General features: G+C 59.3%; 3 protein-coding genes across 4 annotated transcripts in view; all 3 read right to left on the bottom strand.

Moving 5' to 3' along the window:
- Positions 1-995: 995 nt before the first annotated feature.
- On the bottom strand, positions 996-27520 carry OCA2 (OCA2 melanosomal transmembrane protein; the record flags this gene model as incomplete). The annotated part of the gene is given in 26 exon segments (XM_079800868.1): positions 996-1528; positions 2097-2190; positions 3254-3347; positions 5067-5171; positions 6154-6213; positions 8152-8279; positions 8738-8846; positions 9235-9292; positions 10653-10800; positions 11561-11693; positions 12299-12437; positions 13321-13445; positions 13831-13887; positions 15168-15233; positions 15943-16014; positions 17267-17420; positions 17552-17634; positions 18656-18813; positions 20193-20265; positions 21428-21485; positions 22466-22650; positions 23476-23575; positions 24167-24206; positions 24209-24398; positions 26890-27087; positions 27470-27520. Coding segments are annotated over 26 exon segments (2763 nt in total). The 3' UTR covers positions 996-1443.
- A 2537-nt stretch (positions 27521-30057) lies between these two features.
- Positions 30058-101649, bottom strand: HERC2 (HECT and RLD domain containing E3 ubiquitin protein ligase 2). 2 transcript variants are annotated; one of them, XM_079800860.1, is made up of 93 exons: positions 101529-101649; positions 100767-100869; positions 97783-97897; positions 95372-95509; positions 94049-94268; positions 93342-93442; positions 92812-92968; positions 91656-91766; positions 90965-91136; positions 90245-90418; positions 89457-89645; positions 88803-88954; positions 88086-88243; positions 87888-88001; positions 87301-87552; positions 86113-86306; positions 85586-85786; positions 84219-84447; positions 84002-84126; positions 81085-81263; positions 80513-80697; positions 79273-79428; positions 78464-78649; positions 77222-77377; positions 76679-76782; positions 75676-75826; positions 74986-75200; positions 74621-74753; positions 74407-74534; positions 74127-74322; positions 73351-73484; positions 72397-72570; positions 72109-72245; positions 71842-71993; positions 70997-71188; positions 69508-69695; positions 68767-68959; positions 68072-68254; positions 67194-67375; positions 65449-65596; positions 65015-65211; positions 64546-64776; positions 63533-63671; positions 63045-63185; positions 62496-62638; positions 61212-61479; positions 60967-61103; positions 60347-60445; positions 59536-59704; positions 59325-59450; positions 57949-58057; positions 57726-57865; positions 56642-56832; positions 55201-55306; positions 55025-55116; positions 54352-54527; positions 53055-53166; positions 52777-52858; positions 52536-52679; positions 51514-51604; positions 50593-50770; positions 50407-50488; positions 50168-50339; positions 49114-49258; positions 48280-48505; positions 47140-47311; positions 46194-46380; positions 45541-45681; positions 44546-44737; positions 43249-43402; positions 42647-42754; positions 41861-41992; positions 41513-41671; positions 41310-41428; positions 40660-40785; positions 40320-40475; positions 39933-40048; positions 39634-39832; positions 38415-38629; positions 36970-37147; positions 36438-36599; positions 36022-36113; positions 35735-35874; positions 35240-35427; positions 34715-34912; positions 34472-34555; positions 33032-33173; positions 32701-32895; positions 32418-32530; positions 32100-32290; positions 31877-31982; positions 31430-31642; positions 30058-30783 (listed from the first exon to the last, which is right to left on the bottom strand). In XM_079800860.1, the coding sequence occupies exons 2-93, from the start codon at positions 100836-100838 to the stop codon at positions 30511-30513; spliced, it is 14493 nt and encodes a 4830-aa protein (XP_079656986.1). In that variant the 5' UTR covers positions 100839-100869; positions 101529-101649; the 3' UTR covers positions 30058-30510. The 2 variants fall into 2 exon arrangements, with proteins under 2 accessions (XP_079656986.1, XP_079656987.1); XM_079800861.1 differs by lacking the exons at positions 92812-92968; positions 93342-93442; positions 94049-94268; ... (2 more) ...; positions 100767-100869; positions 101529-101649 and adding an exon at positions 92618-92801 and having other exon boundaries at positions 91656-92485.
- A 7331-nt stretch (positions 101650-108980) lies between these two features.
- The window catches only part of LOC307095101 (gamma-aminobutyric acid receptor subunit gamma-3-like), a gene marked incomplete at its 5' end in the record, with an annotated part of 20913 nt that continues 9373 nt past the window's right edge, over positions 108981-120520 (bottom strand). Inside the window, 5 exons of the mRNA XM_079800867.1 lie at positions 108981-109279; positions 111275-111352; positions 112143-112339; positions 113109-113261; positions 116135-116272. Of these exons, the coding sequence (XP_079656993.1) occupies positions 108998-109279; positions 111275-111352; positions 112143-112339; positions 113109-113261; positions 116135-116272 (848 nt within the window). The 3' untranslated portion in view covers positions 108981-108997. The remainder of the gene's footprint in view (positions 109280-111274; positions 111353-112142; positions 112340-113108; positions 113262-116134; positions 116273-120520) is intronic.

The following is a 120520-nucleotide window of genomic DNA, read 5'->3' as shown; positions in this document are numbered from 1 at the left end:
CCCTTCAGTCCGCAGACCGACACTCTATCCACTGAGCCAAACCGGCTAGGGCTGGGAGCAAAGTTTAAATGCCTTTGAAGGTGCACAGCTATTTTCTATGTTTGTGATATATGTGTTTTATTGATTCCAGGGAGGGAGTGGGAAAAGAGAGAGAAACATCCATGATGAGAGAGAATCATGGATGAGCTGTCTCCTGCACGCCCCACACTGAGGATAGAGCCTGCAACCTGGGCGTGTGCCCTGACCGGGAATCAAACGGTGACCTCCTGGTTCATAGGTCGGTGCTCAACCCCTGAGCCACGCCGGCCGGGCCTGTCGGGCCGTCTTGTGGAGACTGCGGCTTCCTCACGGCCTGGGTCTATTTGATTTTTATGGATCCAGCCAGCAACAGCCCAGCCAAGGTCAAAGGGCAGAGTCTAATCCCAAAGGGCTCACACTACTAGTTCCAAACAGCCAGCCTAGCCCCTAAGGGTCAGCCTAGCCCCTGAGAGCCAGCCTAGCCCCTGAGAGCCAGCCTAGCCCCTGAGAGCCAGCCTAGCCTGGGAAGAGTCGAACCCAGTCCCGAAGTGGGGAGCCTCGGGCCGCAGAACCTTGTGCTCTGTGAAGGGAAGTGTTCCTTCATCCCGTTACTTACAGGAGGAGAGAGATAGGCTCGACTCTTCTGAGCTGAGTGTAGCCCCCAAAAGCAAAGCTAACCCCAAAGAGCCCAGCCCAGTCCCGAAAGGCCCAGCCAGGAACGAAGAGCTGAATCTGTTCCCTAAGGGCTGACACTCTTCTATCTTTTTAATCCTCAACCCACAACCTAGGTCTGGGCCTGGACCGGGAATCAAACCAACAACCCTTCGGTGTCCAGGCCGAATTCCTAGAGTTTCAATTGACGACCGAGTAACTCCAGAGAGAAACGTAGCCGTAAAACGCAATGTCACCTACTGTAAACTACTCAAAATAGGATGGGTTATTAGCAAATTCCAAGACCATGTGCCAAGGGAGAGTTTATTTATTTTTTAATACATAAACGGTCACCTTACAAGGTGTATGCCTTCCCAAGGAACAGCATGCCTTCAGGGAATACACAATGTGCATGCTCATTATTCCAACACAAAAAGTGACGACAGGAGGAAAAACTGTAGACAGCCTCGGGAGAAGGGACCCTGAGCAACACGGACCATTTGGGGTGGATGATGGGATTGGTGCTTTCTTGTAAGAAGTGTCCCGAAACGTACGTATTTCCTGGAGGGGTGTCTCGGGTAAGTGATCCATGGTTATAGTTGCCATGTTTTGCCAGCATTGAGCTGGATAAGAGTGTGGGTGCCCCAAGGTCTATACTCCATCGCACCCCCGTGTAAGCACCTTTTCTCCTCCCGAGAGCGGTCCATGGGGGCGTGTTCTCCAGACGTGGGTGACGGCTCAGGCTCCCCTCGGTCTTCCAAGGAGGCGTCCCCGTTAATTCCATCCCATCACCACGTGGACAACCAGCAGGTAGCACATCGCAACCATGCAGGAGACCACCATCATGGGGAAGCCCAGCCTGAAACACAAAGACAGGTGCATTGTGGGACCTGCCGCCTGGTGAGCGCCCTGAGAACCAGGAGGTCGCTGGTTTGATGCCCAGTCAGGGCACATGCCCGGGTTGCGGGCTCCATCCCCACTAGGGGGCGGGCAGGAGGCAGCCGATCTATGTTTCTCTCTCATCAATGTTTCTGATTCTCTATCCTTCTCCCTTCCTCTCTGTAAGAAATCAATAAAATACATTAAAAAAATTTTTTTTATTGATTTCAGAGAGAGGAAGGGAGAGGGAGAGAGAGATGGGAACACCCATGATGAGAGAGAATCCGGGCATGTGCCCTGACCAGGGAGCGAACCGTGACCTCCCGCTTCATAGGACGATGCTAAGCCACAGAGCCACGCCAGCTGGGCCCAGGGATCCATTTTTCTTGTGTGTTTTTTCTCTGCACTAACTTCAGCTACACAAAGACGCCGTAATTGCTACAAGCACGCCTACCCCTTGCGCTTAGGAAATGTGTTGCTCATTTTAAAGAAAAAATAAACACCCTTAGAGACGCTCTCTACACAGAAAGGGAGAGTTTGAAAAGTACCTGAAAAACTCCACGAAGGAGAAGCCGTATCCATGCTGCTCGGCGATCCCCGCGCAGACGACGTTGGCCGACGCCCCAATCAGCGTCCCGTTGCCTGAAACCAGATTCAATAATAAAGCCGAGCCCGAGTGGGCGTGGGCCGCGGCGGCAGCTTCGCCCTCCTTTGCCTGGAACGCTGGGGAAAGACCATGATTCGGAGAAGGGGAAGGCGGCGGGACAGGAGGAAGTCCACGCAGGAGGCGGATGGGCTCCTAGAGAGAAGCCGTGGGTGTGGGTCCCGGGAGCTGAGTGGGCCGCTGAGGACGGGCCGCTCAGCACAGGGCCGCCAGGCGCAGGAGCGAATCCAGGGCACGTACGACACACCCTGAGACCCCAGCAGAGGCAGAGTCTGGGTCTCTGTGCTCCACATCCGGGTCATCAATATTCTAAACCATGAGCGCGCCCTGCCCGGGTGGAGGAGGGGTGCCCTCTTCCTGCCAAGGGGCCATTGGATATTGAGAGCATCATTCAGGGGCCAGACAACACCATCAACTTAAACATTAGCCTGTGCCCGGCCAGCGAGGCTCAGGGGCTGAGCGTCGACCTATGACCCAGGAGGTCACGGTTCGATTCCTGGTCCAGGGCACAGGCCCGGGCGGCAGGCTCCATCCCCAGCGGGGGGCGTGGAGGAGGCAGCGGACCCGTGATTCTCTCTCATCACGGATGTCTCTCTCTCCCTCTCCCTTCCTCGCTGGAATCAATAAAACAAATGTTTTTTAAAAACCCCAAACCATCTCCACGTCTCAGGCCAGCCGTCCTCACTTCACGCCCAGGAGGGGACGAGAAGCCCCGCCCGAGGACGGCTTCTGATTCAAACCCGTCTCTGACGTGAGCATGCGAGCTCAGGGGCGGTGTGGGAGCCGCGTGGGCCCAGACGCCGGGCAGGAACACGCTAACTTGAGCTGTAAGTCAGGGCGCAGGCGGTCCGGCAGTTCTGCAGGGATTGGGGGCGGGGGGTGGGTGGGTGGGGGGTGGAGAGGAGGCCCACGGAGGACGGGAGCAGCTTCCCAGTCGCTCCAGTCGCAGCTGGAGGCGGGTGTCTGCTCAGGAGGCCGCCCGAGTCCCCGTGTGTCCCCTCCGCCGGGCACGGCCGTCCGGCTCCCAGCGCAGGGCCTTACCTCCCAGGCAGGCGCCCAGCGCCAGGGCGTACATGAGGGGCGGCGCCGGCAGGCTGACCTCGGGGTCCTGGCTCAGGTTCAGGAGCACGGGGATCTGCGGGGGGAACGGTCCCCACGTCACGCCCATGGAACCAGGGGAGCTGCCCCCCGCGCCGCCGCGACCCACCACCACCGCCCGAGGCCCTTGTCCGGCCGGAGCAGGAACCAAAGGGGAGTGAGTGTGACACCCCCAGGGCCTGAGTGGGAGGGAGCCCGTGGGTGCAGCCTTAGGACCCACTGGTCCCTCTTCTCCTCGCCGCCCCCTGGTGGCTGCTGCGGGTGGTTTTTTTGTTGTTAATTCTCTTAGGAGGAGGAGATTTTTCCTGTTGATTTTTACAAAGTGGAAGGAAGGAGGGAGGAGGACGAGGAGAGAGAGAGGAAGAGAGAGAGACAGACAGACAGACAGCAACATCGACGTGAGAGAGACACATAGATCACCCAGGCCCGGGGATGGCGGCGCTCTAACCACTGAACCACGCCAGCCAGGGCTTGATTTCTTTCTTTATCATTTGTTAACCCTCCCCCGAGGATATTTCCCCACTGATGTTCAGGGAGAGTGGAAGAGGAAAAGGGAAAGACAGAGAGACACATCGACGTGAGAGAGACCCATCGATTGGCTGCCTCCTGCACGCGCCCCGACCAGGGCCGGGGGGGCCGGGGAGGAGCCTGCCACCGAGGCACGTGCCCTTGATTGCCATCGAACCCGGACGGCGCTCTATCCACGAGGCCAAGCCGGCCAGGGCTGCCTTGTTTTTTAAGAAATAAAATATTACAGATTCAAGTAAGCCGGGCCGCCGGTGATGTCAGAAAGCACCGTGGGCACGGGGCTGGGCCGCCGGTGATGTCAGAAGGCACCGTGGGCACGGGCTGGGTCGCCCTGTGGAGGCCTCTCACGCGAGCCCCCCGTCCCGGCCGGGTCGGGGGCACACAGACAATCCCCAGGCCTGTCCGTGCCCCGCACCTGAGCCCCACGGCCAGCCCACAGCTCCGTGTTCCCGGGGAGAAAGGACAATGGCCTCCAACCGGCCTCCGCCTCGGTGCCTCCCAGTTCTCTCCACAGCAAACGGGAGCCCTGGCCGGGGTGCTCGGTGGTTAGAGCACCAGCTCGCCCACCAAAGGTCGAGGGGGTGGATTCCACGTCGGGGGTACGTACCTGGGTTGCAGGTTCGATGCCCAGCCCCAGGTCAGGGAGCGTGTGGGAGGCAACCCAGCGAAGGGTCTCTCTCACACTCAGGTTTCTCTCTCTCCCCCTCACCCTTCTTCCATTCCATTCTCTCTAAAAACCAGTGGGAAAAACATCCTTGGGCGAGGATTAACAAAATAAATAAACCGCCCTGACCGGTGCGGCTCAGTGGATAGAGCGTCGGCCTGCGGACTGAAAGGTCTCGGGTTCGATTCCGGTCAAGGGCATGTACCTGGGTTGCGGGCACATCCCCAGTGGGGGGCGTGCAGGAGGCAGCTGATGGATGTTTCTCTCTCATCGATGTTTCTAGCTCTCTATCCCTCTCCCTTCCTCTCTGTAAAAAATCAATAAAATATATATTTTTAAAAAGTCTCCTTAAAAAATAAACAGAAGCAAAACGGAAAGGCCGCTGTCTGTGGTGCTGACCCAGGGCCCTCGGCTCCCAGCCAGCCGCCTGGCTCTGCTGCCCGAGCGCTAAGCCTGGGGTGCAGCCCGGGGTCGGGTCGGGGTCCCGTGCTGCCTTCCCCCGCAGGAAGGGGGAGCCCAGAGGGTGTGCTGCCTGCACGCCAGGCCTCGGGACGCAGGACTCACCATCGTCGCCGTGAACGGAATGTTGTCGATCAGGGAAGACGCGATGGCCGAGACCCAGACCACCAGGACGATGGCGGCTGCGAGGCGCCGGTCCTCGGGGACCATCTGGAAGGAGCGGACGAGAGCGGCGCTGGGCATCACGGCTGCAGTCAGCCACGCGGGCTCGGGTCACCCGACACGCGGGAGGGCCCTGGGGACTGGCGGTCCCTCCGCTGGTTCCCAGGCGTGCACACAGCACCCCGGCCCGCGCCGCCCGGACCCTACCAGGAGCCTGGCCGGGTCCCACAGCTGACCGAGGGGAGCGAGTCCTGGCCACGCCCACAGCGGCCAGCCCTGGGAGGCGGCGGGGGGGGCGGGGGGAGCAGGTGGCCCCGTTCCTGGCGGCTCACACGGTGACAGTATCACATGGTCGCACTGACCGGCCCTCCTGCCACCGCGCTGGGGCGGGGACCTCACTCAGACGGGTGTCTCGACTGCCGTCTGTCTCTGACAGGTTTTACTTTGTTTAATATGTTTTATTCATGTCAGAGAGGAAGGGAGAGGGAGGGAGAGAGAGAAACACCCATGATGAGAGAGCATCACGGATCGGCTGCCTCTGGCACGCCCCACACCGGGGATCGAGCCTGCATCCCGGGCCTGTGCCCTGACCGGGAATGGAACCGTGACCTCCTGGTTCATAGTCAACCTTTTTTAAAAAAATATATTTTATTGATTTTTTACAGAGAGGAAGAGAGAGGGATAGAGAGTTAGAAACATCGATCAGCTGCCTCTTGCACACCCCCTACTGGGGATGTGCCCGCAACCAAGGTACATGCCCTTGACCGGAATCGAACCTGGGACCCTTGAGTCTGCAGGCCGATGCTCTATACACTGAGCCACACCGGTTTCGGCCATAGTCAACCTTTAACCCCTGAGCCACACCGACTGGACCTGTAATTATACACAGTTTTAAAAAGTCTCCCTTCATCTCTGTACTCTTTTTCACGTCACTAATGGGACCTACTCTTGCCAGACTTTTTTAAATTTTACTTTACAAAGCGAACGGAACCCTGGCTGGAGCCCCCGTGATGCTGCGCCCGGGCTGTACCTTTATCAGCGAGGTGGTCTGCTCGCCGACGTATTCTATCAGGTGCAGGTGCCCCAGCGCCTGGAAGAAACAGACGTCCGTGAGGATCAGCTTACGACGGAGAAGACATGCAGCTTTTCAAAAACCGTGTCTCTAGCCCCGGCCGGGCCTCATCCCGTGCACCCAGAGGTCAGGGTTCACTCCCCAGTCAGGGCACACGCCCGGGCGGCGGGCTCGATCCCCAGTGGGGGGCACACAGGAGGCAGCCCGATCCATGACTCTCTCTCTCCTCACGGATTTTTCTCTCTCTCCCCCTCTCCCTGCCTCTCTGAAATCAGTAAAAATACGTTTTTTTAAGAGAAAAAAGCCCGGCCCCATGAGTTCCTACCCCAGAAAGAGACACAGACGGGCGGGAGTGGCCAGGCTCCGGGGAGGCGGGTGACGGGGTGAGAGACCGACCGCCCCCCTGGCAACGCCCAGCTGCCCCGTTTCCAGGGAGAGGAGGACACAGAACCAGCAAGAAACTTCTGGCCAAGGCAGGTGCTGCCGTCCAAAGCACCCAACTTCCCTCGGCCGCCAGCAGAGGGCGCCCTTGGGCAAGAATTGGTGCATGTCGGGTGTTTTCTATGTTTTTTTGTTTGTTCCTCCTCACCCGTGGAAATTTTTCCTGAGGATATTTTTGGCGTTACTCTACTTTTTATTTTTGTTTATTTATTTGTTTTTTTTTAATTCTTTATTGTTTAATGCGTTACCTCTATCTCCTTTTCCCCCATGGACCTCTCCGGGCCACTCCCACCCTGCCCCAGGTTTGTTTTTTTAATTTTTATTTTCTGTTCATCCTCACCAGAGGGTATTTCCCCGTTGATGTACAGGGAGGACGGGAGAGGGCGGGAGAGACAGACAGAAGCATCGATGTGGGGGAAACACATCGATGGGCGGGTTGCCTCCTGCACGCGCCCCGACCAGGGGCGGAAAGAGGCTGCAAGCGAGGTACGTGCCCTTGACCGGAATCGAACCCGGGACCCTCTATCCACTGAGCCGAACCGGCTGGGGCGCCAAGGGAGGGTTCAGAGAGAGAGAGAGAGAGAAACATCTCACATCAATTGTCTCCCACACTCGCCTCGACCGGGGCCGGGGCTTGAACCTGCAACCCAGGTACCTGCCCTTGACCAGGAACCAAACACCTTCGTGCAGGGCCGGACGCTCTAACCATTGAGCATACCAGCCAGGGCAGGCCTTGTTTTTCTTGGTGTTTTTTTTTTTTTTTGTTTTAAAGGCAAATCCAATCGCACTAAATTCACCGGAGAAATCGGAAGGCAAGCGTACAGGGCTCGCAAGAAAACATCAATAATCGGAATTTCACACGTCGACTGAGGAGAATTCCCGTCTCCGTGAAGCAGGAGAGAACTTCGAGTCCAGACTTCAATCCGAATTAGACACGCTCCAGCAGGCGTTTGAAAACACAGCATCCCCTGCCCCCGCCAGTAAAATCAGAAACAGGGCCAGCAATGGACAGAATTCAGGGGGAAAATAAAGAGAGAGAGGGGATCGGCCTTATAAGCAAACCTTTTAAAAACCCAAAGATTTCTCAGGAATGAGGGGGGAAAAATTACAAGGGGCCCGCGGGACCGCAGACGTAAATGAACACGAAGTCAGGGGCACTGAAGAAAAGCATCAAACATCCAGGAGAGCCCTGGCCGGGTGGCTCGGCTGGTCGGGGTACCATCCCGTGCACCCCCAAGGTTGAGGGTTCGATTCCCGGTCAGGGCACAGGCCCGGATGGCGGGCTTGATCCCCAGTGTGGGGCGTGCAGGAGGCAGCCGGTCCATGATCCTCTTTCATCATGGATGTTTCTAGCTCTCTCTCCCTCTCCCTTCCTCTCTGAAATCCATAAAGATGTATATTAAAAAGAAGAAAGAAAGGAAAGAAAGAAAGAAAGAAAGAAAGAAGAAAGAAAGAAAGAAAGAAAGAAAGAAAGACTAGGTAAAAGGCCGCTCTGCCGAAGTCCGGAAGCCTCACCTCCATCAGAACGAAGAGCGCTGCGAAGAACAGAAGCGTCGCCCACTCCACGCGGTGCAGAATGATCTCGAAGTCGTGGATATCGGCTAAAATCAGCAGCCAGATGGCGCCCAGAATAGCGATCCACCCTGCGAGGCAAACACAGGGGCGTCTAGAGTTGGAGTCCAATGGTGAACACGCTCGTTAACGTTTCACCGAGCGATCGCCTTTCTCTTCACTGAGGGGAGCTCATCCTGCAAACTGAACGTATTTTTATTTTGTTTTATTTTTTAAAAATGTATATACTTTTAAAAATATATCTTATTGATTTTTTACAGAGAGGAAGGAAGAGGGATAGAGTTAGAAACATCGATGAGAGAGAAACATCCATCAGCTGCCTCCTGCACACCTCCCACTGGGGATGTGCCCGCAACCAAGTACATGCCCTTGACCGGAATCGAACCTGGGACCTTTCAATCTGCAGGCTGACGCTCTAACCACTGAGCGGCACCCGCCAGGGCTGGGACCAGCGTGAAACCTCCCCTTCCGGCCCGTGACGTCCAGGGCAACGTTAAAGGGCGACCACGCCGGACCGCGGGGGACTCACCCAGGTCCAGGTGGACGGCAGGGACGAACGAGTTGAGGAAGAACATGAAGATCACGAACCCCAACACCACCAGGCACTTGGCCAGCAGGATCCCGTCCGATATCCTGTGCTGGGAGAGAAGGAAGCTGCCGTCCGATTCCCGCCCCGGGGCCGCCATCCCCGGGACCGCACCCCCCTGGATTTCTCCTCGGGATGAAAACGGTGGCACATGGACGTGACAGAAGATCGATCGTGAGGAAGTGTGTGCTACGGAGAGTCAGGGGGTGAGCGTCCACCCAGGAGCCAGGAGGTCAGGGTTCCATTCCTGGGCAGGGCACAGGCCCGGGTTGCGGGCTCCATCCCCAGGGTGGGGCGTGCCGGAGGCAGCCGACCCGTGATTCTCTCTCCTCATGGATGTGTGGACAAAACATGCCTACTGCGTCCCGTGTACAATCACAGGAGCACCAGAGAGAGGTGTGCTCGCTCATGTCGTCCTGCGGGCACGGGGACCCCGGTACCTTTTTCTGCAGCTCCTGGATGTTGGTCTCCCAGTTCTTATCCTCCTGCGAGATTTGCCTGGAACGGAAGGAGGAGACGCCTCAGCTCCTGGCGACACGGCGAGGGCCTGGTGTGCAGGACGCCGCCCACGGGGACACCCGGGAGGCCGCGTAACGAGGCCCGTGGAAGGCGGCCGGGGGCCCTGGGCTTATGAGTTGGGAAAGACGTTTGCTCCGTGTTTCCAAAGAAAAACAACAGACGAAACGATAGAGATGCGTGATGAGCTGTGTGCGAGCGTGTGCACGCAGGGGAGCGCGAGCGTGGGGCTCGTCAGGACACGGGCCAGAAGGTAAACGAGGAGATGACGGTCGCTGAGCCACCCTGTGTTCCTCCCTCGCTTTTTTCTACTTTTCTGAATTTCTTTTTTCCCCCCAAAATGGGGATATAATTACAGCTCAGCTAACCAAGGGACGGAACACAGAAAGAGACGCCCCTCGCCTTGGTGGCGATTTCGAGCCCCTGGAAATCGAGGTTGAAAGCGTCCTCCCACGCCAGGCGGGTGCGGCTCCGTGGCTCGGTTCCCGCTCAGGGCACCTGCCCGGGCTGTGGACTTGATCCCCAGTAGGGAGCGTGCAGGAGGCGGCCGGTCCATGATTCTCTCTCCTCATGGACGCTTCTCTCTCCCTCCCCCATCTCCCTTCCTCTTTCTGAAATCAGCAAACAAGGGTGTACACTGAGTGGCCAGATGATGATGATCTCTGAACGCATAATAATCTGGCCACTCAGTGTATGTATATTAGAGGCCCGGTGCATGAATTCGTGCATGGGTGGGGTCCGGCCAGCCTGGCCCGGGGGAGGGGACATGGGCAGTTGGCCGGCCTGCCTGCTGGTCGAACTCCTGGTCGAGGGGACAATTTGCATATTAGCCTTTTATTCTATAGGATATACACTGAGTGGCCAGATTATTGTGTGGTCAGAGATCATCATCATCTGGCCACTCCGTGTATATATATATTTTTTAAAAGGCAGAAATGAACGGAGTAGGATCAGCGATTCTCTGGGCTCCCTGACAGTCAGTCACGGGTAGAATACAGCGTTCGATTAGCTTGTTACCCTCATTCTTTTCGAGTCTTGCCACGCTGCGCGTGGCTGTGTGGTCGTGGGACAGGGGTGGCCGTGCGGGTGGTTTCCGTCCCTGCTGCACCCGTTCCCGCTGTGTGACCCGGGGCAAGTCGCTCACCCTCTCTGAGCCTTGCTTTCCTCCTCCCTACCCAGGCCTCGGTGAAGGCAGAGACCATCGCACACCACGCAGGGCGAGCACGCAGGACGCGACTCTCTGTGGTCCCGTGGGGTCCCTCCCTCGGCCTGTGCACGGTGGGACGTCTGGGCACGACTCGGTGGCGGCGGAGAGGGGGCCGCGGCCCAGCCCAGCCGGTACCTGTGGAAGGAGTGCAGCCTCCGGGCCAGCAGCCGCTCCAGCGCCAGCACCTTCCCCAGAAGCAGGCCGCGCACTGCCGTCTCCTCCCGGCTGGCCGGGCTGATGCGCTGGGCGGTCAGGCGCCACACGTGGATCTCGTGCTTCAGTTCTGCGGGGAGAGGAAGCCACGCCGGAGCCTCCCGGAGCCTGGGGGGTCGGCTGACCCCCGCTTCCCTCACCACCTTCCCGAGCGAGGAACACGGCCCCCACCCCACCCCCCGCCCCGAGGATGCACAGGGAAAACCCCCCCCAACCCCCCCGGCTTCCAGCATCCGTGCGGCGGTCACGGACGCAGGAGACAAAGCGGACTTTTGACAATCACCGTGGATGCAAAGCAAAGTGACTTCAGAAAAAGTATTTGTATTGGTTTCAGAGAGGAAGGGAGAGGGAGAGAGAGAGAAACATGGATCGGCTGCCTCCTGCACGCCTCCTACTGGGGATCGAGCCCGAAACCCGGGCATGTGTCCTGACCGGGAATCGAACCCTGACCTCCTGGTCAACCATGGAGCCACGCCGGCCCAGCTAAAGCAATGCAGTGATCTCAACTCTGGGTGCAGAGTTTCCTTTATGCTCATCTGAGGATGTGTTTATTGACGAGAGAGAGAGAGAGAGAGAGAGAGAGAGAGAGAGAGAAGGAAACAGGGATGTGACAGAGACAGAGACACATCCACTGGCATCCACGGGTTGCCTCCCGCACGCTCCCCGACCGGGGCCAGGGATCAAACCTGAACCCAGGTACACGCCCTGACCGGGAACCGAGCGCTCCACCGCTGAGCGGCAGCAGCCTTTCTCCGGCCGCTTCCCCGGGGGAACGAGGCCGTCCCGGCGGCGAGCGCGGGTCTCAGGGACGGACGGGGGCCGACACTCACCGACAATCTCGCTGGGCTCCTTGTTGTACAGCTTCCTGTTCCAGAAGAGGAGCCTGAGGAGCGGGAAGGAGAAGAGGAGGACGAAGCAAATCCCCACGAACATGTGCGCCGTGAATCCCGCAAAGTCCAGGCCCTGGGGACGGACAGGGGGAGTCAGGGACGGGCCTCCCGCCGAGGGACAGCCCCCCTGCCCCACGGGGGACACGGCAGTTCCCACGCCTGCCCTCGGCCGCACAGAAACAGATGCCGCCATCCAGGCCTCTCCTTAAAAACGCAGCAGGAGCAGCCCGGCCGGCCGGCGGGGCTCGGCGGCGGAGCGTTGGCCTAGGCACCAGGAGGTCAGGGTTCGATGCCCCACTGAGGGCACAGGCCCGGGGTGCGGGCTCGATCCCCAGTGTGGGGCGTGGAGGAGGCAGCCGATCCATGATTCTCTCTCATCATTGATGCTTCTATCTCCCTCCCTCTCCCTCCCTCTCTCTGACATCAATGAAAAATTATTTTTTAAAAATATGTCAGAGCGAGAATGCAATTCAGATCCCTTAGCCGTCCATGGGGAGGTCGGTCTCCTAACCTCCCACTCTCTCTCTCTTGACGTGCAGGGAGGGCATGGAGCAGGAGGACATGGAGCAGGAGGGCATGGAGCAGGAGGACATGGAGCATGGAGCTGAGGAGGTGCCGAGGGGGCGAGGACGCTGGGTCTCAGCTCCGCGGGAGCCGCCCCGGGACGCTGGCACGTACCATCTTCCTCAGCTCCTGGTTGGAAATGATGATGACGTTGGGTGGGTCCCCGATGGCGGTGGCGGCTCCTCCGATGTTGGTGAAGATCACTTCCGCAATCAGGACTTGTCTGGGGTCCAGGTTGAGCACCTCGCACAGCCTGTCACCAACAGAGGGAAACGTGGCCCGGCCGGCGTGGCTCCGTGGTTGAGTGTCGACCGACCGGTGAACCCGGAGGTCACGGTTCGATTCCCGGTCAGGGCACAGGCCCGGGTTGCGGGCTCGATCCCCAGTGGGGGACGTGCAGGAGGCAGCGGGTCCATGGTTCTCTATGATTGGTGTTTCTCTCTCTCTCCCCCTCTCCCCTCCTCCATGAAATCAATAAATATACGACCTAAAAAACACACGAATAGAGGAAAATGGGAAAGGTCGACGTGCAACCTAAACATTTTTAGAGCTTGTACAAGGGAAGCGTGTACACACACACACACACACACGCGCGCGCGCGCGCGCGTGCGCGCGCACACATGCATGCACACACACACACACAGGTTGGATTCCGGTCAGGGCACAGGCCCAGGTTGCAGGCTCCATCCCCAGTAGGGGGCGTGCAGGAGGCAGCCAATCCATGATTCTCTCTCATCATTGATGTTTCTCTCTCTTTCTCTTCCTTCCTGTCTGACAACAACAAAAACATATTTTAAAAAAATTAGTGGGAAAACATCCTCGGGAGAGGATTAACAACAACAAAATTTTATCCAGAGCGTCTGACTCACGGCACCTCTGGAACGCAGTGGCCCACGAGGGCCTTTTCTCAGACGCCAGCACCCTAGCACCCCTGCCCTTGAATGATGCCCTTTGACCTTAGAGGAGGAACTCACGCTCCACAGCAGGCAGCGCCCTGGAGGCAGCCGGCCACCTCTCCCCCCGGGCACTGCCCCATTCCGCAGAGAAGCGGGGTCTCCCAGGCCGACGGGAGGGGCCCTCCCACCTCCCAGCTCCCAGCTCAGAGCCCAGCCAGCACGGCCGCCCCGCACACCCACCGGATGGTCACGGGCGTGAAGAGGAGCGACGTGGTGACGTTGTCCAGGAAGGCGGAGAGGACGGCGGCGATGAGGCACAGCATGATGATCATGGCCCACACCCGCCCCCGGGACAGTCGGTAGGCCTGGGACACACACCACAGACGGGAAAAGCAGGGTCAGCGGGCGGAGCGCAGGCGCAACCCTCCCCGCGGGGCCCTGAGATCGAGGGGTCCGGATGCACAACGCAGGGGGGTCAGGAGCTCCACCCACAGCCCGGCCGGTGTGGCTCGGGGGGTTGAGCGTCACCCCGTGCACCGACAGGTTGCGGGTTCGATTCCCGGTCGGGGTACAGGCCCGGGTTGCGGGCTCGATCCTCGGTGGGGAACGTGCAGGAGGCAGTTTCTCTCTCTCTCCCCCTCTCCCTTCCTCTCTGAAATCAACAAAAATCTAAAATAAATAGTAGCTTTGCTTATTAACTCTGTAATCAGTGAATCCATACCTACCTACTCAATGCCACGTCGCACTTACCTTGACAGCACAGTAATCAAAAAACCCGGTTTCTGAAAATATGGCGACTAAGATCATCTGCGGGGAGAGGAGCAAAGCGGGGCAGGGCGTCAGAGGGGCTGCGCCCGTCCGTGCGGCCGGCGCGGGGAGGCTGCCACGTCACCACGCTGCGGCTCCCGGACTCCGTGGACCGGCCCTGCGGGGAGCCCCTGGCTGGAGGTCCGTACCTGCATCGGGTCCAGGGCGTGCGCCCCAAGTACATGATCACCCCCCCCCCCAAACCTTCACAGCAAACACCAGCTGTTGGTATTGCTCTAGGGACGGGGGGGTGGGGGCAGAGATGGGGTGACACGCACCCTCACAGAACTAGCAGCCGGGAAGCAGCGGGCCAGAAGGTGGCCCAGAGCCACGCCACGTGCTAAGCTGCCTGCGGGGTGACGTTTTGTTCCTCAAACAAACGGCTCGTCACCACGTGACCGAGACGTGCAAAGAGGGCGGCGGCGCCGGCCTGGCCTTCCCGAGTTCTGTGTGAACCCACGTCACCGCGCGATGGTGTTTCTTTCCCTGATGATGCCGAGTGGGTGGGAACAAGCATCCTCGAAAACCCCAAAGAGCCACGGCCGGTTCCCCTCAATCTCATCAGCCAGGCTTTGCAGCTGAACTTCCCGGAAGATCCCGTTCCACTTCCTCAGCAGCAATACCCTGACCCTAATCCTCAACCGAATTTAATCCCAAATCCTGGTCCCAAACTAACCCCAGACCTAATCCTAAACCCAACCCTAACCTCCGACTCCTAACCTTTGACCTTGACCTCTTACACTTGAACTCTGATACAACCCTTGGCACTTCAACCTTTGACCACTGACCTCTGACCCCTGAAACATGATCACATGAGGCTACAACCTGACCTGTGCCCAGGTGTGTGAGTTGACCCCTGACCTCTGGTCCTTGACCCCCCCACCTTTGACCCCTGAGTAACCTTTGCCCCATAACCCTCAAGCTTTGACCCTTGCCCCCTGACATTTGAGCCTTGAACCTACAGTCTTGGAACCTTTGAGTCTTGAAACTTGACCCCAGTTGTCTGAGCTGAACCCTGACCTCTGAGCATAGAATGAATAACCTTTGGCCTCTGATTCTTGAGCACATCTGAAGGCATCACATACATTTTTAGGACCTAGTCTGTCTATGACGCGGGCTTTTACTAACGACGGCCCATTGATTGCCCATCGGCAGCCTTCCGGTGCCGTTCGGATCGGATTCCCGTGGCTCTGTCCCTGGGAGCCGACGCCCGCGTGTCTTTGCTACGACGGAGGCCTAGCAGCCGCAGCGGGGACGGCCGGCCCGGGCGCGGGGATTACCATGCCGAACAGCAGGGCCAGCGTCTCGAAGTCGATCCACTCCACCACGTGGGTGAGGCTGGGTCTCTGTGAGGAACGCGGAAAGGCGCCCGTCAGTCACCGCCGCCTCCACCCGGCGCCCAGCCGGCGGCCAGAGCCAGACGCCGCGCCCACGGGCCTCCCCGTCGGAGCACACCGCCGCTGAGAACCACTGGCAGCCCAGCGTCCCCATGTCAGGCCTTTGCATTTCGTCACAAGAAAAGCACGTTTCTTTTTTTTTAAAAAAGATTCGTTTTAGAGAGAGAGACAGATACGGGAAATGGCAGAGAGAGAAAGAGATACAGTCGAATGGAAAACACCCTCGAAGCCATGAGGCCTGTCAGTTCTGCCCTGGCCGGCGTGGCTCGGTGGTTAGCGCGCCGGCCCGCACACCAAAGTGTCGCAGGTTCGATTCCCAGCTAAGGGCACGTACCTGGGTTGCAGGCTCAAGCCCCAGCCCTGGGGGGGGGGGGGGGCACACGCAGGCGGCAACCAATCGGCGTGTCTCTCTCACATCGATGTTTTCCCCTCTTTCTCTCTCCCCCCCCCACCCCTTCCCTCCTTTCTACTCTCTCTAAACTTTAATGGGGAAAAAATATCCTCCCGTGAGGATTAACAACAACAAAACGTGTGTTAGTTCCTGAAGGGGCAGGTGGGAACAGGAAGTAAAACAGTGGGGAACAGCAGCGGACGCCCAACCCCCGAGCCGCCCCCAAATCGGAGGTTCCACGCCCTCGATGTGCAACGCCCCACTTACATCGCCCGTCACAGCCAGCGCCGCCAGCGCCGCCAGGGAGCCCAGCATGGCTGCCAGCGTCCTGTGCACGATCTGGGGAGAGAGGTAGGGCAGGACTGGGGCTCCGCCCACGGGGGGATGGAAAACACACTAAAGCCCGTGCTGGCGCCTCAGTCTGGGTCAGCCTGGCCGTTCCACACCACGTCTACGAACACAATGGATGAACCGTGGGTCTTCCTGTTTCACAACCCGGGCACCCCAAACGCACACACAGCCCCCCCCCAAACTCATCCCGCGGACGACAGGTGCTTTTCTTTCCCGAGGAACGAGATGACCCTCAAGGAGAGGCGGGAGGCTGGGTCAGTGAAGTAGGTTCCACAAGGAAGCCCGCGGGGCCCAAACCAGGTCATTTTCGAAGGCGGAGAAGTTGTACAGAAAAGAGATGACACACCCTAGCACAGCGGAGACGCCGTTTCAAAAATAAATGGGCCTGGGCCTGTGCTTTTGGAATTACTCGCGACTGTAACAGAGGAAAGCACATTGCATTTATTAAATGCCTAAGTTCCAAACGACACTCAGAAAAACAGGAGAGAGAACTTGGTGGACACCCCTGGAAGTTGCTAAGGCAATAATTCATTTCCATGAACATCAGTAATTAAGGAAAAATCACTTATCTTGTGTTTCTGGCCTACACTGTGTTTCCCATTAGCAATGGTGCCCGGCGGATAGTAAAACCATCAGGAGCCGTGGCCGGTGAGGCTCAGTGGATAGAGCCTCGGCCTGCAGACTGAAGGGTCCCGGGTTCGATTCCAGCCAGGGGGACATGCCTGGGTTGCAGGCTCAATCCCCAGTAGGGGATGTGCAGGAGGCAGCCGGTCAATGATTCTCTCTCATCATGGATGTTTCTGTCTCTCTCTCCCTCTCCCTTCCTCTCTGAAATCAATAAAGAAATATATTTAAACACACACACACACACACACACACACACACACACACACACACAAAACCATCAGAAGCCCGGCAGGCGTGGCTCCGTGGTTGAGTGTCGACCTAGGAACCAGGAGGTCACGGGTTCGATTCCCGGTCAGGACACAGGCCCGGGTTGCAGGCTCCATCCCCAGGAGGGGGCGTGCAGGAGGCTGCCGACCCATAATTCTCTCTCTACATGGTTTCTCTCTCGTGATCCCTCTCCCTTCCTCTCTGAAATCAATAAAAATGTAAGAAATAATAAAATAAAATGACGGAAATGTCACTCCTTAGGAAAGACACGACCAGCATTTGACGGAGAGGCGGGAGCCCACTCTCACGTGGGCACGGAGGAGGCTGGGACAGGCGCGCGGGTTACCTCGAAGATAATCAGCACGTAGACCCCGGCGAGGATGACGGCCGCCATGGTCACCTGGGCTTCCACGCTGGCACGGAGGTGCTGGTGCGCCAGCAGCAGGGGCACCGCCCGGGGCTGCTGCAGGGCCGCGCGGACGCTGATGGAGACGCCGTCCCTGCGGACGGGCACACACCTTCCTGAGCGCCGGTGCTACAAGTGCCTGACCCGACTGGCTGTCGGCAACGCCAGCCGCCCCTCCTGCCCCTCCTCCCACGCAGCCCCCCGCCGCCATCCCCCGACACCCACCTGCTCGGAACCTCGAAGGTCCTGCTCACCACCACGTGCTCGCCGCGTCGCGGGTTTAACAACACGGTCCAGTTGTGAGTGACCTTGAAAGTCCAAGAGCGACAGCGTGGTGAGGCTTTGACCTGGGCCGTCACCGGGACCCGGGGCTGCGCAGTGTGGGCGCCCGTTTAGAATCAGAAAAGGGGGTAGAGAGGACCCTGAAAGTCCCCCTCCCCCCGTCCCCGACACGAGCAGTCCAGCCCATTGGGGAGCTAGACATGCCCACACGTCGGAGGTCTTTGTGTGATTTTTAAAAAATATCTTTTTATTGATTTTTTGAGAGAGAGAGGAAGGAAACACTTGCCTAAAACGGCTACCCGTTTGCCCTAACCGAAGGGTCATGGGCTCGATCCCTGGCCCTGGTCAGGAGAGGAGGCAACCCATCGATGTTTCTCTCTCCTTCCCCTTCCTCCCTCCCTTCCACTCTCTCTAAAAACCAATAGAAAAATACTAAAGGTCCAGTGCCCAAATGTGTGCACAGGTGGGGTCCCTCGGCCTGGCTGGCGATTGGGGCCCATCTGGCCGTCTTGCCCAGTCCCAATTGGGGGCTGATGGGGGCCGGCCGGCCAGGGAGAGACCGCGGGAGGGCTCCAGGGCATGTCCAGCCCCTCCCGCCCAGTCCCAATCAGCCGGACCCCAGCAGCAAGCTAACCTACCAGTGGGAGCGTCTGCCCCCTGGTGGTCAGTGTGCATCACAGCAACTGGTAGAGCGGTTGACCCAACGGTCAGACACTTAACATATTACGCTTTTATTACATAGGATTCTCCGGTGAGGATTAACAACAACGAAAAGGTGCTTCCTAGTTTATAATGTTTCAGTAAAAAAGCTCACAAGCTTGATTTTACCGAAATGGCCAGAGTTTGGTGACTGACGTAGAGAAAAGGGGGAAAAGAATTTCGGGGACGGAGCAAAAGCAAAAGGCAAGGGCTCGGCGGGTATGGCCTCATTGCCCGTGGCTCCCGTCTGCTCCATTGGCGGGGGGGGGGGGGGGGGGTAAGGCGGTTTATACAGCCCCGGGGAGGGTGAGTTCCCACAATTCCTTCCAAGTAACTTAGACGTAGGACCTGCTGGGGCCGCCGCCTGGAGCCGGGCGCGCTGGCCTGCGTCACCTCCACCACCACGTGCTCGTCTCTTCCCGGGCGACTCGGGCCGCCGGCCACCAGGGCCCCCGCCAGGTCCACCCGGAGCAGCGTGGAGTCGGATCGGCTGCTGAGGTTCGCCGCTGGGGGGGGGGGCGTTAAGGTGAGCACGGACCAAGGAGAGGCCTGGAGTCCACCCCCTGCTCCAGCCCTGGGGGGGGTGAGCAGCCCCAGATGGGAGAGAGGCTACCATGGCGACCACCCACAGCAACACTGCCCACCGCTGACCAACGGCACACAAACCCCTCCGTACGCTCCCCGCCGAGCTTCCCCTCAGGACCGTGGACCCAGAGTCTGTGTCCCTCCAAAAACCCACGCTCACGGCCTGGCCCCGCTGCGTGGCTGTGTCTAGAGATGGGGGCGGGGGCTCTAAGGGAGCAACTGAGGCCATCAGGGAGGCCCTGACCTGCCAAGGTTAGTGACCTTATAGAAAGAGATGCCAGTCCTAACTGGGGTGGCTCCGTGGTGGAGCGTCGACCTAGGAACCAGGAGGTCAGGGTTCGATTCCCGGTCAGGGCACAGGCCCAGGATGCCAGCTCGATCCCTAGTAGGGGGCGTGCAGGAGGCGGCCAATCCATGATTCTCCCTCATCATTGATGTTTCTCTCTCTCTCTCCCTCTCCCTTCCTCTCTGAAATCAATAAAAATGTATTTTTTTTTTTAAAAAAGAGAGAGGCACCAGCTTTGGCCGAGCAGCTCAGTTGGTTAGAGCGGCATCCCGACACACGAAGGTTGTGGGTTCGATCCCCGGTCAGGGCACACACAAGAACTGAAGAATGAACGCATCAATTAGAGGTACAACAGATGGATGTTTCTCTCTCTCTCTCCCCCTCCCTCCCTGCCTTCCTCTCTCTAAAATCAATCAATAAAAAATGTTTTCAAAAGAGAACATTTTCAAGAGAGAGAGACGTCAGACAGCTTTCTCTCACTCCACACAGAGCACCGAGAAACACCTGGGCAGATGGATGCCACAGGAAGGCGGCTGTCTGCAGGCCAAGAAGAGAGACCTCACCAGACACCAGCTCAGCCAGCAAGACCTTGGCCTTGAACCTCCAGCCTCCAGAACTGAGAAACAGGAGCCGAGCCCACAGTCAGGGGAGCAGACGCACGCACCCAAACATCTACCCTACCACACACGCCCGCCTTTTCACGACCAGCCACGAGGCCTGCAAGAGGGCCAGAGAACGCACAGCAGGAAGAAACCAAGCAGCCGCCAGACCCAGGACCGGAACCCACGCACCTGAAAGCGGCATCCACCTCGCGCGGGGACCCTCGCCCCCACCCGCCCACCGCGGCTCTCACAGTCCCTCCCCTTCTGTCCCGAAGCCTCGTCTTCCACTCAGCGGCCTGTGTGGTGACCTTAGGTGACCCCTGGGACTGGGCTTGGGCGTCTCTCTGCTCTGTGACCCTCAACCTCAGCCACCGTCCACATCCCGTCCCCGCACGGTTTATGGTTTAGATACAGTAGCTCTCCAGCGGCGACACGGCGAGCAACTGCCAGAACTGTCCTTCGTCCGGATACAGACTGAACGAGACCTGCAACGACCAGCAAGGGCTTGTGGGTAAGCGCGACAGGGCTCGTCGAAGATGGGTAACAGCTGCAAACAGGGGGATGAGCCCTGGCCGGTGTGGCTCAGTGGCTAGAGCGTCGTTCTACGGACCAAAGGGTCCCGGGTCTGATTCCGGTCAAGGGCATGTACCTCGGTGGCAGGCTCCTCCCCGGCCTGGGCCCTGGTCGGGGCGTGTGCAGGAGGCAACCCATCGATGTGTTTCTCTCACATCGATGTTTCTCTCTCCCTCCCTCTCGCTTCCATGCTCCCTAAAAATCAATGGGAGAATATCCTCGGGGGATGATTAAAAAAAATTAAAATAAAATAGGGGGACGGTAATGGTATTGCTTGATGTACCCCACATCCACTAGTTGACTCCCAATAGCCCTTCTTAGATATGAGAACCAAATTCTGATCCGTCCTACTATTTTTAGCGACCACGGGCCTTATTATTATTATTATTATTTTAAATATATTTTATTGATTTTTTACAGAGAGGAAGTGAGAGGGATAGAGAGTTAGAAACATCGATGAGAAAGAAACATCGACCAGCTGCCTCCTGCACACCCCCCACCGGGGATGTGCCCGCAACCAATGTACATGCCCCTGACCGGAATCGAACCTGGGACCCTTCAGTCCGCAGGCCGACGCTCTATCCACTGAGCCACACCGGTTTTGGCTTATTATTATTTTTTAAATATATATTTTTATTGATTTCAGAGAGGAAGGGAGAGGGATCGAGAGATAGAGACATCAATGTTCTCTCCCTCCCTCTCCCTTCCTCTCTGAAAGCAACAAAAACATATTTAAAAACAAACAAAAACCCCCTCACAACATGGCCCAGCCTCTAAAGGGTCCCAGGACATGCCGGGCCCCCCCGGCCCCTGGACGGGGTCCCCACCAGTAAAGGGTGCTACTGCATGGGGCTGAGGCACAGCCTGGGTGGCCACTGAGGAAGTGGGGAGGCCCAGGGGCCCGCTCGTCGCCTTCTACGGGCAAAGCCAGGTCGCCGGGGCCTCCGCTGGGTGACAGGACAGGAGCTCCGCCGGCCCCCCCCCCCCCCGCCCCAGGCCCCGCCCCCAGGCCCGTCCCACACGCCCTCAGCACCACCTCCATGCAGCTCCCCCGCACCCCTGGGGGGGACTCACCGAGCACAGCACCACGAAGACGAAGAGGCCCGTGACTTTCAGCCACCGCGCACAGCGCCTGCGGGAGGAAAGGCGGGTCTGCGTCACGATGGCCGTCGCGTCCGCCTGTGCCCAGAGCGCCGGACCTCGCGTTCGGATTCTCTCCGTAACAGGAAGGGCCACACGCCAGCCTGTCACCTCCTGCCTCAGGGCAGGCCGGGCTGAGGGACACCCCCTCCCCCCCCCCCCTCCAGTGCATGAATTTTCATGCCCCGGGCCTCTAGTCATAAAGAAGCTACACGTGGCCGGCCAGCATGGCTCAGTGGTTGAGCGCTGACCTATGAACCAGGAGGTCACGGTTCAATTCCTGGTCGGGGCACAGGCCCGGGTTGCAGACTCCATCCCCAGTGGGGGGCGTGCAGGAGGCAGCGGGTCCATGATTCTCTCTCCTCATGGATGTTTCTCTCCCTCTCTCTCTCTCTCTCTCTCTCTTTCTCTCTCCCCCTTCCTCTCTGAAATCAATAAAAATATTTAAAAATATATTTTAAAAAATTAACAACATATATATTTTCAAAACTTCAGCAAAGACTGGCCCCTGATGCAGAGAAAGAGTGACACTTGCCGAGGGGCCTTCTCACACACCCGGGGGCTTTCCCACAGCCCACGGGAGTGGAGGCCCACGGGAGGCTGTGGAAGGAGGTGGGGACACCAGGAGACGGGGAGACAGTTGCACAGACCCGCGTGGCCCTGCAGGTCCCTCAGCTGCTTCAGATCCCGAACGAGGACCCGGGTCCTGGCCCGAGCCTCAGCCTGACCCTGGAGATGCCGCTTTCAAACACGCTGGCCTCAACAGGGCCCCTCCTTCCAACCCGTGTCCCTACGGGAGCCCAAGGGAAAAGCAGTGACCACGGCCCGCCACCCGACAGCCCTCCTGGGAGCGTGGCACCCTGCCCCTCCCCTTCGCCTGCCGGGCAGGAGGGCGTGGGGGGGGAGACCCCGGCCCCGTCCCCGGCCAGTGGGACTGTCCCCCGGACCACACGGGGCCCCGGGTGCTCCTACCTCAGCTTCGAGAGGCGGAACGGGACGGGGGCCCCTTCCAGGAGGTCCCCCCGGTCCGAGGAGGCGGATCTGGAGGAGCCGGCCGCCTCACTGCCCAGCAGCGACCTGCCCTCCCACTCGGCCGAGCCGAGGTCCCAGGACTCGGCCGTGATGAGCTCGGGTGGTAGACGGGCAGGCACAGCGCCCTGGAAAGCAACATGGGGGTCACTGTCTCGGACGAGGGTCCGTCTCCAGCACAGGACCTCATCGTGCTGGGCGTGTGACCTGCGGGCTCCATCCCGGCTGCGAAAACGAGGACCCGTGTCGAGGGGCTGGGCCTGGCCCTACGGACGGACGTCACAGAACAACTGGGCCCGGGAAGTCTGAATTCACTCGGGTCTTCAAATGCACTGTGGGCCTCCAAGAAACATCAGCTAGCCGGCGCCGGCGTCCCGTGGCTCAGGGGGTGAGCATCGACCTGTGAACCGGGAGGTCAGGTTCGATTCCCGGTCAGGGCACAGGCCCGGGTTGCAGGCTCGATCCCCAGTGTGGGGGTGTGCAGGAGGCAGCCGGTCCATGATTCTCTCTCATCATGGATGTTTCTCTCTCTCTCTCTCTCTCTCTCTCTCTCTCTCTCTCTCTCTCCCCCCCCCCCCCGCCTTCCTCTCTGACATCAATAAAAATATATTAAAAACAAACAGCCCTAACCGGTGTGGCTCAGTGGATAGAGCGTCGGCCTGCGGACTGAAGGGTTCCCAGGTTCGATTCCGGTCAAGGGCATGTACCTTGGTTGCGGGCGCATCCCCAGTAGGAGGTGTGCAGGAGGCAGCTGATGGATGTTTCTCTCTCGTCGATGTTTCTAACTCTCTCTCCCTCTCCCTTCCTCTCTGAAAAAAATCAATAACATATATTTAAAACAACAAAACCACGACCTTGGAGTTGACAGTAAAGGGCAGAGAGACCACCGGCCTCAGGGACAAGCTCCTGTCTCAGGAAGAAGGCCTCCTCCTCTCGGGGCGGGGGGCACTCACCCCCTTCTCCTGGGAGAGGCTCCCCAGCAGCGGCGTGCGTTCTGTGCAGCAGGGTTCCCACGGCCTGGAGCTGCAGAACCGGGTGGAAGGCGAGTGAGACCTGGAAGACACACACACCGAGCAGCACAAGCGACAGGTGCCGTCCCCGCCAGCAGGGGGCGCCCTCAAGACATGAGCGATGCCTAACCGGTTTGGCTCAGTGGACAGAGCGTCGGCCTGCGGACTGAAGGGTCCCAGGTTCGATTCAGGTCAAGGGGCGTGTACCTTGGTTGCGGGCACATCCCCAGTAGGGAGTGTGCAGAGGCAGCTGATCGATGTTTCTAACTCTCTATCCCTCTCCTTCCTCTCTGTAAAATCAATAAAATATATTTTAAAAAAAAGACTCAGCTGCCATTAAAAAAAAAAAAAAAAGACACGCACGCGAGGGCGGGACAAACGTCTCCTGTGAGGTCTACAAAAGCTGGCGTTCTGTCTGGCCGGTGTAGCCCCGTGGTTGAGGACGAGAGTCAAAGAAACATCCACGCTCGGAGAGAATCATCCATCGGCTGCCTCCTGCACGCCCTCTACTGGGATCGAGCCCACAACCCCGGCCTGTGCCCTGACCAGGAATCGAACCCTGACCTCCTGGCTCACAGGTCGATGCTCAACCGCGGAGCCCCGCCGGCCGGGCGCTAAAACCATTTTAACTCACCTCTGCTCCGTGAGGAAGGAGCCACAGTCCTGGTCCCCAGAGCCCAGCAGCTCTGCCCGGCCGCCTCCCGGGGGTAGGGGCTGTCGGGGTCGGCCCCACCGGCTCCCAGCTGTGGCCGGCGGCTGCTGGCGGCGGGTCCCGGGCCAGCCCGCGGGGCAGCGGACGTCTGATGGAGCTCCACCTCCAGCTTGCCGGAGCTCGGCCGGCCACCACCTTCTCCAGATGCAATGGTCTGCCGGAGAGAAAGCACGATGAATGACGAGCAGACTGCAAGGCTCTGCACCTGGGGCGTCCCCACTCCCCAACGGCACAGCAGAAAGGCCTCCCTTTTCTTTCTTTTTTACTGATTTTTTAAAAAGTATATTTTTATTGATTTCAGAGAGGAAGGGAGAGGGAGAGACAGAACCATCCATGATGAGAGAGAATCATTGATTGGCTGCTCCTGCACGCCCCCCACAGGGGACCGAGCCGGCCACCGGGCACGTGCCCTCGACTGGAATTGAACTGGGGACCCTTCAGTCCGCAGGCCGACTCTCTATCCACTGAGCCACACCAGCTAGGGCTTTATTGATTTTTTTTAGAGAGAGAGAGAGATATCAATCTGTTGTTCCACTTATGGGATGCATTCATTGGTTGATTCTTTTTCTTTTTTAATCCTCGCCGTAGGATATTTTTCCATTGATTCTTAGGGAGAGTGGAAGAGAGAGGGAAAGACAGAGACATCGATGTGAGAGACATCAACTGGTTGCCTCCTGCACAAGCCACGACCAGGGCCTGGGCCGGGGAGGAGCCTGCACCCGAGGTACGTGCCTTTGACGTGGGGCCCCTCCAGGCCCAGGGACGTGTGTCCGTGTGCCCCCGCCCTCAAGCCCAGGGAGGAGCATCCGCGTCCCCCTCCCCAGACCAGGACCCTGCGCCCCCTCCTCCGAGGTTCAGGGACTTGTGTCCTGACTTTTGCTGGTGCCTGGGGTGGAGAGGGGGGGAGAGGGGGGGAAGGGGGAAGCACAGTTGGCAGCAAAGACAAAATCAAGAACCAAAACTCCGGAAAATCCACCCAGCACACGAGGTTCTCACCCCTGGGCAGGTGACTCCCGAGCCCCCTTTGCAGCCCAGACAGACCACCGTGTCCGACGACATTCCTGTCTCCTTTGATGTCGCAAAGGTGCCCAGACACCCCCGCGGGAGTCCTGAGACCACTCCTGGATCTTCCCACCAGCCCCAGGTGCCCCCATCTCAAACGGAGACACCCCCCCCCCCGCCCCGTGTCCCCCTCTCACCTAGCTGAGCCCTCACCCATGACGTGTCCCTCTCAGACGCAGGGCTAGGCAATGGCTTTCTGCAGCCGGCTAGCTGCCCCCTACCACAGGACCTCCGTGATTTTTCCAAAACACACATCTGACCATGGGGCCTCCAGCTCAAAACCTGTCCCAGGCCTGGCCGGTGTGGCTCCGTGGTTGAGCCTCGACCTGTGAACCAGGAGGTCAGGGTTTGATTCCTGGTCAGGGCACGTGCCTGGGTTGCGGGCTCGATCCCCAGTGTGGGGCGTGCAGGAGGCAGCCCATCCATGATCCTCTCTCATCATTGATGTTTCTTTCTCTCTCTCTCTCTCTCTCTTTCCCTCTCCCTGCCTCTCTGAAATCAATACAAATTTATTAAAAAAGAAACAAAAAATCCTGTCCCAGCTGTCGGTACCACTGCCCCCACCCCCCCCCCACCCCCGCCCCATCATTCCTGACGCCCTCAGACCTCGGCCAAGCCCCAGGCGGGTGGGACCATCTCAAAGGCCAGTATCAGCCTTGGCTTTTCGTGGGCGCAGTAAACCTTGAGAAGCAGAGATTCCTAAATCACCCCCACGTCACACGGGCATGAACTGCACGCAACTGTTTGCAAACTCCATTTGCAGTAACGGGTAGATGTTCCGTGTCCTGGGAGGTTCCCGAGAGCGTTCACCTCCGCTGTTTCCAGCGAGAGGGACTCCTCACCAGCGATCATGTGAGAGTCGGCATCCCAGCTGCAGGCCACCTCCCGGGCCCCAGCGCCCCCGCTTGGGGCTTGATCCTGGGGCCTGGACAGCAGACCCCATGCCCGCCCGACCGGCAAGCCCCAGGGATGGCCTTTCCCACATGGTTTGGGTGACAAGGCCCTGCCTTGTATTCAGGACAGAGCTGCTGCCCACAGGGCTAACTAGCAGCCTCCTGTTCTCTCTTCCTGGGAACCAGTCACATCCCCTAAGTCCGAGCTCAGCGGGCCAGCCAGGCCCGGCCCGGGAGGAGCCCCAGGCCCAGGCCCGGGTCTGTAAGCCCAAGGATGGGATCAGCCACGTCCTTGGAAAAAGCTGGCGACAGGAATCCATGTAATTCCACTGTGTGTGGCCAAGCGAGCAGCAGGAGCGCTGAGGGATTTAAAGGGCGCATTCCGTTCCCCAGAAACGCCTGACCCGCGCTCACGTGCCTGCCAGGCGGGCGCTGGGAGCAGACCCCGCTGGGCAGGCCAAGCAGAACCCCGGCTCGGGAACCCGTCCCAGCTCCCGCCTCGGCACCCGCGCCCGCTCCGGGAACCCTCCCCGGGGCGCCGTTCCTGTCCCCCCAGAAGATGCGCGCTGCGCTAACGCCCGCGGCTCCGTCTTTACGCGTCTTCACACCAACTTTCTGGCTCCATAAAGCAACCGCCCAACAAGGGCTTCTTCAACCCCGCCGGCTCCCCGCCTCCGGCCCCCAACCCACCTGAGGACTTGCTTTTTCTCCAGGAGCGAAACTGAAGCTCCAAAGCGCGAGCTCTGAACCGCGAGGGGAGCGCAATTCTTGGAGGAGCTCTGGCGAGCTCGCGCTGCGGGTGCGCGCGCGCGGGGCGGACTGGGCGCCGTCTTCCCGGCCTGGCCCCGCCCCCAGGCGGCCCCGCCCCGCCCCCAGGCGGCCCCAGGACTAGGAGGAGGGCACCCCTCACCCCAGAGCTGCCCGGGCGCCCTCGGAAAATGCAGAGGGGGCTCCAGGTATTCTGGGAAGGCCGCGCTGTGCCGCTGTGCGCATTCCAGGCGCTGCTTCATAGAAGGTAGCCAGGCGCTGGGAACAGGGTTCTCCGGGATAACGGGAACTGGGACACCCACACGGAGGGCATCGTCTGCCTACATTTTCTTTTGCGCAGCCCCCCCCCCCCCCCAAAGCCCAGCAAACCCCAAAGAGCCCAGCCTAGCCCCTCAGCAGTTCCTGTCCCTCCAGCAGGCCCCAGGGAGCCCGCCTCAGGGGTGTCTCTCCCTGGAGGGTCAGCAGCCCTTTCAATCTTGGCTCCGAGGTCATAGATGCTCACTGAAGGGCCCTTTCCCGCAAGGCCGTCTTGTGGAGACCGGGGATTCCCCATGGCCTGCGTCTATTTGATTTTTATGGATCCAGCCAGCAACAGCCCAGCCAAGGCCAAAGGGCAGAGTCTAGTCCCAAAGGGCTGACACTACTGGCCCCGGCTGCGGGTGCGAGCCAGCCTAGACCCGAGAGCCAGCCTAGCTCCTGAGAGCCAGCCTAGACCCGAGAGCCAGCCTAGCTCCTGAGAGCCAGCCTAGACCCCGAGAGCCAGCCTAGCCCCTAAGAGCCAGCCTAGACCCGAGAGCCAGCCTAGACCCGAGAGCCAGCCTAGACCCCGAGAGCCAGCCTAGCCCCTGAGAGCCAGCCTAGCCCCTGAGAGCCAGCCTAGACCCGAGAGCCAGCCTAGACCCGAGAACCAGCCTAGCCCCTAAGAGCCAGCCTAGACCCGAGAGCCAGCCTAGCCCCTAAGAGCCAGCCTATCCCCTGAGAGCCAGCCTAGACCCGAGAGCCAGCCTAGCCCCTGAGAGCCAGCCTAGACCCGAGAGCCAGCCTAGCCCCTGAGAGCCAGCCTAGACCCGAGAGCCAGCCTAGCCCCTGAGAGCCAGCCCAGACCCTGAGAGCCAGCCCAGACCCTGAGAGCCAGCCTAGACCCTGAGAGCCAGCCTAGCCCCCGAGAGCCAGCCTAGCCCCCGAGAGCCAGCCTAGACCCTGAGAGCCAGCCTAGCCCCTAAGAGCCAGCCTAGACCCTGAGAGCCAGCCTAGACCCCGAGAGCCAGCCTAGACCCTGAGAGCCAGCCTAGACCCCGAGAGCCAGCCTAGCCCCTAAGAGCCAGCCTAGACCCCGAGAGCCAGCCTAGACCCGAGAGCCAGCCTAGCCCCTAAGAGCCAGCCTAGACCCCGAGAGCCAGCCTAGACCCTGAGAGCCAGCCTAGCCCCTAAGAGCCAGCCTAGACCCTGAGAGCCAGCCTAGACCCCGAGAGCCAGCCTAGACCCCGAGAGCCAGCCTAGCCCCTAAGAGCCAGCCCAGACCCTGAGAGCCAGCCCAGACCCTGAGAGCCAGCCTAGACCCTGAGAGCCAGCCTAGACCCTGAGAGCCAGCCTAGCCCGAGAGCCAGCCTAGCCCCTAAGAGCCAGCCTAGCCCCTAAGAGCCAGCCCAGACCCTGAGAGCCAGCCTAGCCCCTAAGAGCCAGCCCAGACCCTGAGAGCCAGCCTAGCCCCTAAGAGCCAGCCTAGACCCGAGAGCCAGCCCAGACCCTAAGAGCCAGCCCAGACCATAAGAGCCAGCCCAGACCATAAGAGCCAGCCTAGACCCTGAGAGCCAGCCTAGACCCTGAGAGCCAGCCCAGACCCTGAGAGCCAGCCTAGCCCGAGAGCCAGCCTAGCCCCTAAGAGCCAGCCTAGCCCCGAGAGCCAGCCCAGACCCTGAGAGCCAGCCTAGCCCGAGAGCCAGCCTAGCCCCTAAGAGCCAGCCTAGACCCGAGAGCCAGCCTAGCCCCTAAGAGCCAGCCTAGACCCGAGAGCCAGCCTAGACCCTGAGAGCCAGCCCAGCCCCTGAGAGCCAGCCTAGACCCGAGAGCCAGCCTAGCCCCGAGAGCCAGCCTAGCCCCGAGAGCCAGCCTAGCCCCTGAGAGCCAGCCTAGACCCGAGAGCCAGCCTAGACCCGAGAGCCAGCCTAGCCCCTGAGAGCCAGCCTAGACCCGAGAGCCAGCCTAGCCAAGATGAGTTGAGCCCAGACCTCCAAGGGCGGAGTCCAGACTCTCAGAGGCCAACCTAGTCCCAAGGGCATAGCTCATGTGGCTGTGCACACCCCGATGGGGGAGCCTAGGTCTGCAGAGCCTCGTGCTCTGTTAAGGAAAGTTGTACTTTATTTGATTACTCATAGGAGTAGAAAGACAGGCTTAGCCCCCCACCCCCACTCTCAATCCCAGGGCCCTGAAGGGTCGGGGGTTCGATTTCCAGTCAAGGGCACGTACCTGGGTGCAGGTTCTGTCCCCGTCCCAGTCAGGGTGAGTGCGGGAGGCAGCCAATGAATGGGTCTCTCCCACAGGGATGTTTTCTCTTCTCTCTCTCTCCCCCCCTACCTCTACCTCTACCCTCCCCTCTCACTCTCTCTACAAACCGAGGAAAATATCCTCAGGTGAGGATTAACAAACAAAACCAAAAGCAAAACAAAACAACCAAACCCCACAGCTGAGGAAGAATGAGCCAAGTTATAAAGAAAGGGCTGATCCGGGCGTTCACCAGTGCGGTCACGGACCAGGTCCCAGAGGAAACCTCCTCCTCGAATCGGGCTCTGGTGTGAAACACCGGCCCCCAAGTAGTGTCCCAGCACCAGACGCTCCTGCGGCCCCAGGTTCTAGTGCCTCGGCCCAGGACAAGCAGCTCAAAGCCCAGCCCAGGGCCGAGGGGACCGGGACGGGGAGGGGCGAGGGCCCCGGCACCGTGCCCACCCTCCCTCTCCTGATGGCCGTGCCTGTCACTGCAGGGCGCGTGGTGTCTGCAACCAACACATCGAACTGGGTGGCTCTGAGGGACGTGCTGGTGAGGCTGACTCGGAGGCTGTGCACACCCCGTGCAGGTAAGAGACGGCTCACGGCTCTGACAGCGCTTTATTTATAGGGTGGGATTTAGGCACATACATGACACACATATGTACGGGGCCACCCGGCCTCTGGGTTTTGGTTGAAATAACCTCTGGATGTGTTCAAGTAACACTGATCAATTCATGTTCCAAAAACATTTAATAAATTCAGAATAAAACGGAGTGACGTATTTATAATCGATCAACGGCCACGCGGCTTTCCATGTACAATCGAGAAGTGCAGACGCCGAAGCGGAAGGGCGGCGGCCCCATGAAGGCTTTATTCCTCCCGGGAGCCAGTATTTACACGGTGATGCAGCATCTGGGGGGAGACCTTTCGTCTGCAGGATGGATGCCCGTGTCCGTGTCCGCGGCCGCATGAAGGGCAGGTTCCAAAGCCGCTCCGTCGGCGCCCGGCTGAGCCCAGGCCCCGCCGCCATGGAGTCCTCCCTGCAGGCCCCGCGGCCGCTCAGTGTCCCGTGAGATAGTCCTGCGTCGAGTCTGAAGCAAACGAGTCCACGTCCTCGTTCTCCGAGTCCTCGCTGCTGTCCTCGGCGGCCGGCTCGCCCGTGAGGGCGATGCGGGCGTAGTCGTCGGTGTCGATGGACTTGCAGAAGTGGATGGCGTACTTGAGCTTCTCCTCCAGCACCTGCCGGCAGGAGTAGCGGGGCAGCTTCAGCAGGAAGAAGCAGGTGTAGGACTCGGGCAGGAAGTGGTCGGGGGGGCTGTACTTGTCCAGCACCTGGAACGGGAGGGTCAGAGCTGGGGGAGCCTCCCTCACCACGCCCGGTTCCCGAGTGACACGCTCAGTCCCGTGGGGCCGCTGCCTTTGGAAACCAGAGCCCCTAGCCTCGCCGGGAAGAGCAATGGGTTACCGTGACGATGACGTCTCTGAAATCAGGGCTGTGAGGAGGCGGGCGGCCGGCCGGGTGGGCGGCCCCTCACCCCCAGCCTGCACCCCGCAGACTACGACACGGGGAAGCCAGTGAGGAGAGGGGGCAACCCCAGGACCACCTACGTTTTGGGAGAATGACGCCACGTGGCTGACGGACCCGGCCTGGACGTACGGCGACCCGGGAGGCCTGGGGGTGGGCAGCACGGCCCGTCACCCAGCGACCGGCAGGCACCACAGCCGGCTCTCACCCTGGGACCGAGAACTCAGACTCGGCTCTTGTTCTGAGGAGCCTGGGTGTTCTCATCCAGCCGGAGGACCAAGCGCTATGCGGTCGCGGCCTGGTGCTGTGTGCAGGGGTGCCCACACTTCCTACAAGGGGCTACCCAGCACCTGCAGCGGTTCTGAACCCCCACCCCCGAGGAAAGGGAAAACCAGGCCGGGAGGCAGGAGAGCGTCCCGGCCGGCCCTCGCTGCCCGAGCCTCGGGAGCCCACCTGGATGACGAAGTCCCGGCCCCGGAAGTCGGCGATGGTCCTGGGCAGCCGGGTGCGGCCCCACACGAAGCGCAGGAAGAGGGAGCGCTCCGTGTTGGAGAAGGCCTCCATCACCTCCCAGAACCACTGGACCAGGGGTGCCGACGGCTCCACCCCCTTGTAGGTGGCCACTGACTTCAGCAGGTGCAGGGGGATGTCCGGGCTGCCGCACACCTGGGGGCACACGGGCGGGCCCTGTCCATCACTTCTGCTCAGCACCCACCACCCAGGCCTGCGGGGTCGGGGGACACGTGTGGGGCCCGGGGCCGCCCCGGGAGGGAGACAGGAGACTGGCTTCCTGAGCTGAGCACCCCAGACCCGGAGGGCACGGTGAACCGAGGCAGCAAGGGCGCGGAGGGGGTCACCACGGAAAGGCCCTGCCGGCGGGGCCGCCGCGGAGCCGCCTACCATCGTCTCCAATTCGTAGCCGGTGAAGAGCGAGAGCAGGGGCACGGGCACGACGCGGGCCATGCCCTCCCGGACGGCAGCCACCTGCTCGTCGAATTCATGGAGCCTGAGAGGAAGGCACCAGGTGACCAGGAGTTCCGCGGGCACCGGGCAGGAAGGGGTGCAGGGGACGGCAGGACGCCTGCCAGGCGCCCTCCCCACAGCTCCCACAGCCCGCACGCACCTGTAGCTCACGGCCAGCCGGACGTACTCGGCGCGGGTGTCCAGGGAGATGTGCGAGTGCCTGGAGCTCAGCTGCACGTCCTGGCCGCTGGCGCTGGGCACCGTGAAGGGCAGGCCCATGGCCTCGAACTCCTCGGAGGTGGCCTCGTTGTCGCGGATGTACATGAGCCCGGGGATGAAGTCCTTGTCCACCTTCCGGGCACGGGAGTCTGTGTCGAGCCAGGTGGTCCCCCCGCCCCCAGCCAGGCCCCCGCCCACAGCCCTCAGGGCAGGGAGGGAGCGCACACCGGGGACCCCGCTACCCAGCCGCCGGGCGCACCTCGCTGAGGTCTGCGATGGTGAGGCTCATCCCCGCCAGCTGCTTCCACACGGGCTCGGCCAGGCTGAGGCTCAGGGGGCTCCCAGTGCGGATGGCGATGCCCAGCAGCACGCCTGTGCGGCCAGGGCAGCGACAGGCATCAGGTCAACGGCAGGGCGTCCGGCTCTTCCACCCGGCCCGCTCCCCCCACCAACACCCCGACTCAGGAGGTGCGCCCCAAAGGCCCGCTGCCCCCCCCCCCCCCCCGGAACAGAGCAGCCAGGAGGCTGGAGGGAGGGCGCACCCAGGAAGCGGAACATGTTGGTGTGCACGGGCGCCCGGGCGGCGGGGCTGAGCAGGTAGCAGTCCCGGTTGGCCCCCGACTCGTCCCTCCCGTTGGGCGTCACGATCAGAAGGGGCGTGAGTCCGTTCTGCAGCTCCTCACAGATCTCGGCGATGGACTCGCTGTAGCCGCCTCCACAATCGTCCACAGATTCACCTTCGGGGGAAGGAGAGTGAGCCACTGTCCCCCCCCCCCCCCCCCCGCTCCCCAGCCCCTGCAGGAGCAGCTCTGCCCCCCACAGAGCCCGGCACCCCCGGCTGTGGGACCACCGCCCCGGGCCCGCGGCTCGTACCCACGAACTTGACCTTCCAGACACGGTGAGGCAGGAGCAGGCTGTCTGGGCTGAAGGAGCTCATCTTGGCGCACATCTGCCCGAAGACGGACTTGGTGCCGTCGGGGCCGGCCAGGCCACCTTTGCTGCGGGAACGCTTGACCTGAGGAGGAAGGACGGACGGGGAGCTGGCACCGCAGGAGGCGCAGGCTGACAGCCCGGGCGCTCGCCCGTCGGGCCGACTCCGGCCTGGGCCCCTGTGCGTCTGGGTAGGACCTGAGCAGCTGCTGCCCGTGGTGCCCCCACAAGACCGAGCGAGGCCCACCGAACTCCCGCGCCCGGCGACGTCGAGCCGCAGCCCGCCTCGTGGCAGGGGCTTTCCTGTCCGCACCTGGACTTCCTGAGCTTTCAGACGGCGCACACACCCGCCCGGACCTAAGCTACACCTGCCGTGCCCTGGCTTCCATGCTGCCGGCAAGCGAACCCAGCTGCCACGCGATCCCGCCAGGAGCTCCTCCCACAGGCAGGACGCTCTCCCAGGGCGTCGCCAAGCCCGACCAGGAGCCGCCCGGCTGAGGAGGCCTGTGGCCAGCATCCTGCCCATCGGCTCTCTGACAGGGCGGAGAGCAGCGTGCCTCCGAGGGGGGAAGAGAGGCTTCCTCCGGCCTCGCTCAATAGCCTGCTTGTTCGGGGCGCGGCCGCCACCCCACACAGCCCTGTGCCTGCTGACGTCCCCCCGGGGCCTCTTCTCCCACGCGGCCACACGTGCTCCGCAGCAAACCACAGATGGACACTTGACCCAGAACGCCCGAGCGAGTCCGGGAGCATGCGGGGTGGTGTGTGTGTGTGTGTGTGTGTGTGTGTGTGTGCGCGCGCGCGCGCGCACACGCGTCATGTGTCGGCACAGGGTGCGGAACAAGCAGCCTGTTCTTCGGGGCTCCTGCCGCCGCTGGGGAGGCCCCGTGGCCGCCCTTGGTGTCGGATGACTGCGGGCACCACCCGGGCAGCCGTGGGACCCGGAGACAGTCCCTCTCCCTCAGTCCTCTCGTCCCCCGGGCACAGCAGTGACTCAGCCCGTGGAGGGCAGAGCCGCGAGGGCCGGGAGTGTGAGGCTGGGCGACAGAGATGGGGACGGGGCACCTAGAACCCAAGGGGGAAGGAGACATGCCCGCCGGGCTGCAGCCTGCGGTGTCCCAGGAGAGCGCACGGCTTCCAGCCCGCAGGGGCCTCGGCCCGGGCAGCCCACTGCGCCTGCGGGCCGTGGCGGACTGACACGCCATTACTTCCCCTCCTCTCGTCTGTATCTGTGCTCTGGGTTCAGGCCTCCTTGCTTCCCTTCATGCAGGCGGCAGCTGCTCTCTAGAGCAAGGGCGTGGCCCAGGGGTGTCCCCCGGGATATCACCACCCCCCCCCGCAGGGCCAGCTGGCAGCCACGCCGCCGTATGAGGGAGGCCCCGTCACCTGGATGCGGTTCAGCTCCACCACGGGCCCGTGCTGGCGGTCGCGCACCATCGTTGCCTGCACCACCTTCCGGAAAGCCACCTCCTAGGGAAAACATGGCGAGGATGAGAACCTGGCACAGGCAGCAGGGTGCTGTCTGTCCGCATGGAGACCCTAAACGTGCTGAGCGGCTGCGCCCCGACATCGGTCCCCAGCTGCCTGGGGTTAAATCACGCCGACCGGCCCGCCCGCGGAGGCGGGTACCTTGCCCTGGGAGATGAGGATGCCCCGCAGGGTGTCGAAGCCCACGGCGGGCCCCAGCCCCGTCTCGCCCAGGGCGCCCTCCAGGTCAAACATGGGGATGCAGGGGCAGAAGAGCTCGGAGAGGTGGTGCAGCAGCAGCAGCCGGTTCCGCAGGGCGACGACCGGGAGCTCCTGCAGGTGGTTGTACTCCATGGGCACCTGGAACAGAGGCGAGGTCACCGCCCGGCACGGCTCTGCGGGGCGCCTGCGTCCGGTGTGGTTTGGGAAACCTAACAACAATCTGGCCGCTTGGCTTCAGCCGAGCCATCGAGGAGAACGCGGGAATAACTAGTCTGCAGCGATGCTTGCTGAGCGTGGTGGCCCGTGCGGTCAGCCGGTTCTACGTCCTTCGTGCGATTCTGAACGAAGGTGAGCGAGTCACTGACACTCAGGGCTGCACACGTGAGCCTGAATCGCTCCCAGCGGAGGCCCGGGCCACACACAGGGACCCGCCACCAGGTGCACCTGAGCCCCCGCAGCACCCACCTGTGCGGGCAGCTTCCCGGCGCTGGCGGGCTTGCTGGTCGACCAGGCCAGCGTGTGTGCCGAGCCGCAGGCCACGCGGTTGACCTTCCTCCCCTGCAGGGCGGCCACCAGCCTCGGCCTCTGGATGGCGTTGGTGGTCCCGTCCCCCAGCTGCCCCTCGTCGTTGTCGCCCCAGGTGTAAACCTCCCCTGAGGGCGGACGGAGACAAGGAGCTACGTGAGGAGCGCGCGGCCCTCCTGCAGACCCTGAGACCCAGTGTCTCCTCACACCACGCGCCCCCACGCCTTGTCCCTTGGGCACTGCCCGCTCTGCAGACATGGGCCCCTGGGGCGGGGGGAGGGGGAGGGGGAGGGCCCTCCCAAAACCCCGTTCCGGGCCAGCGAGGGCCCAGCCGGCACGCAGGCCTCTCTAAGGCCGCTCTTCCCTGTGCAGCGTGAACGGTGACGTGTGGGCCTGAGGCTGGGACGCTCCCAGGACGCAGAGGCCACCACCTACCCTCCTCGGTGCAGCACACGCAGTGCAGGGAGCCCGTGGCGATGGCGATGACCTTCTTCCCCTGCAGCCCCTGCACCTGCCGCGGCCTCCGCACATGGTCGTCGGAGCCGTGGCCCAGCCGGTGGTAATCCCCTTTGCCCCTGCGCAGGAGACAGGCTCAGGGGCGCGGCCACCACTGCCCCGCCCCGCCTCCCGGGGCCAGCCCGCAGGGAGGTCACGGACCATCCACAAAGGCTGTGACCGCCGCCTCAGGTGAGCCCCCCGCCCTGGGGGCCAGCCTCGCGTACCAGGTGTAGACGGTGCCGGACTTGGTCAGGGCGACCGAGAACTGGGACCCGCACTCCACCTTCACCACGCCCAGGCCCGTGAGCGAGTCGATCTGCAGGAGAGGTCACTCAGACGGCCACCAGAGACCGACGTCTGTCCGAGGAGGAAGCGGAGAGCCTCGCCCTCGCCCAGCGTTTATTCCCGCTGAACCCTGCACTGGCCAAGCCCAGGCCGTGGGCAGGAGCAGCACCGCCTGCAGCCAAAGCTTCCGCGAGCACGGCAGCCCTGGAACGCCTCGCAGGCGGGGGGGGGGTGGGGGTGGGGGAAGGGGGCCCTCCTGGCTCTTCCCCCTACACCCACGGGCGGGTGGGCCGCGAAGGGGGTGGAGTGGCTGGGCCGCCCCACCCGCGGGGACCGGGCTCAGAGCCAGAGGTACCTTCATGGGCACTTTACAGCCGTCGCTGCCCCCGCGGCCGAGCTTGCCGTAGTCCCCGTCGCCCCAGGACCACACGGTGTCGTCATCCGTGAGGCAGAGGGTCTGGGCGTCGCCACTGCCACAGGCGACGTCGACCACGCGGTGGCCCTGAAGGGCCTCCACCTTTGAGGAAGGGACGTGGAGGTGTTCTGACCACACGGCCAGGCCCACCCAGGGAGGCTTTCTGAGGCCACACAGAATGCACCCCGCAGCCGCCCGGGGCACCCCGCAGCCGACGGGTATGCATCCCAGGAAGCAGCCCCGGGCCCTGGGGGCCAACTCCCTGCGCTCCCTGCCACAGGGAGACCCCGATTTCACGAGCTGCCGAGGACCGCCCACCAGGGAAAACACAGAGGCAGGTCGAGCACTGTCCTCTCACGTGACCCACACACCGAGGTGGCTGTTAGTTCCACCAAAAACGGAGCCCGCTGTCCACACTGAGCCGTGACCACCGACCCCAGCAGAGTGGCCCGCGCCCCGGACGCCGCCTCACCAGCTTGGGCTTGAGCTGGTCCTCGCTGTCGCTGTGGCCCAGGCGGCCGTACCGGCCTTTGCCCCACGTGTAGAGGTCGCCGGCGGAGGTGACGCAGGCGCTGTGGGCTCCGCCGGCAGCGATGTCCACCACCTCGGTGCCTCTCAGAGACTCGACGACACGAGGGCGGTCACAGGGACTGCAAAGAGGCCACGGGCACCCTGAGAGGCAGGCTACCCCTCGGCGGTGTCACACGCAGGCTTTGGCTCGGTGCTCACGTATTCCGTGCGCACCTCAATCTACACCCTGCAAGTCGAGTTCCTTTTTACACTGAACGCTTCCGTTACAGCTGACCTGCAGCCTTCCGTCAGCTCCAGGCGCACCGGCGAGGCCTCCCGCCACTGGCTAAGCCTCACGCCCGCGGCCCCTTACCGTCAGTGTCACTGGTGTCTCCCGGGCCGCACCGAGTGCCTGACTGTGCTGTGGCGCCGTCTGCACGGCCGACTCCCTCCCTTCTCCTCGTCCCCATCCTCCTCCCACCGACAGCCTCATGGTGCTCTCTGTCCCAGAGGCCCCTGACGCCACCTCATTTTTTTGGATTGTTTTCTTTTTGCTGCTCTGACCCGGTGTTCCTGCTTATCTTCCCCGACTGTGACAATAACAAGACACCCCAGCCAGGCGGCACGGCTCAGTGGTTGAGCGTCGGCCTAGGAACCAGGAGGTCACGGTTCCATTCCAGGTCAGGGCACAGGCCCGGGTTGCGGGCTCCATCCCCAGTGCAGGGCGTGCAGGAGGCAGCCGATCCATGATGCTCTCTCATCACTGATGTTTCCATCTCTGATGGAGACCGGGTGTAAGCTGACACGGTCCTTGCACCCGAAGGGGCTAGCAAGGCTGCCCCTACCCACACAGTTCTCCCAGACTTGTTTGGATGGCGGTCATCAGTAGAATGAGAGCAACCTTTCATGGCTTGCCAAGAAGTCTGTAACTATTTACTGAGATTTACTGTACCAAGAATTTGTCCTTCTACACTCTCTCTCTCCCTTAGAGATTAAGAGGAACAAATAATACATTCCTCTTGATAGACCTCCCATTCAGTGTGTTGTGTATAAAAGGCATTACACAGTTAATAAAGGACGCTACAGTCTCTCGATTGACTCGTAGACCTCCCGATGCCGCTGTCCGGTCTTTCTTTCTTTACTCAAATCCCACCTCCCTACCTCAGCCCGGTTCAACCTGTCAGGCTGGCCCTGGCACATCTCTCTCCCTCTTCCCTTCCTCTCAGAAATCAATAAAAACAAACTGAGAATTGCTCCCCCAGCTGAGGTGTCAGGCAGACAAGACCACACACACTGTTCATGAACTTGTCCCCGGGAGCCCCCCGAAGCAGACGGGGTGGGCGCTGTGCTGAGGGCAGGGCTGACACAGACAGGGCACGGAGCCCCGAGGAGCGCGCCGCCCAGTACCTCCGGTTGCCGTGGCCCAGCTTCCCGTCCTCAGCCTCGCCCCAGGAGTACACCTCTCCTTCCGAGGACAGGGCGAGGCAGTGCTTGCCCCCCGAGTTCACGGCCACCTTCCGGATGAACACGTGCTGGATGGACTCGAGCAGCGTTGGGGTGGACACCGACTCCGTGCCCCCGACGCCGAGCCGGCCGCCGGCGCCGTACCCGGTGGCGTACAGCTAGGACAGGGAGCAACAGAAACGGCGGCTTTACCCAAAGAGCCTGCGTCGGAGTAGCTGAAGCCCCGCCAGTGCCCTAGACGTTCCCACCCCAGAGACAAAGCTGAGCTACATGCCGCGGGGGTGCAGGGTATCTGTGCTCCGCAGAGCTCCCGCCACCAGCGAGGCAGCTGCAGCTGTTTGAAACACCAAGTTCACAAAATGCGTTTGCAAGTGAGGTCTCTCCTGGGAACATCTCTGCTTTTGTCCCGAAGCCAACTATCACTGATGCCAAGGAGAACAAGGACGGCTTGGTCATTGACCGCCGCAGGTCACCGACAACAGCGCCCACAGAAACACCCACAGGAAACGCGCTGTCTCGGGACACAAACATCTTTCATCGTTAACTTTTTAAAAACCAGACTGCCACTTCCAAATGCCTGGCAAACGTCTCTCCTATAAAGACGTAAGGGCTGCGGTGAAACCGTATAGAAAGGGAACCCAAAGACAGGACGGATGTGAACCAAGGTGGCAGGTGGACCGAGCCAGGCCCGCCTGGACCCAGGAGGACGCCCGGCAGGCCCTGCTCTGCCCCACCCTGCCGCCCCCCAGCCCAGCGGGCCCTTCTCCCACGGGCGGGACCCGGCGAGGAGGCGCAGGGTCCAGTCACAGACAAAGAAGAAGACCCGCAATCCCTGAGCTACACGAGAGAGAGGAGTGGAAGGAAGGCCAGACACAGGGCCAGTGTGTAACCCCGGCGAGTCCCACACACCAGCAGCAACTGCTTAAAGGGCAGCAAAGGAAACCGGAGACACCTACTGACTCACTGACAGGAAACCACGGTAAAGTAAGAGCTGCAAGTTTAGACCCAGGTGGTCCCGCAGGGATGCTCGGGGGACCTGCCTCCAGCACCCCAGGGCGACGGCCTGGACGCGAGGCCACAGGAGTCCACATCCAGGACCACCCCCACCCCGCGGCTCCGCGTCCCGTGGTATCCATGCCGACCACGGGAAACGCACCCTTACCTTCCCGTCGGCTGTGACCGCGAACAGGGTCTGCTCTCCGCCAATTAGCTGAACGGGCCTGAGGGTGGCCAGGGCTTCGCAGGGAGTGGGCACCTTCACCTTTGCCCCCTCGATGCCCCCGAGCTGGCCCCTGTGGTTATGTCCCCATCCGTAGATCGTGCCGCTGCCGCCGGCAGACAGAGTCCAGTCGTCCGGGCGCCTAGAGCCGAGAGAAGCGAACAATGGACGTGGGCGCTCCCCGTGTGAAGCATGTCCCCGCGTGAAGCGTGTCCCGCGCACGCCGCTCCCGCCGCAGCGACCTGCTCATCCACTGCACCAGCTGCTCGTCGTGCTCCCTCCGGAAGACGTCGTGGCTCTCGTGCAGGACGTCCATGGCCTCGCCATCCGCCATGAGCTCGCGGATCTTCTTCGCCACCTAGACGGCACACAGTGAGGCCACCACACGCCCGTCTCTCAGGACAACGGGACCCCGGGGCGCGCAGGCAGGAGTCCCGGGGGAGGGCAGCTCCGGCACTGGGTCTCAGTGAACAGGAACCAGCAGTCCCTCGCTCCCTGAGGAGGGGCCTCTCCTGAGGGGCACCGCGCACGGGAAGTGTGCTGCGCCTGCAGCACAGCAGCTTCGCACGCCGGTGGAAGAGGAAGACCGCGTTCTGCTCCCCGAAGGCGACTCAGACACCTGCGCGTACCTCGTCGAGAAACAGCCGGGGCAGCGGCGTCCGCCTGTCCAGGGCCACGGCCACGCGGGAGGCCATGCAGTACCTGCGGAACCAGGCCCACTTGTGCGTCTCGGCGCAGCAGGGGAGCGTGTCCAGCTCCAAGTCACAAGCAAGAGCCACCAGCACCTGCAAAGGGTCACACGGTCACGCCGACAATGCGCGCCCAGGCCGCCCTCCGGGGAACAAGGGACTGCTGCGCGCCAGCCGTGCTGACGGTCCCGGCGGCGGAGCTGCTCTGCCCCGCTTCCGGCGACACCCCGACACGCGCCTGCACCGGACGCCCCCGCGCCCCCCCCCCGAGCCACGTTACCTTAAAGAACGGGCTGTGCAGCAGCTGCTTGCCGCCCCGCACGACGGGGTCCTCGTACTCGAACTGCCTCTCCAGGGTCTCCGGGAGGCCTTTCACCAGCGCAGCCAGAGCGCTGCCCGAGAAACTCTGAGGGAACAGCACACTGTAGCCGCGCCCCCCACCCACGTGCTTGGCCTCTATGAGCGAGCGTTCTATTCTATCGGTGCCCTTCGCCCTAAAAAGCGAGTGTGGTGTTCCCAAGTAGGGGAAGACCTGAAAGGACGTGACAAACCCTGGGACGAAAGGGGAGCTACACGACCCTCGGCGCTGGGCCAGTGAGGCAGCTCCCACGGCCCGGCCCTTCCGGCCCCCGCTCCCAGCGTGGTCAGGACCCACAGTCTCTTAACAGGAGCCACCTCATCCAGCGAAACAAAGACTCGTTGTCAAGCCCCACAAACGCAATCCCATGGTCACAGCCACCGAGACGCCTGCCTTCAGAATCAAAGGCCGTCCGCACGCGTGTGTGGAGCAGCACGAGGGCGTCGGCCGTGACAAAGGCTGCCTTATCCTCCTGCCGGCTTCCGGCAGGTCTCCCAGTGGGAAATCTAAACGCCTAATGAATGCAGCTTACGACGGGGTCACAGGTCTAGCACCGGGCGTGGGCTTCCTACCAGGGCGCGCGCCTCCCCGTCGCTGTCCCCCAGCAGCCGGCGGATGTTGACCGACTGTCCAAACTCCGTTGTCAGCAGCTTCCTCAGCCTCTGCAGGGCCCACATTCTGTGACTGGCAGCTGGAGAGAGCAGACAGAAGACATCAGGAGCTCAGCACGGTTCCTCTCGCCCTCGACAGACACGGCGATGAAGACGCCGCCTACCTAAGGCACTGAGCTGTGCGCACGCGGCCAGCGACGCGGCCAGGCGCGGGACGATGCTCCTGTTGGAGGCGAGGTTGAGCCGGAAGTCGAGCAGGCACGTCACCAGGTCCATGGACGGGCAGGAGAGGACACAGCGGTCGGAGAGGAGGTCTTTAGGGCCTGAGGGTGAGCACCACGGACATCCCGTAAGGAGACCCGCATGACCCGCCCGACAGGCTCCCCACGCGGCAGCAGGCAGACCACAGCACGGAGTGTAACGGTGCACCCTCACGGCCAGGAGTCCAGCCTGGGCCCCGCAGCCCCGCACCTGGGCCCCCCGCCCCCCACCTGGGCACCGCAGCCCCTCACCTGCGGCCGGCATGATAGGGTAGACCGTGAAGCGCCAGCCCCACCCATTCACGGACCCGTCGCTGATGAACTTCCACTTCAGCTCATCCCCAGGGATGCGCAGCTCGCTGGACCAGTCGGACCACTCCCGGCCTGCGGGAAGCACACAAGGTAGGCTCTCCCTCCAACACGAACCTCTTCAGAGCCAGTCATTCACGCAGGGTCTGCAGCACGAGGGGCTCCAGCCCAGGCTCTCCAAACTGATGTTACCATGCCTCCAGGGGAGCCCGCCCTTCCACACACACTGCGCCAAGTCCTGGGGAAACTGAGGCAGCAGCCCGGCCCTGACGGAAACGCACACACAACTGCCACGCAGTGTGAGGCAGGCAGGGGCCACAGCCACCCTCGGGACACGGGCCAGCTCAGCACCGAAGGGCTGCCCTCGGGGAGTGGAGCAGCCTGCGGGAGCCCAGGGCCAGGCCGCCATGCGTCACAGCCGGGTCCCTGCCTGGCAGGCTCGGCGGCGTGAGGGAGGGCCCGTGGGACTCTGGGAGCAGAGACCAGCCCCGTGGCCACCCGGCTGAAAGCTACGCTGCGTTTGTGAGGCCCCCAGGGGAAGCCCGAGCGTTCGCAGGTTTACCAGGAGCGGCCGGTGGGGAGGCCCTGCTGGGCGGGGGGGTGGGGGCGGGGGAAGGGAAGGTCAGGGAAGGGCTGCCGGTCCCGCCCCAGATGGAGGATGCAGTCTGGGAAGACGCGCACAGACACTTCCCCTCCCCGGGCCTGGCGTGCTACATCGTTCCCCCCGACCTGAGCGCACGGAGACGATCCGGTTGACGCCGTCCATGACGGTGAGCGGGTCGTGGCGCCTCTCCGTGGAGCACTGCCGGTCAAACTCCACCCGGAGGCCTTCCGCACCTGGCAGGTGAGCAGGGCGGTGAGACCCGGCGGGCACACCTCGGCGAGGCCAAAGCCCCACACACCTGCGCTGTGACCATGGCGCCCACCCACAGACACTACGCAGGACGCCTGTGCTGCACGGCTCCCCGTCACGTTCTCTCCGAAAAGGAGGAGGTTTGTACGAAAGTGAGACGTGAGTCTCATGCAGTTTTAAAGTTCTGTTCTAGAGCCCTGGCCAGCGGCTCGGCTGGCTGGAGCGTCACCCCCTCCACCAAACGGTGGCGGGTTCGATTCTGGTCAGGGCAGAGGCCTAGGCTGCGGTTTCGAGTCCCGGTAGGGGCGCACACGGGAGGCAACCGATCCACATTTCTCTCCCCGTCCCTCTCTCTCAAGTCAACTTTAAAATATCCTTGGGTGAGGACTAAAACGAATTCTGTCCTCTCAGCGGCGATGGCTCCTCCCAGGACGTAACCAGAGGTGCAGCCAGCGGCCCCCCCCTCCCACACACACACCTGGGATCTTCACGGTGCCACTGGAGGAGGTGTCGTCCGTGTAGGGGTGGCTGCTCTCCACCACCACGGGCTGCGAGGACAGGCGGCCGCTCTGCGAGTCAGAGGCCACGTCCTCCAGCTCGGTGACGCAGAGCTCCAGCAGCATGTCCGCCACCTGCAGGGAGGGGCTAGGTCAGGGGCCGCCCGGCAGGTCCCGCTGCAGGACGTGGGGGTCTGAGGACTCTGGTCCAGGACAGGGCTCGGTCTCCTCGCCGACGAAATCAAGACGCACAGGCTCGCAGAGGAGGGGCTGCGAAGCGTGGCGGTGACCAGGGGTGAGGAGCCGACGCGGACACCCGCAGGTGCCGGGGAACACGGAGCCTGTGACGGCAGCCGCGCCTGCTCCCCCGACGAGCGCTGCCCCGGGGAGCCTCGGAACAGGCGCCGGGGAGGAGCCGCCGTGTGGCTGTTCAAACTTAAACCCAAGGTAAAGAAACGACATGTGGGGTTCCCGGGCGCACGGGCCCCGTGTCCAGGCGCCGTGGCCGGGGAGCGGACGCTTCCACGGCAGAAAGTCCTGGTGGACCCAGGCTGCCAAACACCGAGACCGGCGTCACAGCTACAACCGTCACGACACCGTGGTTAGAGCATAGGGTTAGACTCATGGGCAGAAAAGCCGAAATGCACACAGGAATCACGGATGCGGAAAAGCCGCTTCCAAATTTCTGGGAAAAGAGGAATCACTCAATAACTGATATTGCGGCCACGTTTGTCACGCGGGGAAAATAAAGTTGGATCCCACGTATCCCTTCTATCAAGGTAAGTCCCGGATGGCTCACAAAGACAAATGTCATCAATAAAAATAAAGCATAATATGCTAATTAGGCCGGACGACCTTCCGGACGGAACCGGGGCTGCCAGGGAAGTCCAGGTCCCAGGCACCAGAAGGAAGCTGGTGCCGGCAGCCAGGGGAAGGCAGGCCTACTCCTGCACGAATTCCGTGCATCAGGCCTCTAGTCACTGAAATAAGAAAAGTTATTAGAAGTGGGTTGCTTTAAACAGTGCCATGGTTTTCAGCATAAAACAAAATCCAGGAGCCGTACAAGCACTGGTAGGCCTGACACTGTGGATGAGGAACTGCTACATGGCGGACACAGACACGCCAAGGCCCCCGGGGACACGGCAGCCCACGTGACCGCGCAGGGCCTGGCTTACACGGAGCCCCTTCTACCCTGCCGTCTCCTGCATGGAGTCAGTCATGGACAAGACGTGACGTCACAGCACGCCACGGAGAGAAGGCCCCTCCCGCCGTGCTCACCTGGGGGTAGGCGGTGCCCATGCCCGACAGCACGGCCGAGAGCACCTCCCGGCCCCGGTCTCCCGCCCGGCCGCACACGGACAGCTTGAGCAGGTCCACCAGCACCCGGGTGTCGTCGGCGACCAGCAGGCTGGTGAACTCGTCCAAGGCCTGAGGCTCCGGGCCTGAGGCCTTATTCTGGCTCTCCACATCCTGCAAGGCCCCACAGGAAAGGAGGAGCGACATGTGAGAACGCCACCAGCTCACCCGCAAACTCCCGGAGGTAAAGAAGGGCCTTCAGGAGGCGGCGGGACCTGGAGGCCCGGGGAGAAGCAACAGCCTCGGGGCCCCACCACCAGGACCCGTGCTTGAAAGCCACGTCTCGGGCCTCACAGCTGGAACGGGCCCGACCTGGGGGTGGGTGGGAATCGCTGCCTGCATCTCCCTGCGTGTGGGCTCCCGTGACGGCCTTACAGTAACACGTACTTTGCCGTAACTTAGGACTCACACCAAATCGGAGCTGAAAGCCCGCATGCAACCACTAGCACAGCCCCAACGCGGGCACTCAGCACCGGCAGGGGGGACGGAGCATGGAGCAAGGTGTCTGCAGGGTCGCCAGGTGCTCCTCTCCCATGACCCTTGCTGACACACAGCTACTGCCCGCAGTGGGGAACTCTGGCAGACACTCCTGAGCAAGTGGTAAGGATTCCCGTCCCAGGTAAGGCTGCCAATCAATACCACCCTGCCCCCCAGGAGCGCAGAGCCAGTGACCCTCTGTGAGGACTGACGAGACAGCACACCCTGGGGCCCAGACCTGCAAGGACCTGCTGGGACAGGAGCCAGATCTGCGTGGGAGGGATGAGAAGCCCTGGCACGCGGAGTGCACACTGCGGCCAGGAGGGGAGGGGCTGTGCCCAGCTGGCCACCAGCGGAGCAGGGAGCCGCCCGTGTGCTGCCTCTGCAACCCCGTGTGCGGTGAACATGCTTTCAAACGAGACGGCAGGAAGCCCCCTGACCTCTCTGGCTTTGGTCATGGTTTCTGCAATGATGCTGGCAGCTCCCGGGTCATCTGTCACCGGGATGAATGGCCGAGAAGAGGCGGAGGAGGCAGACGGGGTCACGGCGGCAGGGGTCACAGCATCCTCAGAAGAGATCATCTGGTTTCAAAACCGAGGAGGAAGAACTCAGCAATGTGCACACTTCCCAGATGCCCCAAAGCCCTCTGGCCACCTGAGCGCCTGAAGCTGCAGCCACATGTCACCGTGGGGACAAGGCCCCCCCCCCCCCCCCGCGGGGGCTGGGCAGCCGCACCTGGCTCACCCCTGCTCCCAGGGCACCTAGCGACACCAGGACAGGTTGCAGGAAGAGACTAAAGTGAGCTCACATCTCTTCAAGCTGGAGTTAGCCCCCAAATAAGCTATAAAATATTTTGGTTTTTAAGAGGCATAAGGTTTCGTAATTGCAGACTTGATGACTATGGACTTGCATTTAGCATCTTTTTAAAAGAATAAGTCAAGTTCCATTTAATGCTTAAAAAAGCCTCCTTTAAAAAAAAGCATTTTCTAATTCGAGCCCGAAGTCACAGCAACAGGCAGAAAGGACACAGGAATGAAGTGGGACAGTGACCTGGACCCTCCTGCCCTCCCCTGACTGATGTCACTTCACTCACTTCCCCTCGCTTCTCCTGCCAGGGACTGGGGCTCGGTCTGTCCTCGGGGTCAGCAGCCAGCAAGCACGCCTCTCCGCTCACGGGACTGGCCGTGGCGGACGCCTCTGAAGGGGGTGCCGAGGAGGAGAAGGAGGGGCACTCCGGAGTGATCATGCCGGCCGGCATCAGGGCCCCCACCACGGCGTCTCTGTCAGGAGGGAGGGGGCCTGGTGAGCCGCCTTCCCCGCGAAGGACAGCGGCAGGAGGCGGGCGGGCACCGGGAAGGTCGCCCTCGTTTCCACAGGACACACGGTAACAAGTTTTGGAAAAACACGGAACGTTATCACAACGTACTCACTGCCTGGAAGCTAAAACAGTTACTCCTGATCCTACGTACCCAAACGCCCACAGTGGTAACGAGAAAACTGCCGAGCACCAACACCACAGCAGAGCAAGCCCTGGGTCCCCGGGAAACCCGACGGCCCTGCCAGAGCCCACGGGCATTCTGGTGGGAGCTGCAGCCAGGGCGGCTCCAGGAGCAGCAGGACCCACGTCCTCTCAGGTCTGCACCTGCCGCTCCCGAGGTGCCCCTCCACGCCCCGGCCCCTCGCCATGACCACCGAGAGGCTAGACAGCAGCCGTGAAAGGCTGGAAAACATCCACTTATCCAACGCTGCCCTGGGGAGTGTCTGAGGAAGGGGACAGGGGTCTGAAGCATTCCTGAGCACCAGCGTCAACAATGCTTCCGCTGCCCCCATAGTCATGCTTGGCGTTCACGGGCCAGAAAGAGGAACATGATGCCCGCTGACTGGCTTTCTGACTCCTGTTTCAAGTACCAAAGTGTACGGGACCCGAAACAGTGTCTAAAGACAACACACCAGTCTTTGAAACATCTGATTAATCAAAAAGCCACACAAACCCAATGTTACATGACGGCGGGATTTCAAAAGCTAGCAAACCGGCCCACCTGGCATACGTGATCTGCAAGGCGTTGAGCACGTGAGACAAGGCCTGCTGCTTGGCCAGGTTCCCGTCCAGGGACAGGAGGGTCTTGGCGAGGGAAGGGCGACCAGGCTTAGAGCTGCCCGCACCGCTGAGCTTATTACTGGCAGCAGAAGACTCGGCATCAGAAGGCACACCTGAAGAGAGAAGGAACATTTGGGTTTGATTTTTTTTTAAGATCACATTTTGTTCTGTTTTTGTAATTCAATCTTCCAGTTTAGTTCCAAAACACATTGCAATCTGCATTTTGCTATTTCACAGATGAGGTATTAGGTTCATGAATGGTCTTTAAGAGTAAAAAAATTTCCTTTATTTTATTTATACTCTATAAAGGAGCTATTTTCAGCAAAGTTTTACTGTAACCGCAAAACAATGTAGATACTTTTGCAAATGCATGAAACAGTGACTAAAAAAAAATCTCAAAATTTTATAGAATCATAAACCCAAACACCCAAGAAGCGCAATGAACTGCAAGCATGAAAACCACGAAGATAACAACCCCGAGGCACGCTGTCATGAAACTGCTCAACCCCAGGGATGAAAAAACACCTTAAAGCCATCCGAGGAGAAGGACAGGTTGTGTGTAAGAGAACAAGGATGAAAACGACAGCAGATTCTCAGGGAAAGAAGGCACGTTAGGAAACCACGGGGCCAGGTCTCTAACGCAGCGGAGGAAAAGCTGCCAACCTGGGCTCTACACCCAGCCACGCCCTGCTGCAGAGAGAAGCAGAGGGAGACGCGCGAGGTGCTGGAGGAGCGGCACGGGCGCCCGGACTGCGGCCTTCACAGGCGCCATGTCACCGCGAGGGAGACGACACCAACCACGCACGGCTCGCTGTGTGTCAGCTTCGCGGAGCAGAGCGGCTGAGGCGCCCAGCAGCCGGCACGATGCCTGTGCGCGTCGGCTGTGACTACAGTCCTCCCGTGAGCACGCGCACAGCACAGACCCAGCATCGCACGCCTCCTAAGGTCCCATGCCAGCTGCAGGGTCCCGCGGCGTGCACCACGGTCCCCCGTGGCTTTGGTGCAGAAGGGATGCCACCACGACCTCTGACCTGGGCACGAGGGACTTCCTAGGAGGACCCCCACCAAGCCAGTCAGCTACCTAGATAGGAAGCACCCAGCGGGTCCCTCGCCGTCTGGAACAGGACGGGCTCGTGCACAGAGGGCGTCGCCACGTCGACCGTCGTCCAGGCCACGCTGTGCGAGGACCCGCAGGCCACGCGTGTGACCTTCTGGCCCTCCAGGCCCTGCACGAGGGTGGGCTTCCTGTTCACGGTGGTCGTGCCGTTGCCCTGCTGGCCGTGGTCGTTGTCGCCCCAGGCGTAGACCTGTTCGGCGGGAAAAACCGATTTTCCCACGTTTCAGAACCTTCCTTTAAGCGCCCTCCGCCATCCCTGCCCGACTCTAAGCGATCGCCCCTGAACATCATCCCTCCCACGAGCTCCCGTCTCTGCGAGAGGCGGCGGGAGGTCTCCTCTTCCACGACGGCGATCACCTTTCCCCTCCACTGCGCACAGGGACGCGCTCACACGCAGTGGCTGCGTTTCCAAGCACAGCAGTGCCCGACCCACGATCTGTTTCCCCGGTCCCAGTGCCCTCTGCCCACCGCAGTCACCGCCACTCCCTCAGCCCAGGCGCCAGGCAGGAGCGCCTGGACAGACGCCCGTCCCTGGCAGGGCCACCAACACCCACCCACCCAGACGGGGACAAGACAGACACCCCTGAACCTAACGTGCACACCTCTAGGATTTGGGAGAAAGCCGAGTCCCCAGAGAAAACCCACGCAGACAGGAGCCCCTGCACACCCCACGCAGGCAGTGGCCTGGCCTGGAACTGGTTTTCTTCTCATCATCCTTCTATCAAACGGCGCTGACAGCACATCCCAGCTCAGCGCGCGCTCCCCCTGGACACAGGGGCTCGCCACGCCCTCGCTTACCTGCCCTGCGTCCGTGACCGCCAGGCAGTGCAGGGCCCCGACGGCCACGTGCACGATCTTCTTCCCTCGTAGCCCTTCCACCACCTGCGGCTTCCGCACATGCACGTCCGAGCCGTGGCCCAGCCTGAAGTAGTCCCCCTTGCCCCTGCGGGAGGTCCACGGTGCACGTGAGCCCTGGCTGGCGCTGCTCAGCGGAGAGCGCGTCAGCCGTGGACTGAAGGGTCGCGGGTTCGATTCTGGTCAAGGGCACATGCCTGGGTTGCAGGCTGGATTCCCAGCCCCAGTTGGGGCATGTGCAGGAGGCAACCCATCGATGAATTGATGTCTCTCTCACATCGATGTCTCTCTCCCACTCCCTCCCCTCTCTCTAAAAATCAATGAAGAAAAAATATCCCTGGGTGAGGATTCACCAAAAAGCAAAAACGCAAAACCAAACTGGTGTGCTTCAGTACAGTTACAGCCTGCAACACCCGACAGGGAAGCATTCCTGGTTAGGGCCCTGGAGTGGCATGAGGGCAAGGCCACCCGAGCCGCGGGCGTGAAATCCTGCCTAAGTCAGCACACCACGCCCTGCTGGCGAAAGCCTAGTGGCGTTCCAAGGTTGAAATTACTGACGTAGGCTCCACATAAAGGGACTGAAAGCGCGACAAGTGACCTGGAATGCCGCCCGGGCGTCCCTGGCGGTGGCCTGCTTGCTCGCGCTGCTCTGGGCCCTGATGCTCACGCTAAGCCTGTCCCTCTGCCCAGGTCAGCTGGTGCCCGCGCCCCTCGGGTTTCATAAAACCAGCTTCACAAGAGACACCAGGCCCTGAAGAAGGCAGAGGAGCCCGGGACAGACTCCCCTCCGCAGGACGGACAAGTGGCTCCCAGGCCCTCTGTTCTTTCCCAACCACCAATGACGGCGGGAACTGCCTCCGAGCCTGCGGGCCCCCCACGTGGAACAGGGAGGATGCAGACGTTCAGTGAGCAGGGACCGAGAGGCTCAGCACCCCCCGGGCACGGAGAGGGCGCACGCCCGCATGGCCCGCACACCGGCGGGGCAGGCGGTACCTACCACGTCCACACCACTCCCGACTTGGTGAGCGCCAGGGAGAACTGGGCGCCGCACTCGATCTGGCACACGCCCTGTCCGTTCAGCCTCTCGATGTTCTGGGGGACGTTACAGCCTTCACTTCCTCCCCGGCCCAGCTTTCCAAAGTCGCCGTCGCCCCAGGAAAACACCAAGCCTGGGGGAGGGAGAACCTTCAGCCGGGTCCCAGGGTCCCACCCCGGGACGGAGCGCGGCCGGCTCACCTTCGTCGGTCAGAGCCAGTGTCTGCGCGTCTCGGCTCCCGCAGGCGACCTGGATCACTCTGTGGCCCAGGAGGACTTTCACCTGCGCGACCACAGGGGACAGAGTCACGCACGGCTCTGGGGCAGCGGGGAGACCTGTCCAGACCCGAGCACACGCTCCCGAGGCCGGCACAGGCGGGCGCTCACCATCTTGGGCTTCAGCTGCGTCGTGTTGTCCCCGTGCCCCAGCCGGCCGTACTCCCCGAGGCCCCAGGTGTAGAGCTCGCCGCTGGAGGTGAGGGCCGCGCTGTGCGAGCTCCCGCAGGCGATGTCCCGGATGCGCTTGGTCTTCAGGGCCTCGATCAGCCGCGGCTTGTCGCAGTTCCTGGAGCAAACGAGCAACGTGCCTGACCAACCCGGCTCGTGTGTGAAGAGGAAAAAAGGAGCCCTAGCTGGTGTTGCTCAGTGGATAGAGCGTCGGCCTGCAGACTGAAGGTCCAGGGTTCAATTTCTGGTCTGGGCACCTGCCCGGGGTGCGGGCTCGATCCCCAGTGGGGGGCGTGCAGGAGGCAGCTGATCCATGACTCTGTCATGATGGATGTTTCTCTTTCTCCCTCTCCCTTCCTCTCAGAAGTCAATAAAGATAGATTAAAAAAAAGGCCGAAGCCGGTTTGGCTCAGTGGATAGAGCGTCGGCCTGCGGACTGAAAGGTCCCAGGTTCGATTCCGGTCAAGGGCATATACCTTGGTTGCGGGCACATCCCCGGTAGGGGGTGTGCAGGAGGCAGCTGGTCAATGTTTCTCTCTCATCGATGTTTCTAGCTCTCTATCCCTCTCCCTTCCTCTCTGTAAAAAAATCAATAAAATATATATTAAAAAAAAAAAAAAAAGGAAAAGGAGGAGGACATCTACACGGACAGATCTACACGGACAGATCGACGTAACAGGACCCAGCCTTCAATACAGAACAGGGAGGCGAAGGCACGCTCACAGCTGCTGCTCTAAGGCAGCTTCGAGTCCCCTTCTCACGAGGAAGGTCCTGTTTACTCCTCTGCAGAACCGCACGCCAAGCCTGCGCCACGGTGCTGGTGACAGGCTCTGTGCGGCAGGGCGAGGGAAGGGCCCTTACATGCGGCTGAAGTGGCCCAGCTTGCCGTCGTCCCCTTCGCCCCAGGAGAACACCTTCCCGTCGACCGTCAGAGCCGTGGCGTGCCGGCCGCCTGCAATTCACAAAGGTGTGGGCTCTCAAAGGTGGGCACACACAGGCCACAGGTAACCACCCATTCGTTCTGCCCGGTGTGCAGCATGCACGTCTCAGGGGACAAATATGTAGACTAAGGGAGCTTTTATTAAGATACAAAGTTGAAATCTGAGAATTTCACTTGCAAAGAAGCAGCAAAACAACCTTGTTAACGGGCTCCTGTGCATTGTCTGTGAAGACCACTCGTCAGGGGAGAGGAGGACAAGCAGGTCTGTGACCAGGCAAACCACCACATGCCCGGAGAGCACGCGTCTGAGACGCCCGCGGGGTCACTTAAGCAAACGCCACCACCGGCAGTTCAGGCGCTCCCTGCACTCTCCCCACGAGGACCCTCCCAGCCCTCCCCCCGCCCCGGGCCTGGGCCCTCCCTGCCAGCTCCTGGGCTCCCGCCGCCTCGTCCTCACTGGCAGGACCAGGGGAGGGCAGCACTGAGGTTGCCCAGAGGGGACGGAGACAGAGATGGGACAGGCGGGGCTCTGGGCGGCCAGCTGTCCCTGAGGGTGGGCACAGAGGACCGGCCCGCTGACCTGGCACAGAGCGGCTGTACTGGCCAGGACCCACCCCAGGCTTCAGCGAAAACGGACCGTGCCCTTCGCTCGGCCTCTGTCCCGGGGCCTCTGCCTCGAGGTGTGAGCCTCACTCTTGTACAGACACAGCGCAGTCCCCTGCTCAGGCCTACACAGCGCTGGCAGGGCTGGCCGAGCGGCAGGAGCTGCCTTTCTAAGGGCTTCTCTTCCCACTGGGGCTCGAAAGGCGACAGGCCCTCCCCCAGCAAGGACACCCCCCACAGCGTGTGCAGGCGGGGTCAGAGGCGCTGGGTCGCCGAGCCGGGGTGGGGCACGGGAGGCCCCTCAGAGAGAGCTGCTGAAGGGCCCCAGGTTTGCAGGTACCTGAGTGCACGGCCACCTTCTTGACCACGTAGCTGCTGAGCGCCGGGACCTGCCGGGGGATGGGCACGGTGCCGCTGGACATGCCCAGCCCCAGCCGGCCGTTGGTGGCCTCGCCGCAGGCGTACACCTTGCCCTCCACGGTCACTGCGGGCAGAGCGGGGACAGAGCTCAGCTCAGACACCACTGCGGGTTCTCGGTGCGGAGCACAAGGGACCCGTTTTTCATGCAGGAGGCAGCATACCTGCAAACAGACTCTTAGAGCCACCCGCCACCTGCACGACATTCAGAGCCGACAGCGTCTCCGAGAACGAAGGAACCTTTATCTGGGACAGGACGTTTTAGTAAAACCTTTAAGACGACCAGTAACATAGCAGACGACACGAGGAGTCACGCGGTTGGCATGACGACGCTGACCAGAGGTCACTTCTCTGGGCACACGGGGCCCGAGGCTGGCCGGTGTGCGGAGCCCTCCCCGCCCCCCCCCCCCCCCCCCCCCGAGACAGCTCCGGGCACAGGTACCTTGGAGCCCTTGAGGCCGCCCAGCTGGTCCTTGTCGTTCAGGCCCCACACGAACACTTTGGTTCTGATTGTGGCCGCCGACTCCAGGCCCGCAGCCTTCTTCCTGATGAGGCTGCCGGAGGAGAAGGGCCGTTGAGATGGAAAATGTTTAAGAGCGACAAGGAAAGCCGCCCGGAGCACACGGCTCGCTGATTCCCATCGGAAACAACGTCCTAACACCGTGAGCCTCGAGTCACCCAGGAATCAGCCTGCACAGCTCAGATGCCTGCCTCCCCGCCCGACGGCTTTGCATACAGGGACTCAGTTCCCGCCTGTTCCGGTGGAGAGCTCTGTGCCGAGCAGCACAGCTGCCTGCAGACGAGCAGCCGCCCGGCGCCTCCTCACACAGCTCCTACCATCCCTGGAGAAGAGCCCAGTGGGCCGGCACTGTGGCCATGTCCCCAAGCCCAGACACGGGCCAGGTCGCTTTCCCCAGAGAAAGACTGTCGCAGACGTCCCAGAGCCTCCGAGGCGCGCTCTTCCTGTTTGCTCTGCCAGCGCACGGCCAGCTGGGCTGCCACCGCGTCCAGTAGGCGGCCCATGGAGGCCCCTCCTGCCCTCCGCGCTGCAGGGCTCATCGGCAGCACGCCGCCTCGACCTCGGGACACAGCACCCGGGCCTGATGCCTGACGCGCTCCTTCTGTGCTCGAGGTTCTTGGCTTCCGTGCGCTTTGCTGTCTGTGAGCTGGGACGGAACCCAAGGTCCCAGAGGCCAGGCCCAGTCCCGCCGACTTCCCGAGACAGGGCTGCAGGGTGTGGGGGGACGTAGGAGAGCTCCCCTCTGACACAGGCACAGGTTGGACCCCCGGTGGGGTGCATATGGAGGCAGCCGATCGATGTTTCTCCTCACACTGATGTCTCTCTCTGCCTCTCTCTCCCTTGCTCCCTCTCTAAGTCAACGTGGTAAATTTTATGTACATCTTATAACAAAACTTTCAATTTAAAAGTAAACAATCAAGTATTCAGCAAAGCAAGTTGTCAAATACTCCCCATGCCATGCCACGCCCACAGGAAGCAGGTAGGGACAGCTAAAAGGGAACTACAGGGTATACGCCAGGGTTAACTGTGATTCCGGCAGGAAGACTAAGTTTTTATTTCCTTATTTAAAAGGCATCTTCCTAAACACAATGCGTTTCTACACCCAACACTTCCCTGAGTTAAATCGATCGGTAACTGTCAGCACACGACGCATGTGCCCGACACGCCGGGGTGTCCTCGCCACCCGGAGACCCGGCACGAACCCCGGCCCCGCGCTCACCTCCCGGCGCCGCCCTTCTCGTCCTCCTCCTCCTCGTTGTCGGAGGCGAGGAAGGGCACGGCGGCCCAGTCCTCCTCCTCCGCGCGCACGCGCCCCAGCAGCACGAGGCCGTGGATCTTGCAGTCGATGCCCGAGCTCCGGCACTGTTTGATGGCGATCTCGATGTACCTGTGGTACTGGACACGCACCGGGAGCTGCAGACCCGGGGCCACGCCCTCCCCGAGTGCCGAGGACGGGGCAGCGTGGACGCGTGCTAAGGTGCATCCTGTCCCTACGACCCGGAGACCCCCCAGTCGGGGGGCAGGTCGGGGTGGGAGGCCGGGGACTCAGGGTCTGTCTCACAGACATGAGGTGCCACGAGCCCGCTGTGTGGCCGGCAAGCCTCTGCCTTCACGATGCTTCAGACGTGACAGACGTGACTGCCTACCACTGGAGGGGACAGAGCAGAGCCCAGGACTCCGTCCCCTCACTGAGCAATCACAGCCTACGACCTATTCAGCGCAGCCTGGAGGCCCCTCGGCGTGAAGACGCGCCCTGCGTCGGGACCCCGTGGCCGCAGGAAATCGTGCTCAGATGAGAGCGGCACACGTGCCGGGTGCCTGCGGGGCGCCAGGCCACTTCCCACCGCGGTGAGGACGACGCAGGCATGGAGACGGCCCCGCCCGTCACTCACCTCTGTGCAGTCGCTCAGCAGGGACACCGTGGTGTCGGTGGGACTGATGTTGATGGTCTTCAGCTCAATGAGGTTGTTTAGGGAGTTCCCGCCTAGGACAGGAAGGGAGACGAAGCATCAGACCAGGAGATCTCATTCTCTGACGGAGGGCACGCGGAGCCCACGCCCTCGGCTACCTGACACCACGACCAGGGAGGGCATGTAGCTGCTGTCCGCAGGGTCGACGGTCATTTTCAGTCTGTGAACCAGGACGTCGGGGAAAATCTCCAAGCGGATCCAATGCTGAAACAAAAAGCAACCCCCGTCAGTAAGGTCCAGCTCTACTTTAGCTAAGATCCCACCAGTAAAGCTGAACCTGCACGGACTGTAAACCCCATCGTGTGGCCTGAGACAGCCTCTCCTCCGAGCTCCTCCCTCCCTCGCTTCTGAGCAGAAACGGGTTAGGCTCTGACCTGGGGGTCCCTGACAGCCCTCAGACGTGGGCCACAGAAAACACGAGTCCAGTGGGGAGAGAGCCCTTGCTCCACATCTGCCCTGCGTAGCCCTGTGATCTCCCCCCCCCCCACATAAGTGCAAACACACAACATTCCACAGGCCAACACGTGTGCTAGGACATGTGAGAGGAACTTCTGATAAGAGCAGCATTGGGACGGGATGCTGCAGGAGGTGGAGTAAAACATGACCCCCGTTACACCTCTTGCTAGTGGGTCGTTAGACAAAAACTATCACCCATATTGTTTAAAACCTCGGACAATGAAAACTGGATGGTGGCTGAAACCGGTTTGGCTCAATGGATAGAGCGTTGGTCTGCGGACTGAAGGGTCCCAGGTTTGATTCCAGTCGAGGGCATGTACATTGGTTGCGGGCACATCGCTGGTGGGGGGTGTGCAGGAGGCAGCTGGTCGATGTTTCTCTCTCATCAATGTTTCTAGCTCTCTGTCCCTCTCCCTTCCTCTCTGTAAAAAATCAATAAAATATATTAAAAAAAAAAAAAAAAAAGACAAACATCAGTTTAAAAAAAAAAAAAAAGAAAACTGGATGGTGTATTTAGAAAAATTAGAAACTGCCCTGGCAGGTTTGGCTGTTTAGTGTTGTCCTGCAGACCTGAGGGTCTCAGGTTCGATTCCTGGTCAAGGGCACGGACCTCAGTTGCAGATTCAGTCCCCAGTTCCGGTTTGGGCATGTGCAGGAGGCAGCCAGTCCATGTGTCTCTCTCGCTTACAAGTTCCTCTCCCTCTCCCTCTCCCTCTCTCCTCCCCTCCTCCCTACCTTCCACTCTTGTCTGAAGGTTGATGGAAAAAATATTCTCAGGTGGGGATTTAAAAATTAATAAAGTATAATCCTGTATAATAAAAGGCTAACATGCAAATTGTCCCCTCGACTGGGAGTTCAACCGAGAGTTCGATCAGGGGGTGGGGGCAGTCCCCAACCCTGATGGGGGAGGGGCCAGCCACCCCACCTGTGCATGAATTTGTGCACTGGGCCTCTAGTAATAATAAATTGAAGTGTGCACTGAGCCCTGATGGGCCATCGGAAGCAATATGACTGAGTGGCTTCCACGTCCACAGGAAGCTCTGAGGTGAGGCGTCAGGACAGGGTCCGGGGCCGCCGCCCTACCTTGCCCTGGGACCCGGAGGACTGCCAGCAGGGCTCGCTGCCGTCAATGAGCCGCGAGGCCTGGTTCACGGAGGAGGACACGTGCAGGCTCTTCACCATGCGGGACCAGCTGTCCAACAGCGCGCCCGGCTGGCTGCTGGGGCACCGCTTCAGCTGCTTTCCTGAGCGGCCGCAGAAGACGGCCGACTGTCCTGAGGGCGGTGACAAGCGTTAGAGTGTGTGCTGCACACCAGGAAGCAAAGCATGGTACACAGTGAGGAGCTTCCTCCTTTATGCATACACTAGAGGCCCGCACCCTAGTGCGGGGGACCCTCAGCTCGGCCTGCACCCTCTTGCAGTCTGGGAGCCCTCGGGGGATGTCCACCGGCTGGCTTAGGCCCACTCCCCGGGAGATCGGGCCTAAACTGGCAGTCAGACATCCCTCTGGCAGCCCGGGAGCCCTCGGGGAGCAGGCTTAAGCCGTTAGTCGGACTTCCTTAGCGCTGCCGCAGAGGCGGAGAGCCTCCTGCCACCATCACTGTGTTGGCCAGCCATGAGCTGGCTTCTGGCTGAGCGGCGCTCCCCCTGTAGAAGTGCACTGACTACCAGGGGGCAGCTCCTGCATTGAGCATCTGCCCCCTGGTGGTCAGTGTGTGTCATAGCGATGGTTGTTCCACCGATTTGCATATTAGCCTTTTATTATAGAGGCTGTACACATACATATACACACATATACATATTAATTTCAGAAAAGGAGAGGGAGAGAGACAGAAACATCAATGATAAGAGGGAATCACCAATCGGCTGCCTCCTGCACACCCCCTACTGGGGATCAAGCCCACAATCCGGCCATGTGCCCTAACTGGGAATCGAACCCTGACCTCCTGGTTCATGGGTTGATGCTCAAACACTGAGCCACATCGGCCGGGCGAAACACAAGCGAACAAACCCCGTGGCTCTAGTTCCCGTGGCCCCCACCGTCTGCGGGCAGGCTGTCCTTCCGGCCCCACCGTGGACACGGGGTGCTCACGGCACACACGCGGGCACGAGGAGCACAGAGCACAGTGGTGCCGTCCTGCCCCGTTCGGAGCCGGCCCCGCCTCACCTGGCTCGTTGATCCTGCCGAACGTGTGCCTGGGGCTGTGCCTCCGGGCCTTGAAGCACGGCTCACAGAAGTCAAAGTCCTCGCAGTTCCTGCACTTGAACCTGGGCCCGTGGATGGGGAACACCTGGCAGCCGTCGCACCTGCTTCAGGAGAGGAGGTCACGTACTGCCCTTCGTTCCCACGAGAGCCAGCCCCCCGCGACCTGCGGCCGACAGACACTCACGTGACGCCGGGGTGCACGCTGGGCACCAGCTCCATCTCGGAGAGCAGCCCGGTCCAGTGGGACTGCTGCGGGAAGTCCACGATGACGTCCTTCCCGTTGGCGCTGAAGGCTGGGGACAGACATGCCTGGGTGCCTGCTCCAGAAGCGCCCACACCCACAGCTGAGGCCACCCTCACCGTGCGACGTCCTACGTGGCATGGAGGTCTCACGCGGAGAGCCTCTCTCCGAGCCCTGTGACACGCCAGGACCAGCTAGCCCGTGCGCCAGAAGTCACTTCACATACGGAGGGGCCTGGGGCACGCATCAGGCCCACGGAGGCTCACTGTGCGCTGCTCTCTAGCTGGACCCCTGACCTCCCCGCAGGAAGGCTGGCTGGCTCTTCACGACCCCATGCCCCATGCAGTGCGCCCGGGAACAGCCACGGCAATCCAGTCACCCCTCGCCCTTGGACGAGCGCTCACTCGGAGCGTTCGCGTCTACATCAGGTTCTTATTCCTCAAGTCTCCCGGGCCTGACTTTAGAGCTCTTTGCTGAGAAAGATGCCCAGCTAAAGTGTGAGCATCTGCCCTGCCCGGGCAGCACTGCAGGGTGTGGCTAACCCGCTGTTCGCAGCAGGAGCGTTTTCCATGATGCTCAGAACAGAGCGGGACTTGTCTATGGACGGAAGGAGTTTACAGGTAAAATTAAAGCGCACGCATACTTAATTTAACTTCTCACGCAACTGTCCAAGCGGACACACGTGCCTGCTAAAGTATGCCACTTGTCTGATCTAAAACCTCAACATCACGTCAAGCGTAAACGGAGTTTTGTGTTTCCAGTCCCTTCCTCCCATCACTCGCACATTTCCGTTCGTAAACTTGGTCCGGCGTTTCTATAAAGCATGCAGAAAAAGGGAAAAATGGCCCCAGTCCGAGGGAGCTGGCCAGCCGCTCACACGGGCCGCTGGGCAGGCTGCTGGACAGAGCATCCCAGACAGGCCACCCTGGGACGGCCGGGTCGAGTCACAGAACCACAGGCACGTCTGGTCAAGTTCAAGTCGCTCCAAACCAACAGCTAGGCCCCGCCCGGCGGCCAGGGCCCCCTGCCTCCTCCAGGAACTTCCTCCTGCTCCATCCTCTCTGCCTTCTGGGGAGTACTTCCTGCGTTTCCCATTCTTCGCATTCCCCGCTTCCTTCAACCTTCCCCCAAGTGTCCGCAGAGGCCCTGAGCTCCGGGGCACGCGCCCTCCCCACTGCCACGACGGGCCCCGCCGGGAGCAGGACGACAGAGCCCGGCTGGCGTGCCCCGGCGTTCCTCACGCACCTCTCCCCGTAAGCGAGGAAACAGTCTCCGTGAGCTGAGAAAGCGAGCACTTGGCGCTGCCGTCAGGGCGTTACCTTTCACGATGCCCACGCTCTGGTGCGTCACGGAGCCCCACTTGTACTTCGGAGTGGTCACCGCGGCTTTGACCCGCACCTTGTCTCCGATCTTGATGTGGGCGGGGAAGCTCGGGGGAGGGTAGCCTAGAGATGCGACGGAGGAGCCGAGGTGAGCACGGCGGGCGCTGCTGGGCCGGGGGCGGGGGCGCGGGGCGCAGGCGGGGCTCACCCAGCAGCTCCACGTGGATGTACCGCACCCAGTAGGTGCCCCCTTTGTGCTGCCAGTCGCTCTGCACGTTGAGGTCGTGCAGCCCGTCGCGGTCCAGCTTGATCACCTTGCCCACGTCTCCCTCGCACACCTCCTCGTACGTCCGGCAGCACCGCACCATCATGCCCACCTCAAGTGACAACCAATGGGAAGTCAGCCCCGCGTGCGGCCGAGGAGGTGGCCGCGCGAGCAGCGTCACTGCTCCCGGGACGGTTCCTCCCCACGGAGCACCAAGCCTTTCTCGCTGAGCGGAACCAGCGCTCCGGGGAAGCCGCGGGCTCGCGGTTGGGGCAGGAAGCGCCCCGGGGAGCCTGGGCCCCCTTGTGCCATAAGGCGAGGGAGCGAGCAGAGCTGGGTGGTCACACAAAGGAACACCCCGACCAAGAGGAAGGAGGGCCGGGGCACACCAAGCCCCGAGGGCACACGCGTGTCGGCCGTGAGAAAGGGCTGGTGCCCCCGTACGCACAGGGCACCATCTCCGCTCAGGACACCCAGCACGTCCCTTCCTTTCCTCTATAAACCGTGACAGAGCAACCGCTGACGTGGCAGCTTCACGCCAAAGAGAGCACGCCGGCAGTGAGGTGGGAGGGATGGCAGAGCCGGGCCCACAGGGGTGAGCGCGGGCCCGACGGCCACTAGAGACCAACAAGCAGGGCTTCCGGGCAGGCGACGCTGGGCCTGGGGCTCGGCCCTGCTCCCCGCCCCGGCCCTGCCCCCACCCACCCAGGCCACAGCCTCCACGGTACATGCTGCTCGCCCCGCGGCCTCTCACCTGGATGTTCTCCCGCACGTACACGGCGTAGTCGTCGTTGCTCAGGAAATCCGCCCGCTTCTTGTACGTCTGGCTCTCCGTCACCACGGCACCGGAAGACTGTGAAGTGAAAGGTCAAGCACGCTTTAAAACACGGCGACACAGACGGACCTGAGAGGCACTGTGTGCAACCTACACTATGAAGACCCAGTGGGAACAGTCACCGGTTTCCCTACAGCAACTCATCTGGGGGCGCAAGCAGAAGGCCTCGCTCGGAAAGACGGGGTGGGGGGGACTCTGAGCCCCTGAAGAGCCAGACCCGCATCCGAGACCAGCAGCACCAGCCCCGCAGGCGGGGGCTCTCGGAGCCCGGAGCACAGACACTCTGAGGCACCGCCCATCCCCACGAAACCACCTGCTCAGGTCAGAGGTCAAGGCGGCACGCACACACGGTTCCCTCACAGAGCGCTGTCTGCCGCGACCGGCATCCCAGGTGTGGGGGCAGGGTCTGTGCTCACTGAGCCACAGGAGGCCCTGCCGGCCTCGGCGTCCTTGCATGCCTGGCAGACCACAGACACCCGGCGGAGCCTGGAGCCCAGGACAGGTGGGCACGGTGGGGGCGGGGGCGCTGGGGCACTGACCAGAGCGTAGGCTGTGTCGTCCAAGTCCTCCAGCAGGTCCTCGTCGGAGCCGTCCTCAGACCCTGTGTCTGGGTCCGAGAGGTCCGTGCCCGGCACGTCGGCGTGGTCCAGCAGCCACCCCACCAGGGCCTCCACGCCTGCAAGCACACACACAGTGAGCGTGGCGCCCCGCCCCAGCCTCGGCCGCCAGCACCGCCAGGTCAGCCAGCGCACAGGGCGCCGGGGGAGCCCCGGGAGCACAGCACCTGGCAGGCCGGCAGCGTTCCCCGAGGCGCCCATGAGCGACTTCAGCGCGAGCTCGATGTTCCTCCTCGGGAACCCCATCTCCATGAGCTGGACCACGATGGGGAGGGCGGGCACGGGCGACTGCCTTCGCTTCCTGGCTCTGACGGGGCGCAGGTGCTGGGCGGGCACCGGCGTGCTGGCCTCGCTGGAGCTGCCGTCCTCGAACGCCGGGCTGGACGGGTGGGCGCACTCCACGGCCAGATACTGGCACACGGCCAAGGCGGCGGCCTGCGGAGGACCGGGCTGTGCGGTCAGAGCCGCCGAGGGGGCAGCAGCCCAGGATGGGGCTGAGCTCCCCCCAAGGAGGCCTCTTCTCCCTGGGACACGGCCCCTCCCGACCTGAGGGCGGCCCACTGCCCTCCCTCCTCCCAGCACCCCCTGCATGCAGGCAGTGGGACACACACCATGCCGAGGCCACTTTTGTCGTGTCTAGGTTTTCAGACCTCACAGGTGGTTGGCGTTCATGTCAGTCACGGCGTCCCGTTCCCCCAAAACCCACCCCCGGCACCCATCACGGGGGATGGGGCAGAGGCAGATGCCTCCTCGCTGGGGACCCCTGCCCGCAGGGTCCTGGTCACTGAGGGCTCCTGGCGGTGCCTCTGCCTGACCAAGCGAGCATCCACGCTCTGTCCTCGCCTGTTTTACCCGGGTTTTCTTACGAATCGCGCAACGAGTGTTTAAAAAACCTAGTCTCCACGAGAGGCTGGGCCATGACAGCTGCCGCCACACAGACCTGGCCCCGGGGCCTCTCTCCGGAGGCCCAGCCCCAGCCGGCCCCGAGCTGCTGGGGGCACCAGGCGAGGGCCCGGCTGGGCAGTGACCGAGGGCCCAGGAAAGGCGTTGGGCAGTGGACCAAGCGAGCCAGGCCCCATGCGTGGGCAGGAGCTCCTTCCCCAACGGCACTTCCTGGAACAAGACCTCGTGAGCAGCGGGGCGTCTGACCCAGCTGCATCTGGTGGCTTTTCACCTCATCCGCCCGCGTCCACAAGGAGGCCAGCCTCAGCCCTCTGTGCTCGCGCCAGCCGTGCGGTTCCACGGCTGCCTCAACTAGAGCGGAAGAGTCCGAGAGCTCACACAACGCCGAGCGCTCAGCTGCACGAGGGCCCGTGACTCGCCCACGGAGGGCGCGGGGTGGGCGCCAGCCTGTCCCGGGGTCGCATGAGGCACCGGCCCCGGGGAAAAGGAGAAAGGAACCTGTCGGTGGGAAAACACACACGGGCCGGGCGAGAGCTGCGGACTGGTACCTCGAGCTCCTGCCGGGCGAAGACGGCCTTCACCGGGGACGGCTGGGTGGCCGCGGCCAGCAGCTGCTGCAGCAGGATCATCGGGGGCTGCGGGCCTTCGGGGGACATGTCCCCCAGGTCCGGGGACACGGCTGTGCTGTCATCTGGGTGGAAACAGAGCACGCCCGAGCGCGTGAACCGACGGATTCCCACCCACCACAGGCCAGACCCACACCTTCAGGCTGAGCCCAGCCACAGCCGCCAGAGAGCCTCCTGCTCTGGGCTCGGCCTTCCTCGCCCTGTCGCTGCGCCCGGATCCATCCTCCCCATCCCCCCCCCCCCCACGCCTGCGCTGCTCAGACACCGCCCGTGCCGCCGTCAGTGCTGCGGGCCCCGGTCCCTTGGCAGTGGCGGTGGCAGAGCCCTGCGCCCCTCCCTCCCGCCGACCCTCAGTCTTCGCTCAGGGGGCAGTGGCCACGTGGCTCCTGCTCGGCGGGGGCGGGCCGGGCGGCAGGTCTTCCTCACCTTTAGGGCCGCCCCTCCCCTCCGGGCACTGCCTCCCTCACCCACCTGCCTGCGCGGGGGCCTCCTGCACGGCGGGCTGGGCCAGCGTCTGCCGGAGCTGGTCCTGGTGGGGCAGCAGCGCGCGGCCCGCCTTCAGCACGTACAGCTTCAGCTGCTGGCGCCGCAGCAGGCCCAGGTCCACCGGGCCTGTGGGAGGGAGGGTCAGCGGGCGCGGCGGGCCCAGCGCTGCAGGGGACGGAGGACCCAGGCGCCTCTCGGGCATCGAGCCTGACCACCCGCAGACGGGCTCACGCACAGTGACCAGCAGGGGAAGGTGAGTGATTGTGGACGTGTGTGGTGGATAAGCACGTGCCCCCAGCCAGCGCTGTGAAGTGGAGACTCGGAGGAGACACTGGCCCGGAAGCAGGGCAGGCCACGCCCGGCACCGAGTCCCTCCTGTACCTATCCCCCTTCAGCAGCCGCCCACGCGCCACGCCCACTGTAACTCCATAGGGGTCCATCCGCCGGAGCCCCGAGACCGACAGCGCACTCACCTGCAAACCCCTGCTTGGGCGACTTCTTTATCTTGTGCCTTTCCAGTCTGCTGCCCGCGAGGTTCACCAGCTGGGCCCAGACCGCGAGCATGGGGTCCGTGAAGGGCAGGCTGGTGATGCTGAAGGGCACGGCGGGGAGCTGGGGAGAGAGCAGCACCCTCACCAGGAGGCCCAGACAACGGGACGTGAGCTGTCCTGGAAGTTACCACAGCCACGGGGCTAGTTCTGAAAGACCTCGCGTGTCCATAGTCTTTTGACTGAAAATAATTTTGTAAGATGACGTTAAAGCCCTGGCCGGTTTAGCTCGGTGGATAGAGCGCCGGCCTGCGGACTGAAGGGTCCTGGGCTCAGTCCCGTCAGGGCTCATGCCCAGGTAGTAGGCTCGATCCCCAGTGTGGGGCGTGCAGGAGGCAACTGATCCATGATTCTCTCTCATCATTGATGTTTCTCTCTCTCCCTCTCCCTTCCTCTCTGAAATCAATAAACATATACTTAAAAAGAATCTCATAAAAAAAAGACGACAAAGAAAAGACTCGTACATGTACGGTAGATATGACCTCACTCTTTCCTTGTCACCTTGTCACCAGTGATCCCGTCGGGGTGGTGAGGACCTACAGAGCCTCTCCTGTGCCCTGTAAGGCACTGTCGTGTGTGTTCCCACAACGTGGCGTTTATAGGAGCACCAGGCGGCTGCAGCGTCTGGCCCAGCAGTAAGGACACCGCCCCGTCCCTGGTCACAGACGGAGGCGGCTTGGCTGCTTGCTGCACACGCCTGTCCCCCACGCCAGCAGGAAGCACCTCCCACAGGAAGCAGCCTTGGTGAGGAGTCCTCCCCCGCACTCACAAGGCTGAGACCGGGGAGCTGCTGGTCGCCCAGCCTGCGGGAGCCCCCTCGCCCCGCGCAGAGCAATGGCCTCGGGGAGGAGTCATAAACTGCCGGCCCGCAGCCCCGACGCCAGAGCCCGTGCCAGCAAGAAGCCCCTCAGCACGGCCAGACCGCGCGGTGCCCCTACCGGTTTCAGCTGGCTCAGCGGGCAGACGCGGCACGTCCGCATGTCCGAGAACTGCACGGTGATCCTGCCCTTCGGGGTGATGCGCGTCACGGTGCCCTCCCCAAACTCCTCGTGCGCAACCTGGCCCCCCAGGCGCAGGCGGCCGTCGATGCCCCCGATGACGGCCAGCACGGCCATGAGGCCGCCCACCTCGGGGCCGTCCGCATCGGGGAGGCAGTCCTCCAGCAGGGCCTGGTGCAGACAGACAGACAGACAGACAGACACACGCTGACGACGGCCGGGGAGCGAGCCGCCTGCACCCACCGTTCTCAGCAGGGCCAGGTTCACCCGTCCTTTCCTGACTCCCTCACTACCCCGTCACGCTCTAGTGAAACACGTCACTCAACAAGCACACGGCATCTTAAAGGGCAACTGAACGGGTAAGTGAAAGGGTTCTAGAATCACGGGGAGACGTCAGGCCGGCACCCACCCCGCCGGCAGGCGTGGGCCCGCAGCTGCGCGACACGGCCTGCAGCTGCGAGTTGATGTGCTTGTTGATGAGGCCGTTCCACTGGCCCAGGGAGTGCAGCGTGCGCAGCAGGGCCACCGCCTCCTCCGCCAGCGTGCTGCTGTGCGTGGCCGTCAGCGAGGCCTGTGGCCGGGCCCTCCGTCTCCGCAGGGTGGACTCTGAAAGAAGCACAGCACAGGAGCTACGTGGCACCCACGCACCAGCCAGGCCCAGGACAGGAGCTACGTGGCACCCGCACACCAGCCAGGCCCAGGACAGGAGCTACGTGGCCACCCACGCACCAGCCACGCCCAGGACAGGAGCTACGTGGCCGCCCGCGCACCAGCCAGGCTCAGGACAGAACAGGAGTGCCATGGCCGCCGTGTACCAGCCAGGCCCAAGACCGGAGCGCCCACCTCTGAGGAATGGGACGTCTGAGGAGCAGGTGGTGAGCAGGCTGCCCAGGAACCCAAAGAGCTTCTCCACCAGCCCCTCCATGTCCTCGGCCCGCTCGGCCTTGTCCCACGAGGGCAGCACCGCTTGCAGGAGGTGCAGGGCCAGGATCTGTGCGGTGATCAAAGGGCCGCGTTAGAGAGAACACTACCCGACACACAGAGGTGAGAATTTTATTTTCTCTTCATTGTCTGTCCCTATAATGGAATTAACCACTTGAAGGTTCTAGTACTCATTATTTCACAGCCAAGGACACTGCATCAATGAATGCTATGGATGACGAAGGGTTAAAATTCCTATTTAATAGAAGAGTAACATGCAAATTAACCACCACTCTGCTACACCCACCAGCCAATCAGGAGCGAGTATGCAAATTAACCCAACCAAGATGGCTGTGGCCACGGAGCGAGCAGGAAGGAGGCTTGGGTTTCCCCAGCAATGGAGGAAGCCAAGCTTTCCGCACACCCTGGCTGGCCCAGGCCTCCACTCAAGGCTACAAAGTTTCAATTATAGAAAATAAACAAATCCCAACAGAAATGGCTGTGGCCACGGAGCGAGCAGGAGGCTTGGGTTTCCCCGGTAATGGAGGAAGCCAAGCTTCTGCAGCCATGGCCTGTACTGGCCTCTGCTTAAGGCTACAAAGTTTCAATTACAGAAGATAAATAAATCCCAACCGAAACGGCGGCAACCACAGAGCGAGCAGGAGGCTTGACTCCGCTCCAGGCTACAAAGTTTCAATTGTAGAAGATAAATAAACCCCAGATACCAGGGCATCCGCTTGGGTCGCCGGGGGGCATGGCTGGCCTGAAAACCACCACAGGCCCCTCACCCAGGCCACCCCACGCCCCAAGGGAACCCCCACCCTAATCATGGGCACCCTTCAGGGCAAACTAGCCAGCCCCCACCCGTGCACCAGGCCTCTATCCTATGTAATAAAAGAGTAATATGCAGATTGACCATCACTCCCAACACACAATATGGCTGCCCCCATGTGGTCAAAGATCCTGCCCCCATGTGGACACAAGATGGCCACAACAGGATGGCCAGCAGGGGAGGGCAATTGGGAGGGACCAGGCCTGCAAGGGAGGACAGTTGGGGGCGATCAAGCCTGCAGAGGAGGGAAGTTGGGGGTGACCGGGCCTGCAGGGAAGGGCAGTTGGGGGGACCCAGGCCTGCAGGGGAGGGCAGTTAGGGGCAATCAGGCTGGCAGGGGAGTGGTTAGGGGGTGATCAGGCTGGCAGGCAGAAGCAGTTAGGGGCAGTCAGGAAGGCAGGCAGTCAGGCGAGCAGTTGGGAGCCAGCAGTCCTGGATTGTGAGAGGGATCCCAGATTGGAGAAGGTGCAGGCTGGGCTGAGGGGACAGCCCCGCCCCCCGTGCACGAATTCCGTGCACCAGGCCTCTAGTAAACTACATGACAGAGGCAGGTACTTGTTCAGTTAGAAGATAATTCCTCTCACTTCACTCTCAAGACAAACCCCCAGCTCCAATGAGCGCAACTCACTCGGGGAGCCGAGACCTGCGGCCCCTGCTTCAGATCGACTCTGGCCCTTTTGGTTGCGCCAGGGATGCTGCCCGTGCCCAGACCACTGCGCACACCATTCAGGCCTCAGGTTTAACACATCTGCTGTGCCGGTCACCCCTTTCTGCACCTGTCGAGCCCGGGAGGGCTGGTGCCCTGATGCTACCGAGCCCCGATGCCGCACGGTACCTGACGCTGCAGCGAGGCGGCTGTGAAGGGTGCGTGTCCCTCGACGACCCGCATGAGCAGGGCGATCCAGGGCGGGGAGCTGAGCGCGGCGCACATGTGGGGCGTGAGCGCGATGCTGCGCACGAAGCCCAGCGAGCACCAGCTGCGGTGCTGCTCCCGGCACACGGCGCTGTTGGGGGAGACTGCGGGGACACAGGACACAGACTGCTTGCCAGCTCCGAGGCACTCAGCACTCGGCAGCTAACCTGCCCGCTCATGCTTTTCGACAATGAGCCGCTTGGCAAAGACGCTGCCAGTGCACGCGTTCAGAGAGAAACGCGGAGGCGGCCTCTCGGGGTCTCAAGGAGCACCTTGCGCCTGAGACCCCGGAAGGACAGGCGGTGCCTGGCCCAGGTACGGAGCGGATGCTGCACAGTCACACGGCTCAGGCAGTGGCGTGCACCCACTGTTATCTAAACGCCACGTGCCCCATGACGTCATCCCATTTCACCTGCACACGGATGGCCCGGCCAGGTACGAGGCGTCTGTGTTAGCTGAAGGGGCTTCATCCACCTGAGCTCCGATGAGACGCCTCTGCCTCTCGGGTCTGGGTCTCCCCTCTCCCCTGCTCACCCCCTCCAGCTCACCCAGGCTCACAGCGACACACTCACACCCACCTTCACACAGCCATGCTCACATCTTTACCACAGCCACATACACGCATTCATAAACACTCAAACGTACCCAATTACTCACACACGTCTCACTCTCACACGCACTTAGTCTCTCATAACAAACTCACACACTCAAATGCACACACTCACACATGTGCACACACACGTGCACACACACTCTCACACACAACACACTCAACCACCCGCCTGCGGCCCCGTGCGTACGTGTCGTGTCCGAGGTCCCACTCTCCACCACCACGCGCAGCAGCCCGCACAGGGTCCTGATGGCCTCGCCCTGCATGACCTCGGCGTGGACGCCGGCCGAGAGACACAGGGTCTGCAGCAGGTTCACGGTGCTGGTCAGCATCATGGCCGTGGGGTGCATGTGCCTGTCGGCCGGCTCAGCTTCTGAAAACCACCCAGAACAGGAAGTCACCCGCAGAGTGGGAGGCCCTGACGGGAGTCCGGGTGGCGTCACGTCCCGGTTCTGCTCCTCAGAAGGGCCGCTCGCTCTGCAGGAAGAGGAGCGCCTCCCGTGCAGCTGTGACCCATCCACCGCCTCCCGCAGGGAAACCAGCTTCCAAGTCAGGAAATCTGTAACACCGCCTCAGCAGACAGCGCAGCGCCAGACGACGGCGAGGCCCACCCCTTAGGAGGCAGCTGCCCACACGCCCCACGCCGGCTGCGAGGCAGGGAATGCCTGCTCCCGGGGGCCGGGGCTCTGGGACGAGAGGCCTGAATGGCCACCTTCCCCTCCCGGCGAAGCCCCGGGAGCTGGGGGGCACCAGGCCCAACCCTGCAGAGCCCAGCCCCCGCCCCCTGCTCCCTCCGACCACGAGAGTCCCTCAGAGACCCACCCCCTGCACACGCGCCGGCACCTGAGCTACACCCCAGGGCTGGCCCCCAGGGCCCGCACTCACCCGAGTCGTCCTCCGTGTCCGAGTCCTCGGCCGAGGGCTGCGCGGAGGCCGGCAGCTCCGCCAGCTTGAGGTCGTACTTGCCCTCCTTCCCCATCCGGTAGGAGTTGGTGCTGCCCGTGTCCCACTGCACCCGGATCCACCCGTCCTCGCCCAGCTCCCCGATCACACGGCCGAGGCCGGGAGGGGGTCCGTCCTGCGGGGTCACACAGAGAAAGACCAGTGAGGGGGCGCGTGCGGCCTGTCCCACGGACACTGCTGGGAGGGCGGCCACGTCCCTGCAGACTCCTGCCCGTGACAGCTCCAACCTGGTCGGCCACACGCCTCGCGCACGGCACCCCGACCTGGAACGCCAGGCCGGCCCCAGAGGTGAGCAGGGTCGGCGGCCGCCGCGGGCCAGGCTCTCCAGAGGTCCTGGTGCCTAGTCCTCGGCCCCTCACGAGGCTTCGCAAGACGGGAAACCCGAGACCAGCAGCTGCGTCTCCTCTGACTGCTGACTGTCCGGCACCGACTGGGAGCCAGGCCCCGGCCTCCTCTGAGCAGCACCTCCTCGCAGCCCGCCTGCTGCGAGAGGGGTCCCTATGCAGGACACGTCCTCTACACGCTCAGCAGCATCGACAGCTGCCACCTGCCGGGCACCCGCCCCGAGTGCAGGCAGCCACCTGCTCTACCCCCCTCCCACCCAGTGAGCCCGTCAGGACTGCAGAGCCGACTGGGCGGCGCCTGCGTCTCGCCCCCGAGTACCTGGTCGCCCCACTTCCAGTCCACGCCCCGCATGACCCTGGTTCCGATCTTCATCATGGCGGCCAGCTCGGGCCCCGAGACTGGGAGCTGCGTGGGCGCTGTCTCCTTCCTCGTCTCCTCCAGGACGGTGGCGGAGGCGCCGCGGGCAGACACGTTCCCGTCTTCCTCCACGTGGTCGCCGCTGGGGCCTGCAGGGCAGAACGGCAGCCAGTCAGGTCCTGCCATTTCCTCCTCTCCACCCATTCCCATCGTTGACAAATACGAAGGCGGTCACTAAAGACTCCACGGGGGAGGCAGGAGACCAACAAAGGACCTGTGTGCACGCATGTGAGCACGACCGGTGGACAGACGGGTGTGAGGGCATGTGCTGGGGAAAAGGAGACATGTAATATTCAAACAAGAAAGAATCCACGTGTGTCGTGTACGTTTTGCCGCTACGTGTGAAACTCTCTAGAACAGCCTGACTGCTTGCTGAGAGAGTCGGGCGCGAAGGACAGATGGCCCTGGGGCCCTGGAGTCGGCCCCAGACGACCAGGAGCTGAGTGTTGGGGAGAAGCAACGCTTCCTGGGACTTTCAAGCAGCAAGTCCACCCCAGGAGGGGCAGCCGGCCCCCTGCCGCCTGTGGCCTTGCTGGCTATGAAGGGAGGGGGAGACATTAGGAAAAGGGGGGACACAAGTAACTAAAACCATAGGAGACCGTGGCGACCACACCTCTGCTTCTGCAGACACGGGCAGAGAGCGCCGGGAGGCTGTGCCCGCACCTGAGCAGACCCGGCACCACGCCCAGGGCCTAGCAGCGTCAGTGAACGGACCAGGGAGCAACAGGAAGTGTGCGCAGACCCACATCCCCAGGAAAGAGGTCGTGTCCCAACCAAGAGGCCAGGACCAGGCGGCTTAATGCTCAACTCCACCGGACGTTTAAAGGATCGAGGCCAATTCTCTAACTCGCCCCAAAACAGGGCAGGGCACCTCTTCCCCTCGCCCAGGAGGCCGGCGCCCCCCGACCTCAGCAGATGGTGCAGAGCTGCTCGGAGATGGGCGTGGTGCTGACTGAGCACGCAGGCGCACACGCTCAGGGAGCGAAAGGCGAACGCCGCTGAGGGGCGATGCTCCCCACACGTCCAGATGCAGCACGAGACCCAGAACCCCCACCAGGGCCTGTGCAACGGGGACGCCAGCCTGAAGCCCAGGAGGGACCGTGACACACCCAGCCGGAGGGCTCCCTCGCTGCTCCCACCCACCCTGAGCGAGTGTGCGCTGCAGTGCGGCCCTGGCCTCAGACACACGGCCCGCCAGGAGGGCCTGGCCGCCAGGAGGAAGCCTGAGCACCTGTGGCCAAAGCGTCTGACCAGGTGCCAAGAACCGGGAAGGGACGCACCTTTCCTACCGTTGGTGCCGACAACGACACCACAACAAGATAAACGAGAGGGGCTGAGAGACACCCAGGCAAGTGCTGGCCTTCCCCACGGAGGCCAGCGGCCGACCCACCGATGAGCCGCAGCGCGGTCTGCGCCAGGGCGAGAGTGCCGGAGTTGAGCAGCAGGCTGAGGTTGTGCGCGCCGTGCTGCAGGGTCAGCATGCTGAGCATCGCCAGGAGGAAGCGCGCGTGGGGGGTCGTGCCCAGGCTGGGTCCCGCCGGGTTCTCGTTGGTGATGGTCTGCAGTGGGACGGGCTGGATCCCTGAAAGGCATCGGCACGGCCTCAGTGGCTTGTGCGTGGAGACAAGGACACACCCGACGCAGAAAGCATTCGCAATTTTTTAAAAAAAACCGTTTTCCAGGCGGGAGAGGGCAATGGCGGGGAAGAGACAGATGTACAACTTCCAACAATAAAGATGAAAAAAAAAACTCCTGCTCTCCCGTGGACAGCGGGAGCCCGTGCTTCTGTGACAACCCTGCCACCCTGGCTCTGCAGCCAGCCCACCCTCTAAGGACGCACTGCACCCTCCTCAGCGCCCTGTGGCCACGCATCCCGTCAGCGAGAACAGGCGCTTCCCACAGCGAGTCCTGGCCTCTCGCAGGCGTGTGACGTCCCCCAGCACACGCTCTAGGGTGGACGGTGGCAGCGAACGCACGGGAAGCTGTGAGGACGCTACAAGACTATCTTCTGCCCGATTCTGGAAGTTCTCTTTCGCATCTGAGAAAGCATGCAGCAGCTGGTCACCGTTCTAACGTGCCAAGGGACTGAAGTCTGCCCCAGAGCAAACATCGGCACCTGCAAGTGCCCATACCCACAACCAGGAGCCACACCGTGACACCCGCTCATGTGGCCACTGGGTCCCTCCTGCAGCGATTTCAATGCAGCCGAGAACCAGCAAGTTCTCTTAGACTCACCGAGCTCTTTGAACTTGGCATTTGCATCCATCAGAATGTTCCGAATGTTCTGAACAGCCCAGGCGTACAGCTTGCCAAACGTGACTTCCAGCAGCATCCGGTTAAAGGGTGGGATCAAGTCCACGTCCTTCAAGCAATCCGTGAGAGGCTCCCTTACAGAGAGAGAGTCTGATTGGAGGCCTGCCAGACCTTCAACCTGAACAGAGCAGGGTGCTGCCCCCGGCCCCCCCCCCCCCCCCGCCCCAACTAGGACGACTGCAGCAGTACCCCAGGTCGATGCCCTCCGGGATGAGCCGCTGCCACCCGCAGAACACGGCGTACTGCACGGATGGGAGCAGGAAGCCCTTGGCCGCCAGCTTTAAGATGGTGTCGATCCCCTCCAGGCGGACCTCTGCTCTCTCCAGCTGCAAGACACCGGCCCCGGTGAGAGTCACGGGCCCCGGTGAGAGTCACGGGCCCCAGTGAGAGTCACGGGCCCCGGTGTGAGTCACGGGCCCCGGTGAGAGTCACGGGCCCCGGGCGCGGCCGGGGAGGGCGCGCCCTGCAGGACGTTACCTGTTTCAGCAGGCACTTCCTCATCTTCTCCACATCCACGGGCTCCTCCCTGAGGGCGAACTCGGCGATGGTGCCCAGCAGAGCCGACTGCGGGGGGAGGCCCTGCACGCTCTGCTTGAGCCACTTGTACCTGTGAACGCCCGTGACGGTGCTCAGGAGCGGCTGCCACTTGTCCTGCAAAGGAACCGCGGGCGCGTGAGTCCCCGCTGCTGTCGCCCCTGGGCTAAAGCAGCGACCCCAGGAAAGGCAGACACAGATGCCAGCAGGCCTAAGGGGTGAATGACCAGGCCACACCTAGGCTTATAAGTGAATTCTAAGTCTCCACACTCAGGCACTGTGGAAAGAGGTAACTTGGCACACAGAGTAAACGGCCATCCACATGAATGGGACCAGGACAGGGAAGCCAAGGAAACATTCAATGAGTGAATGAGTGAATGATACAGTGAGTGAATGAGCGAGTGAGCAAGCGAGTGAATGAGCGAGTGAATCAGTGAGTGAACGAGTGAGTGAGTGAATGGATGAGTGAGTGAATGAGTAAGTGAGGGAGGGAGGAGTGAATGAGTGTGAGGATGAATAATGACACAATGTGCTCCTAAAGGGAAAGGAAAGCCCTAACGGGATGGCTCAGTCAACGGGGCATCATCCCATTGACCAAGAGGTCGTGAGTTCGATTCCCAGTCAGGGCACAAGCCTGGGTTGTGGGTCGAGGTGGCAACGGATTGATGTTTCTCTCACACATCGAGCTCTCTCTCTCTCCCTCTCTCAAATCCATGAAAGCCCTCGAATGAGGATTTTTTTAAAAAAGGGAAAAGCAGCACTTCTCCAGGGATGGACCCAACCAGGGCACCACTAGGCGGCGGCACTGGGGCAGCTGCCCACACACTCGCCAGCTGTGCGCTCTCTCCCCGACGGACACTCGCACCAGCCAGCCCTGAGTCTCAGGCAATGCCTCACCTTGGGGGCTCTAGTTGCAAGGGGTCTTTTGTCCACATGGACGGGACTGTGAGGCAAAAGGCAAGCTTCTTCCAAGTCACTCTCTTCGTTTCCAATTTTCCCTTCGTCATCAGTGGGTTCTGGCTTCTTAGGAACTACGTTGAAGGCATCATTCATTAGAAAAACCATTTACTTAAATGCAGTTTTAAATCCAGAAGTCTTCAATTTACATAAAGGTAAAGGACACACGTTTTAAAATTCACTGTGAACTGAAACGTTCAAACGACAGAAGCACCACAAGCACTCTCACTGTGAGGACACTGGGCCGTCTGGGTTGGGGAAGGATGGGGGAGTGCCCCAGAGGAAGAGGGGAGTCCCGGGGGTGAGGGGGGGAGCAGGGGGGTGCTACGGAGAAAGAGGGAGTCCCAGGGCGGCCAGCTTCTCCTGAGGGCCAGATGGTGACCCTCAGCCTTCGAGCACCTGGCCTCTGGGAAACACTCAGGCTGTGCTGCACAGGAGCAGCAGCGACCTCTGTTCACGAGGCTGCGACTTAAACTGAGGCCACGTCATGTGTCGAGCCAAGGGTCCCTCTGACTTAAAGAAAGGCATTTTCCAAAGGCAAACTCCAGCCTGAGCTCACGGACAAGGAAGCAGGACTGGAAGAGGAACCATGAGCGCACCTAACGGGCACTGGGGCTGAGGTCAAAGGTCATGCAGAGCGCACAGCTGCCATAGGGTCAACCCACCCAACACAGCCCCCCAGGCAGCCCCTTCTGACCCGGCCCGCCTGTCCTCACCCCTCTTCTTCCTCCCGTCGCGGATGATCTTCTGGGCGACCCGCCTCCAGCGGGGCAGGGAGCTCAGCAGCTTCAGCCTGGACAGCACGGAGAGGTCGCTGCACACGGCGGGCCTCAGCTCGTTGAAGAGGAACCGCAGGCGCTCGATGACGGGTGCGCACACCTCCTTGTAGGAGCGGCCCTGCTCCTGGTGTGTCTACGCGTCAGAGATAGAGATGACGTGACCGCAGGCCCTCGGCCGACCAGCCCACCGTCCGCACAGCCCGGCAGGAGGACCCACCTTAATGAGGGAGCACTTGGCCTGGTAGACCACCCGGCAGACATCCACCACCGACTTGGGCAGCGCTCTGTGCTTCGCCTGCTCGACAGCGAGCGCGCCGGCGTGAACCAGAGACAGCGCCACGTGTCCTGGGAGACAGGGACAAAGTGGCCGGTGGGACGCTGAGGCCGGCGTGGGAGTCAGAGGCCTCGGAAGCGAACACGCGGCGTCCTACCTAAGTCTTCGTGCTTTAAGAGGCAGCACAGCAGCAGGCGGCCCACCTCCTCCACGGGGTGCTCGGGGGGGAAGCTGATGGGGGTGGTCAGGTGGCACTGCCTGCAGCACCTCTCCACCTGGCACAGGAAGTCCTGCCACAGACAGCACGGAGGCGACTGTCGGCACCGCGTGGGCCGCCGCGGGCTCTAACCCGGCACAGCCTCATGCGTTGCCTCCAGCAAGGCTTCCACACCTCGCGGCACATCGAGCCAGACCCCCTCACCTCCCCAGAACCCTCAGCCAAGCCCGGGAAGCTGATGGAGAGCAGGTGCTGCAGGCCTCTCGGAGTCCTGAGCGACACACCCCCCGCCTGGGGCGCCTCACCTTCACGTTGTGGTCCTGGACGCTGTTGTCCGCCAGGGCTTGCAGGAACGCCTGGGAGTGGTCGCCCAGGGCACGTGAGTGGGCGCAGAGGCGGGACTTGCTGGCGGGGGTGCCCCCGGGGGAGCTGCAGTGGTCCTCGTCCTTCTCCTCGTTGTAGCTGTAGTGGGTCTGGCTGGTCTGCAGGCCTCCCGAGAAGATGGACGACTGCAGCCACTCTAGGGAGCAAGCGCACGGACAGCAGCCTGAGGCGCCGCTCCCCAACCCCAGCGAGAGCAGCACGCTCGCGGGAAGCCAGCTCTCCCCGCGACACAGACGCCGGTACCACCCACACCCTGCGCTCCGCCACGCTTGGGAGGGCTCCCTGAAGGGCAGCGTGGGCAGGTGGGCGTCGTCCACCCAGGACAGCCGTCACAGCGAGACCACAGAGCACACAGCACCGACAGGCCCTGGGAGCCCGTACCCCGGGACAGGGACTCCACACGAAAGCCCCGACGGTGCCCCTGCAGATGTCTCTCAAGGACTGTGCTCCCAAAACATCCTCCCAGCCTGACAGGCACACCCGATGCCCTCTATTCTCTCCCCGGACGCAGGGATCAGCACTCAGGAGCGCTCTCCAAACGCCACCGACTCCCGCACACACGCTCCGCTGAAACAGCCGTGGTCGGTGAGTGGGAGCGAGCGTGTTCTTACTGGCGCATTCGACCTCCACGGGCGAGAGCGGCGTGCTCAGGGCGAGGTAGGAGGCGTGCAGCCCCAGCAGCAGGCCCAGGTTCCTCTCTGTGTCCATCAGAGGGGAGGACAGGCTTCCCAGGTCCGGGACGGTGACGACTTCCTGGTCAGGCTGGGGAGGGGGACTCGTCGTCAGGCTGAGAAAGCAGGTCCACCCACCACCACAGCAAGACGCGCACCAGCCTCCGTCCTCGCCCCAGGAGTGTGGCGGGAAGAAGACGGTGCTCGGGCCCCGCGCCCACGCCCGGCAGCGAGCGGCGCTCCCGCCAGGAGACATAAACCACATGCACCCGCAGCCTGCAGCTCAGGCTCCCGGTGGGAGAGCTGCTCTGCTAGAACAGCCCCAGGAGCTCCAGCAGCTTCCGGAGCGACAGTGGGCCCTGCGTCAGACACCACCCCTAACGGCCCCATAACAGCCCAGAGAGAAACCCAAGTCTGAGTGACGGTGCTGCTGTGAGTCCGTCACCCCGGCCTTGGGAGGAAGTACATGCATTCACAGTCAGAAGGCAGAATTCCAGCGACAGTCCTGCTAACTGTGGTCACATTAGACAACTTACAAGCAAAGCTAACTTCCCTTCACAAACGCTCCAGCCCTGCCCAAGGCTCAGCACATCTTACAGCCTCCGGATCCATCCAGACACCCACCCAGGCCACGCACGCCAACGTTCACGCGCTTGTGAAGGACATGTCCTACCAGAAGGAATTATGCCACGAGGCAGTTCTTCCCAAAACACATGGCCAGGCATTAAGATCAAGATCGCAAGCCACTCGCAACTTCTATACGAGCTCATAACCTCTTTTATGTGTGAAACTGTCTACTCTTCTTACAGGTTGGCAAGTTTAAAAGTCACGTTTTCAGAGCAGTGCGTGTAAACCTCACCATGAGTCAACGTGCATTTACTTCCGTCTCCCGCGCCAGGGCACTGCCCTCCCGCCCCTGCGAGAGGCCTCGGCCCAGCCTCACCTCCAGGTACTGGCCCACGCAGAAGGCGTGCATCGACTCCCGCGTGTCCTCAAACTGCAGCGCGGCCTCCAGCGCCACCACGGGGTCCTCCCCGGCAAACTGAGCTGCAAGAGAGCGGATGCGCCGATTCCACAGTGGGCCCACCCTCCACGGAAACGGAATCGGTGCCAGGAGGCGGACCGGCAGGTGAGCGACCTCTCAGCCTCTCCCAGGGCTGCCGGGGCCAGCCAGCCTTGGCGCACGCGCCAGTGAGTTGTGTTGGAACAAATCACACAAAACGATGAGGAATTCTTCCAACGCCCTGAGTTCCATGACAGGAGAGTCACCGAGAGTTTAAAATGGGGAGCCAAGGCTAGACTCTGGGGTAAACACACAGTAAGACGTACAGGGCATGTGCTACAGAGCTACCTGAAACCTATGTAACGGCATAAACAACGGAACCTCGAGAAGTTCAATAAAAATAAGCACACGAAAGGAAAGCCTGAGGCTCTGCTCAGGATGACACGCGGGAAGGTTCAGGGTGTGGAGCAGCGAGGCGCTCACCGAGAATGCTGCTCCCGCTCAGGGCCTGGGCCTGGAAGTCCTTGATGTCGTACACCCTCCCGTCGATCACGGTCCAGAAGCCGCCATCCTTGTTGTGGTTCTCCAAGTCCGCTTTGCGGATCAGGGTCACCTCCTCGTTGTTCCTGCAGTTCTGACCTGTAAGACACGACTCTGTAACACAGAAACCAGGGCCCTGCATCAGCAGACCAGCAGGCATCACGACCTGAACCGACGCTGTGAGAAACACAGGGACACACACGTGCGCACCACGGCGGGAGGGAGCACAGCCTGCTGGCACTGCCCCCACCGCGGGCCCAGCCAGGACACAGGATCCACACACCAGGGCGCCACGCGGAGCCGCGGGACCAGCAAACCTGACCGCGGACCAGGCGAGAAGAAAGCACCGAGCATGTGCACATGACCGCAATGTGGTTATATCAGAAGCAGCCACAAGCAGAGAATGAAAATCCTCTACCGAGTTGGATATTATGAAATGTATTTTTTAAGTCACTCAAAATTCCTATAAAATGAAAGTTCTCTTTTAAACTTTAAATACGGTTTGTTAATTGGAAATACTATTAAATTATAATGTAAAGCTGGCTTTGGTCTTTTTCCCCCATAAAAAACACCAGTGTAATTAGTCCCAATGTTGACAGATATCACAGTGACTTCAGATACGATAGCCTAGCCTGGGTTCTCTCTTCACTCCGTGACTTATTACTGCACAGACGTGGCCTCCGTGTGATGACACGAAAGCTGAACCAAACTTAACTGGACGAGTCTGGGAAGTCCCACCATAGAGAGGTGGTTGCTTAGATTCAAAACGGCAAAGCTCGAGACTCGGAGCAGCACTCCCGCCCCCACCCCGCTATGTGCATGCAGACAGTGGGACAGGGGCGTACAGCGGCTGACCACCCCGTCTCGCTGACCACTGGAAAGCCGTCCCATGTCCACGCCTGCCTCCAAAGCCCGATCTGACCGCTTCAACGGTACCTTCTGGAGGCACCCAGAGCGGGTTTCCCAGAACTTCCCAGACCACCCATCCCAGGAGGAACAGCCATGGCTATGAAACCCCTTCCTCAAACACGACCCGCCTCTCCGGACTGAGTGTCTCCCACGTCCCGACGCCGCCCTGGGTGACATGCAGACCCTGGTCTTCCTGGACAAGAACTCCCAGCGGAGAGGAAGACGAGGGCAGACGGGACTAAACGCGGCCGAGAAGCCCTCGGGGAGAGGCCGTACCCATGATGCCGGGCCAGGCCAGCTCCTCCTGGTCGTCCCGCTCCCTCCCAGGCGCCAGGTGGTTGAAGCGGTCCAGGTGCTCCAGCAGGCCGCCCAGCAGCGGCACGGCGCCCGCCTCCTGCATGAGCCCCGGGTTCTTGCTGAGCAGGAGGACGATGGAGACCACCAGCTCTGGAAGGAGCACGCCTACGGTGAAAGGGAAGTAACGAAGTTACGTTTACATGGGCGCGTTTGCCCTACAGACCAGAGCACAAGCCCGCTCTGCCACATGCTGGTACGCCACAGGAGGGGTGCTGCTCTCTGCACACTCCCCAGGATCCTGTCCCCTCTCGTTCTGAGAGAGGCACAGGCACCGAGTGACAAGAACACGTTCCAGAACCACTGTTTCAACACCGAAGTAGTATTAGCTGGCATCTTTTATCCAGAAAAAAATGTGTTTACAACTAATTCACCAGCAGAAAAAATCTCTCGGTAATAATGACCTAACATCACAGAAGCAGCTTGAAAACACATGACGCGATATTGGGATTTACTAAGATCCCTGCTGCTGCCGCTGAAAGGCAATCGGACAGCCAGCACGGACTCAGCACTGGTGTCTGCGACGGTGCAGGACGGAGCCACTACCCACGGCCACAGCACGGACTCCTGACCCGGCTGCTCGGGCAGAGCTGCCAGCAACCACAGAAGCCAGGGGACGGCCCGGGCTAGGAAACCTGGGGCCAAGGCGAGCGGCTTTAGGAAACGGTCCGTGCTAGCGCGCGTCTGTCTAGGACAACGAACACGCCCGCAGGCAGGAAACGAGGAGGTACCCGTGAAGTCGCCTTCCACGACGCTGGCCACCTCGGCAAAGTGCCGCCAGCTGGTGGAGGCGACGCTGGCGGCCACGGGCAGGATGTCCCCGATGTGCGTGCACAGCAGGGCCGTGTACTTCTTCAGCAGGGAGCCCACGCCCATCAGCTCGGGACCTGGAGGGAGAGGCGGAAGCTGCATGTCCCCGCTCACGTTTACCGGGAACGTGGTGTGTGATCGTCACCGACGACAACGTGCTCAGGCCGGAGCTCGTGGCCCGGTCCAGCTCTGCTGGCCTCCGCCAGGGAACCGTGCACCTGGACGCCGTGTGGAGATGGCCCACCCAGTGCGCGGACTCTGCGTCAGCAGACACCCAGGCCGCGACTTCAGAGCCTTAAAGCCTCACGTTCCACCCCCAAGTGTTTCTAAGTCCGAGCCTTAACGCTGGTAAATTGTTCCCACCCAGCGAAGTTAGGCACCCTTTGGCCTCATAAAATCGTCAGCTTCCTTCCTCATGGCTCCTACTAGGTTTCGGGCCTCGTAACTTTCGGTCTTGGAGAGGGTACTCCTTCAGACTAAGTCCACCTCTTCCAATCGGAAATGCTCCATCATCTACAAGTGCCTGCTCTTGGCAGGATGTAACCAGGTGATTCTGGAATGTACGAGCTGTAAGAGGACGAGCAAGAGCAGCGAAGCCCGCCCCCTTGAAGAAGGCGACCGTAGGAGAGCCAGGCGCTTTCTACATCATGTGCGAAGCGAGCACTCACAGACCATCCTGCATCAGCCCTCACAGGGATCATCCCAACTCCGCGGGGGCCATCGGCAGCCCGCAGAAGACCAGGCCCAGGGCCAGCAGCTAACAAACCGGAGCTATAACTGATCCCGTCTGGCCCCAGCGGTGACACAGTCCTCCCAGCGCCCTGCTGGCGGCCCAGGTGACAGACACGGACGATGGCAGGTGCTGTTCCCACACCATGTCCGTCTCCATCACTGCCACCTGTGGTGCGTTTGATACATCGTCTGTCAGACTAGCCTGAACATAAAGGATGCTATTCCTGATCGTCCGCAGAATTTTAATGTTAAGACAACGAGAAAAGAAATACTGATGAGTCTAACGTAGACATATTCATTAAAAAAAAGTGGAGCAACCTGAGTCCCCCGAATGCTTGCATTTAGACTTCAAGCCCCACACACGTGCGCGTGCAGCCCGGCGTGTCGCGCAGCCTGAGCACGCAGACACTGACATCTGAAGCCACTTACTAGGGGCATCGGCGGGTGGTCCAACACTTTCTCCTGGATACAGCTTACTGATCAGCAGGCGCTGAAAACGCAGCAACAAGTCCAAGGAGGCGGATCGGTCCCGACTGTGCTGCTCCACCTCCAGGCAGGACGAGATCCGACGGGCCACGTCTTTCAGCCGGGCCACCGTCTGGGCAGCAATGTTCCTGCAGGAGAGAGGACGCAAAGTGACACAGGTGTGCATCCACACAGCGAAGGTGCTTGAAGCCATCACAACAGACAGGACCAGAACGGCAGCCTGTGCGAGCTGGCCCGCTGCCCGGGAGGCAGGGTGCCTGGAACAGCACAGCCTCAAGGGGAGTGGAGGCGCCGAGAAGGCGCCCCAACACAAGGGCGCCCCTGCTTCCGTGACTCTGAGGCTGCGGCCTGTCCTCTCACCTGTGCTGAGAGTCAGCTCTTTGCACTGACACCTGCCCAGGTCCTTTGCAGAATATCTCCTCCATCGCCAAGCACATGTCCAGGCTCCTCGTGCTAATCCCACCGTCCTCCCGGGAAAACCACACATCCCACCGAAGAGCACCCACGCCACCCACCTAAGAAGCTGCTGGATGAGCTGCACCAGGGGCAAACACTGCTTCCCCGAGGACTCGTAGATCCCCGTGTTAATAAGGTCCTTGTCCAGCGGAGTTCTACTTCGATGAAACGTTGAGGCATTTGCTTCCTGTTCATCAATTTCCTTTTCCTTCTGTGCTTCTTTTTTGGCTTCAATATCCTGCAATTTATAAAACAGAACCTGGTTACCAGTTACCTCGGAAACAGGCGTGAAGACACCTGGGCTGACCCCACAGCCTGGCTGCCCCTTTGTGACACCCACACCAGGTGACCCTGGCCCCACACACCTGCTGAAATCCCGTCACCCAGGTTCTAAACAAACTGTCCCACAAACCCACTGTCCAGGCTGCCACTGCTGGTCCCCGCCCACTCTGAGGAGCCCCTGGAGGCTTTGCCCTGCCACAGGCTCTCACAGACCACCAGTGAGATCTGCCGCCCCCCGCCCCACCCCCCCCCACACACACACAGAACATCTGCTTTGCAGACAGGAAGCAACAACCCACAAAATGGGAGGGCATATTCCCAAGTCACATCCTATATAATAAAAGGCTAATATGCAAATTGACCAAACGGTGGAACAACCAGTCGCTATGACGTGCACTGACCACCAGGGGGCAGACGCTCAACACAGGAGCTGTCCCGGCTGGTGAGCACAGCAGTAATGGAGGGAACCTCTCCCGCCTCCGAGGCAGCGCTAAGGAGCAGTGAGCCTGGCTTCTGGCTGAGCAGCTCTCCCACAGGGAGCCAGAAGCTGGGCTCACGGCTGGCGAGCACAGTGGCGGTGGCGGCGGGAGCCTCTCCCACCTCTGCAGCAGCGCTAAGGACCCCTCGGGGATGTCTGAGCCAGCAGGCGGACACCCCCGAGGGGTCCCGGACTCTGAGAGGGTGCAGGCTGGGCTGAGAGCCCCTGCCCCAGGGCACGAGTGTCGTGGACCAGGCCTCTAGTATCAGACATCAGATAAGAGACAGGTGTTCAGAACACAGAAGGAGTTCTGACATCTCAACAACTCTAGTTAAATGTAACCCAACTTAAAAACGGCAAAGGACTGGATGACATATCTTCAAAGAAGATACATGCAGAGCCAGTGAGCACATGGACAGGCGCCTGGAGTCAGCCCACCTGCCCCTCACCCGTCAGGACCCCTCTGCAAGTCACGCCACGTCTGTAGCACTCGTGTCCCCATCTATCAAGTGGAATTTTAAAATAATGCGGTCCACGCGACAGGGTTAAGATCAAAGAGGAAACGGAAGGCAAGCACACGGCACAGCCCCTGGAGAGGATGGCATACCGAGCATGGTGGTCGCGACCGCATTATCACGTCTACACGACTTCTACAGGCAGTCCTCGGGTTACGGTGGACTCGACGTACGTCGTTTCGTGGTTACGTCGCCATCTCCCATCCCATATAATAAAAGCCTAATATGCTAAGTGTCTGGTCGTCGGTCCAACCAATCAAAGCGTAATATGCTAATGATATGCTAAGTCGCTCAACCACTGGCTATGACATGCACTGACCACCAGGGGGAAGATGCTTCAACCAGTAGGTTAGCTTGCTGCTGAGGTCCAACTGATTGGGACTGAGCAAGATGGGCCAGACGTGCCCTGGAGCCCTCCTGTAGTCCCTTCCCGGCTGGCCAACCTCCCTGGCCCAATTGTGCACTGGTGGGGTCCCTCGGCCTGGCCTTCACCCTCCCTCAATCCGGGCTGAGGGACTCCCTGCACTGAGTGCACGAATTTCGTGCACTGGGCCCTCTAGTTTATTTATTAAAAAAGTTCCGTCACTTTGATGTATGTACATATGTGCTTTATGTTTTTTATTATTTATTTACCACAAGTAAAGGTCAGGAATTGTTATCTTTCTTTTAAATTTTTTTTACTGTTTCACTTCATTACTGCTGTGTCTGTGCTCCATGTGAGTGACGTAGGTGCTTATGTAGGTGGGTTCCGACTCACGGCGAAAATCGCATTATGTCGCGCCGTAGGAACAGATCTCCAACATAACCCGAGGACCTACTGTAATTCCCTCAGCGTGATCAAAGCATTTGAGTATGTTTTCAAAGACATGTTGAGATGCACTTACTTCATCTAATTTTATCAATATAAGTTTTTACATAAAAAATGATGACAACAATGGAAGCAACAAGAGCAACTATGGATGGCCAAGCAGCACCTGAAATACGAGTGAAAGCCACGCCCCAGGCCAGCTCAAGCAGTAACACGGACCGCCTCGAGTCGGTGGGCCAGGGAAGGGCTGGAACTCAGGAGGCTCGACTGTGACTAGCACAGCCTCCTCAGGGAACTGTCAGCACGGAGCCCCCAGGACCAGCTACCTAACTCAGCGTTTACTACAGAGCAAGGAGAGCGCGCACGAGAGGACGTGTGCGTAGCATGTCAGAGCGGCTTTACCAAGTTGACACACAGAAGGGACAGAGAAGCGGGGTCACCATCACACAGCCAGTGCTAACAGGGAAAGCAACGCCACGACATACCAGCAGAGACGTGCCTGAGAACCGTGATCCTGGCAAAATGAAGTGACACAGCAGGACCTACTAAGTGACTCCACTCCTGGGACACAGAACGGGCACCTGCCCGGGGAGGGGAGCCCAACACCCAGTGCAGAGGCAGAGGCCCTTTCCGGGGCAGGGAAACGATCCGTGACACGGTCCCGGGTCCGTCACAGCCACTTGCTGAGACACGTAGAGGGAGGGCCTTGTATCGACCCGACCCCAACAAGAACGCTTACACAGAGAAACGACTGAGCCACAGAACCTATCTGGATGGGACCCAAAGTCCTGCTTCGGGCTCTCAGGACTTCCTGCCAGAGGAGGTTTGCTGTTTCCTCCCCACAGGACAGGGTGTCCAGCCCGCCTCCCTGCCAGGGGACACGCGGGCTGTACCTGGATCTCTGCAGTAATGGCTGCATTTAAGGCCGACTCCAAGCCTCCATCAGCCATCAAGCTGCCCACTAGGAGATCGATCATGAATCGGCGGCCTGGACTGACATTAACCTCATTGCCTGAAACTGGAAAAGGGAACATTTTTGCCAATGTGAGTGAAGGCAATCCCCTCCCGGCCCCCTTCCCTCCTCCCCCGACCCTGCCCCTGCCCCCGCACCTGCACAGGGCAGGAGAGCCGAGAGCGCCCGGGCCCGCTCCTCAGCGGTAGGCAGCAGCACGGACCACCCGCTCTGCAGCACAGCCTGGGCGGCCGCCTGCACGGTGCCCAGCACGCCCGCACTGCTGGCCAGGGCCACCACGGTCTGCTTCAGGCTGCTGAGGAGGCCGCTGCCCAGACCTAAACCAAGCAACTCTGGGTCAACCTGGTGGCTAATGGCAGCATGCAACTGAAAGGACAAAAACAGCCGTCACTGAGCAGCCCGGAAGCACGGGCTTCCAATCTCACTAAGAAGACAGAATACCTTCAATTGAGTTCTATCAGTTACTTCAAGGACATGCATTTCTTAAAGGAGACTATGCACGTTTTACCCACAATGGTTGAGCATCCATGGTAAGACATTTTACGAGGACTACTTAACACCCAACTATAAATGCTTACATGGAAATACTTATTGTATACTTATAATACATAACTTACATGTAACATACTTATTATATGCTCAAGATAAACAGAGGTTAAACATGTGGAAAACCCACCCCAACCATCTGCACCCAACACAGAAAAACAGCGAACATAATTTAACCTAAAGACTTAAACAATGACCCAGCCAAGCTGAGAGGACTCCCACAGACACACAGTGGAGCCGGGAGGCTGGGCTCTGCGAGCAGAACCAAGTCTTGGGCTTGAGACCCAAACCGCCCACGACAGCCTGACCATGAGCTTCCTGCCAGCCAGCCAGGGCCTGAGGGCAGCACACTGCCCAGCCAGGTTGTGGGTAGAGAGACACTACCCTGCCCATGTGGCTCAGCTGGTTGGGCATTATCCCGTATCCCAAAGAGGTGGTGGGTTTGATTCCCAGTCAGAGCACGTGCCCAGGCTGAGGCTCGATCCCCAGTAGGGGGCGTGCAGGAGGCAGCTGACCCATGATTCTCTCTCATCATTGGTGTTTCTCTCTCTCTCCTTCTCCCTTCCTCTCTGACATCAATAAGCATGTATTTTTAAGACACCCTTTAGCCTGGGCCAGTGTGGCTCAGCTGGATGGAGCATCACCCTACACCGGAAGGCTGCAGGTTCGATCCCCTACCAGGGCACACGCCTCGGTTATGGTTTGATCCCCAGTCAGGGAGTCTAGAGGAAGGCAACCAAGCGACGTTTCTCTTGCACATCAATGTTTCTCTCTTTACTTTATGAAGAAAATTCGTGTTCTTGGCACTAAGCCATAGAATTACAAAAAAAAATAAGATCACCAAAACATTCAAACATTTTCCTTAGCAGTTCAACCGGCTAAAAACCCACACCCCCCACTCTCATAAACGTTCCAACAGACACAGACACCCCCTCCCACAGGAAGGGCGCGCTCCCACCTGCAGCCGCAGCAGGTTCAGTGTGGCCACGGCCATGCACTCCTTCTCCTGGGGCGGCGGCCAGTCGGCGGTGCCGTCCATGCCCTCGCTCACTTGCCGCAGGAGCAGGTCCAGCTGCTCAAAGGTCCCTGAGCAGACGTCCACCACAAAAGGGACGCGCAGGCCCACGGACCACTCGGAGCACGAGGACCAGGCGAAACTCTGCGGAGGAGACACGAGAACCAAAGATGGGTCTATACATTCAGCGACGGGTCTGCTCATGTCACTGTAAATGACGGGAGACGGAATGGTCCCCCTGCAGGAACCAGGCCAGGACACGGGAAATAAACGATGGCGCACACACTGCAGAGACAAGGCAGAGCGGTCTCCTCCCGAGGAACCGACAGGGAAACTCCCTGAGCTCACGAGAGAGTGACCCAGCACAGGACACAGGACGGCACACACTCGCCGCACGGCGTCTCCACACACCACGGTGGGCAGCGCAGAACCAACATTCCACAGGTTCCAAGCGCAGCCACACCCAGTACCTGGGCAGGCCCACAGGCGATGCCGACGATGTGCTTGGTGTCCAGCCCGGGCAGCAGCGAGGGCTCCGGCTTGGTCTGGTGCAAGGTGTCGAAGTGCTGGCACTGGTCGTTGTTCCCCCAGCTGTGCACCTCGCTGTCCTCCGTCAGAGCCAGGCAGTGGGTGGAGCCTGCGGCCACGTCGATCACCTTCTTCCCTGGAGGGGAGAGAAGGCAGCTACTTCCACGCCTACGACGTGGCAATGCAGATATTTACCCCGGCCACTCAGGCAGGAAGGCGTTAGGGCACCTTCTCACGGACAGTGCGCTGCTCTAATATTATGCCCAATTCATCTCCTTGGTCTACTTATTAAAACTAGTTATGTTTTATGAGTTACAATTTATTGAGACCTACAGCCTGCCAGTAAAAGAATGCTAGGGCATAAAGAGAACCTGTTGTTTTTTCCTCCTTATTCAGATTTTCATCTTCAGAAAGAGACAACTATCTTGCGTTAAATATATTTTTGTTGATTTCAGAGAGAAAGGGAGAGGAAGAGAAACATCCATGATGAGAGGGAATCACTGACTAGCTGCCTCCTGCACGCCCCCTACGATGCTCTATCCACTGAGCCAAACCAGTGAGGGCGCCAAATGTATTTTTAATTAACTACTTGATCATATTCTCCCGTCCCAAGGCATGGCCATGCCAAGGAGACTATGTTTTAACAGCAGTTTTAGGTTCACACACACTCCCCCCGCCATGCGGCCCCCGGGATCAGTACTGCTTTCTGCATGGATGCCCGCTGCTCCCACCCGTGTGTGCAGACTGCCTCCGCTCCAGGCAGCGCCCTGCCCCTCGGGGAAGCTGCCTGGACACATCTACGTGGGTCTCTCTGAGCTCTCGGTTCGTTCCAACGACCCGTCCGTCTACGCTGTAGCCAAGCTACTCCCACTGTGGCCAGCTGACGAAGGGATGCCCGGGTGCCTGCCACAAGCACCCTCCGATACTGGTACTGAACGAGCGTCCAACTAAACGTGGCGACAACAGATGGAGGCCAGGTGCCACGTGCTCCCTGTGCCTGTCACAAGGTGGCTGAAGCCCCTCATGAGGGTCCTTCGCGGCGTTTCAGGCGAAGAGAAGAGTAACCGGGGGCCTAACCGGGTCCCTGAGGAAAGCGCCCCGAGCGCTGCAGAGGCCCCGTTCGCGCTCACCTTGCAAGGCTTCCAGGAGCTTGGGGTAGCGCACGTGCTCCTCGGTCCCGTGCCCGAGCCGCTGGTTGTCCCCTTTGCCCCAGGAGTACACCTGCCCGTCTTTCGTCAGCGCCACCGAGAACTGGCTCCCACACCGGACTTTGACGACGTCCAGGTCCTGCAGCTTCTCGATCAGCTTGGGCGTTTTGCAGCCGTCGCTGCCTCCTCGGCCCAGCTTCCCGTAGTCCCCGTCTCCCCAGGACCACACCTGACCTAGAGACACAGCCGCCTCAGGACAAAGCGCGGGTCTGCGTGGAGCTTTAAACAGCGGACAGCGATCAACACAGCCCACAGCACCCAGATCCAGACCACGAAGGGATACCGCTCATGCTGCACGGGGGAGGGGCGGGGGGGCCCCCGAATGGCATCTAGTTTACACTTCCGCTGAATGCAGCAGCCGCTAACCAGGGGAGAGCGTGGTTTCCCTCTCGTTTCACTACAGGAGGAATAAAGTCCCGACCCTTACAGGGGGAGCTCCAAGACCGCGCTTCCACCGGGGACGGCAAAGCCCCCGCCCTGAGCACCTCCGGGCCGCGAGCTCCACGCACCGTTGTCGGTCACGGCCAGGGTCTGGGCGTCCCCACTGCCGCACGCCACGTCGATGACCTTCAGTCCTTTCAGCCCGGCCACCAGCATCGGAATGGCCTCGTCCTCACTGGAGCCTGTGAACATACAGGACTCTCGTGACAGCCAGTCCCGCACAGGAGGCCCCTCCCAGCAAGCTTGGCGGGCGGCGCCCCACGCACCGTGGCCCAGGCGGCCGTAGTTGCCGCGGCCCCAGGTGTACAGCTCCCCCTCGGCGGTGATGGCTGCGCTGTAGGTGCTCCCGCAGGCGATGTGCACCACGTGCTTGCCGGCCTGCTTGCCGGAGAAGGCGGAGATCACCTTGGGCTCCTCCAGGGGCCTGGGGGAGAGAAGCTGCTGCCTCAGAGGCACGGCCTCCACGCTCGTTTACCACAGAGTGGACGCCCGTCCCTGGAGAGCGAGACAGCTTCACCCGGGGCCGTCTGCCTCCGCCACGAGGGAACAGAGGCCTCACACACCTCCCTGGCGCCTGTTCAGCGAGCGCCCAATGCCCAGCCTGGCACCCGCGAGAAGAGCGGAGCAGTGCTGTTACAGACGCAGCCAAAGGCGCACGGAGCGTTTCTAGACTGGCCTTCGGAGCCACCCGCCACCCAGAGCTCCCACAGCAGGGCGTTCCGTGACTGACTTCTGACCCCGAGGAAACACACTACGGTTCAGCTGGGAGGGCTTGTCACGCTCAAGAAACAGGACGGGGGCTCTGCTCTAGAAAACTCCACGGGGTGCGGTGCGAGGCGAAAGCGGGGACAAGAGCCGCGAGTGCTGGAGCTGGGGGAGATGCCACCCGTGCGGGGCACCCTTGGCAGCGTCTCCCTCCCAGCCCTGCGTGTCGGAGCCGCAGGGAAACACGGAGAGCGTGGTCAGAGGGTGGCCGCACGTACACGGTGTCCCCGTGGCCCAGCCGGCCGCCGTCCCCGCAGCCCCAGGAGAACACCTCGCCAGTGGCGGCCAAGGCCAGGTAGTGGTGGCCGTCGGAATGGGCAGCAATCTTCACGATGTTTCTGGAGGCGAGACCCTGGACCAGCTGGGGGGCCTAACGGGCAAACACAGGAAGAACGTGACCAGTGAGCAGAGCCAGGAGAGGAGCAGCACGGCTCCCTTGGGTCCGCTGCCCTCGCTACCAACCCCAACGCCTGGAAGGACCCGGCCTCCCTGCGCTCCGGGCGGGACCAGGCTGCCCGAGCAGCAGTCCCTCAGTCGAGGCGGAGAGCACCCTCCTTGGACAGGAACTTGCTTGTCCCGCCCTGTTCTCGCACCCAGGCCTGACGCCCTCCTCGGTTCCTGCCTGGCCCCAGTCTGATGAGCCTGCCCCCGCGAGGTCAGCTTATGAGTGGGAGCCCCGTCGAGAGTGTCACCGTAAGGAATCCTTGATCATGGCGACTAAGAGACTCTGCCTCAAAATCGTGACAGAAGGAAGGTCTTAAACGTAACGAATAACATGCAACGAACAGACGCTTACAACCCAGAGATCACACCTCTGGGCATCGGCAGGAGCGCGCCTGCCCACCCGGAGGAGGGGCGCCCAGGACACCCACCAGCGTGTCGCTGTTGTAGGCCTGCGTGTACACGCGGCCGTTGCGCGACAGGATCAGGAAGCGCTTCTCCGCACAGGCGATCTGCGTGACGCCCAGGTTGGCCAGGCCTTTGCTCTGAATGGGACCGATCACATTGGCGTAGCACTTCCATCCGATCAGCCCCCAGCCTATGACTTCCTGCACGGATCCCTGTGAGGTGGAAAAGGGAGCACGCGTATTCTTGACGGCAGCAGGAGACGCTCTCTCTGTCACAAGAAGGACGCTGCAGGCTGGCCAGCACTGCAGCCTGCGAGGGGACCGAGACCCTCAAGATAAAACCGAGCACGTGCCGAGCGGGCGGCTCAGAGCAGCGGAGCCCCTCGGCACACCCACATCGCCTGTCCACCGACAAGACCAAGTGACCGAGTGGCTTTCCACAGCGTTTACTTTTCAGAGCCCATGAAGAGTAGGACCCGCAGCCCGGCCAGTATGGCTCCGTGGTTGGGCGTCCACCTAGGAACCAGGAGGTCCCAGTTGGATTCCCAGTCAGGGCACAGGCCCGGATTGCGGACTCGCTCCCCAGTGTGGGGCGTGCAGGAGGCAGCCGGTCCGTGATCCTCTCATCACTGATGTTTCTATCTCTCCCTCTCCCTTCCCTTCTGAAATAAAAAAGAAAAAAAGAAAGAAAAAAAGAGGCGGGAAGGGTAGCGTGGAGCCAGAGGCTCTGAGCCAGCTCCCCCCACCACCACGGGCACCTGGGAGTCTGGGGTGGCACCAAGGCGGGCATCGGGAACAACGCCGCCGCACACCTTGTGGGACGTGGGCGAGCTGCACAGCGGCGGCATGCAGGGCGCAGCCAGGCGGTCCAGGTGGGCCATGACGACCACGGCCGTCTGTCGCAGGTCGATGGCGAGCTCACTGTCTTGCGGGAGAACAAGGTACCTGAGGAAGCTCTCGTTGGGGCTCAGAGGGCCCGCCAGCAGCTGAAAGGGAAGCACAGGCGACCTCAGCCCGTGCTCGCCGTCGGCATCGGATGAGAACTGTCGCGGGTGCACTGACACCACCCTGCAACCTCCCCTGCACACGCAGCCGTGACACGCCTGGCACCGCCCGCTCCGCACCCCAAGGGCCTCGGGACCCAGAGCAGCTTCGCGGGAACACAGCGCTGCCCCACAACCGGCTTTGAGAACGGAACAAAACCCCCTTCTTGTCCCCTAACCGAGCACCTGCCGGAGAAGGGCTAGTGCTGCTGGGGCCGCATTCACTCTCAGTCTGTGAGGGGAGCAGCCTCGCTCACGGCTGCTCGTGACACAGGAATCAGGCAGCTTTCCCTTGGAATGGCTACGGCTCTCAGAGAGGACCTCGGAGAGCGGACGGGGGGCAGGGGGCAGACCCAGGCATGCTCGGCCACCAGCCTCAGTGTCCCCACTACCGGCGACCACCCCCACGGACACGTGCTCTGGCCTTGTTTGCGGAAGCCTAGCTCTGAGGACGACTGAGAAGCGAGGGAGCCCCGTGTGGATACTCACCAGGGTGTCGCCCTCCGCGTGAGGGGCGTCCTTGCCGCAGAGCATGTTCTGGAACCGCTGCAGCAGGGGCAGGAGGGGGGCGCTGGTGCCCTGTGCGGACCGCTCGTTGTCCGTCTCCTGAGTCCCACTGTCCCACAACTGAAGCAGCAGCAGGATGGCCGACAGCATTTGGCTGAAAGAGAAGATACCTTAGTTCTCCAGAAAAAGCAGGTTAACGGTTTTTGCAATAGCCTGTCAAAAACAAAAGCACGCGGGCCAGTGGGGCTCAGCGGTTGAGCACCGACCTAGGAACCAGGAGGGCAGGGTGCGATTCCTGGTCAGGGCACAGGCCCAGTTGCAAGCTCGATCCCCAGTGGGGGGCGGGCAGAGGGAGGCAGCCTACAGATGGGCATGTGCCCTGACTGAGAAGCGAACGGGCGACCCATTGGTTCCTGGGTCAACGCTCAAGCGCCGAGTCAGCTAGCTGGGCTCCCTTCCTCTCCCATAAAAAAAGAAAAAGGAGGGACAATGCTGAGCCTACGAGATAGTGAACACAAACAGGAAGTAAACCAAGCTGCGTGCGCCCGGTGTGAAAAGCAGAGCGCCCTGAAAGGACAGGGCTCTTGGCTACAGCCACAGCTGAGTCGTGAACCGCCAGAACGCACACCAGGTCCCGCCGAGGTGTTTCCCAAATGCGGGCGCGGCGCCTCACCTCAGCGTGCCCCTCTGCACGGCCAGCTCCAGCAGCAGGGCCAGGGCCAGGTGCTGGTCCTGCAGGGGGATGCTGCCCGGCCCCTTGGTGCCAGGCGTCCCGTGAACATCCCTGAAATCACAGCAGTGGTCAGGAACAGATCAAGGCAGAGCTTCGGGATAACACGCTAAAGTAACGCCAGGACTTCCGACGCTCCCCTAGGGAGACATGCATTCTTAACACGTAGAACCACGCTCCTGAGACCTGCTACTAAACTGCATCAGAGACTTAGGCGCACAGTGAGCTGTGGAGACACGTCTCACAGGCGAGCACACGTAGGGCACTGAACGGTGATGAGAAGACATCGTCCGAGTCTCGCAGCGTAACGTCCTGTGTTATTCCTCGCAGCACGAGGAGGAAAGCGTTCAGAGCGCCCTCGAGTGTCAGGGACGGGGAAGGTGCTGCAGTAGAACAGTCCTCTCCACACTGAAGGGCCAGCTCTAGAACCACCAGGCTACCGGCAACATGCCTGCCCTTATTTGTATCCGTGACCAACATGCCTGCCCTTATTTGTATCCGTGACCAAAGAAGTAACTGACTTTCCTGGTTTCCAAACGATAAATGACACGTCTTCTTAGCCCAAGACGGGGAAGGGAGGTCTTCCAGCATCGCCATTACCCTCAACTTCTGAAATTACCTCCACGCCCGCAGGGCCCCAGCCCACGGGGCTCTGGGAGCCAAGTCCACGGCCCTTTGGCGCTGAGACCACAGGGGGCCCTGCTTGCGGGAAAGGACACGGCAGTGACTCGGTGTCTGTGCTGCCGACTGTACTGTGTGTCTGTGTGTCTGTGCTGCTGGCTCCGTGTTGAGTGTCTGTGTGTCTGGGCTGGTGACTCCGTACTGAGTGTCTGTGTTGCCGACTCCGTGTTGAGTGTCTGTGTGTCTGGGCTGGTGACTCCGTACTGAGTGTCTGTGTTGCCGACTCCGTGTTGAGTGTCTGTGTGTCTGTGCTGCTGACTCCGTGTTGAGTGTCTGTGTGTCTGTGCTGCTGACTCCATGTTGAGTGTCTGTGTGTCTGTGCTGCTGACTCCGTGTTGAGATGAAAGAAGTAAAGCTACGAAGAAGGGGAGGAGACCGAGCTCGCCGCAGCGCTCGCAGGAAGACGTGCGGAACTCACCCCGTCACGACGGACCTGAGGAACCGGGTCGCTCTCTCCACCACCTCCAGCCACACGGAGGACACGGTGCTCTCGTCGAAGAGCGAGGCCTCGGGCAGCGCTCGCAGGGCGTCCAGGGACTCCTGCAGCAGCTCGCTGCACAGGTCCGCATCCTCCCCTGGGCACACACGCGTGTCAGGGAGGCCACCCCATCCTGGGCGGCCCGAGCCCTCCCACGAGGGCCCACGGCCACACTGTCACCCCCCATCCCCTCGTCATGAGCCACTGCAGGGACTCCAGAGACCAAAGTTAAATAGTCGTCCCCAAAGGCCATTCTGCACGTACGACTCTCCCGGAGCAAGTCTAAGTTCTTGTTCTCCTAGAAAGCCAGTCAGGACTGAGCCCTGCAGGGGTTTTCACATATTTTTAAGAAGCACAGACCTTTACTCCCTCATGAAGAAGGCCAAGGAGGCATCAACAGCCCCTGGACGGGTCCCAGGGCCCCGTGGGGGCAGCAGTGAGGAGAGAAGCCGAGCCTGAGGGGCACGTACCTGACCGCCAGGCCCTTCGCAGGAACGCAAAGGCGAAGGACAGAGCAGCTCGGGACCCGACTCTCGCCAGTCCTTCCACCCCTTTGCCCGTGGGCCGGGAGCTGCGGGGACACGGGGACAGCAGGTCAGCCAGAGGGGGAGCACACCCTGAAGTCAAGGACGCCCTATCAAGGGCGCACACCCAACGGGGCCAATGCGTTTCTTTAGATGGCAGGCTCCCAGGGACTTCCAGTTTCGTGGTCTTTTTAAAACTTTTACCAACTGTCCTTTGTAAAGGAAAGTATTCTCTTCCAGGAAAAGAGAAAAGAAACTTAAAGACTTTAGCCCTGGCTGGCGTGCTCAGTTGGTTGGAACATCGTCCCAGACACACACCTAACGGTGACAGGTTCCATTCCCGGGCAGGGCATCTGCGGGAGTCAGCCAATCGATGTTTTTCTCTCTCTCCCTTCCTCTCTCTAAAAGTCAATAAAAAGTTTTAAAGCAGGTTTAAAAGAAAACAATGCTAAAATAATGGCACAGTCTGCAGCCTGTTACTATATGAGCAAACTGGCGAAGCCATTGTCCAAATGAGAGGAAACCTCCAAAAGGGAAGGAAGAAGGAAGTTTCACATCATGAACGAGGCCCTGTCCCGACAGCTCCATCCAGCTTCCCTGCACACAGCAGCCGCCGCCACTCGGCGTGGGGTCTGTCTTCCCTCGGGTGTTACCTTTTTTTGTCCACAGAAGGCAAAGAACCGCTGCTGCTTTTCCACTTGACCTTGGCGCTCTCCTGGGCAACGGCTCTGTTCAGGGCGATGAAGTAGCGCTCCAGGATGACCAGCCGCTGCCGGAGCCGCAGGGCGGACAGGGTGCTGGTGGCCGCCTGCACGGCCAGGGCCTGCTGCTCCTTCACCAGCACGGAGAGACACTCCTTCAGCTCACCCACGTCTGGAAAACACGACAAGGACACCCGCACTCAGCGGCCATGTTGTAATGACATGGTGATGACAGCGGGGCACAGCTGAGAGCCCCCCAGGCAAACCCAGGGCTCGGACGAGGTGGCCCGGAGTCCTCGCACCCACCAGCCAGGCAGGGCTGGGCGTGTGTTTCCTGGGGAGGAAACTGAGGCACAGAGAACTCGCACAATCACCAGATGAGTAGGACACGTGGGGGAGACCACGCTTAGCCACTGTGGTGGACTGCCTCTCTGTAAACGTGGTGTAAATGTTTTCAACACCAAATTATAAAGGTAACAATTGTCAGCAGCACATTTTCTAGACAGAGAGAAAAACTCTACCCATTATTTCCATGTTATGAAACCAAATTCAAAATAAAACACTGTCTCTTGCCCTGGCCAGTGTGGCTAAGTTGGATGGGCATGGTCCCATGCACCAGGAGGTCACTGGCTCAGTGGTTAGAGCACCAGCCTGTGTACGGAACCATGCGGGTTCAATTCCTAGTCAAGGGCACATGCCTGAGTTGCAGGTTCAATCCCAGGCTCCTGCGGGGCATGTGCAGGAGGCAACCAATGATGTGTCTCTCTCACATCCATGTTTCTCTCCCTTTCCACCCCCACCTGCAGTTTCTCTAAAAACCAATGAAAAAAATATCCTCGGGTGATAACAAAAAAACAAAGGGATGACACTGGCCCTGGCTGGGTGCCACAGCTGGTTGGAGCATCATCCCATACACGAAACAGCTGCAGGTTTGATCCCCGTCACAGCACATACTGAGGTTGTGGGTTAGATCCACAGAGGGGGCAGGTAAGGGAGGCAACCGGTGGATGTTTCTCTCTCACATCAATGTTTCTCTCTCTCCCCCTTAATCTCTAAGAATCAATAAACATCCTCAAGTGAGGATTTAAAGTGAAAGGGGGCGGGGGAACGGAAGTTATAGATTGTATGTTATGTATGGTTTACTACAATACAAAAACTTTTAAGTAATGTTTTTCTAAATGCCATACCCCCCCCCCCCCCCCAAAGCAGCCGCCTACGGCACCTGGAGAGTGAGTGCCAGCTCACGCTCCCCAGCACCGAGGCGCAGAGGCCCACCTGGCTGCTGGCCCCACACCCAGCTCTCCAGGATGGACTTGGACCTGAACGCAGGGGCAGGGCTCTCTTCTTCGTCCTTTTTGTCTTTGTCGTTCAGGTCCTCTTTCTTCGTCCCACTCTGAGTATCAACACCATCATCTGAAAGAATTTTTTTAAAAATGTGTTTTAATCTATAGATTGCTTTTCCAAAGGTAACATCCACATGTCGGCCTCCCTGCCGATGCCCCTCCCAGAAATGGGAAGGAGAAGTTACAACATGGATCATCACCTGAACGTTTTGTGATTTTTTTTTTTCATTACGAGTCATCACCATACAGCCACAGTGCGACTCACAACGAAACCAACCGCCCACAACCCTTTCAATAAGGAACCCTATATGGCACTCCAAGTCTCTGAAGCATGTCTTCCAAAACGTCCCATCAATTTCCTCTGCAGCTTACAACGAGCAAAGGCAGTCTTTGGCATCTACCGACGAGAATTTCATAGTGACTGCTCTTATCCAGCGATTCCCAACTGTGTCCCTGGAAAGGGAGTATGACTCGGGAATCACTCCACCTGACACCCCGCTCCCCTCCACCCCCCACTGGAACCACTGCTGACGCCAGCACCGTGGTCAGAGCGCCGGACACGGAAGGAAAGCTGAGAACCACGACTTCAGGGCACCGACAATTTCAAGTCCAGCCAAGAACAAATGTCATGGAAGTCCTTACCCAGCAAGCGCAGAATGAACAACTGACCCTGGAAGTGCAAACTCGTCCTGTCTCAGGGGCGATTCACTGAATAAACCCCTTTCTAGCCGACGCGATTGGAGATGTGCTCTAAGTCCGTGGGAGAGCGCACAGCGCGTTACAGACAGTGCGGGCTCTCAACATGTGTGACACCAGGAGGATGACGCACAGTGGCAGGCTCAGCCCAGGGAGCCACTGGGGAGGTCAGCGTGACCACGTGGACCCCGACTGGCCCTCGCTGTGGAAGCAGCCGTTTAGCACGGCTCCCTGAGGAGCACGCACTCCCTCCTCTGGTCCGACTCTCCTGAACAAAGGGACAGGCCTCACGTGGACTTGAGGCTGTGAGCTGTGAGCTGAGCTGTGCCTGTGCCCAGCCTGGGCAGCCCCACGGCAACCTGTTGGTGGGGTCTGCCATGGGCGCCAGGGGTCCTGGGAGCACGGGGGTGAGAGCCCGTGGGCTAAGCGACCGAACTTAACGCCCAGTTCCCAAGGCCAGGAGACAGACGGGCTCCTCTTCCCAACACAGGGCCTTCTGTGCGGTGCTTTCGACTCTGGTGTCTAAAGGTGCCCGCTGGGTGAAGGCAGGCACAGCCTCCAGGGCCTGGAAGCAGCTGGCACTGCAAGGAGCGCAGGTTCACCCCCCACCACCACTGCTCCATCACCTGCACACCCCCCGCCCGGTCTGCCTTTCAGGGCCCGCTCCCTGGATGCCTGCGCCCGCGGCACCCTGCTGACCCCACACACCACCACGCCTAGAGCCCTGGCCTTCGGCACAAAGCACAGGAAGCACCCTGCCTGACCACCTCAGCCCTGGGTGTGGGTGACATCCGGAGCCTTCGTCCTCCTGGCCTCTACCTGTTATAACCGTGAGCCTTTCTGGGAGACAGGCCCCATTTAATGCTTTTTCACCCCTCCACAGAAAACCTATACCACCAGCAGGAAAGTGCCAACGACACAGGAAGTCATGGAAATGCCCCTACTGAAAAAGAAATAGAAAATGCATCTCGTCCTGGCCGGTTTGGCTCAGGGGATAGAGCATCGGCCTTCAGACTGAAGGGTCCCAGGTTCGATTCAGGGACAGGGCCCATGGCAGGGCTGCAGGCTCTATACCCAGTGGGGGGCATGCAGGAGGCAGCCGATCCATGATTCTCTCTCATCACTGATGTTTCTCTCTTCCCCTCCCTCTCCCTTCCTCTCTGAAATCAATAAAAATACATTAACGAAAAAAAAGAAAGATGAACTGCCGTGCCGGAGGAGGGACACCGCAGTGGGGTTTCGCAGTGAGCAGGCCATCAACACTCATCAATCGATGAAATCCAGGCAGCTGATACTGTCAGCAGTCCTCTAGCCCAGTGGTCGGCACACTCCTTAGCCAACAGAGCCAAATATCAACAGCACAACGATTGAAATTTCTTTTGGGAGCCAAATTTTTTAAACTTAAACTTCTTCTAACGCCACTTCTTCAAAATAGACTCGCCCAGGCCGTGGTATCTTGTGGAAGAGCCACACTCAAGGGGCCAAAGAGCCGCATGTGACTCGCGAGCCGCAGTTTGCCGACCACGGCTCTAGACAATAATCACACCGTGCAGCAAAACTTCCGAGAGTTGTGTTCAGACTCTCCTGGTCTGTAGCGCGTTCCAAAGCTTCTCTGCAGAAGGGAAAGCACCAGTGCGAGGGCCTCACCTTTTCTAGGCGGCAGCTCTCCGCTCTGGGTGACTTCCGCCCCGGGATACACGATCTCGCCATCTTTAACCATTTCATTCCACAGACCGCACAGCCCGTCTCCCGTGAATGCAAGCTGGCAACGATAAAGAAGATAAACTTACAGAGCGATCATACTCACAATGCAATTCTTCTTTGTTTTTTAAATATGTTTTTATTGATGTCAGAGAAGGGAAGGAACCATTGAGCCACAGCAGTCAGCACAATTCTTAAATGATGATATAAAAGATCTAATTTCCTCTTTGTTACTCAATCATTCGACATTGAGTAAAAATTTTCCCCAGAAAGACAGTTAAGTAAAAAAGACACACTTCCCACTGCAGGTGGGAGAGAATCCCCAACAAGACAGGAAGGGTGAAACCTATATGCATGAGGCTTGCATCCTCAACGCTTGTCTCAGGAAGGATTCCAAAGACTGAAACTGTGTCTAATAACGTCTTAGGGTACGGCCAGGATATCCATGCTCACCTGTAATAAGCAATCCTGGAGAAATTACAGAAAATCAGCAATCACCTTTTTTCGGGTATTAAATAGCTTCAATAGCCATAGCACATTGTACCTCTGGTGCCTCCTGCCCTAGCCGGTTTGGCTCAGTGGATAGAGCACTGCCCTGCGGACTGAAGGGTCCCAACTTCTGGGCTCGATCCCCAGTAGAGGGCATGCAGAAGGCAGCCAATCAGGGATTCTCTCTCATCATTGATGTTTCTATCTCTCTCTCCTCTTCCTTCCTCTCTGAAATCAATAAAAATATATTAAAACCAAAAACCTGGGCCTCTTCACTTACTTACTCCTAAAAGGAGTTTGAAAAACTTCTGAATATTCAAAACATCTAAGGGCCAAGCACTGTGTATTAAAGTGAATAAATCAAAAGTAACATGGTAAGCACTGTCAAGGCCTAAGTGATATTCCTTTTTACGTATATCTGCCTGACTCATCGTAGGCGCTCACCTCAGCATTAAACTGATTTTGAATCAAAATGGTGAAACTCCTACTTAGTAATTACTCGATTATGATTACTAAGGAAAAAAATTAAGTAAAGTACTTCAAAAAGTTTACATAAATACATAAATACTAATATCTAAACAATTCTTAAAATCAGTTTGCCTGAATCTCAAGATTTCAAAAATAAGAAATTATCCCTCACCTCCCCCACCCCACTTAAAAAAAAAATGACAAAGGAAAACAGACAGGAATCCTATATAATAAAACCCTAATGTGCAAATTGACCAAACGGCAGAACGGCCAGTTGCTATGATGCGTACTGACCACCAGGGGACAGATGCCCAACAGAGGAGCTGCCCCCTGGTGGTCAGCGCGCTCCCACAGGGGGAGCATCACTCAGCCAGAAGCTGGGCTCACGGCTGGCGAGCACAACAGTGGTGGCTGGAGCCTCCTCCACCTCCATGGCAGCGTTAAGGATCCATGGGGAGCAGGCCTAAGCCATCCCCCCGAGGGATCCCAGACTGTGAGAGGGCGCAGGCCGGGCTGAGGGAGCCCCCTCCAAGTGCATGAATGTCGTGCACCAGGCCTCTAGCTGCTAAATAAAAGACAAGGACAAAAACAGTCACTACTATGCCAACTCTTGACCCAATTCTTTGTGCTTTTCTTATTGAACATCACACCACTAATAACAACCCCACTACCCACAACACGGTTCTAAACACTTGGCTCTCCCCTGACCCCTGGCCGGTAGCTCAGTTGGTTAGAGCATCATCCAGATATACCCGGGCTGTGAGTCCCATCCCGGTCAGGGCACATATAAGAAACAACCAATGAATGCATAAGTAAGTGGGACATCAAATCAATGTGTTTCATTTTCTCTCTCCCCCACCATCTCTAAAATCAGCAAAATAAAAATTTAATAATTTAAAACAGCTGGCTCTCGTATCTACCAGGACTGCACCCCCTCCTGTAGCCTTAGTAATGAAGAAGAGCAGTTATCCTCATGACAAGGACCTGACACTCTCGCTAAACCATCACGCAGGACCGGAGATTGCATCTAAAAAGGCAGCTTACTTGGGAAATACTTAAAATGTCTAACCTCAGGGGAGAGGAAAAAACACATATACTACAAAGTATTTCAGACATTTCTTGGTGCTGGTAACATGTGGTTACAAAAGTAGCCTCCCCCAACCATCTGCAAGCAAAAACAAGTTGGGGTGAAGAATCATCCCCGGAAATATGACAGCTATTACTTGCCCCATAATTTCTGGACAAGCTTGCAATTACCTTATGAAATCAAAACATTAGAGAGTCTTAAGGCCAGCATTTGTTTCCACGTGTCCTTTCTCTATTAAATTTATTAGGGTGACACAGGTGAGTAAGGTTACGTGGGTTTTCACGTGTGTCGTCCTGTAACACGTCATCTGTACGTTGCGCAGCGTGCGGTCTCCACGTGGGCTGGGTGCAAGGAGCTGAGCACTCCGCTCAGTAAGACCAGTCCCACGGGCAAAAGGAACACCTCACTGAGCTCTGGTCTCTCCACACACACAGGCACAGGCCCCCACAACATGAGCAAGACCCTTCAGGACGTAATAAATCACCCACCTCTCCCCCCTCCCCCGTAAAATTAACGGGACATCTTAAAAACTGCCGGTACAGAGTTACCAAGATACAGTTAAAGAATGACACAACCCGGCTGGCCGGCGTGGCTCAGCGGCTGAGCGTCCACCCATGAACCAGGAGGTCGTGGTTCGATTCCCGGCCTGGGCACGTGCCCGGGTTGCGGGCTTGATCCGGATCCCATGTGGGGTGTGCAGGAGGCAGCCGATCCGTGATTCTCTCCCATCATCGATGTTTCTCTCTCTCTCTCTCTCTCTCCCGCCCCCCCCCCCCTCCCTGCCTCTCTGAAATCAATAAAAATATTTTAAAAGAAACCCTTCGCCAGACACCGAATAGGGGGAGGCAGAAACAGCCCAAGAGAAGAGGCATGTCAGAAACCCCACCTGGATGTCTGTCTTCAACCACTTGGAGTCCAGGCGAGCCTGGGCGGCCAGACAGAAGGACTCGGAAGGCATCTTTCCTCCGGGGTCCTCCCAGCTGTCAGGCCTGCAAGGGAAACAAAAGGGATGGAGGCTCAACACAGCTTGTCAGGATGTCCACCAAGACCCGCCCGCGGGGTTTCATGCGGCAAACAAGAGAGAGAGAGAGAGAGAGAGAGAGAGAGAGAGAGAGAGAGAGCGCGAGCGAGCAGAGTTGCAGGAGACAAGTGGCGGAGGAGGGAAAGGGGGGGACAGATGGGGAGACGGGGAGGAGGCGGGGACCGGCCGACTCCCAGGCCAGGTAAGCGCCCCACGCGGGACCCGCCCGGCGCCGGGGCCACGTCCGCGAGACCTTGAGGATGATGGACGGTCACGGGAGACCAGACCTCAATGTCATCGTCCCCTTCCCTCCAACCCGAGAGGGAAACACGCAGACGGACCCGACGCCGCCCCCGTCCACGACCCGGACAGCGCCGTGCACCTGCCGCTGGACGCCAGGCCCGGGCGCGGTGCGGGAAACACGCACCGACATGCACGTTCGCAGACAAATACGAAACCGGGCATCACTTCGAGGGGGAAAGGCACAGCCCGAGACGCGCGCCGCGGCCGAACCGCGCAGGCCCAGGTCCCGCGGCCGCGCCCACGCCCGCTGCCCCAGGGCCCGGCCCGACCCGGACACCCCGCCCGCGCTGCCCCAGCCGCCGGCCGCCCCCGGGAGACCAGCACCTGAAGCGCAGAAGCCGGGGCACCTCGGTCCCGCGGCGTGTGGGTCCAGCCTCCGAGCCGCCGCTGGCTCCGCCCGCGAACCGCGATCCCGGCGCCTCCCGCGGCCGGAGGGGCGGGACCACAAGGGACGCTGCTTCCCAGCCAATCGCAGCGAGGCTTCTGCGCGGGCCCAGCCAATGGAGAAGAGGATCCCCTTCGCTCCTCCTCCCGACCCTCCGTCTTCCTTCAATCCCGCGAATTTCCCCCCCTCTGGAGCACGCCCCTTGCGGTCAGGGCCAATCGCAGGTGCCGGGAGGCGGGATTTCCGCCGCGCGCACGCACGCACGTACGCACGTACTGCGGCGCCGCACTTTGCCCCTCCTTCCGGAAAAGCCAACCTTGGCGGTGGGAAGCGTTCTCTCTCATCATGGATGCTTCTATCCCCCTCTCCCTCTCCCTTCCTCCCTGAAATCAATAAAGATACATATTTTTTAAAAAGGTTCGCTCAAATATCACGTCACCCTCCAGTTCTACCTCTACAGCCCCGCCCCACTTAGATAAACCTTTTATAAATGAAATGTGTGTGGTGATCACGGGGCCTGTCCCCGACCTAACACATCAGGACCGCCGGGGGGCGCTCGTGAGAGCCTCCCGCTGCTGGGAGCAGCCCAGTTTGAGAGATGAATGCGCGGCCGATTGGGTTTTAGGACGGAAAGGAAAAACGCGGACTTTTTATGAACACTTTCCATTTTCACAAGGGGACCAAACCTGCAACCCTGGCGGGAAGGGGCGACCTTTTCGGTGCACGGGATGACCCTCCGCCCACTGAGCCTCGCAGGCCTCCCTCTTCTAAGTTTAAACGGAAAAAGCCAACCCCGGCCGGCGTGGCTCAGTGGTTGCACCTCGACCTATGAACCAGGAGGTCACGGTTCAATTCCCGGTCAAGGGCACGCACCCCAGCCCCAGTCGGGACCCGTGGGGGAGGTGACCCATCGGTGTGTTCCTTCACATTGATGTGTCTCTCTGTGTCTCTCCTTCTCTCTAAAAATCAATGGGAAAATATCTCGGGTGAGGATTCACAAAACTAATTTTTTTAAAAAAATTCCGATCGACCAAGGTAGAATACAGAGCCTTCTGATGTCGGCCTGCGGTGGTCCCGCTGGGCTGGGGGGTGGTGTGGGTCAGCGCACCTGGGTCTCCACTTCAGCCTGGGGCTGCAGCGCCTCCCCAGGGAGCCCCCATTCCAACTCAGGGGGTGGTTAGCCCCCAATTCCTGATGGGGTCGGGGCAGGAACCCGGGGCCCTGCCCGCACTGTTCCTCCAGGTCTGAGCTGCAGGAGTCCTCCCCCCACCCCCAAAGCCACCTGCCCCCGGGGGTCAGCTGGAGCCCTCCTGGGGTGGGGTGGGGTTTCTGTTCGTGGCCTGAAGGCACGTCTCTTGGGCATGGCCACTTGTGTGGAACCTCCCTGCCAGGAAAGACACTTGACCCCCCACAGTTGCAGAATCTGCCTCCCAATGGGGTGGGGGCTGGTGAGCCCCTGAGAGGGACAGTGGATGTCATACTCACCCTGGTGGGCAGGGCCCCGTGGAGACCCGCGTGCTGGCCCTTGTCCCCAACCCTGGCCTGCGCCTTTCCCCAGCCCCTGGTGGACCACCCCCAAACCAGAGAGACGTCCACTCCCGGCTCTCGCATTTCTGACAACGTGTGCATTTATTAGTATCAGAAGTACAAACGTAGGAATACAAATACAAATACAGAGGGCGGCCCAGCCCCCCAGACCCCACTGCCCTCGGGCAGGGCAGGGCAGGGCAGGGCGCGGCCCGCAGTGCGAAGCGGGGCGCGCTCGGCGCCGCCCGTGTCGCCAAGGCACGTGGGGCTCAGTGCGCCTTCGTTTCACTAGGACACCACGAGCTGCAGGGCGAACGGAGGAGGGCGGGGACCTCGGAACCGCCTGGCGGGACCTCCAGACCCGGACCCAGGGCCTCCTGGTTGGTTCGACGGGGAGTCGGGGCTGGCGGGGGCCACTTGGTGAGGGTGGGGACCCTGGCCTGGCCCTGGGCCCAGGTGCCTGGGGAGGGGCGGGCGCAGGCACTTGGGCAGGGCGGGTCCCCTCTCTCAGGCCAAGCTGGGCTCCAGGGCACATTCAGCGCGGATTCCAAGAGGCTCTGGATTCCCCACTCTCTCCACCCTCCTCCCACCCAGGCGGGCGAGGTGGCTCCCAGGGCAGGAAGGTTTCCCGGGAGGCAGCAGCGAGGGGACCCCGCACTCCCTCTCTGCCTGTGCCATCCACCTCCCAGGGCCCCTCCCAGGCCTGCTTCACACACAAGCTTCACCAAGAGGGCAGGCCTCAGTGTGGTGAGCCCCACGGTGCCCACGCCACCCGAGGCTCTCCCGCCTTGTCCTAAGCGACGGAGGCGATGGCTCTCCCCGCCCCCTACATGGCGAGAACTGCTCTGAGCTTATCCGATAAAACCAGGACGCACCAAGAGATCAAAGGAAGTGCCCGATGTGAACTCACTCAACGGGCAATCCGGGTTCGGTGGCAGGCCAATTTCTCATCAGGTATTCAAGCTCGATCCTGGTCCTCCCCCCATTTCTGGGAAATAGAAAGATTGTCAGTCTTTATAGGAAGCTAACCGGCGGTCACTAGGAAACGGGGCTCCTTTCTACTTGTTTCAGCTACACGTGGGGTGGGTGGGTAGAGTAATAGGCATGTGAAGTTTGTTCCACTTTTACCACTGTACACACACACACACACACACACAAGTACACACATCACCGCATGTAAACACAGACCACCCGGTCCCACTCCCAGAAAGCGGCTCCTCTCCTGGAATCTCCCACAAAAAGGATGCACTCACGGGGAGTAAACCTTGAGCTCCGTCTAGGAGCTGCTCCTAAAGAGACACAGATCATGGTTGTACAAACATACGAATGTAAACATTGTTCACCAGCACACAATGAGTCATTGTGAAGGCCAGGAGGAGTGGGAGTCCTCTTTTAAAAATGTGTGAACGGAGTTATTCTAAACAAAGATAATAAACACTGTACACTTCACTGATACAGTATGCCTGTGTCTATTTCTACCTAGAAGTAAAAATTCCAAGATAAATGAGGGGGAATCCAAACCTAAACTCAGATTGTATAGCAAGAAGCATACGGACTGTCCTTTTGGGCTCATGAAATCAGCAATGTCTGTAGACGCATCCATTTTCGGGGGGGGGGGGGGAATAGATCGTTCTTGGCCAGCTCAAATGTTACGTTTATGAAAAGGAATAAAAACGCCGAGGTAAAACCAAAACAACAACAACAACACAACCAGAAGCAGCCAACAACCACCAATGAGGTGGGACGTCCCATGTGAGTAATTTCAAGTTCTGGTTGAGGCCGGGTCAACACCCAGGACCTCTGGGTCCCGGAACAGTCTGGAACTGTAGTAGGCCATCAAAATGTTGAACTATTATTTTTGTATTTAACATTTAAAAGAAGATGAAAGTTCCATTTTCTCCTTCGTGTAAGCCCTAATTTTTTTTTTTATGATTAGGAAAGGACATGAAGCCTTTCTGTTGACTCAATAGTTATGGAATAGTATGGGCCATGAAAAGGATACGGATCATGGGGACGGTGGTGATGCTGCTGCTGATGGTGAAGATGGGTGGTGGTGGTGATGGTGGTGGTGATGAAGATGGTGATGGTGAAGATGATGATGAAGATGGTGAAGATGATGATGGTGATGAAGATGGTGAAGATGGTGATGGTGGTGATGGTGATGGTGAAGATGGTTATGGTAAAGATGGTGATGAAGATGGTTTTAATGATGGTGAAGATGGTGATGATGATGGTGGTGATGGTGAAGATGGTTATGGTAAAGATGGTGATGAAGATGGTTTTAATGATGGTGAAGATGGTGGTGAAGATGGTGATGATGATGGTGGTGATGGTGAAGATGGTGATGGTGATAATGATGTTGGCGATGAAATCCTGCCTCCATCCTCTTGCAAATAAGACATAAAACGTGGTGTGAAATACAGGTGTTCGTGGGGCATGGAAAGTCTACAAGACGTGTGTTATTTAAGCTGAATGTGTCCTCTTTAAGGCATACGTTGGGTAAGTTGGGGGCAGTATTTGCTGGGTTCAGAGTAGGAGTAGCGTGATCCTTCTCATCAGTATCTGACCGTCTTATGGTCCTTGGTGTTGAGACTTGGCAGAAACTGGAACTTTCTAGGCTCTGAAGAGGCATTTTGGTCTCATGGCATTCATGTGAAATGCCTTTTCTTCTCTCTCTCTCTCTCTCTCTCTCTGTCTTGGCCCGGAGGCAACTTAAAATAGAGACAGTCACAGGTGTTAAGTGTAAACCACAGTGGTCAGGAGGGAGAAATCCTTATCAAAATGCAGAACAGGCACCTCCTCGACATAGGGTCTTGCTGCGAGGACCACCGGGAGCCCCTCTGGGACAGAGGCCACCCCGACAACTTCCCCGAGCGGCCACACGACCACCCGAAAACATTTCTGATCCTCCACGCAAAGCGAGCCGGTGGGGCTGGAAGGGTGTCGGGTCTGTGTGGAACAGCATCGCACCGTGGGCCCCACGCATATCCTACTGACCACGTGGGCGCCCAAGGATGGTCCTTCCATCAGGGGCATGTGTTCCTCACACTCCCCCGTGCCCTCCAGAAGGCGAACGCACACATCCGGACGTGAACAAGCACGCTCCCCAGCTCCACCCGTCTTAGCTGCACGCCATTCTCCTCTACCGTGGACTGAAGAACTCGTCTCAGGAGTGGAGACGGATAAGGAGAACTCGAGGGGGCAGCCTGCTGAGGACCGGGCAGGGGCATGGTCCCCGGGGTGGTTTAGTCCCTTGAAGTCACACCAGGGTGTGCATTGCTGTTGGTGCAGGGATCTAGTTTATGCTCAACGTGTGCACGTTGGCTGGACACTGTTGGGATGAAGGTTCTCCTTCATGGAAAAGGAACCATGTGTGAGCCAGCAGGGTGGGGGACGCAACCAGGTTATTGGTCTACACAGCCAATGGGTATAATTTCATGAGCATCGTGAGCAACGCCCGGGTCTCGTGTGGCTTTGAAAGGAGAGGCATCCATAAAAAAAATTTTTTTAAAGGTAAAATTGGGTCAGATCTATGTGATTAAAAAAAAAATGCTTGTAGGCTATTTTTCTCCCAAGAAGAATTTCACTAGAAAATTCCATTCCCTCCAGAACTTCTTTGAAGGTGCAACAGGTTGAAATCCTTCGTATTGTGAGAAATGATAAGTCCGTGACATTGGAAATTGTGTTTGAAGAGGGCCCCGCCTTCTCTGGGTACTCAGCACTCTGGTGGGACATGTTGACGTCCCTCCAGGCCACCGGCCGTGGGAGGTGGTTGGTCCACGAGCAGGTGAAATTCTCAAAAGAGCAGAAATTTCATTGAAGCCAGTAGATTCAACCAGTTTCTCTGCAAATACTTATCAACTTACTTTTAAAATTGGATTTTCTAAGTAGAAGCCAATTGGCTCGTGGTCTATAGGGCTTGACTACCTCACACCACAGACCCAACCCTTGGAAACTGGGTGCTCCTATATCTTTATGTTTTCACTCACTGGATAGGCAGTGACCTTCATCAAAACACATTCCACTATGTCAGTGGTCGGCAAACCACGGCTCGCGAGCCACATGCGGCTCTTTGGCCCCTTGAGTGTGGCTCTTCCACTAAATACCCCGGCCTGGGCGAGTCTATTTGAAGAAGTGGCGTTAGAAGAAGTTTAAGTTAAAAAAAAATTGGCTCTCCAAAGAAATTTCAATCGTTGTCCTGTTGATATTTGGCTCTGCTGACTAATGAGTTTGCCGACCACTGCTCTATGTCAACCCCTCTGGGTCTGGTCAGCACCCAATAAATTGTGTGAAATCAGCACTTTTCTATATTTTCTCTGAATAATGGTTTATCTTTTTTTTTTTTTTCTTCTGAAACACAATAATACGCCCAATCAAACATTAAGCTAAAATTCTATGCCTGCCAATAAAATTAACCCAACTTTCTGGGTGAGAAGCACAGAGATTCGGGTACTAAAATGTTAGAATGGAAACTAACAAGCTGGTAGGCCTTTCTTTTTCGTTTTCCTGTAAGTGGTGGGAGCTTCAGAAGCATCTTGGGAAGTACACACGGGCATCCAGTGGAAAAAAACAAAACAAAAACAAACAAAGAACTAACATCACGAAGCGAGTTGGTTTTGTTATAAAAATATCAAAAGAGTACTAATTTCAGGGAATCATTTCTTTGGGCTTTTGCTAGGTATCCATATGTCAACGTATAAAAGCATTTTTGTGCATCAAAATATATCACTGAAGACAGCCGTTTCCTTTTTTTTTTCTTTCTTTTTTTTGGCATCTGAAGTGATCTGACTTGGAAGTTAATATGCACTAAGAAAAATTTTAAAATTGTATCTACATTTCGTTCACACGCTGGAAAACACGGTCAAGACAAAGGCTTGGGAGTGGTGTGTGCGATGCTTTGAAAGAGAGAGAGGATCGTCAGAGCGTACCAGCCGAGCGGCCGCGGGACACACATTCCGGGATGGCCCCGAGTGGGCCAATCAAACAGGACTCCAGGCACAACGCGCAATGCAAGCCGAACCAGCCCAGGAACCCGAGCCTGGGACGCCGCGGACGCCCAGTGGTTTGCGATAAAGCAACGACCTTCTGATGCTCAGCGATCATCAACACGTTGACCTCAGCCACGTGAAAACCTTTGAAAATCCCACTTTTTCCTCCACGGGAAACGTCGGCATGATTGATGCCTGTACCCTCCTCCCCAAACCGAGGCGAGGTGATTTAGGTAAAGGAATGGGAAGCTAACCACGACGGTGCCGGAGCAAAACGGGCCACGGAGAGAGGAAACGGGTTCGAAACTCACCACCGTTCACACGTGAACTCTGGGCTGCCCCGAGGGGTGGAGGGGGGCTTGGGGTGGAGGGCAGGAGGAGTGTGTCGCAGCTGCAGTGACCCCACACACGTGGGTGCTGGCGCCCCCCCCCCCCCCCGAGGGCGACAAAGGAAAGAGCCAGCCGGGGTCGGCCGGGGTCTGAGAGAGCGTCTCAGGTATTTGCTTGCGTGTGCGAAGAGATTTCTTTGCAGGGATCAGCGGCAGCCGCTTCCCACATCCCCGGAACCGTTCCTGAACATCACCAGGCTGCAGACTCAGGAGGGGATCAGCAAGAATGTCCCTTGAAAACGCAGCGTGTGTGTGTGTGTGTGTGTGTGTGTGTGTGTGCGCGCGCGCGCGCGCTGCGCGCGCACGCGCATGTGAGTGTGAAACACATAATGAGGATCTTGGCCGCGTTCTCCCACGCTGCTCAGAGGTGGGGTGGGGTGTGAGGACTGGTTAAACCGAGCAGCGCCCTCTCCGCTGCTGCTCCGATGGGTCGCGGCAGGGCTGGGAGGGCGGCAGGCGGCGAGGGGAGCCCGGCACGCTTCCCTCGTGGCCGGGCGGCGACGCTCAGAGGTACAGGTACCCAACCCAGTAGACCAGGTTGAAGAGCAGGAAGGACGTGGGGAAGAAGACGCGGGAGTAGGCGTCCAACTCCGCGATGTCGATGTGGATGCGCCCTCTCCTCCAGGCCCCGGCCTTGCACTCCTCGTAGCAGCAGAAGAAGCTCCGGCAGTCCTTGCCGTCCAGGCACTCGTAGACGCAGGCCTCCTCCAGTTCCTGCCAGTACAGCGCGTTGTTGAAGGTGACCATCGCGGGGGGCGGGGGCCGCACGTCCAGGAGGGAATAGTTCTGCGGGGCGACAAGGACAGCACGGAAGTCACCACCGCGCGGAACGCACCGAGCACGGGCCCGGGGGAGCCCAGCAGTGGACACGGGTGCCCTCCCCCACCCCGCGGCACGGGAGAGTTCCACCTTCTGAGGATTCCATTTCTGCAAATCGAATGCAAGAAGCAGCACAGCGCACGCCCGGCCGGCGTGGCTCAGAGGATCTGAGCGTGGCCCTCTGGCCCGGGAGGTCACAGTCGGGGCACGTGCCCGGGGTGGTGGGCTCGACCCCCAGTAGGGGGCGCGCAGCAAGCAGCCGACTGATGATTCTCTCTCATGGATGTTTCTATCCCTTTCTTTTTTTAAATATATTTTATTGATTTTTTACAGAGAGAAAGGGAGAGGGATAGAGAGTTAGAAACATCGATGAGAGAGAAACATCGATCAGCTGCCTCCTGCACACCCCCTACTGGGGACGTGCCCGCAACCAAGGTACATGCCCTTGACCGGAATCGAACCTGGGACCCTTGAGTCCGCAGGCCGACGCTCTATCCACTGAGCCAAACCGGCTTCGGCGTTTCTATCCCTTTCTCCCTCTCCCTTCCTCTCTCTGAAATCAATTGGAAAAAATAATAATAATTTTAGGACAATGGAATCCTCGGTCTTAAAAAAAAAAATGAATGAAATCTTACCATTTACAACAGCATGTATGGACCTAGAGCAGCGGTCACCAACCTTTCGGACCCCACGGGCCACCGGTTGGTGACCGCTGACCTAGAACAGTGGCCGGCAAACTGCAGCTCGCGAGCCACATGCGGCTCTTTGGCCCCTTGAGTGTGGCTCTTCCACAGAATACCACGGCCTGGGCGAGTCTATTTTGAAGAAGTGGCGTTAGAAGAAGTTTAAGTTTAAAAAATGTGGCTCTCCAAAGAAATTTCAATCGTTGTGCTGTTGATATTTGGCCCTGTTGACTAATGAGTTTGCCGACCACTGCCCCAGAGGGTATTATGGAAAGTGAAATACGTCAGACAGAGAAAGACAAATACCCTAGATTTCATTTATAGTTAGAATCTAAAATAAAATAAAATAAAAAACAACAACACAAAATAAATGCACAAACAGAACAGAGAGAGACTGAGATACAGAGACCTGATTGATGGCTGCAAGGTGGGGTGGGGTTTAGGGAGGCGGGGTAGGAGAGGGGAAGAGATTAAGAAGTACAAATTGGTAGTTACAGAATAGTCACATGGGGGATATAAAGTACATGTGGTCAATAATATTGTAATAACTATATATGCTGCTCGGTGGGTACTGAAATTAACTTCATAAATTATATAATTGTCTAACCTCTTTGCTGTCCACCTGAAACTAATATAAAATGATACTGAAGGTCAACTACATTTGAAAAGTAAAAATTTAAAAATAATATTCATGACACAGAAGCTTGTTTATAACGTACGTTTGAGTTCCAAAATCAGGAATATGGATGTTATGTATTAATCCCTGGGTAGAAGGATTATGATTCATTTTTTTCCCTTTATTTTTAAAGAAAAAATTTTTATTATTTTTTATTTATTAGAAAAATTTTTCCAAATTTTCTAATTGGGATATTTAAAAAAATAAAATAAACACATTGCCATAGCCGGTTTGGCTCAGTGGATAGAGCATCGGCCCACAGACTGAAGGGTCCCGGGTTCAATTCTGGTCAAAGGCACATACCAGGGTTACAGGCTTGATCCCTGCTCCACTTGGGGTGCATGCGGGAGGCAGCAATCAATGTGTCTCTCTCACACAGACATTTCACTCTCTGTCTCTCTCCCTTCCACTCTCTCTCTAAAACAAACAAACAAACAAAAAAAACAAACAGAAAAATATCCTCCGGTGAGGATTAACAACAAAAGTAAACACTTTTCTTTTGTAAACACATTTTGAAGGGAGGATGTGCATTGTTCTTCAACACATACGCAGTAACCTATCAGTCCATCTCACTTTAGTAAGAGCTGGCAGAAACATTTGCACCTGCAACGTTATACATACGGAGGGGGCCTGCAGGGTTATCCGCTCGTGGATCCACCTTGAGGAGTCTGGACGCAATAACTGTAAGAGAAACAGAAAAAGTAATTACAAAACTGTTGTGAACACCTGCATCGTACGGCCCCTCGTTAAGAACGATTTAAAAAATATATATCTTCATTGATTTCAGAGAGGAAGGGAGAGGGAGAGAGAGAGACAGAAACATCAACGATGAAAGAGGATCATAGGTCGGCTGCCTCCTGCACGCCCCACACTGGGGATCGAGTCTGCAACCCGGGCCTGTGCCCTGGATCGGGAACTGAACTGTGACCTCCCGGTTCATAGGTTGATGCTCAACGATGGTGCAACACTGGCTGGACTTAAAAGGCTTGCTGAGTTAGCTATTTATATCATCTATATGGTAAAAGGCTAATAGGCAAATCGACCAAAGGGCGGAACGACTGGTCGCTATGATGTGCACTGACCACCAGGGGGCAGGTGCTCAATGCAGGACCTGTCCCCCGGTGGTCAGTGTGCTCCCACAGGGGGAAGCCCTGAGCCGGTCTTAGGGCTGGTGAGTGGAGCAGCAGTGGCAGGAGCCTCTCCTGCCTCCGTGTCAGCGCTAAGGATGTCTGACTGCCGGCTTAGGCCCGCTCCCCCGGGAAGTGGACCTAAGCCAGCAACTGCACATCCCCCAAGGGCTCCCGGACTGCGAGAGGGTGCAGGCCGGGCTGAGGGACCCCCCGAGTGCACAGATTTTGTGCACCAGGCCTCTAGTGTTGTATAAGACCCTTAGGAATATAAATCATGTATCTCAAACTACCTTCCCACTTCTTTCCCCCCCCGCCCCCAAATCTTTGCTACTGGAACTCACTGATGTTTTCTTCTTCATGATGGCTGGCTTTCTACAACTGGAATAGTAGTTGAGGGTGGCGTACTCCATCAGAGCAGCAAAGACGAAGAGGAAGCACACGGTCACGAAGAGGTCCATGGCGGTCACGTAGGACACGCGGGGCAGCGAGTTCCTGGCGATGGTGCTGAGCGTGGTCATGGTCAACACCGTGGTGATGCCTGCAAGGGGACAGGGGCCCGGGTGTAGAAGGAGCCACACTGACATCCCTCCACTCCAACACTGTGCTTTATTTTTACTTTATTCGTATTAAAAAATATTTTTATTCATTTCAGAGAGGAAGGGAGAGAGAGAGAGATAGAAACATCCATGGCGAGAGAGAATCATGAGTCGGCTGCCTCCTGCACGCCCCACCCTGGGGATGGAGCCCGCAACCCGGGCGTGTGCCCCGACCGAGAATCGAATGACCCGTGACCGCCTGGTGCGTAGCTCGACGCTCAACCCCTGAGCCACGCCCGCCGGGCGGCTGTGAGCTCTTTAAGGGCGAAGCTGCACCTGGCTCATCTCTGCTGGCTTCTCGGGCACTGAGACGCACGCTCTGCTCAGAATGCAATTCACTCATGGGTGAATGCGTCCACGAACCACACCGAGGGTTGGCCTGACCTGGGCCATTCCGTGCACGTGGGTCCACACTTAAGGTCTTTTTTGACTTCCTAACCCCAACGCAACTGAAGGGGCCCACGTGGAACTCTGCTGTCAGAAAGAGTCATCTCCCCTGGCTACCGTGAAGAACGTAAGCGCAGTTCAAGCAGCCCTCAGAGGAGGTCAATGACACGTGAGCTCTCTTTCCCTCAAAGTCTTTTTCTGAACACACCTGTACGAGAATGCCGCGACATGGAGGAGAGAGAAAGAGAGAGAGAGAGAGAGAATGTGTGTGTGTGTGTGTGAGAGAGAGAGAGAGAGGGGGGGTGGTGGTTGGGTGATGCTCACCGAGTGCTGTTCTTGCTGGGGTGGCGTCTTTCTTGATCCAGAAGGACACCCAGGACAAGACCACCGTCAGGATGCAGGGGATGTACGTCTGGATGGTGAAGTAGCCCATCCTCCGGCTCAGCTCGAAGTAGATGGTCATGAGGACATAATCGCCTGCAACACACACCGTCGCCAGTCAGGCCACGTCCTCGGGGCCGGAAACCAGACAAGGAACGCGGAGACCGTGCTGAAGGCTCCATTTTCACGCACGACGGCGGACAGGGAGCGGCACTGAACTCGGGAAAACGCCGCCTTTCCTGATCCATGCCTTTGCTTCCTCCTTCCTCCTTCCTCCTTTCTCCTTCCTTTCTCCTTCCTCCTTCCTCCTTCCTCCTTCCTCCTTCCTCCTTCCTCCTTCCTCCTTCCTCCTTCCTCCTTCCTCCTTCCTCCTTCCTCCTTCCTCCTTCTTCTTCTTCTTCTTGCCGCAGTCTGCGGCGGCCATCTTCAGGGTGGCTGACAGAAACTTCCATTTCGAGATCACGTCCCAAAAGCCATTTCAGATTGCAAGCAAATGAGCATCCCGGCACAAAGGAATCGGAATGATTAAACCAAAGCAATCAGAGAACACAAATATTTTCCTAAGTCGGTGGCGTGCCCAGGGACCTCATTTCCTGGGGGAGATGTGACTGAATGATGGGTGATATTAAAAGCCTATTAATTTTTACATAAAATTTCAATAAAGGACGAAGCAGGAAAACAAACAGGAGACAGGAACACCAAAGAGAACAAATCACCCCGGCAGGAATACACACAGCCCCCGTGGAACATCCAACAGAGGCGAACAGCGCGTGGCAGGCTCCTGAGCCGGGTGAGATAAACGGAGGGACAATGCCCGCGCGCGAGGCACCGTCCTTCTCGGCTAATCCGGCAACGCCGTCTCTTTCCCGACCCAGGAGAGCAGGCCCAGCAGACCCCTCCCCAGAGCAGACCCCTCCCCGGCGACGTCCCACTGTGGGGATGAGAGTGAGAGGGGCGGTCGGCCACGCTCCAGGACCTGACCTTGGAGCTGCTGTTATAGGACGATGAAAAGCTAGGAGAGTTCCGGTACAAGTGGAACAGGGAAACCGAGGCAGGAAAATTAAAGCCCAAAAGCCCTGGCCGGTTTGGCTCAGTGGGTAGAGCGTCAGCCTGCGGACTGAAGGGTCCCGGGTTCGATTCGGGTCAAGGGCACAGGCCCTGGTTGCGGGCTTGATCCCCAGTAGGGGGCGTGCAGGAGGCAGCTGATCCATGATTCTCTCTCATCATGGATGTTTCTCTCTCTCCCTCTCCCTTCCTCTCTGAAATCAATAAAAATATGTATTTTTTTTTTAAAAAAAAAGCCAAAAAGCTTTGCAGGCTATATGTAGCAAGACCTTAACTTGAGAACAAAGAATTAAAATCTCTCCTTCACACAAGAGAATGCAGAGGGGGGGGGAAAGAGGGAGAGGAGGAGGAATCTGCAACTAAAAAAATGCACATATTTTAAAAAATATATATTTTTATTGATTTCAGAGAGAGGAAGGCAGAGGGAGACAGAGAAATAGAAACATCCGTGATGAGACAGAATTACTGATCGGCTGCCTCCTGCACGCCCCCTCCTGGGGTTCGAGCCGGCCACCTGGGCATGTGCCCTTGACCGGAATCGAACCGTGACCTCCTGGTTCCTAGATGGATGCTCAACCCCCTGAGCCACACCGGCCGGGCGGGCAATAATTCTGCTCTGCAGGAATAATTCATGAGAACTGATTTTAAAAGAGCAGACATCGTCAGATGTGATCGGCATCACAGAACCTCGATTTTCTTGGTGGATGAGCAGTTCATTCAACCGAGCAGTGTTTCTCCCGCACCTCCTGTCTGCGTTAGAGGAGGGTGACTCACAGTGGGTCTGAGAGGCTCTTCGCTCGGTCTTATGAACAAAAAGACACTGCCACTATTTTTAAAATCCTGACTCGAACACCCAGACTGATGTATTACCCAGATTGCACTCAGGCAAAATATGACAAACCGCCAAGAAGAAACCACTCTCAGAGCTCCTTCTACTGGAGCTATTTTAAACGTGCACTTCTCTTCGCACTCAAGATATGAATCTCACCAGAGCACCCTGGTAAGGCATGTCACGTCGAATAAAATGCTAACAGCTGATGGAGTGGGCTACTTAACTCAGAAAGTCAATCTGTAAATCCCACAATTCTCCCTCACCAGGAAGTACATGAAGGATAGCATAATATATACCTATACTAATAAAAGGGTAATATGCTAATTTAGACCGGACCTCCTTCCGGACAAAGCCACAATGGCGGGGGCTGAGGCAGAGGCGGTTAGGTGCGATCAGGCCAGCAGGGGAGAGCAGTTAGGGGTGATCAGGCCAGCAGGGGAGAGCAGTTAGGGGTGATCAGGCCGGCAGGGGAGAGCAGTTAGGTGCGATCAGGCTGGCAGGGGAGAGCAGTTAGGGGTGATCAGGCAGGCAGGGGAGAGCAGTTAGGGGTGATCAGGCCGGCAGGGGAGAGCAGTTAGGGGTGATCAGGCAGGCAGGCAGAGTGGTTAGGGGCGAACAGGCAGGCAGGCAGGCAGGCAGGTAAGCGGTTAGGAGCCAGCAGTCCATAAACCGGCAGTAGGACATCCCCCAAGGGATCCCGCATTGGAGAGGGTGCAGGCCAGGCTGAGGGACCCCCAACCCCGTGCACGAATTTCATGCACCGGGCCTCTAGTATAAATATAATGTTTTATTTTGTTTCGTTAATCCTTACGCAAGGACAGTTTTTCCATTGATTTAAAAATATATATTTGTTATTGATTTCAAGGAGGAAGGGAGAGGGAGAAACATCAAGGATGAGAACCATTCATCGGTTGCCTCCGGCACGCCCTCTGCTGGGGATCGAGCCCGCAACCCGGGCATGTGCCCTGACCGGGAGTCGAACCGGGACCTCCTGGTTCATGGCTGGACGCTCCACCCCGGGGCCGCGCGGCCAGGTCCCTAGAGAGCCACACCGTTTCCTGCTTATTCCTACCTGCAGACGTCGTCAGGGTTTCCGTGGTGTTTCTGAGGCCCATGAAGTCAAACTGGTAAAGCCGCCAGGATTTCTGGTTGGCCGTCTCCACGGAGTTCTTCCTCCACCTATAAATCATCTCCTCTTTGGTGTAGCCGTCTGAAAACACGGGACAAGTATGAACACACTGGAAGATGCAGGTTTTACAAAACATGACCGTCAAACTTGTCATTCCGACCACTTCCCGTGTTACACTCTTAGGGCCTCCTGGCTCTCTACGTTCTCCTGAACGCACAGACACCCCAAAAACATGAATGGAAGGGGGCCACCGGCTGAAGAGCTTCATGATCAGCAAGACGTTCCCAGACACTGGCCGGGCCGGCAGCGGTGTGGACACGGCACACAGGCGCTGTCCTGCTGTCTTGATTTCTTTCCCCGTGGAGAGCCAAGCTGTCGTGGACCCCCGAGACTGGGGCTCAGGGTCTCACCAGCTCCCAGACACCGAGAGCTAACTGCCTGAACCAGACCCGCCCATCACACTGTCCACTGTTCCCCAGAATGAGACCGCCCAGGTCTCCGGAAAGGCAGATTTATGTTCATCTTTTTAAAAGTAACATATATACTTTTTTTTAAAATTGATTTCCGAGAGAGGAAGGGAGAGGCAGAGAGAGACAGAAACAGCAATGATGAGGGAGAATCATGGATCAGCCACCTCCTGCACGCTCCACACTGGGGATCGAGCCCGCAACACGGGCGTGTGCCCTGACCGGGAATCGAACCGGCAACCTCCTGGTGCATGGGACGATGCTCAACCCCTGAGCCATGCCGGCCGGGCTCGATCTCTGTTATTTTAAGATGTTCATTCAACGAACAGACCTCTGTAGAGATCACCCCTGAACCATAGCAAGAACACACCATCTCCTTCAGGCCAGAGGGAGGACATCCCAGAATGAGCCAGGTACGAGGACACACAAAGCAAACGCCACGGGAAGTTAAAACGATGGAAACCACCCAAATGTACGTTCTCCAGCCACAGGGGGATGGAAGTAGAGACGCACAGAGACGCACCGGGCGGGGGGGGGATTCACCCGTATCTGGAAATGACACCGGACGCCCGTAGGCAGGGAAAGAGCCTGGGAGGACACGGCCAGGGCAGTGAGAACATCCCGAGGTGAGAGCCATACATCGGCACCCACCAGGTAGCACACTGCCCACAGACAGGGAGGACAGAGAGAGCAGGGCGGCCTCGTCGTCAGCGTCAGGAAAAGAACAGCCAGCCAACAAACACCCCTTCGTGACCACAGCATCAGCCCACACGGCACGGAAGGTGCCCCTCCTCAGCCTGACGAGTGGTATCCACCACGGAAACCCCACGGCTCACCTGGAGGCGCGTGGGGAGCAACGGAAGGCTCCCACCCCGGGAACAAGACCAAGGTGTTGGTTCTCATCGCTTCCACTTAAAAATTAAACCGGAGGCCCTCGCCGGTGTGGCTCAGTGGATAGAACGTCGGCCTACGGACGGAAGGGTCCCAGGTTCCATTCCAGTCAAAGGGCACATGCCCGGGGTTGGGGGCTCGATCCCCAGTAGGGGGGGTGCAGGAGGCAGCCGATCCATGATCGCCTCTCAGCATTGATGTTTCGCGCTCTCTCTCTCTCTCTCCCTCTCCCTTCCTCTCTGAAATCAATAAAAATAAAATAAAATAAAAACAATAACAAGCATGATTCCGAGCAGTAACATTGCCAAGGGAAACCGTCTTGCCCATTTCATGCACGCAAACAGAATTTTCTAGAATTAACCAGACACCTAAAAGATGCCTGGCGGAGGCTTTATTCAAATGAGTCCTTCTGAACGCGAACATTAATTAACGGGATATATTCAGAAGCAAAATAGGAGTATGGAAATAAAATTGGCATCTCATTCTTCCCACCAGCAAAAAAAAAAAAAAAAATTTAAAAAAAAATAGCGGTGGGGAAGATTGAAAAGAGGACATCTTTATTTAGGCGTACGTGCAAAATTACCGCCTCGGAGGAAGAAATAACTCTATTCTGTCGGCAGCTGGGACGCACAGGCTCACTCCCCTCGGGGCCTCTCTCTGTCTTAAACCAGCCACAACGTACATCCCGATCTGAATGTATTTTTTTTTAAAAGATAAGGACCCAATTATGTATAAGAGTTAAACACGCACTTTAAGTTATCTGCCAGAATGTGATTTACACCCGCACCACAGCTCTGGAGATAAGGCCGCGGCTCTGCTCCGCGGAGCGTGGGGGAGAGCTCACTGCTGCTGCTGGCACACGCACGTCAATCGCTTTCCCTCTGACACAAATACAGCTTCCCCGTGGCGGTGCGTTCCTCCTGCCAACTGGAAACCCTGCCACGAGCTCGGCACAGCAGTGAGGTAGACGGACCGTCCCCCAACGGACAGGATTCCGCCGGGTCAAGGTCTTCCCCTCTAGTTTTTGCCTTAAGTGTGAACAACTTGGAGAGGTGAAAGATGAACATAGGATGCCATGGCAGACTTACTAATTACTGCATGGACGATGCTTTCTTTTTTATTATTTTAAAAGTGTTATCGGTAGAGAGAAAGAGAGACAGAGAGAGAGAGAGAGAGAGAGAGACAGAGACAGAGACAGAGACAGAGAGAGAGAGGAGGGGGGAAGAGAGAGAAACATCCATGTGAGAGAGAAACATCGGTTGGTTGCTTCCCACACGGACCCTGATGGGGGGATCGAACCCGCAACCTGGGTATAAGCCCTGACCAGGAATCGAACCCGCAACCTTTGGGTGGACGAGATGACGATCCAGGCAACAGAGCCACACCAGCCAGGGCTTCGGTGACCGTGCTGTGTTTTTTACCACTTTATTTTTCTGCCACTGCCAACACAGCGTGACGGCCTTAAACACGGGAGCTAGCCGCGGTCCGGCCTTGCCTCGGAGCCTCAGAGCCCAACCTCCGATCCTCAGCCGAGCCGAGCCCCAAAGGGCAGAGCTGAGCCCACTCCAAAGGTCCGAGCCTCGCCCGGAGGAGCCAAGCGTAACCCTAAGAGCTGAAGCTGGTCCAAAGGCATGACCCTCGTTCCTAAGAGCTGGGCCTAGCCCTGAAAGGTGTAGCCGAGCCCGGATAGCCCAGCCAAGAACTAAGAGCCGGATCAAGTCCCAAAGGCTGACATTCGTTCCGAGAGCCAACCCAGACCCTAAGAGCCAGCCCAGACCCTAAGAGCCAGCCTAGACCCTAAGAGCCAGTCCAGACCCTAAGAGCCAGCCTAGACCCTAAGAGCCAGCTTTGTCCCTAAGAGCCAGCCCAGACCCTAAGAGCCAGCCTAGACCCTAAGAGCCAGCTTTGTCCCTAAGAGCCAGCCCAGACCCTAAGAGCCAGCCTAGACCCTAAGAGCCAGCCTAGACCCTAAGAGCCAGCTTTGTCCCTAAGAGCCAGCCCAGACCCTAAGAGCCAGCCTAGACCCTAAGAGCCAGCCCAGACCCTAAGAGCCAGCCCAGACCCTAAGAGCCAGCCCAGACCCTAAGAGCCAGCTTTGTCCCTAAGAGCCAGCTCAGACCCTAAGAGCCAGCCCAGACCCTAAGAGCCAGCCCAGACCCTAAGAGCCAGCTTTGTCCCTAAGAGCCAGCCTAGACCCTCAGAGCCAGCTCAGACCCTAAGAGCCAGCCCAGACCCTAAGAGCCAGCCTAGACCCTAAGAGCCAGCCCAGACCCTAAGAGCCAGCCCAGACCCTAAGAGCCAGCCTAGACCCTAAGAGCCAGCCCAGACCCTAAGAGCCAGCCTAGCTCAGAAGAGTCAGCCCAGACCCTCAGAGGTGAACCTATCCCTAAGGGTCAAACTCAGTCCCGAAGCAACAATCCTTTTTTATTTGTTTTTTAAAAATATATTTTCATTGATTTCAGAAGAGAGAAGGAGAGAAAGAAACATCAAGGATGAGAGAGAATCATTGGTCCGCTGCCTCCTGCACACCTCCAACTGGGGTCGAGCCCGCAGCCCGGGCATGTGCCCTGATGGGGAATCAAACTGTGACCTCCGGGTTCATAGGTCACCGCTCAACCACTGAGCCACACCGGCCGGGCTCACTGGACAATACTTTAAACCCAAATTATTGAAATGACAAATTTCCTGTAAGTGTCCATTATTATCTGCTAAACGTTGTTTAAATAAATGAATTACGATTTATAATCTATTTATCGCCTCATTTGCTGTCTGCTCCCAAGGAATTTAGGCATCTTTTCACTCTGTTTAGCTGCCTGGACTTGAACGGAATAAATTATACAAAACAAATTTAGATAAAACATTAACAATAACTGGGCAATGAATGTCACTCATTTCCACAGCGACTGGCAATAAACAGAAAAGCAAAGAATGATTACCCTACGGGGAGATTATGGTTCAAAATGCAAATCAT

Source organism: Cnephaeus nilssonii (genome assembly GCF_951640355.1).
Source record: "Cnephaeus nilssonii genome assembly, contig: SUPER_24_unloc_1, whole genome shotgun sequence".
Classification (NCBI taxonomy): Eukaryota; Metazoa; Chordata; class Mammalia; order Chiroptera; family Vespertilionidae; genus Cnephaeus; species Cnephaeus nilssonii.
The sequence above is the reverse complement of the archived record's forward strand: the minus strand, read 5'-3'. Positions and strand labels throughout refer to the sequence as shown.

Excerpts from the sequence above, each read along its gene's own strand:
- HERC2 (XM_079800860.1), bottom strand. The coding sequence starts at position 100,838 with ATGCCTTCCGAGTCCTTCTGTCTGGCCGCCCAGGCTCGCCTGGACTCC. Across the intron at positions 68,960-69,507 it reads ACTGGAAGTGGGGCGACCAG|GACGGACCCCCTCCCGGCCT; the intron begins GTACTCGGGGGC and ends GTGACCCCGCAG. Across the intron at positions 34,556-34,714 it reads TCCTCATCTCCCAGGGCAAG|GAGGTGGCTTTCCGGAAGGT; the intron begins GTACCCGCCTCC and ends TGTTTTCCCTAG.